Genomic DNA, 144,179 nt, shown 5'->3' with positions numbered 1-144,179 from the left:
GCACACATCTGAAGCCAACATCGGAGAGGTTCAAGTGTGACAAAGCTTGAGATGCCAGGCCTTGATTAGCCTTGGGGGACTCAACCCTGCCACATGCATAGATTGGGCAGTGAAAGGAGAACTAGTTTTAAAGTCTGAGAAAACAGCCTTTTCAGTGTCATGCTTACGGTTGGGATGGTGACAGAGGAGACTTGGCCACTGTCCCAGGCTAAGCAACCCCTGAGACCATTGCAAATGTGACCCTCTTGCTAGCCTGCAACATTTATTGAAAGGCCATTAGGAGGTGGTGCATTGATCAGCCCACCTGTGGAGATTTTAAATGTGCACTGTTTTTAAACACTATAATTCTAATGGGACATGTTTCTCCTTTTGTTTATATTGCACCTTCTCCCAGCTTCAGGCTCAAGAGTCTCAGTGCCAGCAGGAGAGCACAACTGGTGAAGGGCTGTAAGTTCTAAAAGTGCATATATATATATATATATATATATATATATATATACACACACACACACACACACACACACACGCAAAGGGGCCACAGTGTAAACACTGATGAGTGGAGGATGAGGGAAGGGATGGGAGTGCAGTTAGAAGGATGATCGGTCCACCCTCTTCTCACAGGGCACATTTTACAGGGGCTTTCCAATCACTGTGCTTTGGGGGCGAGATTGTGAGTTACAAACTGGCTGTGTTCACACAACACACTCACCCACACTCAGTGGTTAAGTGTGGGTTGTTGTTGAACTGTGGTTGCTTGTTGAGCCATGGGTTAGCGTGTTGTCCGAACCCAGGACATTTTCTGCAGGGTGGCATGTTAACCATGCATTGTGGCTTGTTAAACACCCTGAACAACCTATCAGCAAACCAGTGTTCTCAAGGTGGCTTGTTGGAGAAAAATAAGCCACACTGCATGGTTAACAAGTCACCCTGCAGAAAATGTCATAGTGTCACTTAGCTTACTTGTTATGTAGCAAGCAAGCAAGGAGGCAGAGGTTCTGCTTTGGGTAGGGATGGGGTGGGGTGGCTTCAAGTTCTGTTTGTTCATGATTCCAAAATCCCTTTATTTCCCCCTTCTGAGTTATTAAATCAATCCTTCCATCAGACTTTTTCCTGCACTGAAAAAACATCTTTTTCTAACACTGCCACACTTCACTTTTTTTTTTTAAAGCCTCAAACTGGTTTTCTATCATCAAAACTCCCTAGCCCATGCACCTAAACTTTGCAGGTTTCTTGCCTGGGGACACCTCAGTGATACGTGCCATCTTCATACGAATTCCACAAAAAACCACAGGGGTAGACAATGGGAAGCAAATCACTCACCCCGGCTCAACTGTATGCTTATGTGGACTGCCCTTCCACATAAACTGCTGCACCTATCCTTCTAAATCTTTGCAGGTTTCTTACCAGATGACCTGTATGCCTAATTCTCTGTTGCTGAATGTTGATGGGCAACCTTAAGGTCCCTGTTGTCCCTTCTTATAGTTCTTTATCTTTAAACTGGACTTGGACTGGGCAGGCCATGAAACAGAAGATGCTTTCAAATAGAAGAGGGCTGTTCTCTGTAAATTAGGGCACATAGCCACCCTATCCAATGCCCAGTAAAGAAAGGTCTGATTCAGTACCCCACTTCTACTTTCATTCTGAGATTTCACTGGCCATACAGTTTTCAAGCTCAACTTTGCAGCTATAAGAGCTGAAATAATTATTTATTTAAAAGAAACATGATTTATCCAAAATAAACATTTTCAGATGAGAACTGAGATGATCAGGCTGCTGAATTCTGTCCCCCAGTTCCAAATTGTGTGTTTCCTCCATCCTTACATGGACTAGCAGAATACAAACATCCTTGTCACAGGGTAGGGTGTGTGACTTATTAATCTACAGCAGCATGCCAGGCCTTCCTGTCCTGTGCTCTCTCCTGGAGCATGCTCAAGTCCATATTCATTGCATCAGTGATGCTATCTAGCCATCTCATCCTCTGCCGTCCCCTTCTCCTTTTGCCCTCAGTCTTTCCCAGCATCAGGGTCTTTTCCAGAGAGTTTTCTCTTCGCATTAGGTGGCCAAAATATTTCAGCTTCAGCTTCAGTATCTGTCCTTCCAATGAGCACTCAGGGTTGATTTCCTTTAGGATTGACTGATTTGGCCTCCTTGCAGTCCAGGGGACTCATAAGAGTCTTATCTAGCACCACAGTTTGAAAGCAGCAATTCTTCGGCGCTCAGCCTTCCTTATAGTCCAGCTCTCACAGCCATACATTACTACTGGGAAAACCATAGCTTTGATTAGACGGACCTTTGTCGGCAAGATGATGTCTCTGCTTCTTACTATGCTGTCTAGGTTTGCCATAGCTTTCCTCCCAAGGAACAAGCATCTTTTAATTTCATGGCTACAGTCACCGTCTGCGGTGATCTTGGAGCCCAAGAAAATAAAATCTGTCACTGCTTCCATTTCTTCCCCTTCCATGTGCCAGGAAGTGATGGGGCCAGATGCCATGATCTTAGTTTTTTTAATGTTGAGTTTCAAACCAGCTTTTGCACTCTCCTCTTTCACCCTCAACAAGAGGCTCTTGAGATCCTCTTCGCTTTCTGCCATTAGGGTGGTATCACCTGCGTATCTGAGGTTGTTGATAATTCTCCCGGCAATCTTAATTCTGACCTGTGATTCATCCAACCTGGCGTTTCTCATGATGTACTCTGCATTTAAGTTAAATAAGCAGGGCGACAATATGCAGCCTTGTTGTACTCCTTTCCCAATTTTGAACCAATCGGTTGTTCCATGTCTGGTTCTTACTGTTGCTTCTTGACCCTCGTACAGGTTTCTCAGGAGACAGGTAAGGTGGTCTGGTACCCCCATCTTTTTCAGAATTTGCCAGAGTTTGTTGTGATCCACACAATCAAAGGCTTTAGCGTAGTCAATGAAGCAGAAATAGACGTTTTTTTGGAATTCTCTCGCTTTCTCCATGATCCAGCGAAAGTTGGCGATTTGATCTCTAGTTCCTCTGCCACTTCGAAACCCAGCTTGTACTTCCGGTAGTTCTCGGTTCGCATACTGCTGAAGCCTAGCTTGTAGGATTTTGAGCATCACCTTGCTGGCATGTGAAATGAGCGCAATTGTACTGTAGTTTGAACACTCTTTGGCATTTCCCTTCTTTGGAATGGGAATGTAAACTGACCTTTTCCAGTCTTGTGGCCACTGTTGAGTGTTCCAAATTTGTTGGCATATTGAGTGCAGCACTTTAACAGCATTGTCTTTTAGGATTTTAAATAGCTCAGCTGGAATACTGTCATCTCCGCTAGCTTTGTTGTTAGTAATGCTTCCTAAGGCCCACTTGACTTCACTCTCTAGGATGTCCGGCTCAAGTTCAGTGACTGCATTATCATGGCTATCAGGGACATTCAGATCTTTCCTGTATAGTTCTTCTGTGTATTCTTTCCACCTCTTCTTAATCTCATCTGCTTCTGTGAGGTCCCTGCCTTCTTTGTCCTTTATCATGCCTGTCTTTGCACAAAACGTTCCCTTGAGATCTCCGATTTTCTTGAAGAGATCTCTAGTCTTCCCCATTCTGTTGTTTTCCTCGATTTCTTTGCATTGTTCATTTAAGAAGGCCTTCTTGTCTCTCCTTGCTATTCTCTGGAACTCTGCATTCAGTTGGATATATCTTCCCCTTTCTCCCTTGCTTTTCGCTTCCCTTCTTTCCTCAGCTACTTGTAAAGCCTCCTCAGACAGCCACTTTGCTTTCTTGCATTTCTTTTTCTTTGGGATGGATTGAGTTGCTGCCTCCTGAACAACGTTACGGACCTCCGTCCATAGTTCCTCAGGCACTCTGTCTAATTCCTTAAATCTATTCGTCACCTCCACCTCAAACATAATCCAAAACATTCTTTCTATAGAATGCCCTATTGAATTCAGTGGGATTTACTTCTGAGTAAACATACTGAAGATTGCTCTCTAAGGGAGCAATCCTATCAGGATAGGTGGCCGCCTTCAAACTCAGAGGTGACCACCTATCCAATGCAGGGTAGGTGGAATATGGAGGGAATCTTCTTCTCTGTGCTCTGGCTGCCCTGCATTTGTGGCTAGATGGCTGATTTCAGCTGTCTAGCTGTGGGGCTTTGAAGTGGAGGAGCCAGACAACACATGGGAAGCATCGTACCAGCACTTCCACACCCCTACCTGTGTGTTAGGTAGAGTTGCCAGGATGAAACCTGGCCATTCATCTTTATATTTAAACCCACCACAGAGGTGTTGGGATAGACAGATCAGTCTATTTCCAGTCCATGTTACTTTCTCACATGTTCATTCATAAGTCTGTTCTGTGCCATTTCTGCATTAATATGTAATTTAAAAAAGATCTGCATGAAGCCCCCATTTGAATGTGTATTTTGGACATATTTCTCACAAAATCCTAAACGTTTTTCTCTCTCTGAAAATATACATTTCTTAATGCAGGTTTTCTTAAAACACACATTTAACAATGGATTTTCATATTTAAAATACACTTTTCAGAACTCATCTCATTATGCATTGCAAAGTTCAGAGAATTGCAAAACCCAGTGTATCAACCTGCACATTATCCCAGGGAGGCATGGACTGGGTCACTTCATATCAGGATTTGCAAAGAATGAATTTCTATTGAGGTAGGAGATAATGCTTCTTCTGCCTGTTTTGAAGCAGGCCTTTTAGTCAGGGATGTACGAAACCCTGCTTAACTGGCTCCACCAGATTTGGCTGGGGGGGGGGAGGCGCTCCGTCCCTCCCCCCCGGAATCCTGGCTGGCTGGCTCCGCTCCATGGGGATTCCGCGGAGCCACTGGCCGGATCTGCCAGCAGCCAGACATCCGGCCGCTGGCTAGCAGGGATGCAAATAGTGACAGCTGTAGCCGCCGCCGTTTGCGTCCCTGAATTCAGCCGTGATAGGCTACGTAAAGACTTGCATAGCCTATCACGTCTGGGTTAAAAAAACCCAAAAACCGCATACGCATATGGCGGTGGCTACGGCCGCCGCCATTTGCGTTCCTTATTTTTGGCCATCTTAGTCTATGTAAATATTTACGTAGACTAAGACGAAGACAAGAAAGGGGAACACAAATAGCGTAGTGGACGCTATTTGCGTTCCCCTTTATTTTCACCATCTTACTCTACGTAAATATTTACGTAGACTAAGATGGCGAAAATAAGGGGAACGCAAATAGCATCCGCTATGCTATTTGCGTTCCCCCTTATTTTTGCTGTCTTAGTCTATGTAAATATTTACGTAGACTACGACGGCCAAAAATAAAGAACGCAAATGGTGGCGGCCATAGCCGCCACCATTTCCTTCCCCCCCCTTTTTTTTAACCCAGACGTGATAGGCTACGTAAGTCTTTACGTAGCCTATCACGAATGGGGGGGGGGAACAGACTGCAAATGGCGGCGGCGGTGGCAGCCGGTCGGAAGACCAGCCGCCGCCGCCGCTGCAGCCGCTGCTGTCCGGAACATCCGCCCCAGCTAAGTCTCGTCCCTGGGGGGATCCGAGGGGTGGCGGGGGGTGGCAGGCCATTCCGCCACGGAGTTCGGGGGGCCAAATGCACTGGCATTCGGCTTCACCGAGATCCGTGGCGGAATTCTCTGACATCCCTACTTTTAGTTCATCCTCTGACCTGGCTGAAGTGACAACTTCAAGTGTGGTGGGTATGCAACAGGTGGGGGAGGAGGTGGATGAAAAGGCTATGGGGGCAGGGGATTATTTATGTAATACTGTTATGTGTTTGGGGTCAGTCAATATTACCTCCAGGGGTACCTTACCATTCAGTGCTGCTGAGTACAAAGAGACTGAGGATTTTCCCCAATACAGTCTTTTGGGCAAGTTACCCAAAGGCTTTCTTGAAATGGTAACCTTTGTTCTATAAGGCCTGAGGGGATAGGAGGAAATGGGTGTGGGGGAAGCGTGAATCTAAAGCTGCTTTTGTCTCACAGAAGAAGATCATCGCTGGGCGGGGGAGAGGAAGCAAGGATTGCTTGAAGCTGTGATGTTGCAGGCCTTCATCCTGAATGCAGAGTAAATAAGGGAGCAATCCTATCGAGATCGACGGTCGCCTCCGACTCCGAGGGCAACCGCCTATCCAGTGCAGGGTGAGAGGAGGGGTGAGGAGCAGATCCCCTCCTTGCTCCCCCTGTCCTGCTTTCACGGCTAGCCACAGGCCCACCGAGCATGGGAAGTGGCAGCTGGACAACACAAATGTCATACTGGCATTTCCAACCTCCCTGCCCCCTGCCCCTGGGAATGCCCGATTTTCGCCACTCCGTGTGGCTCTTATGAGGATGGAGTGCAGGGCTGATCCACGCTGCCTATGAGGTGGCGCAGGAGGGGGTGGGGTCAGTTCTCCGAGAACCGATCTATCCTATGGCCATCTAGCTGCTGACTAGCAGTCATAAGATTGTGCCCTAAATCTTTTATAAAAGAAACGCCACAAGTCTCCAGAGCCTTCCTTCTAGGAAACTGAAGTCTGAGGAAGCGCTGAAGCCCCTGCAAGTTCTCCCCTCTCAGGACTGGGGTGCAGAAGTGTAACAATCCCTTCAGCATGCACAATGCTTTGCAGAGTACAACAAGAGGCAGTTCCAAGCTTACAAGACAGCGAGGAAGAAAAGACCCAAGTATTTTAAGTGACAGCACTGGCCATACATTTGGGTGGACTCTGGGCAAGGTGCTCTATGCTTTCCCACACCATCTTGGTAAAAAATGCACAAAAAAGTTCTAAAAAGGAAAAAAAAAAGGGGGGGGGAAGGATGATGCCAGTGACTAACAACATACACAGTGGACCCTCTGGGCCCTGGCATTTTCCCCATCATGCTGGGAAAATGCAGGACCTGTTGAGGGAGCAGGCTGGAAGGAACCACAGCTGCTTCCTCTCTAACCGTGTTCATAAATTTAAAAGCAAAGAGACACTCCAGGATGCAAAAGAGCACTCCTACAGTTAGGCCCATATCACAGTCAGGATAGTGAGCTATTGCTCTACCATATTATCATTCTGCATAATGTTTCCATGCATGATCTAATGTTGTCTTTGGGAAAAGAAGTGGTTTTTATTTTATTTTCCCCTCAGGTTGCAATCCTATGGTCCGGGGGGCGGGGCAGGGGTAGGATTTTGTGGCTCTTCTTCTCTGTCGAAGGAGATGGTGGTTTGCACATAGTGAAGGATGATCGTCCTTGGAAGCCTCATCCACATGGTGGACCTGCCATTGCTCCCCCACTTTGTCATTGGAACTCCGATGGTAGAGAGGGCAAAAGGGTGGTGTTCTGGGGCTGGATCAGATCACGTTTTGGATCCTGTTCTCATGACATGCCCCAGAATGGGGGAAAAAAACTACACTAGGCTTGGAACAAAATTACACTAGTCCTGGAGATGGGATAGTTTTTTTCCCTCCCATGGAAGTAAGGAGAGGAAAAAGTTTTTTTAAAAAAATGTAAAGGCCCCCCCCCCATAAAACAAAAAACCATACAAAAGTGAGGGGGGACACTCTATCCCCACCTTTTACCCTGGCAGTGCAAGTCCGGCTAGTCTTGGGATTTGGTGGTCCTCCCACCACAACTTCTCAGTCTCCAGCGCCGGATTACACTGCCCAAAGACTAGAGCAGTGGCCTTCAGTATTTTTCAAGTGGGAGCCACTTTAGCAAAAATTCAGTGTGGGAGCCACCCTTCCCACCCACCCCACCTGCTGTGTTTCCCTTCTCCTGCCTGGTCTGTCTCCCCCTGCCCACCCACCTGGTCTGTCTTCCTCCTCCCTGCCTGCCCATTGCATCTGCTTCCTTCCATCTTCTCTCCCACATTGCCACTGCCACCCACTCCGCAGGGCAGCCAAGCTCTCTGAAGATCTGCGTTGGCCGGAGAAGCATTTGGAGCAGCTGAAATGCCTGGCTCTGAGGGCTCCTTCCTCAGGGTCAGGCATTGTTGGAGGAGGAGTGTCCCTGGAGATCGCCCACGGTACAGGTGATTTCCAGGGTCACCTGTCCTCCCACAACACCAGGTTCTGAGGAATGACACCTCAGAGACAGCCATTTGGGTGTGGCTGCCTCTCTGAAGAGCTGCTCTGGTCAACACGGCTTGCCCTGAGAGGATCCACCGAGTGGGTGGTTGCAACAGGGTGGGACATAGTGGTGACACCAGTGGTAGTGGCAGCGGCAGCAAAGGGAGGAGCCTCATGCTTCTGTCAAATCGAGCAGGGAGAGGTGGAGAGAGATGGGGCACATTTGGAGCTTTTGCAAACCGCCAGTCGCCTGCAGGCCTTGCAGTGAAGGCCAGGGGACCAGAGGATAAAGACTGGCTCTGATCACATTTCTGGGTAACTTGAGTTTTATATGTGTGACTGAAATAGTTTATGCTATGTTTTTAAAAACCTCGACTGGAGAGGAAAGAGACAATAAAGAGCACTGCAAGAAACATAAGCTTCCAAGGACACAATTAGGATGGCTGTAGTTAAGGAACTTGAGATCATAAACTGTTCAAAAAGGTTTAATATAGTCATAATAATTTCTGGTGCTACTGTACAATTTGTTTCAGTGATGCAGAAGTATGCTTAAGTTCTTGGTGGGGAGAGGAATCAAGAGAGGGAGGAATGAGCTGTATGGTGCGGAACACCTAATTGTTTTAATCATGCTTGATACTACACTGTGAAATTGTAATTAACTTAAGAAGTCAGTCAAGAACAATTAATAACTGCAGTGCTACTGGATAATTTAAATAGGAGCTGGGAGGACAGAAGAGTGACCGACACACCAGGCTGCAGGGGGGCGGGATAGTTAATAGAACTGGGCTTTTGAGGTGGGGAGGATTTAAAAATAACATTCATTTCAGTCTGTTGTGTTCTGACTGAAAATGTACTCTGAAAAATAAATAATTTTTTTTGTTCCCTTCCAGCTCTATGCTCCTAGAATATATGGGGAGTGGAAAGGGATGGACTGTCAAAGAACTGAAGCCATGGAGGTAGAATGGAAAACTGCAGGGTGAAAAAGCTGTCATCTAACAAAAGAAACCCATATTTCATTCTAGTTTCTGAACTTCCTTGAGACAACCAACAGTGCATAGCTAACCTATAAACTTATATCAGTCTTGCCTACTGTAGATTTTGTATGTTTTCCCTGTGGGCCACCATAGTTCCTGGAAAGATGTGATGGGCTGGCCCTACCATTAGGCGGAGTGAAGCAGCTGCCTCAGGCAGTAGATTCTAGGCACAATGAAAGGGCAGCAAATTGTTAGCTATTTAATTTGTTGTTGTTGTTGTTGTTGTTATTGTTGTATTTTTACTGCCAGGGATGGGGAGAGGTGTTTGTGGGATTTTCTGTCTCATGTGCCAAAGTCACATGGCTGGCTGTTGGTACTATGCACCTTGACTTGGGTCAGGGTGGGGTGGGGGGCATTTGCTGCTATGCCTAAGGCAGCAAAATGTCTTGGGCCAACCCTGTTGTTAAATCAGTTTAGCCACATAATCCTAGGCATGTTTACTCAGTTGTAAGTTCCACTGAATTTACTGGAGCTTACATCGCAATAAGTATGCACAGGAGCTATGACTATGTTCTTCACACAGTGCATAGTCAAACTGTGGAATTCACTACCACAAAACATAGTGATGGCCACAAATTTGGATGGCTTTAAAAGGGGGTTAGACAAATTCTTGGACGAGAAGGCTATCCTAGTTGCTCTGGGAGGGCAGCTGAAGGGCCTTAGAAGTTTGTGGGCAGAGGCCTCCCCAGTGTGGCAGTGGATAGCCCCACCACCATTGCTGTACCAGGGGGGTAGAGCTCTTCCAATGGTGGGGCCAGAAACTGAGCATTTATTGAGCTGCACTGGGGAAGGCCATGAATCTACACTGTAGATCCTGTAGAGTCTATAGGATCCTATGGCCTCTCCCCTGACATGCCCCCCAGAGGTATGTGAGCCCTAGACCTGGAGTAGTAAATCCCCTCCGTGTGTGTGTGTGTGTGTGTGTGTGTAGGTTAAAAGGAAAACAAAATAAAGCTTTCTACCACCTCCCATCCTGCTTGACGCAAGCCAGCTGGGCTTTGGGTGTGGCAGGCAACCACCATGGATTCTTTCCTCCCCCAGTATGATTATTCTGTCTGCTTGTAATTTGGATATGTCTACAGAGAGGCTGTACCAATAAAATCTGTAACAATAACAAAAAAGGTTTAGAAAAAAAGAAAAGAAAAAACTGAGATTCCCAAATGTCTCAACAATGAAGCTGATTGGTGGAGGCTCAAGACAGATAAAAGGAAGTACTTCTTCACACAGTGCGTAGTCAGACAATGGAATTCACTACCACAAGATGTAGTGATGGCCACCAATTTGAATGGCTTTAAAAGGGGGTTAGACAAATTCAGGGAGAAGATGGCTATCAAAGGCTACTAGTCCTGATGGCCATATGCTGCCTCCAGTATCAGAGGCAGTAAGCCCATGTACACCAGATGCTGGGGACCATGGGTGGGAAGGTGCTGTTGCACTCATGTCCTGCTTGTGGGTTTCCCATGCCCAGCTGGTTGGCCACTGTGTGAATAGAATGCTGGACTAGATGGACCCTTGGTCTGATCAAGCTCTTAGGTTCTTTTAATGTCCAAGACATCAAATGTAGTGCTAGATACTAAATCCTATTTAAGACAAAATGCTAGTGACCAAATGTGAGACCAATTACATGTTGGAATTACACCGCAGCGTAGGATTTGTAGTGTTTAACCATATAATGTAGAACCATGGTATAGCAGTTGTGCTTACATAAGTGCATTTTTGTTCAACATCACACTACAGCATGGGGTTTGTAGCACTTATAGTGTGGAACAACTGAATTGTTTGGGGGCACAGTGAAGAGTACCTGTTGCCACAGAGTTGCTGCCTTTAAGTAGATGTCTGAGTGAGCAACTTGTGGGTGCCTCACATGTGAATGGGATATAAGTATTATATATTGTTATGAAATACTTTAAATGTGTGTACCCTCTAGAATATCATGAGAATCCAGATATCATATGAATGCAGAATAAGTGTTGCTGCAGTATGAAAATACTGAACTTCCCAGATGAATATGCAGGGTGTAATAGAAAACATTGCTGATTTAGGTAAAGCTGCCAAAAGTCTGGATGTAATATTTGGAGAGTTTAAGATTACCTGCCAACAGCTAAGGACAGGGCAAGACACAATGATTATTATAATCTAATGGCAAATAGGTTAAGGTCAAGCATTAGGAAGAACAGCGTAATGAAATGAGAACAAAGTTCCACGGAGTTTAGGGAAAGCTGCATCCTATCCTGGAAGAGGTGTTTTTTAAATATAATTTGGATTGACATGTTTAAGATATAAGGCATCCTGTTTTAGCACAGAGGGTAGGGCCAGAAAGGAAGTAAGATCACACCCGCTGTTCCCACCACTAACCTTTGCACATTGAATTAGCCTTCTGTACAGCATCTACACTCATACAAGTTGCATGTGTAGAGATCTGTACAGCAGTCCTGAGAAATGTATGGAGGATGGTGACAGAAACAGCAGGCACAATTCTGATTCTGCCACATGTTCAATATTAGTCCTCTGAACTGGGCTAATTATTCCTTCACCATCTACAGTGACGGCTTATGCATTCTCAAAAAAGAGGACAGATATTAGTTTACCCTTAGTGGTGACCTAAAAATAATTTTAAATTAATTAATTAAATAATGTATATAGAGAGATGCATATTTAGAAATATGCATAGTTTATGCATAATGACTACAGTTTAAATTAGGGATGCTGGAGAAATTTGAGACAGACTAAAATGAGCTTGGATTTCTAAGAATCTGACCTGCGGAATCTGCTGTGGATTGACCCCCTCAGGCTGTGCGGAGTCTGTGGACTTTTGGAATTTTTTTTTACTTTCCTGAAATTTACACATATGTATTCGTAGGAAGATATGCAAAATCTACTGAGACTGGTAAATATATGTGGGGGAAAGTTGAAGGGAATGGGGGACAATATGCTAAATGTTACATACTAAGGTAAATTATGTAAATTGTTGCGAACCCTCTTACAGAATTATTTGCATATTTTTCCGCACACGCACACACACAAAATCGAATCTCTGAATGGACAATGGAGCAAAAGGTGCCTGAAATACAGTCCATGAAACACAGATGGAGTGGATTTTACACAATTTGTTCATCCCTACTTTAAATAGAACTATAATGCATTTCACCATAACCGGGAAGACTGTGGTGAAGTGACCCATATATCTATTCCATCTGCTTTCCAGGATCAAGTGCTGTTGATGGATAACTTCAGGGTCCCTGCTTTCCCTTATTATGTCTTTTTATCTTTAAAATGAACTTGGACTAGGCAGCCCTGCAAACAGAGGGTGCCTTCAAATAGAGGACTGTCCTCTGACAGCCCTTCAAAATGAGGACTAAAGTAGGACACATGACCACCCTAGCACCATTCTCCTCCTTGGTGTCCTACTACAACTTCTGTTCTTCCCAACAGCCTCCTCTAACCCTTACAAGTCTTACTCATCCTTCCCTCTTACTACTGTTTTCCCCACACATTCACCATGCTCCTCAATTCTCTCCCCTTCCCACACTCTTTCCAGGTAGGCCACCGCTTTTGACTCTTTCCAGTCCTCTGAACCATGAAAATAATAACAGCAAAGCCCAACAGCGTAAAACAACAAGTCAGGAATCAAAGCACTGCCAAATGGAATCTTCCACACCCGTCAAACTTCACACAATAGCTTTGAAATGCTGCCTCCTTCAACCACCTGCTCCAAATGGTGACTCCTTTGCATTGTGCCCCTGAAGGTCAAGAGACTCCTTCAGGCTATTCTGGAACATGGCAGAAAAGAACTGCATTCCGAGTGGAGAGGGTTTTACAGCTTGACACCCAGGATGTCTCTAGGATACCAAGGGTGTTAACAGATGGTCATTGTCCAAAGGACCGAGGTACTAGTTAAGACATCTATACAGATCTCTTGCCTGGAGTCTCTGTGACTGATTTATTTCTGGTGTTACTTCTTTGGGGCCTTGAGTAATATTAGGGAGGTGGTAACGGTGATGGCTTAGAAGGTATATAGCAATTTTCTAAAGTATTGCACATATTTTATTTATTCATTTATTTTAAACATTTATATCCTGCCCTATATCATTAAGATCTTAGGGCGGCGTACAGATAAAATCAATTTAAACAGTATAAAACAATAATTTAAACAGCTAAAAACATATTAAACCATGGACAAGCTAATACCAATTAAAATCTAAAACAATAAAACAGTTAAAACAGTATGCTATTTTAGGGAATGCTTTTAGCCCTCAAAGGCTTTGGTTAAAAGACATGCTTTTACTTGGTGCCAAAATCAGACCAATGTCTGTGCCAATCGAGGCTGCAAGGGGAGGGCATTCCACAACTGGGGTGCCACAGCAGAGAAGGCCCCCTCCCACGTCCCACCATAGTGTGTGTCTCGCACTGGTGGAACGCAGAGGAGGGCGCCTCCAACAGATCTCAGTCCTCAGGCAGGCTTATGGAGGGAAGGGCGTTCCCTCAACAATCGAGGTCCCAAGCCGTATATATCATCTCAGTAATTCTTATTGAGATAGATGAGTATTATCATCTTTGTATTACCATTGTGAATGGATGCAGGGGATGAGGAAGGGATGAAGTTGAGAGAATTTGGCATACTTAAGGGCACCCAGTGAGCCTATGGCTGAGGTGAGATTTGAACTCCTGTCTTCTTGACCCATTGCTAATGCTTCTAACTATGCTAGGGTGGCCAGGTGGCCTACTTTACAGAGGAGAATCATCTGTTAGAAGGGCTGTCCTGTCCAAGTCTGGTTTAAAGAGAAAGAACCATAAGAAGGAAGAGCCCAGGGGCCTTGACATTGCCCATCAACAGTTAAGACCTGGACAGATGACTGAGCAGGCACGCAGATTGCCTCGTCAGCCTTCCTCATTATGGTGAGGTGGACTGATTTCTATTTAAATTATCGTTATTCTTACTAAATTTACATATATACATATACATTAGCATATGCAATTTTTATACACATTTGTGTCATCTTTTCTCATCTTTTTGAGCAATGGATTTCCTCTTTTTTTGGCAATGGGTAAGTGGCCAGCCTAACCATGACACCACGCCAGCTTCCTGTTTGAACTTTTTGCCAGGTTCAACTGGAAAAAAGCAAAGACAGGTAACTCAGCTTCTGCATTTTTACTATCATCTCAGATCTGGGTAAGGAATGACTGAAGAGTGCTGTGGTTGCTGTGTGGAGCCTACTTTAATTCACTCCATGTGGAAGTTCTCATCATGGCATGAGTCATTCATGAGTAGCACATCACCATGCAGACGGGGAGATAGTTCGCCATGTCGCTGCAAACGTCCAAGAAGGTGGCCATAACATGTAAAGCATGCTGGACTTAGGTCTGGCAAGCCTGTGTTCAAAATCCTGCTCAGCCAGGAAGCTCTCTGACAGACTATAACCTACTTCACAGGGTTGCTGTGAACAGAAAAGGTTGTTGTTATTGTTGTTGGTGGAAAAGCCATGTAAATTGCCCCAAGTTCCTGGAAGGATGGGAAAGATATAAATTAATAGAGTCTCCAAGAGGAAACATTTTGCTTTGATCTTTCTTATGTTTTCTAGAGGGGTTTCTTAGGAAAGTGATGACTAGTGAGTGGACTAAATTGTCTTTAAACAATAAAGAGGTTGTCGCTTTGGGGATTTTGCTTCCTCCCAACCTATCTTTCACCCCACCATTTTTTATTCTTATTTTCCCTCACTGACAGCTCCTGCCTGGGCCTGAGGTGGGGCTGAAGGGGTGGGGAAGACAGGACAGAAGGACGAGGCAAAGTGGAAACATTTCTTTGACTAAGTGGGCATTAAATGTAGCCTAACAAGCAAGTGATGCTGTGTGCCTGGAGAGAGACTGAAAGTTAAAAAGAAAGAAAGAAGCGTTTTTCAATATGAGCATTCATGTAGTTTTGACAGGAGCAATTTATCATGGCCATGAATGGTGTGTGTGTGTGTGTGTGCTGAGCCTCTCTGCTGCTGAAAGGCAAGCTGGTTAAACTTTTACCTGCCTCTTTGAAAGGGGTGGATGGAGAAGGGCTGACTGCTCAGTCCTATGATATGCCTTTTAAGGAGGGCAAGAAGGAGCCTACGGAGAAAGTTGTGGAGGAGAAAGGGCAGCTAGTCCCCAAACAGCTTGCACCCATCTGTTCTGGACAAAAAGAAGATGTGACAAGAGGGGAGAAACTGAGTGTGGTCGGCAGGGGGCAGGGGGGAGGGCACACTAACATTTCCTGCTGTCTGGAATGCTGTTGGTATTCTGTGGGAGGGGAGTGGAACTTGATTGAATGCTGATAGTCGGGCTTGCTGGGGATGGATGGGTGAGAGCGAATCTCTTCAGAGCAGTGGAGGCTGGTGGCTTCAATGTCACTGGGGTGGTGAATCTGCTCCAGGTTTCAGTCAGAACCAATCAGAACTCTAAAGGAGCTATCCAACCTGCAGATAGCTGAAACCCAGAGCGGATTCATCGTCCCACTGACATCAGAGCCACAGGGCTCCACTGCTTCAGAGTTTCCAAAACATATTTGAAACAGAGTTTCAAAAATGTATTTGGCAGAAATATGGCTAGGCTTGCAGAGCAGAACACACATAAATAAACCTTCGATTATAGAGGTTTTGTGTATGTTTGTCAGAGACACAGAGAGAGAAAGAGAGATTGAGACTGAGAAGAGATCTAAACCATTGCATTTATTTTAAAATGTCCCACCTTGCCATTGTTGTCTGAGAACAACCCCTGGTGGCCAGCAATCCATAGTTGACAAATTATATAACAAGCTATTTTATAAATATAGCTACATTCAAACCAGCATAAACATTTTTAAAAACAAAAATAAAACACTAGCTAGGATCCAGCAATCAGTAATAATCAATATTATTGTGGAACAGGAACTTAACGTCCTACCTAAAACTACTATAGAATCTGAAATGATCAATTGTCTGTTATGTGTATCAGCATACAACGTTTCCTACTTAGTTTGTCCCAATATCACTGGATCACTGTTTGGCAAAATTTCTCCTTGTGAGCTAGTCAGCCATGTGAATATTTCAGATACTAAGCAACATTTTGTAAGATCCTTTAGTACCAGGAGTACCAGAAGAAGTTCACATCTGACTTCCTCATCATTTGTCATGCGACAGTCCCCTGTGAATATTACTGTAACAGCATCAGGGTTTACTTTCAGTGACAAATTCAGAACTCATTTACTTCCCTATTATTTATCTAAGTCCCCTGTTAAACCAGGAGAGGAGCATCTGATTATCCTGGGAAACCTTCTTGTAATTTGGAACTGCAGGTGGCTCTTAGTAATGCTCCCTGAGACACCTCCTGCCCCCAATACCATGGTGCATTGTAAATCTGTAAGGAGCATAAATACTCCCTCAAGGTTTTTCATGCCATTAATTGGTGATCCTCAGACTCTGAAATAGCATTTCCCCTTCCCCTCCCCCATTCTTTATTTCATTATCCCCAGTTCAGTACACATCAGTGCAATAGGAAGCAGACTGGTTATCTATGTTAAGAATTATTTAAATGAGAGAGGGATATATGGGTAGTTAAAGATTCAGTCTTCTATTCTTCCCTAATTATGTATCAAATTGCACTCAAATTATACCCAAATGAAAAAGTAGGGTTCAATTTTGAATTTTGCATAGGGATTTGGTAGAAGGGAGGTAAAGCAAAACAGGTTGCACCAGTGAGCTTGAACTAATGCAATATGAAAGCCAGCGCCCGTTCATTCTGACAAAGTGTCAATCAGTGTGATCCTATAATGTCAACTCAAAAGTAACCCCACTGAGTTCAGTGGGGCTTACTCTCAGGGAACTGGGCATCAGATTGGAGCCTATGCCTACAACTTATATACGTTTAGAGAAAGAAGAAGCCAGCGAGGTGAACTGCCATCATCGCTGCTGCTTGAACAGGGACTGGGGCCCACCTCCCAGAGTCCATCCCAACCCTGTGAGAAGGAGAGGCCACTGAGGTAAACTGTCACTGTCATTTTCTCCATCTGTTGCTGCTTCATCCACCAGGGACTGGGCCTATCTTCACCTCACAGAGGCTTTTCCAACCAACTGCCCCATGAGCAGGAGAGAAAGTAAACTGTCACCATCATAATCTCTTCAAAAAGGTGTTGTTGTTTTACAGTTTTTAATTATATATGTCCTTTCTCCCTCCCTATCCTTTATTCTTTGTGTGTCATGTCTTAAATTCAGATTGTAAGCCTGAGGGCAAGGACTCTCATGCTACTTATCTTTGTAAGCTGCTCCTGGAACCTTTTTGGCCAACGGGCAGGGTATAAATGCTGTAAATAAAATAAGTAAGATGATCTTGGGTTAGGATTTGGATATAATGCTAAATTGTGCTTAATAAAAAATAGAAGTGAACACTTCTGATCCCCTCATGGCCACTGGAGGAAGGGAAGTTGTCCATGAGGTGAAGAGAGGCTGGAGGAGGAGAGGGGACTGTGGAGCGTGTAGCTCACTGTGTAGTTTCTTCCCGTCATGATAAACCATGGCTAAACTGTAGTTTCTCCCCGTCATGATAAACCATGGCTATGATATCTGAACACAGCCAGTGCCTCTGAAGCAAAAGGAGAGAAATTTTGTGGAATGACCCATAGTGTTCAAGGCAGGAGAAAACTCAAAGGGTGCTTCTAGATGAGGCTTTTGTTGTGCAATTGCACTGCCTCATTCACAGAATTTTATGGGGGTCCAGTCTTCCATTTAAAGCCCACCTGTGTTTCCCAATCACTTTCCCCATCTCATTTCTTACCAGAAAAAAAATCTGTTATGGGGTGTCTGTACATTAACGAAAAATCTGGCAGCTCTACTGGAACATTTTGCTTCCATTTCTGTGGCGCAATTAGGATTGGCTCCTTTAGATGATGAACGTGACATGGAATTGGAAACGCCCTTTCTCAGCAGCCTTACTAGGGCCTTCTATATTTGTCAGTGAAACAGTGCCATCTGTTACGCCAGCACTACAGACTGTGGAAATGGCGGGTTGTTGCTTTTGTTTAAATATTCCAGTTTATCTCCAATCTTTTTACAGGCAGGATAACCGGGAAAAACCTCAGGAGACATCCTGGAGGTTGACGACATCGTGCAAAGGATCCACAAACTTCCGTGAGTGGCCAATCATGAATGCACAATAAATGCCTCAGGTAGAAATGACCATGGAGGAAAAAATGGAATAGATACTTAATACTTTTTGACAACTAGTGCTAGGAGTCCTCAGTCTGGAAATACCAAAGGAGAATTACAGTGCAATCCCATACATGTCTACTCAGTATAAAATAGTGATACTATTGGATCAATCACTGATCTCTCTCAATATAAGTCAGCTTCATATTGAGTTCTAAGAAGTAGTGGTAGAGAGAGAAGTGGGTTAGGTAGGTCTCTATTCTGGAGACAAGAGCCTTTCCAATTATGTGGCTCTCTACCAAAAAGAAAAATAAAGCAGAGGAAAGGAAAGGAAAATAAAGCAGAAAAAAAAGAAGCTTGCTGCATGGGTGAAAACTTAGAGATCAGATGTGGTTTGTACATCCAACCCCACACCATCTGCACTTAACAAAGTGTGAATCAACGTGGATGTGATACTGGGATACTTTTTAGAGAGCCAAGATTGGATGCAGCACCTTGTCGAGTGTATACTTGGTGGCTTATCTTGGTTTGAGGTGGAGTGGCCCTTTGATTCACAAACATGCCGAGGCAGAAATTCTTCCCGCAGCAATATATTTTAAAATATGCATGTAATTTACTGGTGTATTCCAAGGTCCAAAAGACCCCGATGACACTGAAAATAACCTTTTGCTTTCCTTTTGTCTCATGTTGCAGGGTCCATCTGAAAAGGCTCACAGCCTTTCAGAATTCGGAGTCTGGGCTGTCTCTTTTCTACAAAGGCAGAGGTTCCAGAGAGAGGGGGGGGGGAGAGAGAGAGAGAGAGAGAGAGAGCCATTTGCATCCAATCCACTGAGCATTTTTAACTGCTGAAACTAGTAGACCAAATAAGTTTATTAGATTATCATCGCGGAAGTTAATAAAGAATTAATTTCTCTTCATGTGACATCCAGAGGCACTTATTTCAGTGCCCTGTCCATTTACACAAAGCCAAGTATTTGTCAAGTGTCAAACTCAATTCCCATGACCCATGCCTCTTCAATAATTCTGGATTAGGGGTAGCCTTAAATGACATTACAAAAATTTTATTCCAAGATGCATTGACCTCCCGGGACTACTCAGGAATTTCAGGTTAGTGAAGGTTATACAGTCAGCAAAAGCATGTTGGATAAAAGATCTGAAATGGAAGTATACTTCTTACTTCTTACATGCAGTATATTTTTGGCAGTGGAAAAGATTATATACGAATACAGAGACCTCTGTTTGGATGTATTTAGATCTCTTTTTCCTCTTCAGAAAATGATGCAGTTAATGCTGCCTGCATTGCAAAACTCCCAGCTAGCTTTATGGAGTTTCCATGTTCTCCAACAAAGCAAATGCATTTACGCTGCATCTCATTTTGGCTGATGGAAGAAAAAAAGGGGGCGGGTGGATGTATTAGGGAGAAAAGAGAGGAGACAGAATGAAGTCATCAATATCTGTCATGGGAACTAAGTGCTGTAAAACATCTCTGTTCTTGGGAGATGGGGAAATGGGGTTGGATTCCACCCTCCCCTGTTTTTTCTAAAATGCAAATAACTAATAAGAGTTCTTCTAAAACTGAGCTGGACACACTAATGAGGAATGGCCTAGGATGACCTTTAATCTGACAGTTCAGTTGATTTCTGTTAGGATTAGGAAGGTATTTCCTCCCTCTTCCCACCAGGTTTTAGGTTCTGTTTTCTCTCTTTTCTGGCCCATCCTAGATAGTCACTAGGGCCCAGGCTTGTGGGCTTAGGGAGTAGAGAGAAATAGCGGAAAGAGTAGATTGCTCTTTTGCAATAGAAATTTCAGGTGCACAGAAGTCGGGTTGGTGGGTTCTGGATTGGGCCCATAGTGGAGGTGAAGGGTTAAAGCCCCCCTACTCCCCTGCTGGGGTCCCAATGTGGATCAGTCCCCCTGCACCTACTCTACAGTAAAAATGGGGGGGGGGGCAGACACAGCTGGTAGCTACATCATTAAAGTAATGTCTGTTTTGGCCCTCAGTATATGTGCTTTATTATCCAGCAGTGAGAGACTGACCAGCTTCGATATCACAGTAGTGCTGTGCAGGCAGAAAGGTCCAAACCACCCAGTTGCCACTGGTTTAATTGCTCTGAACTGGTGGAACTGTTCAGTATAAGACTAAGCAACTGAGTACCAAGAGTTACTTGAGAGATCTTAGAGGAATTCTAAGCTCACCTAGAAACTTTTTATTAAACTGAAACATATAAGACAGGGCCCTAGTAGTACAATAATTGACATGGGAAATAACCAATGGACAACTTAATCCAGTACCTCTCCACCCACCACTCCTGGGCCCACTTTGAGGAAGAATATCTTAAAGCACTCCCAGCAAACTTTTGTTGAATTTTTGAAAATCCAAGGAGCCTGTTTGTCTCTCAAGGCACCATTTATTGGCCACTTAGTACTCACACAAGCCAACTGAGGCAGAAACCATTCCCCTGTCCATAATCTTCTCATAGCATGATAATCCAGTCCATTACTGACATCAGCCACCTGTTTAGAACTACAACAACTTCCTTGGAGTTAGATGGAAAGGAGAGATAGAGTTGGGTTTTGTCAGCATACTGGTGGCACTGAACCCCCAAACTCTGGACAGTCTTTCCCAGTGGTTTCATGTATATTTTGGGGGACAAGATGGAACATGGGGGATAAGATGGAACCCTGAGGGACATCACAGGCCAATGGACACAGCGTCAAACAAGAACCCCCCAGCACCACCTTCTGAAATTGCCCCTCCAAGAAGGACTAGAGCCACTGTATAACAGTCCCCCAGTCACATCTCAGACAGATACCCCAGAAGGATACAGTGGTCGATGGTATGAAAAGCTGCTGAGACATCCAGCAGAACCAACAGGGGCACCCTCCCCCTGTCCAGTTCCCAGTGTAGATAATCCACCAAGGCAACCAAAGCAGTCTGTGTCCCATAAAGAGGCCTGATGCCAGACTGAAATGGATCTAGATAATCTGCCTCATCCAGAAATACCTGGAGCCAAGAAGCCAGCACATAATCCAACAGCTTGCCCAAGAATGGAATATTGGAGACTGGCTGAAAATGATCCAAGACAGTGGGGTTCAGGGAGTTTTTTTTAAAAAAACAAAGTTCTTACTACCACCTCTTTTAAGCAAGATGGAATCACACACTGCCATAGAGAGGTGGTCACCACTAACCTTACCCACTCAGCCAGTCCCCGCTGGCTGCTTTTATAAGCCAGGAAGAGCAAGGGTCCTCCAGTACAAAAGTAGTAGGCCTCACTTCTCCAAGGATCCTGTCCTTATCATCACGCTGTTCAAATTGAAAAATATCCATTGTAACTGGACAAGCAGGGGCCAAAGCTAGATCCAACAGACCTGTATCAACTACGGCATCCAAGTTGGCATGGATATGATTGATTTTATCTGCAAAGTGTCATATAAATTGGTCACAATGGGCTATCAAGTGGTTCACATTTTCTTCTTGTGGGCAAGAGTGTAACGGGTCTCTGACCACCTGAAAAACCTTTGGTGGGCAACTCTGTGCAGATGAAATGGTGGTGGTGAGGTACACTTTAATCACTACCATCACTGCCATGGAATAGGCTTTAAAATGAGCTCTAGTCCATGTTTGATTGGATTTGTTTTGAATTTTCCACCAAAGTAGCTCTAGTCAATGTCCCACTTGTTTCATCATCCGCAATGCCCTGGAAAACCAAGGGACTCGTTTGGCTCCACTCTGTGGGAGAGGATACTCAGGAGCGATCGTATCAACTGTCTGCGCCATTTCCATTCCAGAGCTCAACCAGGGCTTTGATAGAATCATCTGCCAAGCTGACAGGAGAATCCCCAAGAGCCATCTGGATCCATCAGTCTCCTGGGGTGGATCATCTTAATTGCCCCCCTTCTCCTGCAAAGGCTTCAAGTTCCAGCAAGTGTACCTGATCACTACCAGGTAGTGATCTGTCTATGGCAATGAAACTATCAAAAGTTCCTTGACCCCCAGATCACTATCTAACACAGCCTAACACAGGAAACTACATCCAAGGTGAGCCCTGCCGGATGGGTGGTGCTAGATACCAATTGGGACAAACCCACGATTGCCAGGGAGGCCATGAAATTCTGAACCACAATGGGGCCTCCCAGCAAGGAAGCCTCAGTGCATATATTGAAGTCCCCCAGCACAGCAAGCCAAGGATACTCCAGCACCAGCCCCGAGTTTACCCCGGCTAGCTCAGGAAGGGAGACCATTGGGCAGCGGGGTGGGCAGTACAACAAAATCCCTATTCTGTCCTGAACACCCACCTTCAGCTTTACATACTTGAATTTGGAAGACTGTGGGATGGGGCACCTGAACAGGGGGACAGAATCATGATGGAACACTGCCTCCCCACCCTCAGGTCTTGCCTCCTGCAACACGGAGAACCCAGGTGGGCAAAGCTGGGAGAGCTTTACTCCCACAGTCTCATCCAACAATGGTCAGCTGCTAGGGATCATGCCAAGGGTGGGTATACAAGCCCTGTGCCCAATACCTGCAAGCATCTTTTCCTCTGTAGATCTTTGTGTGTTGAACATGAGGGTCTGCATGGGCTTTGTAAACTGTTTCAGATGAACACACTTACAAACTTCCCTGTGATTGGGAGCCCTGATAGGGAGGGGTTCCCAATCCTGGTCATCCGAATATGCTTACAAATTACCTGAAACTGTAGTGCTAAACATGAGAAGATCTTTAGAGGTGCCTATGTGCTGGGGGACATTGGGGATAGGGTTTGTGTATGGGCCTTCACCACTCATCCTGTTGGCTTTTGTGTGTGTAGGCTAGGGATGTCTGTGGCTGGGAAATCCATAGCATGTACAACTCTGTGTTTGCAGGCTGTTCTCCGAACTCCAGGAGCTTTGTTGCACTTGGGGGAGGGGAGGTTCTGCAATTTGCATAAATTTCTGAGCAATTTGCACAAAGTTTGGCCACATTTGTGCAAATTGTGGCCACATTTGTGCACATTATGGCTGAATTTTTGCAAATTATGGCTGAATTTGCACAAATTATGCAAATTCAGCCATACTTTGTGTCATTCTTGCAAATTCAACTGTAATTTGCACAAATTGCTCAGAAATTCTCACAAATTGCTCAGATATTTGGGGATATTGCAGAACTCCCCCCACCCCCACCCCCGATCGCAAAATTCCTGGAAAATCCACGAACTGGCCCGACTTGCTGCAGACCAAGTCAGGTGCCTCAGTTGGAACCAAAATGAAGTGTGGGAGGCCAGGCGTAGGAAAACCCATCAAACTACACCCCACAAATGGATTTCTCCAACATCCCTAGGTAGGCTATGGAGAGGCTACCAAAACATCATTCTTCAGTGAAATTCTGCTCCTTCCCTTTTACAACATGTGGTACATTTTCATGTTCTCACCAGCCAATGATGGGTAGGGAAACTCACAATATGATGACATAGTGTACGTTTTATCAAGTATTAATAGATGGGGAAGGCAAGAAGGCAATATGAGGTCTCTCATTCGTAGTGTATAGTTCTGCTGTAATTAGACCATAGCCATACTATCTCAGAGTCTCAGTCCCCCAACTGTACAGAGGGAATAAACAGTAATATACCTCCTGAGGTTGGTGTTACGTTAAGTACACTAAGGGTGCAATCCTATACATGTTTCGACAGAAAACAGGCCTATAACTGCCAGCATGCCCATGCTGCCTGGGGCATGCTGGGAATTGTAGGCCTTTTTTCTGTCTAAACATGAATAGCATTGCGGCTTAAAGACTGTAAAACCATTTCCAATTAAAAGAGGTGCATAGCTAAAGTAGTTGCATCCCTTTGCCATACATTTTCCATGACAGGTAAGCAAAAATCTCTAGGAAGTGCTATAATGCTCTCGAAATGTTGCAAATCACACCTCCTCATTGAGAGAAGGAAGTTTATCAGGAAGATGTGGTTTATAAGGAAGATCCCAGGCAAAGAGAGATCCTTAGATCTTTAAAAAGGCTCATTTTAATGGTGGCAGCATTATATTGCTATCCATTAAAAAACTTCCTTGTGCATACATTGACATTATTTTATTTCAAGGTTATATGAAAATGCGAAAGAAGATGGTAATATGTAGGAACAGGTGCTAAGCAACGGACCCCTTCAACCGGGGTAGTGCAGAATTAAGATTTAAATGGACACTGTCAAGCAATTTTTTTATTGCTATTAATTTTTTATTCCAGCAAATTATTTTTTTCACGCACACGGATGTTTTTCTTCCTCATGTAGGCAATACGAGCATCTCTTGAATTCTGAATGCTGTTAACATGGCTGAGATTATAAGGGTCAATGATATATAAAAGTATATGGGCAAAGCATCTTTTATTTGGTTATAGAGGGAATAGATTTTTCTCCCTACAATAGAGGGGTACTTCTTAGCATCCTCCATTATGGGGGGCCAGACAGCCCACATCTAGCAAAGTCAAGCATATTCTCAATGCAGTGGATGGTTATGAAGACTAAGGGTGCAATCCTGTGCATGTTTAGACAGAAAAAAGTCCTACAACTCCCAGCCTTCATTCATTCATTCATTCATTCATTCATTCATTCATTACATTTCTATATTACCCCATAGGCGAAACTCTATGGGCAGTTCACAAAAATTAAATCTCCAGCATGGTTGGCTGGAGAATGCTAGGAGCTGTAGGGCTTTTTTCTGTCTAAACATACATAGGATTGCACCCTAAGAAATGTATGATCAGGTAAGCCTTTGTATATCTAAAAGGAGAGAGTGAGTTAGCTTTAGAAGTGTGGGACATGTGTGAAACTCTATGCATGTGGGTTTTTCCTTAAAGCAGGGGTGGGCAACATGCTCCGCCCTGGCCTTAGGTGTGGCCCCTGCTGACCCCCCCCCCCCGAATTTGTTGCTGCTGCAGTGGCAAAACAATTGGACATTTGCCACCCTATTTTGGTGGCAAACTGCAACAGTGGCCTAAAAAGGCGAAATTCAGCTTTAAAAGAATGTGTGTGCTGATTGTTTTGCTGCTGCCACCATTAAAATTTGGTGGCATGCAGCTGCAGTGCAGCCCCCAGGGTGTTCTGAGAGACTGAAATTTGCCCCTGGAGTTACGCATCTCTACTCTAAAGCTTATGCTTTTACTGCCCCTCAAAAGGTATCCAGGGTCCAAACTGAAATTTCCTTTTATAGTGCAAGGTAATGGCGATTTTGATCATGAAAAAGAACACTGCATGTACTTGAGGCCAGATTCAAACATGTTTGAACTTGCTCAACAGTAGTAAATGAGGCTTTGAAGTGGTTTTGAAAAGAAAGCGCTTGTTCACACAACATATATTGAATTTATGGAATTCAGTGCCATAGGATTTAGTGAGCATAGATGCCTTTAAAAGGAGATTAGACAAATTAATGAAGGATAAGTCCCTGAATGGCTATGAAGTCATTATAGCTAAACTGAGCCTCCAAATTCAGAGGCAGTATACCCCTGAATGCAAGCTGGCGGGGAGCAAGAGCAGAGGTGGCATTGCTTTCATGTCCTGCTTGTGGGGTTCATGGAAACATCTGGCTATCCACAGTGAGAAAGAGAATGCTGGACTAGATGAACCTCCAGTCTTCTTATGTTCAGGTGATATACTGGGGGCCAAAGCAGACATTCTGAAAATAAATAGCATGCAGCTGTATCTCTGGTTTTGATTAAGTTAATTGCAGGTCCACCTGGGAGGGGGAATGGTTCTGATGATCTGATCATAAACATTGCACGGAGGAGGGGAGGCTTATGTTTTTACTAAACACCAAACTCAGAGTCTGAACTCACACACCCCTCAAATGGGGCTAAAACACAGATTTAAAAACATTACCATTGATGTAATTTCTAGCCATGCTGTGTGTGTGTGTGTGTGTGAGAGAGAGAGAGAGAGAGAGAGAGAGAAAGAGAGAGATTTAGACTTAGACTGCACTGGGGAGTAAAGACAGAAGCCTTTCCTCCCCACACACAGCATTTATGATGAAGATCCCTCCCACCACAGCCACATGCCTGCAATTTACTTAATCAAAACTGGATATGAAGCTGCAGGCTACGTATTTTCAGAATGTCTGTGTTGGCTCTTAGAACACACTCTTCTTTGCCTTCTCGGTGTGCCTCCAAGCCACACTGCACTGTATGCGTACTAATTCTCATGTTCCTCACCAGGATTGCTAATGATGTCAGAATGTTGCCCTTAACATTCTAAAGTGGTCTTCAGTGTTGGATGTGCTAACAAGGAGCAGGTTAATAATACTTTGGGCTCTAAGCCCAACTCAGTTGCAAAAGAAAAGTAATTTTTACATCCAGGGCAAGCCCAAGTTCTAGCCCCCTGCCAGGTTTTGGCACCACAGAATTTTTTAACAAAAATATCTGGGTAATTACACATAATAGGTAAAGATGTTTCACACACTTACTAGGGACTTACTTTTGAGTAAACAGGTATAAGATATCACTGCACAAGCACTGAACCCTGGACTGACTCATATGGGGAGTGTTTTGTAAAATCTGAGATAATAAAAAATGGTTGATTACCTTTAAGGAGTGACTGACAGCTCCCTGTTCTAATCACAGGACACATTTTACCAGGGACTGTGAGATGGCCATTCTTCCTATGCCACCAGGCTTCGCTATGAAAAAAAGCCTTAAACGAGTTTTAAATCATCATAACTCCCTAGCTCCCACACCTATCCTTCTGCAACTTTGCAGGTTTTATGCTTGCGGACAGACATCCCTATGATGTGTGCCATTTTCATACTAACTGGCCAAAAAACTGTGGTGGGGAGGGAAGAGGAAGTGAATCACTCAACCTCCCCACCCCCAGTTTGAGGACTTCCTTTCCATATAAACTGCTGACCTATGTTCCTGAAACTTTGCAGGTTTCTTACTTAGGGATGGGGACGTTGTGGGACTCCAAGAGGGGGTGGAATCTGGTGGACTCCCCCCACTCAGCCTCCCGGACCCTGCCTGTCGAGTTGCCATGCACTTGTCGGGCCCACGCACCTCTGTCCATCCTTGCTGGGTGCCTGGCAGCCACCTGCCCATCTCCTCAGCAAGCTGCCATTTTGCATAAAAATGGCAGCTCAGGGTTTTCTGTAAATGCCATGTAAATGGCGGCCATAAAAGGGCCATTTATGCAACATTACATTTCCAGAAAACCCCGAGCTGCCATTTTTGCACAAACTGGTGGTTTGTGAAGGGGATGGGTGGCTGCCAGGTGCTTGCTGGGTGCTTGCTGTGCCATCGAGTGGCTCATGCAGCAAATGGGGATGGGCAGCAGCAGTGGTTCAGTAAGCACCCAGTGAGGACAGACAGAGATGAATCCATCAGTCCCTACTTAGGGCTACCTCTAGGATGCCTGTCATTTACAGAAGAATGGTTTACAAGGAACATAGGGGGATAAGTGCATCCCCGTTATACCCTCAAAATATAAAGGCTATTCTTGCACAAAACTCCCTACACCTATTCGTCTGAAATCTGGCTGGCTTAATCCCCTCAGAAGGGGCAAGTATCCCTGAAAATTTCATCCAATTCCACCAAGAAATAAAAATGTTATCAGCAATTCTGTTTTTTTTTTTAAAACCCAAATATAAAGGTACATAGCACAAACACCACTGCACCTACTTTTCTGCATTTTGGCAGGCATAATCTCCTCCTAAGGAGCTACTATGCCTGCACATTTCATCCACTTTTAATTAACAGAAAACAAAGTTATAGCCATTTTTAAAATTTGCCATGAGAGTCAATGGGAGGCATGACGCTTCCGATCTCCAAATCTCAAATCTGTTCAGTAACTGAGTTGAAGCAGACGGTCTCTGAGTCAATCCAAGCTGAATCTGGCCATTTTCCAAAGCATTGAACTGGGGTCTAGTTAAATCTTGTGGTCCCTTCTAGTTAGTATCATGGTTCTATCCATTGTAAAACGAAGCAGGAAGAAACACAGAGATTTATTTATTTTATTAGATTTCTTAGATGCCTCATAGACTATATTTCTCTAGATGGTCTATGGATTAAAATACAATGAAGTAAAATAAAATCCACAAACAATTAACAAAAAAACATTTACAACATTGCTACTAGGCTTTTGAAATCAAGTAGATTTCCATTTGTGGAATGCCATTCAATACAGCAGAGAGCTCAAGGGCAGACTGAAGGGTGGTGAACTGTAAGCCAGGGGTGGGGATGTTCTGACTATGTAAAATCCGCTCCATCTGTATTTTGCAGATCATCAGGCACCTTTTGTTCCATTGTCCACTCACAGATAGATTAGATTTTTTCCCCACTAATACGCAAATAATTCCGTAAGTGGGTTTGCAACAATTTACATAAGTTACCTCAGTACGTAACATTTAGTGTATTATCCCCCATTCCATTCAGTTTTTCCCTGCGCATATTTACCAGTCTCAGCAGAAACTTGCGTATTTACTTATGAATACATTTGCGTAAATTTCGGGAAAGTAAAAAAAAATAAATCCGAAAATCCACGGAGTCCACATGACCTTAGGCGGTCAGTCTGCACTGGATTCCGCAGGTTGGATTCTTTGAAATCAGAGCTCATTTTAGTCCGTCTCAGATTTCACCAGCATCCCTTGCCAGGGGGCAAGGCCTGGGATTATATATTGTTGTTTTGTAGTACTCTGTCAAATACAGTGGTCTCTGGGTAAGATTTGGCTTGAGAAGGGAACACTATGCTTTACAGAGCTAGTCAATCAGAACGTCTTGTATATTATCAAAGGGCTCTGCATAACAGAATGCTACAGCCAGGCCGTTACAAACAACAAATGTAGCCCTTTTCAGATGTTCCGGCTGTGCTCAGAGTAGGGTGGGGGCCAAAGGACGCCCTTCCCCCCTCCATTGTATGCAGGTTTGTTCACACATTGGCAATATGCAGAGGCACCTCTCCACCTTGCAGAGGCAGGGTTCCCAAATGCATGGAGAGGTTCCCCCATCCATATAAGTATACACATGGAGGTGCATTACAGACATCGGAATGAACACGTTTACATCAGGGGCAGAGCTTGCCACCACCACAGTGTCATTGAATATGCTGGGCACTGATGGAAAGGCCGATGAGCGCTTGTGGAGGTATGTGGAGGAGAGGGATTCTGCCCACTGGTTCTCCACCAACCTCTCATGTGTTGATTGGATCTTCTGAACAGAGAGTACATGTGTACCGGCTATAAAAACATATAGTGCAGATCATATGGCTAGAGCCTATACAAAAATAACTCATATGCTTATAGGCCAGCCTTCCCCAACTGCCAGCATTCCCAACCATTAGCCATGCTGACTGGGGATGATGGGAGTTAACATCCAAAATATCTGGAGGGTACCAGGATGGAAAAGGCTGCCATGAGCTCTACTCAGAAGGCCCACTCAACACATGGAAGTCAAGGGCTGGGCCAGTGGGTTTTGCTGCAACAGACTGTCGTGTCCGGAAATCCTCCATGCGTTAATTCTATATGCATTTGTTGTGTTAGAAGGCCTTCTGTTGGTCTCCTTTGCAGAATTTTGATCAGCAGAAATGTTTGCTTTTTCCATGTGTCCATTTCATATTGAACTGTAGGCTTTCCACTAGGGATGTCAGAGAATTTCTCCACGAATCTCGGGGAGGCCGAATGCCAGCGCATTTGGCCCCCCAAAATTGGTGGGGAAACGGTCTGCCCCCCCGCCCCCTCTGGGATGAGACTTACCTTGGTCAAATGTCCCTGGCGGCGGCGGCTACGGCGGCGGTTCGGCAGCGGTTCGGCGGCGGTTCGGCAGCGGTTCAGCGGCGGTTCGGCAGTGGTTCGGTGGCGGTGGCAGCCGGTCTTCTGACCGGCTGCCGCCGCTGCCATTTCCAAGTTAAAAAAGAACAAAAAAACCCAAATGTGATAGGCTACGTAAAGATTTATATAGCCTATCACTAGATTTTAAAAAAACACCGTGATAGGCTACGTAAATGTTTACATAGCCTATCACGGCTGACTTTGGGGGGAAAAAAAGCGTGTATGCAAATGGCAGCGCCCATGGGCGCCGCCATTTGCGTATGTGCTTTTTTCTTTTTCTTTTTTCCAAAGTCAGCCGTGATAGGCTATGTAAACATTTACGTAGCCTATCACGGCTGACTGCAGGGACGCAAACTGCGGCGGCTATGGCCGCCGCTATTTGCATCCCGGCAGGAGAGGAGGTTTTGCGGCCAGAGGGACGGGGCGCCTCCCCCCCGGCCAGAATTTCGGGGGGGAGGGACGGGGTGCCTCCCCCCCACCAGAATTTCGGGGGAAGGGACGGAGCGCCTCCCCCCCACTGCGAATCAAGCTTCGGGATCAGGTAAGTGACTTTCGTACTTCCCTTCTTTCCACATGATTTTCTTCTGAAAATGGTCAAAATGGAACTCACATGCTAACCTTTTGCATTAACCCACTGTGGAGTTCTGAGACATTTCACCAGTGTGATTTACAACACATCCAGCCTTTCCCTATTGAGTCTTCTTTGTATCTTTTGTCTCACCAGAAAATGAGCTGTTAGTGTCAATTAAAAAAAATGGACTAGAGCTTAAAAGTAGAGATGTATGAGAAATTTGTTTTACTTTGTTGTAGACTAAAATTTAACCAGCTCACAATTCCCCACCTCAGACATGGACTCAAACACATTCTATGGTTGAAGGCTGCACATTTCTGAGCTTGAAATGCAATTCATGGACCAAAGAAAATGCACACCAAAATAAGCACAGATTTTTGTTTGAATAAATGAAAGAGCTTGCTATCTGATACAGACATGAGTTGGGACAAACTTTGAGGTGGAAACTGGAGAACATTAATGAGGTTGAGTTTTACAGATTTTCACATTCCTACTTAGAATTAGATCTGGGGTTCTCAAAGTTTAAAAGATTTTAGAACTGTTACAGGGGATGGGATAAATTGGCCTGTGTATGAAGGTGGGATTTGAGTTCACATTTCTGGAATGTAAGGTTCTGGTTGGGAATGGGCTCATTTCCTTCTGCCCTTGAGCTAGGTCTTGATTCTTCCTGATCCTGATCCAAGACAGCCTGCTTCAGCATGCAGTGATATAAACAGAAATACTATTGGCAGTTCAAAACCAGGGGGAGCATGGAAAATGGTCTGGGAGCAGGAAATGGGGCAGGAGGCAGCAACTGGTTCTTCTCATTGAGTCAGGTCACAGGTAAGAACTTTTCTTCCTGATCCACATCTTTGTGGTGTAGCCATAAAGAGTTAATTTGTTTCCTTGTGAATGTTGCATGGTGTCTCTAGGCAGTATCCAATGGGGCACTGTGACCCACTGATTCTGTTATGCCCTGACAATTCAATTTCACAAGCAACCCCACCACTGATTCTGTTGTGCAAGCGGTACACACTGCTTCACACAGCAGAGATTTAAGGCTTCCTAGAGGAAGCCCATTATGTGAGCTCTGTGGACCTGCCCTGTTCTGGAAACAAGCATTTCTGCTTGTTTCCAGTTGCTCCCCGAAGTGCTAAATCTCTGTTGCGCAAATGGAGGGCACTGCTTGTGGAACAGAATCAGCGGGGCACAACAGATTTGGTGGGGGCGTAGTGTCCCATTGGATACTGCCCTCTGACAATATCATGACTCAGGTCACACTGTGTCAGGAGCACCCTAGCTGCCTCTTGCAGTCCCTTCCAATAGCCAACTCAGGACACAGACGACGAGGATTCTTTCCAAGACTTTATTCCTTTATTCCTTTATGACTCTTTCAGATACTAATCACTAGCGACTAAGCAAGGAACAGCACTGGGGAAAGATAGCAGAGTAGCCTAAGCTCCAGGTAAGGCAGTTGGTCCCCGTTTGAAGGGGAACCACGGGAAGACTCTGAACTTATGGGCTATGGAGAGATCCTACCTCTTTCCTTTGGGTCCTCGGGACACGACTGTTGTCTGAGTGCCAAACGAGTGGTATGCCTCCTTTCTGCGCCCTCCATCTGTCGTCGCTCCCTGCGTCTGCGCCCTCCATCTGTCGTCGCTCCCTGCGTCTGCGTCTGCAGCAAGCCCCCCTCCAGCGCTCTCTCACTGCCAGGGTCACTATCTATCCCAGGAATGCTGGCAGGAGGAATCTCTGCCAGCTGCTGTGCTTGTGAGAGATGAGTGAACTCCTCTCCCATGGATTGCTGTTCTTCCTCAGAATCAGAACTGCTCTGAGACTCTATGGGCTCAGTTTCCACCCTGACATACCACATAGGCTTTCCATGAAGTGGTGAGGTATGACTTGATACATAAGTCATTTGTCCATATTCTCCAAATCTGTTGCCAACTAGGCCAAAATACATGTTGTTTTCTAGGGTGGCCACTTACACATTGCCAAAATGCAGAAATGCATCAACAAAAGAGGATGCAGATTTGCATAACATTTGCATATGCTAATTGAGATGGGTAGATGCACACTAAGAAATAATGACTATCATTTAAATAGAAATACAATACATCTCACTCACTGGAAAAATATCCTGGTGCTGGGAAAGATTGAAGGCAAAAGGAGAAGGGGACGGCAGAGGATGAGATGGCTAGATAGCATCACCGATGCAATGAATATGAACTTGAGCACACTCCGGGAGAGAGCGGAGGACAGGAAGACCTGGCATGCTATGGTCCATGGGGTCATGAAGAGTCGGACACGACTTAATGACCAAACAACGATACATCTCACCATTGCAGCGAAGACTGTGAACAGGTGATGTATGTTCCTACAGCCACCTTGTTGCCCAGGTGCTAAATCTTGATGGGCCACTTCAAGGCCCCTGCTGCTCTCCCTTCTGATAGTTCTTTATCTTTAAACTGGAGTTGGACTGGACAGCCCTTCAACTAGAGGGTGTTTTCAAATAGAACACTGCTCTCTAACAGCCTTTCAAATAGAGGACTCTCCTCTGTAAACTAGGATATATGGCAGCTCTAGAAGGTTTCTAACTTCAACCATTTAACCAGTAATTAACAATGGTTCTATGAAGTTGCTCTATCAGAGCAAGCACTGCACTTTGTAGTCAGGATGAGGCATCATATACTGTCCAGGTTCAGATGATCAGCAGGGGAAACAACGCAGCGTCAGTTGTCTTCCCCATCCCCGCATGTGCCAGTCACACCAGCGGGATTACCCTAATTACCTGCGCCATGTCGTTCGAACCTGGTGCAGACCGAATGCATTTTTACCCACCCAAGAACTCACGGTTTGCAGTATGGGTTGTAGGGTGGATGAAAATGCACTACACCTGCACCGCACACCAGGTTTGGATGACACGGCAACCCGTGATGCAGAGTGGGTAATTCCGGTAATTCCGGTCGTGCAACTGGCGGGGGAAACAAGTGACGCTGTGTTGTTTCCTCCACTGAACGTCTGAACAACCTTGATGTGTGTACCTTTAGAAATATGTTCTACTGTTGCAAGGTTAACATTCCTTTGCTTTGAGTTTCTGTTTCCCTTTCTTGTGTAGTCTTCTCGCTAACCCCCCCCCCCATGATTTTACAGATGGATGGAAGCATTCTTTTCCAGCAATATGTCTCAGTGACAGTCCCACTCCCATTTTCTTTTTATGTACAAATGAAAGAAAACTAGAATTGGTGGCGACATTACCGTCCTTGTCGCTTGCAGCAGTTATAGCTTCCGGATGGAGCAGTTCCCACTGACACAGCAGCAGCAGAAGAAGATGAAGAAAGACACGGATGAGGAGGGATGACATCTAGGTTGATGAATCTGCAAAGAGGGAGGCATCTTGAAAGTCACTGTGTTGTGTTACAGGCCCCTATGGAGTATGTACCCTGTGTAGTGGTTAAACATTAACAAGCTCTAGTTGAGCCAGAAGGCAATGGATAGAATATCGAAGCCAGATCAATCTGGTTGGGGTTTGTGTGTGTGTGTGTTGGTGAAAGTACTGGAAAAAGATGCTTTGAAAGAATAAAAGACAAGTGTTCTGTAAACCCCAAGATCTTTGCTGTCTATGGTGTCCTCGACACTGCTAGTTTCATGGTGCTGTTGGAATCCTGCTTTTCTATTTGCTGACCAACTTGATCTGTGGGTGCACCACAAGCTTAGGAGGACCCAATGGAGAAGCTTTGTCTCTGGTCATCATTCCGTCTTTCTGTCCACAGAGGCAGGGAGCCTCTGATGAACGATTCTCATATCCTGATTTAAAAAAAAAAAAAAAATCTCCCTAACAGTTTTAGTGTGTTTGTGTCCCCCCTAGTTAAGATAAATTAGACAAGCTAATGAGACTGATTAGTCTTTAGCTGTGACCCTTGGCCTTTAGGATGTACTTTGAGCTAATAGAGAGAATGGGGATTATGAGCTGTGATAATGTGCTTGTGTTGGCCTTTTAAAGGAAAACACATTTATTGCTACTTAGAGGAAATTGATCTAATTGTGCTGGAAGCATTTCTGCAGACAGAACATGGAATTTTTATTAAGTAGGTGACTCAAGCTCAGCCAAGATAGCTGGACTTGAAATAGGACCAAGATATTTTAAAAAGATTTTGTATGGAAATCTTCCTTTCCAACCGCTAACGAGCGTCTCTTGATCGCTCTTTGATATGATGCTCGCTGTGTGCTGTCTTCTGCTTTGTGTGTCTTTCTTCAGCAGGAAAAGCTGGCTGCCTGGTGACTAAGGCTAATAGACTTTTAAAATGCAAACATCATGCTAAGAAAATTAACCTTTTAATTCTTCTTTAATTCTGAAAAGCATAGTCCTGCTGTATGTATGTATGTATGTATGTGTGTGTGTGTGTGTGTGTGTGTATATATATGAGTGCTTATCAATGGGACCTTCACAAACTGGGGAGAGGTAACGGCTGGGGTACTGCAGGGCTCAGTCCTGGGCCCAGTGCTCTTCAACATTTTTATTAATAGCTGGGAGGAGGAGGTGCGGGGAATGCTTGCTGATCATATTTGCAGATGACACAAAATTGGGTGGGATTGCTAATACTTTGGGAGACAGAAACAAAATTCAAAGTGATCTTGATAAGACTGGAGCACTGGGCAGAAAACAACAGAATGACATTTAACAGGGATAAATGCCAAGTTCTGCAACTATGAAAAAGAAAACAAATGCACAGTTACAAGATGGGGCTCAACAACACTACAAGTTGTTGTACTACAACACTACATACGTGGCTCAACAACACTACAAGCAAGAAGGATCTTGGAATTGTTGTCGATCACAAGCTGAATATGAGCCAACAATGTGATGTGGCTGCCAAAAAGGCAAATGCTATTTTGGGCTGCATTAATAGAAGCATCGCTTCCAAATCCCGGGAAGTACTAGTTCCCCTCTACTCAGCACTGGTTAGGCCTCATCTGGAGTACTCTGTCCAATTCTGGGCACCACACTTTAAGAAGGATGCAGACAAACTGGAGAGGGTTCAGTGAAGGGCAACAAAGATGATCAGGGGACTGGAAACAAAGCCCTATGAAGAGAGACTGAAAGAATTGGGCATGTTTAGCCTTGAGAAGAGAAGACTGAGGGGAGATATGATAGCGCTCTTCAAGTACTTGAAAGATTGTCACAGAGAGGAAGGCCTGGATCTCTTCTTGATCATCCCAGAATGCAGGACACGGAATCATGGGCTCAAGTGACAGGAAGCTAGATTCCAGCTGAACGTCAGGAAAAACGTCCTGACTGTTAGAGCAATACGACAATGGAATCAATTACCGAGGGAGGTGGGGGGCTCTCCCACACTGGAGGCCTTCAAGACGAGGCTGGACAGCCATCTGTCAGGGATGCTGTGACTTGGATTCCTGCATTGAGCAGGGGGTTGGACTCGATGGCCTTATAGGCCCCTTCCAACCCTACTATTCTATGATTCTATATATATAACAAAAAACCAACACATCATGTCATCAACATAAAAAAGAAATGAAACTGATTAAAACTATATGTGGCACAAACTCCAGGCAAGGCCCAGCCAGGCACCTCAGGGGTGCAGTGCCATTCTGGCAAGAGCTCCTGGGTGCCCCTAGTCCTTTTCTGTGGTGTGATGGATGGGATTCACTTCATCACCTGCATTGGTCAGCTCCTGCTCTATGGTTGGGTCCATAGAGAACCAATGGTATCCAGTAGGGTGGCTACTTAGATGTTGCCAAAATGAGGAAATTGTTGTTCAGTCGTTCAGTCGTGTCCGACTCTTCGTGACCCCATGGACCATAGCACGCCAGGCCTTCCTGTCCTGCGCTCTCTCCCGGAGCGTGCTCAAGTTCATATTCATTGCATCCGTGATGCTATCTAGCCATCTCATCCTCTGCCGTCCCCTTCTCCTTTTGCCTTCAGTCTTTCCCAGCATCAGGGTCTTTTCCAGGGAGTTTTCTCTTCGCATTAGGTGGCCAAAATATTGGAGCTTCAGCTTCATTATCTGTCCTTCCAATGAGCACTCAGGGTTGATTTCCTTTAGGATGGACTGATTTGACCTCCTTGCAGTCCAGGGCACTCGTAAGAGTCTTCTCCAGCACCACAGTTCGAAAGCATCAATTCTTCGGCGCTCAGCCTTCCTTATAGTCCAGCTCTCACAGCCATACATTACTACTGGGAAAACCATAGCTTTGATTAGACGGACCTTTGTCGGCAAGGTGATGTCTCTGCTTCTTACTATGCTGTCTAGGTTGGCCATAGCTTTCCTCCCCAGGAGCAAGCGTCTTTTAATTTCATGGCTACAGTCACCGTCTGCGGTGATCTTGGAGCCCAAGAAAGTAAAATCTGTCACTGCTTCCATTTCTTCCCCTTCTATATGCCAGGAAGTGATGGGGCCAGATGCCATGATCTTAGTTTTTTTAATGTTGAGTTTCAAACCAGCTTTTGCACTCTCCTCTTTCACCCTCAACAAGAGGCTCTTTAGATCCTCTTCGCTTTCTGCCATTAGGGTGGTATCGTCTGCATATCGGAGGTTGTTGATAATTCTCCCAGCAATCTTAATTCCGACCTCTGATTCATCCAACCCGGCATTTCTCATGATGTACTCTGCATATAAGTTAAATAAGCAGGGTGACAATATGCAGCCTTGTCGTACTCCTTTCCCAATTTTGAACCACTCGGTTGTTCCATGTGTGGTTCTTACTGTTGCTTCTTGACCCTCGTACAGGTTTCTCAGGAGACAGGTAAGGTGGTCTGGTACTCCCATCACTTTAAGAATTTGCCACAGTTTGTTGTGATCCACACAATCAAAGGCTTTAGCGTAGTCAATGAAGCAGAAATAGACGTTTTTCTGGAATTCTGTTGCTTTCTCCATGATGCAGCGAATGTTGGCGATTTGATCTCTAGTTCCTCTGCCTCTTCTAAACCCAGCTTGTACTTCCGGTAGTTCTCGGTTCGCATACTGCTGAAGCCTAGCTTGTAGGATTTTGAGCATCACCCTGCTGGCATGTGAAATGAGCGCAATGGTGCGGTAGTTTGAACACTCTTTGGCATTGCCCTTCTTTGGAATTGGAACGTAAACTGACCTTTTCCAGTCTTGTGGCCACTGTTGAGTGTTCCAGATTTGTTGGCATATTGAATGCAGCACTTTAACAGCATCATCTTTTAGGATTTTAAATAGCTCGGCTGGAATACTGTCATCTCCGCTAGCTTTGTTGTTACTAATGCTTCCTAAGGCCCACTTGACTTCACTCTCGAGGATGTCCGGCTCAAGTTCAGTGACCGCACTCTCATGGCTATCAGGGACATTCAGATCTTTCCTGTATAGTTCTTCTGTGTATTCTTGCCACCTCTTCTTAATCTCATCTGCTTCTGTTAGGTCCCTGCCTTCTTTGTCCTTTATCATGCCTGTCTTTGCACAAAACGTTCCCTTGAGACCTCCAATTTTCTTGAAGAGATCTCTAGTCTTTCCCATTCTGTTGTTTTCCTCGATTTCTTTGCATTGTTCATTTAAGAAGGCCTTCTTGTCTCTCCTTGCTATTCTCTGGAACTCTGCATTCAGTTGGATATATCTTCCCCTTTCTCCCTTGCTTTTCGCTTCCCTTCTTTCGTGAGCTACTTGTAAAGCCTCATCAGACAGCCACTTTGCTTTCTTGCATTTCTTTTTCTTGGGGATGGATTTCGTTGCTGCCTCCTGAACAATGTTCAGGAGGCAGCAACAACCTCCGTCCATAGTTCCTCAGGCACTCTGTCTATCAGGTCTAATCCCTGAAATCTATTCCTCACCTCCACTGTATATTCATCAGGGATATGATTTAGGTCATACCTGAACGGTTTAGTGGTTTTCCCAATGTTCTTCAATTTAAGCCGAAATTTTGCAAGAAGCAGCTCATGATCTGAGCCACAGTCAGCTCCAGGTCTTGTTTTTACTGACTGTATGGAGCTTCTCCATCTTTGGCTGCAAAGGACATAATCAATCTGATTTCGATATTGACCATCTGGTGACGTCCATGTGTAGAGTCGCCTCTTGTGCTGTTGGAAAAGAGTGTTTGCTATTATCAGCATGTTCTCTTGGCAAAACTCTATTAGCTTTTGTCCTGCTTCATTTTGTACACCAAGGCCATGTCTGCCTGTTATCCCGGTGATTTCTTGACTTCCTACTTTAGCATTCCAATCCCCTATGATGAAGAGGACATCTTTTTTGTGTGTTAGTTCTAGAAGGTGTTGTAGGTCTTCATAGAACCGATCAACCTCAGCTTCCTCGGCCTCAGTGGTTGGGGCATAGACTTGAATTACTGTGATGTTGAATGGTTTGCCTTGGATTCGTACTGAGATCATTCTATCATTTTTGAGATTGTACCCCAGTACTGCTTTTCCCACCCTTTTGTTGACTATGAGTGCTACTCCATTTCTTCTAAGGGATTCTTGCCCACAATAGTAGATATGATGGTCACCTGAATTAAATTCGCCCATGCCTGTCCATTTGAGTTCGCTGATTCCCAAGATGTCGATGTTCAATCTTGCCATCTCATGTTTGACCACCTCCAGCTTACCTTGATTCATTGATCTGACATTCCAGGTTCCTAAACAATATTGTTCTTTACAGCATCGGATTTTTCACCACCAGACACATCCACAGCTGAGTGTCCTTTCGGGTTTGGCCCAGCCGCTTCACTCTTTCTGGCGCTACTTGGAAATACCCTCTGCTCTTCCCCAGTAGCATATTGGACACCTTCCGACCTGAGGGGCTCATCTTCCGGCGTCATCTCTTTTAGCCTTGTGATACGTTCCATGGGGTTTTCTTGGCAAGAATACTGGAGTGGGTTGCCATTTCCTTCTCCAGTGGACCACATTTTGTCAGAACTCTCTGCCATGACCTGTCCGTCTTGGGTGGCCCTGCACGGCATAGCTTATGGCTTCACTGAGTTACGCAAGCTCCTTCGCCACAACAAGGCAGTGATCCATGAAGGGGAAATGAGGAAATACATCACCACAAAACAGGACGTAGATTTGCATCAACTTTGCATATAATGTATATAGCTGCAAATTTAGAAATAATAGTACCCAATTGGACACTAGCACTAACTTAAATCTCATTTCACTAGCATAACAAACCTCTAGGATAATGCCAATAGCACTAGCAGGTGTGAGGGGATTCCTTGGAAAACCCACCATGCTGCCTAACACTATTGCCATTGTGTTAGAGGTCCCTTACACTAGTGTAATGTGATTTACTTCAAGGACCCTGCTCTTCCAGCATTCTTTATCTTTAAACTGGACTCGGATGTGACAACCCTTCAAATAGAGGACTTTGTAAAGTAGGACACATGGCCACCCTATTTCCCACACCCAGGGCGGGACCCTCTCTACATGAGTGTTCCCTGCCGCGTGTGCTGGGGAAACCCTTTGCAATTTACATGTACTCCATCGGGATACTTTACCTCCATGCTTCGATAGCTCAGCCAGTGTCTGTTGTTACCTCTGCAGCTGTATTTGTGTAGTCCATGGCTGGAAAGATCTCTTACTTTTTCTTGCCTACCAGGGATTCCTGAACACTGGACCTCTGTCCAGCTCAGGGAAATCCAGCCCTCTTGGGGGCTTGGCTTGCAAATGGCTGCTTCTCCCCCTCCCAGGAGCTGGGAGAAGAAGGAGCCATGTCTGTACAGTGGGGTCGCTGTGCGTGAGTCTTTCCTTCTCCCTCCCAGGGCCGGGAGGGAGAAGGAAAGATTCATGCACAGTGGCCCTGCCACTGTGTGCAAATAGCTCCTTCCTCCCAGGCCTCAGGAGGAAGAAGGAGACATTTGCACACAGCGACCCCACTGTGTGCAAAATGGAGGATGAGGGGGGAGCGGTGCACCCCCTCATCCTCCTGCACCTACTGCTGTGCCACCACAGTGGTAGTGGGGGGTGGCAGGATGAGAGTGGAGTGCCATGGCACTCCCCACCCATCCTCCCACCCCCACTGCTGTGCCACCATGCAAAGGTGGAAAATCCACCAATTGGCCTGACTCGGCATAGGCTGAGTTGGGCCAGCTGGCAGATGTTGGACTGGAGCCTGGGGGGAGGGGGTGTCGAGCTGGCAAAAGCTTGCCAAGCTCCACCCTACAAACGGATTCCTCTGACACCCCTACTCTCTCCACTTGCTCGTCCTGATGAAAGGCCTATAACTAATCCAGAGATATCAGCACATTGGCACTGGCTATGCTGCATTACTTCAAGTCTCCCGTCTTTACTTGGTCAGGCCTAAAGAAGTGTCCCAGAGAGCCATGAGCAGCAGGGCTCCAATTCTGCCTGTGAATCACATACAGATAAACCCCAAATATCGTGGTGATGAGTAGGGTGGCCAGCTGTGAACTGCCAAAAAAGAGGAAACACATCCATAAGAAAGAGGACAGAAGAGGACAGTGATTTGCCTTCTATTTGCATATGCTAATTTATATGGATAGCTGCAAATTTAGAAATAATTATCATAATTTAAATAGATATATAGTTCACCATATTGTGGAAGGCTGTGGCCAGGTGACCAGTCTCCAGGTGCTAACTGTTGTTGGACAACAGTTCTCAGTGGTGGCTGGGTTCAGCACCTTGGATAGCACCTTTAGAGTTCTGACTGGTTCTGACTCAAACCCTGAATGGAATTACTGCCCCTCCGGAACTGGAGTCACCAGCCACCACTGCCATTTCTTATGGTTCTTATGGAAATGGACAGGAAAGCCCTCTGAACAGAGGATGGCCTAAGGCAGCCCTTCAAAGAGAGGACTATCCTCTGTAAAGAAAGACACCTGGCTACTCTAGGAGTCTTCCTAGTGTGGCCCAGTGTCTGTTAGCAAAGCAATTTGCAAGAGGCTCAGAGTCCTTTTTCTCCCTTTGCCTCACCTCAGCCTTTGTGGCTAAAGCAATTTGAGGAGGTGGGGTGATTTTAGCTTAGGGATGTGCGAACGTCACTTACCTTTTCGAAGGGGGTGATTTGCGGTGGGGGGGAGGCGCTCTGCACCTCCCCCCGAAATCCTAACCCGGCCAGCTCCCCTCCGCTGCTCTGCGGAGCCACCGGCCGGGTGCATTCGCAGGCGTGTGGAGCCTGCAGACGCAAATGGCGGCGGCTACGGTGGCCGCCATTTGTGTTCCTGTTTTTTTGCCATGATAGGCTATGTAAATATTTACATAGCCTATCACGGCAAAAAAACAGGGGTGCAAATGGCATAGCAGCCGCCATTTGCACCCCTGTCTTTCACCGTGATAGGCTATGCAACTATTTATGTAGCCTATCACGACAAAAAAACAGGGGTGCAAATGGCGGCGGCTACAGTGGCCGCCATTTGCAGTCCCTTTTTTTGCCGTGATAGGCTACGTAAATATTTACATAGCCTATCACGGCCTCTGCAGGGATGCAAATGGCGTCCCTGTGTTAGCCATGATAGGCTATGTAAGTATTTACACAGCCTATCACGGCAAAAATGGGAAAGTGAATGGCGGCCACAGACACAGCTGCCATTCACAAAGCAGCACGAACGGCACCAGGTAAGTGCTCCGTTTTGCGCGCCTTTCGCGGGGTGGTGGGGCGGGGGTTTTCGTTCCGCCATGGATTTCGGGGGGCCGAATGCACTGGCATTTGGCCTCACTGAGATCCATGGCGGAATTCTCTGACATCCCTATTTTAGCCAGAAAAATTCTCCTAGACCTCTCAGCAGCTTTCGATACCATCGACCATGGTATCCTTCTGGATAGGTTGTCTGGGTTGGGAGTTGGAGGCACTGCACTGCAGTGGTTTCGCTCCTACTTGGATGGCCAATTCCAGAAGGTGGTGATGGGGGATTTTTGCTCTACGCCATGGCAATTGTGCCATGGGGTTCCACGGGGCTATATTTTATCCCCTATGCTTTTTAATATCTACATGAAACCGCTGGGGGAGGTTATCCGGAGGTGTGGACTGAGATGCCATCAATATGCGGATGATACCCAGCTCTACCTCTCTTTCTCATCAAACCCAGGTGAGGCAGTGGCTGTTCTGAATCAGGGCCTGGGCACGGTAATGGACTGGATGAGGGCCAATAAACTGAAATTCAAACCAGACAAGATGGAGGTACTGTTAGCAGGTGGTTTGTCTTCCCAGCTAGGTGATATTTAACCTGTTCTGGAGGGGGTTGCACTCCCCCTAAAGGATCACATTTGTAGTTTGGGGGTGCTCTTGGATCCAGAACTGTCACTTGAGGCACAGGTGAACTCAGTGGCACTGAGCACTTTTTATCATCTTAGGCTGATATACCAACCACACCCTTATCTGGACAGAGATAGCCCAGCTACAGTTATCCATGCTCTGATAACTTCTCGTCTGGATTGCTGCAATGCGTTATACGTGGTGCTGCCTTTGAAAATGGTCTGGAAACTTCAGCTGGTCCAAAACAGGGCAGCAAGTTTGTTAACAGGGACTGGCCAGCGAGCTCATATTACGCCAGTACTTTTTCAGCTGCCAGTCAATTTCCGGGCCCGATTCAAAGAGCTGGTATTAAAATTTAAAGCTCTTAATGGTTTGGGGCCAGGTTATCTGAAGGATCGCCTCCTCCTATATGTGCCTGCCCGGACCTTAAGATCATCCTCAGCGGCCCTTCTCCGTGAGCCCCTGCCAAAGGAAGTGAGGTGGGTGGCTACTAGGAGGAGGGCTTTTTCTGCTGTGGCACCCCGGCTGTGGAATGAGCTCCCTAGTGAGGTTCGCCTGGCACCTACATTGTATTCCTTTTGGCGCCAGGTGAAGACCTTTTTATTTTCCCAGGCATTTTAGTATTTTAGCTTTCTAGTTTTTTAGCTTTGCTGTTTTAAATCTGTATTTTAAATGTCTGCACTGCTGCTAGGTTTTATTGTGGTTGTATTGTTATACTGTGGTTGTAATGTTCTATATATTTTAAATTGTTTTATTGTGTGCCGTTTGGTTTTAATTTTTGTGAACTGCCCAGAGAGCTTCGGCTATTGGGCGGTATAGAAATGAAATAAAATAAATAAATAAAATAAAATAAAATGGCCCCTCCCTGACATCACAATCCTGATCCAGTTCATCCCTTCCTGTCGCTACTCTTTAACCAAGGAATTAAAGAGGAGGAGAACTGAAAGATGCAAAGAAGGCAATTGACTGCCCAATGCGTTTCAAATACAATTTTCTCCTCAAAGGCAACTTTGGGCTTTTTTTCATAGGCTGTTAATCTACTGCATCTAATTTTGGTTTCATCACAGAACTGAGATCTGAGCACTACATGAGGAGTGTTTCCTTTCCTGCTTTCCTGCTACATAACCTGTAGGTGGCACTGTGGTATAGCAGCAGAATTCAGAGGAAAAAAAAAATCACACTTTCTGTCGCCATTAGAAATAATGCCCCATTTTCCCCACTCTAAAAAAAACTCACAGAAAGTGCTGTTTACAAACTGAAGCAAAACTGGAGGATCACAACATTATCTAAAGAACCTGTAAACAATCATGAGTAGGGAATGATGAGTGCACAACAAATGCCTCATGTAGAAAAGCTCTTTTAAAAAGAAACCAAAACTGTCTTCCATTTCCATACCATCTCAAAGTTTCTCTTCCAGTTCTGCATTTGGTGCCTTTCTTTCTTTCCTCTGTTGTTTTTAAACCAAGTAAAAGACAACAGTTGACCTAATCAGAGCTCTCCCATGTCACAGCCAGTTTGGCCCTAAATTGCTTTGCAATATCATACTGATTTAGATTTATTCTTTACAGGGATACCATGACTATGAAAAAGGTGCTGTGTCTTATTCAATTTTTGTGAACCGCCCAGAGAGCTTCGGCTATTGGGTGGTATAGAAATGAAATAAATAAATAAATAAATAAATTATTCTGTTCATATTAATCAAATATGATTAATATATCTTTTATATGTTTACTCAGCCAAAGGCCAATAATCACAGATTCCAATTGTGCTGCTGAAGACGTATCAGACAGGACTCAGGTCTGAGAGGGAGAGAAAGAGAGAGAGAGAGACCACAATTAGGAACAAAGGCAATCAAAAATAAACTATAAAATACATGAATCGGAGAACATTAGGACAAATTAATGGACTACATGAAAAGTGATTCCTTAAGGATATTTTCAAAGTTTTATTAAATGCTTCAAAGCTCCCAAAGGACTTTAATTGCACAGACAGAGGAATGGTCTGGATGGCCACAATAAATAGTGTCAGGATTTCTTTCAGCATCATGGAGGCAGCTGCTGTAATAAGCAATGCTTACTGATTTTTCTGGCAGACATTTTTTGTTCAAGTACAACTTGAAGCCAGATGTATGTTGGTCTGCATCATATGGTGATTTTGAGGAAAAAGAAGACCGAATACAAAATATTTAATATATTGTTCCCTGCACTCCTTTCTCCAAGGGATGGCTGGGGAAAGCTGGGAGTTGTAGGACTTTTTTCTGTCTAAACATGCACAGGATTGTGCCCTAAATGTACTGTTTGAACAGACTTTATGAAGGCATAGAAGCAAGCACACAGGTGGCAGTCCTGGTCCTGATAGGTGGCAGTCCATTAGCAGTCCATTAGCACCCTGTAATCCAAAAAATACTCTTCCAACTCCATACACTGCTAGTTACTCTGCCAAAAAAAGACAAAGTTTGCTTCGCCCCCAATCCTGGCAAGTAAGTTGGAGTAAGTACTTTCAACAATGGCTTTGTTGCTGTAGACAGTTGCCTGTTTCCATCCATTATTCCCCACAAATGATCAAGGCATACTAAAGCCTAAAGGGAGGATAACTAGCACAACAAAGTTAGTGAAATGAAACCTTTATTACAGGGATAGGGAACCTCCAGCTCATGGGCCAGATTTGGCCCACAGAGGTTCTCTCCTAGGCCCTGCTCTCTCTCTGAGTACTAGAGAAAGGCTGTCTTGTTGTAGCAAGGAGTCCCCTCTCTGTGCATGGAGAAATGGATTCCACAGTGCTAGAGAAAGGCTGTCTTTCTGTAGTGCTGAGTGGTGAAACCCAGCTCTTATCTCCTTTCAGTGAGCTTTGGGGAGGGAGGGGGGAAGGAGGGGCCCATTGCTGGTAGTTCAGTCTAGGAAATTCTCTACATTAACAAGTGGTCCAGAACCGGGTTTTGAAATAAAGCCGTCTTTGATGGTGGAGGTGGGACTCTCTGGCTCTGAATTACACCTTGGTATGGTTTTCCTTCTGCCCCTGATCTAGGCTTTTTCCTATTATAAAGGCTCAGAAGCCAGACTCCCTACTGCAGGGATGGGGTGGGGGAGCCTCTTTCAGCCCAAGGGCTGAAGGAACTTCAGAGAAGCTCTTTACCAGAGCTGAACGAAATACAAATGGAGTGGGGCCCAACAAAGCAAAAAATACAAAACAGTGCCAGCGTATTGCAGCTTTTATAGCTTTTACTACCAGTAACTAAGTCTTAGGAGAGGCATTTCAAACTTTTAGAATGAGGCGGAAAGGTGCAAGAGCTGGGAAACCATCAAGTGATCAGTGGTTGGGGGAAAGGGGAACATCTGGGGAACCCCAGAGGTCAGACTGGGACCCCTGGCCTGTGTTTCTCCACCCCTGCTCTACAGGGATGCAATATAGCTGAGTTCTTCATTTTTAGTGCTTGTACTGAAAGAAAGGTCAGCAGACATGTCTTTTGTGGTAGTTTTGTGGAAAGGTGTGCTGGCTTATGTGTCTTCCTCATCAGCTTCAGGGCTGTTCAGCATTTTCTGCATTGAGTACAACCCCATAAGTCCAGGGTGAGCCAGCAGGAATCAAGGGCCTACATCACACTAGGAGCAAAGTTCAATTATATGCCTACAAATGGAAAATCTAGAAGCAGCTGTCAAATCGTGAAAGTCCTTGCTGCTATTTTATTTTTAAACCCAGTGATGAATCTTTCTTTGTGAGAGCTTGTGTGGGGGTGGTGACCCAGCCCAGCTGGATCCCCATGCTACCCCACCAGAAGAGTATTATGGTGTCCACCCCTACCCAGAAATGGGTAGGGGTGGACGCCAGGGATGAGCTGTGAGCCCAAGCTCCAGCAGCTGCTATATAAATGGCATGGGGTGATAGATAGGAGAGAGTCTGAGAAGAGCAAGATCTGAAAGTCCATGTTGTGCAGACTGAGGAGGACCAAGGTAATCTTTGTTTCCAGGGGATTTGTGGAGGTTTCAGTGTTAGGAGGTATTTATTGAACAGGGAGGAGGTATAGTAAAAGTAAAAGCTTTGACCTCTATGATGAATTATCCTTTCCTAGGCCAAGGTCAAGATCAAGGCTGGGAGATACTTAGCTTCCTTAAGGATTGCAGAGATGCTAACTTGGCCCTGAAGAGACTATCTCAAGACATGTCAGCAATTCATACAAAGTATACCGATAAATGATATGACTTAAATAAGTAAGCATATGGGAAGGCCTACCTATTGACCTCCATCACCTTTGCTGAGAACCTGCTGTTTGTGGTGGCTGCTAAGTCTCCCAGTTTCCAGCACCAACTTAGCTGAATAATTCTGCACATGCACAGAATCTATCTATGGGACTTGGGCACCATCAGCCAATACAAGCAGCTAAGAAAGAAATGGAGGTGATGGTGCTGGAAGGGGAAGAGAATGAGGTCTACTGAATAGTTCTGAAGGGCATGATGTAGGCTGAATCTACACATAGCAGTTATACCATTATCACACCGTTATCATAACTATTGGAACACATGACACCAATGGGCACCAATAGTTATGATAACAGTATAATAATGGTATGTATAACTGCTATGTGTAGATTCAGCCGTAGAGATGGGGACACAATTTGAGGATGGGATCAGAAAGCTAGAGGCATTCTGGCTGAGGAGGCTTCATCTTATCAGGGACACTTCCTCCTCACTCAGCAGAGGTTCTGTCATCCCTCAGTACAAATACTATACCACAAGTGCTGTGTTAGCCCTCCTTCATCTGTAGGAGCACCCACAACAACAACAACAAGAAAGCACACATGTGCAATTAATATAAGCATCAATGTACTCTGATAAAAGTCTTATTTCATTCAGGTGGCAGCTCTTTAATTTTTTTCTTCTTTCTCTTACTCAAATATCTTGAGTCCTGCATGACCTTTAGCTCTAGATATCTCGGGGAAGGCAGTATGAAGGCTTTACATTATCTAATCTTTTCCTCTGAGCTTAACTAGGCAGAGGATACCCTCCTGATGGCAGTAAATCAAGTGGACTTAGATCAGGCAGGGTTGATGTTCCTTGAAAGTCTCGCATCAGTGCTCAAGAGAGCCAGAATGAAACAACAGTGTGAAAGAGATCTGGTCAGTTTTCTGACCCTCAGGGCACCAGTTGAGTTGCAAAATTATCAGTCAGCACTGCGCAAGCGATTTCAAAGGAAGATAGTTGAAGTCACTGGGTAATTTGCACAGAGGTTACTTGCTCTGAACAGAGTGCAGTGAAATGAGAGAATTCCAGTGGCCACTGTCCAAATGTATCAGGGACTTCTGCCTATGATGGTCCTGTACCTGTTCAGATGGCTCACATGGCTGCATTTCCAGTTCAAACCATGCATGAGTGGAGGGGCCATTGGTCAGTGGTAGAGCAGGGCTTTGCATGGACAAGGTCCTAAGCTCCATCTCTGACACCTCTACTATGCACTCGCATCCACATCAGCTTTGTTCTCAGATCTAGGGATAGGCGAATCTATCAGTTTCAGTTTCTCATTTTTCCAATCTTACGTTCAGTTTGTCTTGAACTTAAATTCAGTTCATCCTGAACATTGAGAATTTAAAAAAACAGTTTGCATGAAAATTCATAAGCATTTTTGTGCATATTTAGCCAAATCCATGCATTTTTATATTAACCTACTATTAGGGATTATATTAACCTAATATTAGGGTTGCTGGAGAAATTCGAGATGGACTAAAATGAGTTCAGATTTCTAAGAATCTGACCTGTGGAATCTGCTGTGGAGTGACCCCCTCAGGCAGCGCAGAGTCCGTGGACTTTTGGATGATTTTTTTTTACTTTCCCAAAATTTATGCAAATTTATTCATAGGAAAGTAAACAGGTTTGCTGAGTATGATCCTATGATTCTATGAGACATATGCCATCCTGGAAAATATACATGGGGAAACGCTGAATGGAATGGGCGACAATACACTAAATGTTATGTACTAACGTAAATTACATAAATAGTTGAAAACCCTCTTGTGGAATTATTTGCATATTTTTCCACATAATGGATTTTTTTTTCCAAATCTGTCTCTGAACAGATGCCAGAATGAATGACACTGCACAATCCATGAAACACACATGGGATGGATTTCACAAAATCCGGACATCCCTACCTAATATACGGATCTTTTGTAAGCCATTTTCCAAATATAATGCATTTTTAAACATTATTTCCCCTAATATATGCCTTTTTGAATGCATTTTTGACTGAAGAACTCCACTGCAAAATTCAGAAAAGTGCAAATTTTGAAGGATAACTGAATTTTGGTTTGCATAGTGGTTCAAAGTGTGAGATTAGGTACGAATATTGCTTTGAAATGTGAACTAAATGAGTTTCTCTCCCATCCTTACTCAGAATCTTCCAAGCTGCTTTGGGGAAAATATTTTCAATGGAACATCCAGGAAATATCTTCAAGTGTAGGTTCAGGGCAACAAATGCCAGGTGACTGCTGAATCCATCCTTGCTTTCTGTGTAGCATTCTACATATCACAGTTGACTAAGCTCTGGCAAAGCTGCATGATGTTCGTGGACACTGGTGGTAAAGAATCTATGAGAGGTATCTACAGCTCAGAGACAGATAATGACCACAGTCCATAAGTAAAACTGATGAAACTTGGGGCAAATGCTTCAAACAGCTAATGGGGTTGCTGGCTGGGAAATGCTGGGCATTGTAGGCCTTTTGTCTGTCTAAACACGCCTAGGATTGCGCCCTAAGGGCGCAACCTTAGGCATGTTTAGGCAGAAAAATGTCCTACAACTCCCAGCATTCCCTAGCTAGCATGGCTAGATGGGGAATGCTGGGAGTTGTAGGACATTTTCTGCCGAAACATCCATAGTATTGTGGCCTAAACAACTCTTCTGAACCCACAGTGGGTAAGAATATGTGTTAATGTTTTTGTTTTTGCTTTAAGTAGGGATGGACGAAAGTCCCTTACCTGGTCCTGCAGCTTGCTTCGCGGTGGGGGGGGGAGGTGCCCCGTCCCTCCCCGCCGAAATTCTGGCTGGGGCGGAGCCGCCCCATCCCTCCCCGCCAAAATTCTGGCCGGGGAGGAGCGCCCCATCTCCCTGGCTGCGAATCTCGTCTCCTGCCGGGACGCAAATGGCGGCGGCCATAGCCGCTGCCGTTTGTGTCCCTGCAGTCAGCCGTGATAGGCTACGTAAATCTTTACGTAGCCTATCACGGCTGACTTTGGGGGAAAAAAAAAGCACGTACGCAAATGGCGGCGCCCATGGGCGCCGCCATTTGCATTCCTTATTTGGGCACGTGTAGTCTACATACACATTTACGTAGACTACAGCGAAAATAAGGGCAACGCTATTTGCGTTGCCCTTATTTTCACCATCGTCTACGTAAATATTTACGTAGACTACACGTGCCCAAATAAGGAATGCAAATGGCAGCGCCCATGGGCACCGCCATTTGCGTACGAGCTTTTTTTTTTTTTCAAAGTCAGCCGTGATAGGCTATGTAAACTTTTACGTAGCCTATCACGGTGTTTTTTGAAAATCTAGCCGTGATAGGCTACGTAAATCTTTACGTAGCCTATCATGTTTGTTGGTTGTTGTTTTTTTTTCACTTGGAAATGGCGGTGGAGGCAGCCGGTCGGAAGACCAGCCGCCGCCGCACCGCCACCGAACCGCTGCCGGGAGCCGCTGCCGCGAGGGACATTCGCCAAAGGTAAGTCCCATCCGGGGGGGGGGCGGGGGGGCGGACCATTTCTCCACCAATTTCAGGGGGCCGAATGCATTGGCATTCGGCCCCCCGGAGATTCATGGAGAAATTCTCTGACATCCCTAGTTTTAAGTGGGAAGGGTAGGGTGCCTCGGGGACACCAGGGAAGCTGTCCACGGGTGCACTTGTGCCCACAGACCCCATGTTGCCTACTGCTGATCTAATGTGTGATGTGATTATCTTTAAAAGATTGTCAGTTTAGAGAGAACTGATGTCCTGTGACAGGGAGGAGGGAAAGAAAACTTTGAAAAAGATAAATATTTGAAAACACAAGTGCTGCAGTTGCTGCTGGCCTAGCTAATACCTTCCAGTAGTAATGAGGGATCAATCTACAGAGACAGGTTTACCGATGGGAAGTAAAAATAAATGTGTTTGCTGCTGGGATCATAAAGAAGAGAGCAAACATTGAGCAACTGCTTCCTCTTGTGAGTGGCGGAAGCAAGGGTGGCATTGTTAGGCCCAAACCCAACTTTAAGCTGCTGTCTTTGTCACAGCAGGAACTACTCTATGGCAGAAAAATTCTTCTCAGCTGCATGTTCCATTTCACTGGGATCATTACACAAAGGGTAAAGAGTGGAGTAATGGACTGTGACCTGTTCAGCTTCTAGGATTATGTGGGTTTTATATTTTTCTATTCAGAAAGACGTCCTTGCTTTTTTCCATTATGATCATCTAGTTGTATAGCACTTTTAAATAAGGGGACCAGAAGCAAAGAAAGTCAGGGCTCTCCTATACCATAAATAATTAGGTAGAGGTGAGCATTTTAGCACATGCAGCCTTTTTCACCCCAGCATGGCAAGCTACACCTATCAAAATGCCTGCTTTGGCCCAAATCATAAAGGCATAGAAACCCTGTTTTCCTTTGCAGTCAGTCACCCTAACTGTGAATGTGCAGAGATCTTTACAAATTCATTACCATAAGCTGTGGTGATGACCATTAACTTAGACAGCTTTAAAAGGAGATTTCATTTAACAAATCCATTGAGGATAAGTTTACTGGTGGCTACGAGTCATGATGGCTATATGCCACCTCCAGGTTCAGAGGAACTCTGCCACTAAATGCTAAAGATTTAATGTTAGACAGATAATGAATCCCAGGGAAGGAGCCTGGGGAAGGAGGACCAGCCAGCAGCTGCACCGGGTGATCCTGATCCTGAGCCTGCTTCTGCCCCCGCCACAGGTACTTAAGGCGGGGCTGCCAGAGGCAGCGCCTCGGCGTGCGCCTTGGCGTCGCGCCAAGTGTGACGCTAAGTGCGCACTTAGCGTCGCACTTGGAGTCGTAAGATCTACCCACCTGCCTCTCCAGAGACACCAGCAGCCACAACACCAGGAGCAAATAGCAGCAGCAGCAGAGGGCAGCAGCTTTAAAGACCAGGGGAAGGGGCAAACGTGCTCCTTCTTCGCTGCTGTTCTCTTTTATCTCTTTTATATTCTTTTAAACTGTTGTATATTTTATATCTTAATATTTTAATATGTGCCTGGGAGGACTATTGGACAACTCAGGAGGTGGGGGAGGTGCCACCATAACTGTGGTCACGGGCAGGGGGAGGTATGGCGTTGGGGGATTAACAGGCCAGCTGAGGAGAAGAGGGGCTAGACACCTTACAGCTGTCCCCTCTTCTGGTTCTTCCCCCAACCTGATGGTTCCTGGCAGCCTTACCAGTCTGCCCTCGGGTCTGGTGGTGCTGCTGCTGAATGCCAGGTCGGCCCAAAATAAGACCTCCCTCATCCATGATTTGATTGTGGATGAGGGGGCTGACCTGGCATGTATTACTGAGACCTGGGTGGGGGAACTGGGAGGGGTCACTCTCTCCCAGCTGTGCCCTGCTGGGTACTCAGTGCAGCACCAACACCGACTTGAGGGTCGGGGAGGGGGGGTTGCCGTGGTCTATAGGAATTCAATCTCCCTCTCCAGGCTTCCTGCTCATTCGAGTGCAGATCTTGAGTGTCTGTACCTTGTGTTGGTTCCCCGGGACAGATTAGGGATTCTGTTGGTGTACCGCCCACCCCGCTGCCCATCGGACTCCCTGCCTGAGCTGACGGAGGTGGTCTCGGACTTGGTGTTGAGGACCCCCAGGATGATGGTCCTGGGGGATCTCAACTTCCATGCCGAGGCCGCTGTATCCGGGGCGGCTCAGGACTTCATGGCCGCCATGACAACCATGGGGCTGTCCCAACATGTCATCGGCCCAACGCATATAAAAGGACACACGCTTGATCTGGTTTTCTCGACTGGGCAGGAGGATGGTGATCTGAAAGTAGAGGAATTAACATCTGTCCCTTTGTCATGGTCAGATCACTTCCTGCTGAGGTTTAGACTTCTGGCGGCCTTTCCCCTCTGCAAGGGTGGGGGACCTATTAAAATGGTCCGCCCCCGGAGATTAATGGATTCCGATGGATTCCAGAGGGCTCTGGGGGATTTTCCTGCTGGTATGGCTGGTGCTCCTGTCGAAGCCCAGGTCGCTCTGTGGAATGCAGAGATGACTCGGGCGGTTGACACGATCGCACCCAAGCGCCCTCTCCCTCTGAGCAGAGCCCGGCCAGCTCTTTGGTATACACCTGAGCTGAGGGCAATGAAGCAAGAGGGGAGACGGCTAGAACGCAGGTGGAGGAAAACTTGTGCTGAGTCTGACCGAACACAGGTAAGAGCCCACTATCGAGCCTACTCTGTGGCGGTGAGAGTGGCAAATAGGCAGTTCTTTTCCACCAGCATTGCATCTTCTCAGTGTCGCCCGGCGGAGCTTTTCCGAGTGGTTCGTGGCCTGTTACATTCTGGGCCAGGGAGAGAGATGGTGGAACCCTCGGTAGCACGCTGTGACGGGTTTGCGCGGCACTTTGAGGATAAAGTCGCTCAGATTCGTCATGAATTGGACACCACGATTAATGCAGTTCCATTGGTAGAGGCGTTCAGAGCACCGTCTGGTCCAGTTTTATTGGATGAGTTTCAGTTACTGAGGCCTGAGGATGTGGACAAGGTGCTTGACCAAGTCCGATCGACCACTTGTGTGCTTGACCCTTGCCCTTCATGGCTTATTAAATCAAACAAGGAGGGGTTGTCCGGCTGGGTCCAGGAGGTTGTAAATTCCTCCTTGAGAGAGGGAGTGGTGCCTGCTGCTTTAAAAGAGGCAGTAATTAGACCACTCCTGAAAAAGCCTAACCTGGACCCAGAGGATGTTAACAATTATAGGCCAGTGACCAACATCCCCTTCCTGGGCAAGGTGCTTGAGCGGGTGGTTGTAGGACAGCTCCAGGCACTCTTGAATGAAACGGATTATCTAGATCCATTTCAATCGGGCTTCAGGCCTGGTTTTGGAACGGAAACTGCCTTGGTCGCCCTGTGGGATGACCTCTGCCGGGAGAGGGACAGGGGGAGTGCGACCCTGTTGATTCTCCTGGACCTCTCAGCGGCTTTCGATACCATCGACCATGGTATCCTTCTGGATAGGTTGTCTGGGTTGGGAGTTGGAGGCACTGCATTACAGTGGTTCCGCTCCTACTTGGATGGCCGATTCCAGAAGGTGGTGCTGGGGGATTATTGCTCTGTGCCATGGCAATTGTGCCATGGGGTTCCACAGGGCTCTATTCTATCCCCCATGCTGTTTAACATCTACATGAAACCGCTGGGGGAGGTTATCTGGAGGTGTGGGCTGAGGTGCCATCAATATGCGGATGACACCCAGCTCTACCTCTCTTTCTCATCAAAACCAGATGAGGCAGTGGCTGTTCTGAACCAGTGCCTGGGCACGGTAATGGACTGGATGAGGGCTAATAAACTGAAACTCAATCCAGACAAGACGGAGGTACTGTTAGTGGGTGGTTCGTCTGCCCGGCTAGGTGATATTCAACCTGTTCTGGAGGGGGTTGCACTCCCCCTAAAGGATCAGGTTCGTAGTTTGGGGGTGCTCTTGGATCCAGAACTGTCACTTGAGGCACAGGTGAACTCAGTGGCACGGAGCACTTTTTATCAGCTTAGGCTGGTATACCAACTACGCCCTTATCTGGACAGAGATAGCCTAGCTACAGTTATCCATGCTCTGATAACTTCTCGTCTGGATTACTGCAATGCGTTATACGTGGGGCTGCCTTTGAAAACGGTCCGGAAACTTCAGCTGGTCCAAAATAGGGCAGCAAGATTGTTAACAGGGACTGGCCTGCGAGCTCATATTACGCCAGTACTTTTCCAGCTGCACTGGCTGCCAGTCCATTTCCGGGCCCGATTCAAAGTGCTGGTGTTAACATTCAAAGCCCTTAACGGCTTGGGGCCAGGTTAGCTGAAGGATCGCCTCCTCCCGTATGTGCCTGCCCGGACCTTAAGATCATCATCAGCGGCCCTTCTCCGTGAGCCCCTGCCAAAGGAAGTGAGGCGGGTGGCTACTAGGAGGAGGGCTTTTTCTGTTGTGGCACCCCGGCTCTGGAATGAGCTCCCTAGTGAGGTTCGCCTGGCGCCTACATTGTACTCTTTTCGGCGCCAGGTGAAGACCTTTTTATTTTCCCAGGCATTTTAGCTTTCTAAATTTTTATCTTTGCTGTTTTAAATCTGTATTTTAAACTCCTGTACTGCTGCTAGGTTTTATTGTGGTTGTATTGTTATATTGTGGTTTTAATGTTCTATATATTTTAAATTGTTTTATTGTGTGTTGTTTGGTTTTAGTTTTTGTGAACTGCCCAGAGAGCTTCAGCTATTGGGCGGTATAGAAATGAAATGAAATAAATAAATAAATAAATAAATAAATGATGAATTGGGCTAAATCAGTCAAGTTTGGGATTTATCTGAAGCAAAGCAAATACCCTCCAAATTGCCCTGAAGTGGACCTAATTCCTATTGGCACCACTGGCACAGGGGGATTTATTTATCTGAAGTATTTTTATCCTGCTCCTCATCAAAAAGGCTTCCAGAGTGGCTTACATATATGTGGGGAGTGGGTGTTTGTCCAATGTGTCAGGATTGATTCTGAGCACAGGGTGATAGTTAGCAGCTCAGATTCAGAAGAGGAGCAGTTAGAACTGGGGGAGGGTTTTTCACAGGCTAGTTCAGATATGGATAGGTGTGCTTCTCAGCTCTCAGATGGCTGAGCATGAAACTTCATCTTTACTGAGCCAACAATGTGATGTGGCTGCCAAATGCAGATGCTATTTTGGGCTGCATTAATAGAAGCATAGCTTCCAAATCCCGGGAAGTACTAGTTCCCCTCTACTCAGCACTGGTTAGGCCTCATCTGGAGTATTCTGTCCAGTTCTGGGCACCACACTTTAAGAAGGATGCAGACAAACTGGAGAGGGTTCAGAGGAGGGCAACAAAGATGATCAGGGGACTGGAAACAAAGCCCTATGAAGAGAGACTGAAAGAACTGGGCTTGTTTGGCTTTGAGAAGAGAAGACTGAGGGGAGATATGATAGCACTCTTCAAGTACTTGAAAGGTTGTCATGGAGAGGAAGGCCAGGATCTCTTCTCGATCATCCCAGGATGCAGGACACGGAATCATGGGGTCAAGTTATAGGAAGCCAGATTCCGGCTGAACATCAGGAAAAACTTCCTGACTGTTAGAGCAATATGACAATGGAACCAATTACCTAGGGAGGTAGTGAGCTCTCCCACACTGGAGGCATTCGAGATGAGGCTGGACAGCTATCTGTCAGGGATGCTCTGACTTGGATTCCTGCACTGAGCAGGGGGTTGGACTTGATGGCCTTATAGGCCCCTTCCAACCCTACTATTCTATGATTCTATGACTCTCTTCTGTGAGAAGCAGTGAGCAGGAGGAGGAGGAGCTTGAGGTCTGTGACCTAAGGGACGCCAGGCAGAGATGCAGAATTAAGAGGGAAATGTCAGGGGCGCAGCTTAGATGTTTGAACCGGTTAGTGGTGTGTGATAGGCTACACAGGGAAGAAGCAGGTGCGGGGCGGAGCCTCCCTCTCTAAATTAGCCTAGTCAGATAACCACCCTTTCAACCTGTGGGCAACTCTTGTTTATTCCCATTTGAATCCCCTGGAGGCATTCCTTTGTAGCCAGAGAATCTTCAAGGATTTGCATCTGCAATGAACCTGAGAATAATGAATTAAAGGCATGAAACTGAAGCCTCTCTTTTTGTGTGTTTGTGAGTGCTTGAGGAAGGAGAGGACCAAGGGAACCCTGACACAATGAAGGCCTGTTTAACTTGTGAACCCAACAACTCCAGTGCAGGCCACGAGGGGTTTAATAAGCTTCCTATTTTTGCTGCCTGCTGGTAGGGATGGTGGAGAATTTCTCCACGAATCTCGGGGAGGCCAAATGCCAATGCATTCGGCCCCCCGAAATTGGTGGTGAAATTCTCCGCCCCCACCCCCCCGGGATGGGACTTACCTCTCTCAAATGTCCCTCTCAGCGGCGGGTCCGGGTGGCGTTTCGGCGGGGGCAGGGGCGGCGGCCGGTCTTCCGACCGGCTGCCGCCGCCGCCATTACAAAGTGAATGTAAAAAAACCCCCCCACACACCCGTGATAGGCTACGTAATGATTTACGTAGCCTATCATGGCTAGATTTCCAAAGTCAGCCGTGATAGGCTACTTAAATCGTTACGTAGCCTATCACGGGTGTTTGTTTTTTTTTTTAAATTCACTTTTTTATTTCGCGGCCGGGGAGACGGGGCGCTTCTCCCCGGCCTGAATTTCGGCCGGACGAGGTGGGGCGCCTCCCCTCCGGCCTGAATTTCAGCCAGGCGAGGCAGGGCACCTCCCCCCCCGGCCTGAACTTCGGGGGGAGCACTGAAGTGCTTCCCCCCCACCGGGAAGCAAGCTGCGGGACCAGGTAAGTGACTTTCGTACATCCCTACCTGCTGGAGACTGCAAACATGGATTGGGCTTGTCAAACAAACTGGTGGGGTGTTTCAGCTGGGCAGGTGTCATGCTCCCACTGGAAGACTCCTTGGAGGAGGAAGAACCAGGAACCACCTGCTAGCAGCAGTGCCCAGGATCTGCCAGTAGACCTGGAGGAGCCTGGGCCCTCAGGGGGACTACGATGAGGGCAGCACCTGTGGAGGACAAGGACTCTGCCTCAAATATGGAGTGCTGGACTGAGCCAGAGGCCTCCTTGTAAGAAAAGGTTTACTTGCATGTAGGGGCTTGATCACAAAGAGGACCCTTTCAACTGTAGTCACTAGCAGCTCACAACTGAGGGTTTGGTGTGACTCTGACAACCTCTGCATAAGAACAGCAGGGTAAGGCTAAGATAGTTGCTGGAAACAACATTGATCAGACCTTCCTGAATACAGCTTTGCTTGACTCCAAACTGCTGCCTTGATTAGGGATGTTGGAGAATTCCGCCACGGACTCCAGTGAGGCTGAATTCTAAAGAATCCAGCAGCCTGGAGTCTGTGGCGGAATGGACTACCCCCCCACCCGAAATCCCCCCTGGAACGGACCTACCTGGTGGCAGTGGCAGCAGCTGCTCCAGGTCGTCTTCCGGCCGCTGCCGGGCTGCTGCAGCCACAAATGGCAGCCGTTGTAGTGGCCGCCATTTGCGTCCCTGCCTTTTGCCGTGATAGGCTACATAAATACTTATGTAGCCTATTACAGCAAAGAGCAGGGGCACAAATGGCGGCCGCTATGCCATTTGTGCCCTTGCTCTTTGCTGTAATAGGCTACGTAAGTATTTACGTAGTCTATCATGGCAAAAGGCAGGGACGCAAATGGCGTAGCAGCTTTCATTTGCGTCCTTGCCTTTTGCCGTGATAGGCTACATAAATACTTATGTAGCCTATAACGGCCTAATGCAAGGATGCAAATGACGGCTGCTACGACGGCCGCCATTTGCGGCCGCAGCAGCCCAGCAGTGGCCGGAAGTCCAGCTGCGGCTGGCCCCTGCTGGCGGCTCCGCAGCCTTGCCGTAGAGTGGAGCCGGCTGGGGAGGATTCCGGAGGGGAGGGACGGATCGCCTCCCCCCCCAGTGGACCCAGGCAGCGGACTGGTAAGTGGGATTCGTACATCCCTAGCCTTGACTGATTCCTGTGTAAGTACTTCTGGATTGAACTCTGATGTTCCTTCTGCCTGCTCCTTGTCTGTTGTGTTGCCTTGGAACCCGTTTGCCTCTGACCTGGACTATTGAGACCTTGCCTTTTTGCCTGATCCCCATTTGTGCTGACCATCTTGGAACTCTTCGACCTTTGGACCTGCAGCTGCTAGGCTCAGACTCTGTGACAGTGGGTTTCTCAAGTTCTTCATGTCTGGTTATGATGCTTGATTACCATTAACCCTATTCAGGCATTCAGGCTGAACAGGGTAGGTTAAACACATGAGTAGGGCATGGGGCCATACAAGCAGGCCCCCCTACATCCCAACGTGTGCTGTTCCTGTTCCCTTCAGTTTAGATAATTGGGAGGTAAGGTTTGAATGGGAGTTCTACTCATGCTTGTTTGAATGTAAGTAGACTTCTCAGCATGATCAGGGACCCTGATAAAGCCTGTTTATTGTCTAAACTTCAAAACTAAATTTTGGGTATCTTATTGTAACTGGGTTTTTTTAGCTTTTTACAATTGATTTTAAATTTCGCATGTAATTTAATAATTTAAGAGTTTTTAATAGGTTTGTGTTTTTTTTTTCCTTTTGTAAACCACCCAGAGAGCTTTGGCTATTGGGTGGTATTGAAATGAAATGATACAGTGCTATGGTGGGAAGAACAAGCCACGTTCTTCTGCCATCCATGTTTTTGGAGGTATGGTTCAGCCAAGGTTAAGCACATCTAAGTCCCATTGATTTCTGTGCGCAGTTTAAGCCTATTCTCTCCTATTGAATAAGTGCTTAACATGTGCTGGATTTTGTCCTTGGGAGTCCAGCGGTTCTAGTTCTCTCCATTACCATCTGGATTTCAAGCACTGCTGTTACTTTGCAAAGGAGCAACCCTCACTTTTAGAGAGTGAGGAGTGCCTAGAAATAATGAGAAATTACACTTCAGTCACCCCATCAAACTAACAGGTTCATTCCTTCCTGCTTTTTGGTTTCACCAAACATATGCCCTCTCCCCCACCCCTCATTTCCTCATTCCCCAGCTTTCTAATGAACTGAATTCTAGAGCATATACTTGAGTCAGATGTGATAAAGCACTGGGTCTTTCTGCGGTGCCGTAAATGCTAGCATGGCCTCTAAAGGGTTAATTCATTATGGTCCATTGTCCAGCCGGCTTTGTAGCTGGCAGCAGATTGGAGCCGACTGGAAAGGCTGAAGTGGGGATGAAAAATGAGCAGAGCGTTGGTTTGCATTAAATATTTAATATTCTCTCAGTGGGAGGTGTCAGGGAAAGGACCATATAATAAATACGAAGAGAGACAATTCCATCATTGAACTCGTCTGTTAATGACCTCATTTGCTTTGACAGAAACACTGCAAATGCTCCATCTCCCCCTTCACTGGCCCTGTTCAGGAGAATGCGTTCCCATTTCCAAACCAGGCCCGTTCTTCAGCCATGTGGAATTACACTATTTCTCTCCCTTTTTCATGACCTTTGGGTTGCTCAGAGAGAGCATCGGATGGCAAGGGGATAAATGCTAACACCAGAAATAGGTTCAGGATTGTGCTTGAGCATTGCTTTTCAATTGTTATTTAGGAAATGGATGCCTACCGCATTGGGAGTTGACAGCAAAGAGTAGGATTTTACAGAGTTACCAAGCCTCTTCTGCAGATTCAGAGCAGGGCTTGATCCAATCCTTCTTCTACCCTCCTGTGATCACAACTCTTGAGAGGTTGGAGGTTGAGATTTTGTTTGTTGATTTAAAACATATAGCCCCCTTTAAGGGTAGCCCCCCTCTCAATAATTAATAGAAATTACTTATATGAATATAATGAATATATTTGGTGCCAGGTCAAGACTTTTCTCTTTTCTCAGGCATTTGGCAGCATGTGATGAGTTTTAATTGATCCTGGATTTGTTTTATGGTTTGGCTGATTGCTCAAAGTTGTTTTTAGATATATGTTGTCTCTGTGAACACTGTCTGTGTTTTTTTATGTTTTTAAATTTTGCATATTGTATTTTTAATGTTTTTAACCTTTGTAAACTGCCCAGAGAGCTTCAGCTATGGGGCGGTATAGAAATGTAATAAATAATAATAATTTATAAATTATTAAATAATAATAAATTAATATCCAAACGAAACCAACCATTAATAAGAAACAGCAACAAAAACAAAACAAAAAACCAGCCACAGTGGCTTATTTAAATCATGGTGTATGCAGGGGAGTGATTTCCATAAATGCCACCTGGGTGTGTCTTGCTGTGTCATCTGAACCTGGGTGGCATGGTTTGTTGGAGGGGGAAACAACCCTCCAATTAACTTACACAGCCCATGGGTTATTGGAGAATTGTTTTCCCCTCTAGCAAGCCATGCCGCCTGGGGTGTGACTCAATATGTTCTATGTAATCACTGAGTTAGAAGGGGCCATATTGGCCATTGAGTCCTATCCCTTGCTCAGTGCAGGAATCCAGTTTAAAGCTTCCCTCACAGGTGGCTAGCCACTCTCTGCTGATTAATAAGATTAGGGGGCTGTCTTCATGAGCAATTTAGTACGACGTTAGAGCAGTCTGAATTCCTTCGTGACAGATGACGTTGTCACCAGTCCACTGCCAACCAGCCACTTCCCTCTTGAAAAGCCACATTTTCTGAAACTCTTTACTCTGACTTTTTTTTACTGAAAGTGGCTTGCTGGCAGTTTTACCACAGTGTGCCATCCTCCCCCTCATTACATCCTGGACATACCTCTGTGACCTGGCAGTGATGTGGTCAAGGGAGTGGGATGTGCCATCCCCTCTTTTTTCCTCAATGGAAGTAGGGATATACGAAAATCACTTACCTTTCGTGGATTATGCTGATAGTGGGGGGGAGGCGCTCTGTTCCTCCCCCCCGGAATCCTCCGCGGCTGGCTGTGCTCCGTGGCAGCTCCGCGGAGCAGCCGGCCAGGCCCAGCCAGGCCAGAGCCGTCCACAGCCGGATTTCAGGCCGCGGAGGGCTCTGGGTAAAAACAAAAAAACCCCGCGTATGCAAATGGCGGCGGCTATGGCCGCCGCCATTTAAGTTCCTTCTTTTTGGCTGTCTTAATCTACGTAAATATTTATGTAGAGTATGATGGCGAAAATAAGGGGAACGCAAATAGCGTAGCGGGCGCTATTTGCGTTCCCCTTATTTTCGCCATCTTAGTCTACGTAATTATTTACATAGAGTAAGACAGCCCAAAATAAGGAACGCAAATGGCAGCGGCCGGCTATAGCCGCCGCCATTTGTGTACGCTTTTTTTTTTACCCAGACGTTTTAGGCTATGTAAAAACTTACATAGCCTATCACATCTGTGTAAAAAACAAAACAAAACTGCAAATGACAGCAGTGGCAGCCGGCCGGAAGACCAGCCGCTGCCGCTGCCACCACCCAGAAGATCCGCCCCAGGTAAGTCTCATCCCGGGGGGATCCGTGGGGGGTGGCGGGGGGTGGCAGGCCATTCCGCCACAGATTTCAGGGGGCCGAATGCACTGGCATTCAGCCTCCCCGAGATCCGTGGCAGAATTTTCTGCCATCCCTAAATGGAAGTAGCTTTTCCCATTGACAAAATCCCCAAGAGCACAGCAGCGACCCCTCACATTACCACAGTAGTGGGGACATTCATTCACCTTAGGTAGCCTGCTTTTAAACATTAACATATCCCCCCCCCCTTTCTGTGCATATTTACTCAGAAATAAGAAATAAATCTTGCTCCCCTGCAGGGAAAAGGTTAAAAGCTAACTTCAGTAACTCACCCTAAAGCGCTCTTTCACTTCTCTGATGCTCTCTTAAATCGCAATTGCGATGTTGTGTTTCTTTGATGTTCTGTAGTTTCTGTGATGTAAAGGCATGTCTCTGCTGTTATGTAAAGTCCTTTCTCCACTTTATCTTAGTAATGATCTTTCAAGTTTATGGGAGCTTCTCACTGGGAACAGGGAGAAAGAGAAAGGGAGAAAGGGGTGGGGTTTGGAAGCAATAACTCCAGGACAGAGTGCTGAAATAGGGCAAAATTGAGGGGCTGAGCTGCTCGGGGGGGGGGGGGTCAGATGCTGCACTTGAGAATTGGGGATTTTGGCTTCTTCAAGGAAATTTGCGAACGGGGAAAATTAGTTGCTCTCCATTCATAATAATGTAGCAGCAAGGGGGAGCCTGGGCAGGAGCAGGAAACAAGCCTCTCTCGTTGGTTGAGCAGCCCCTGCCAGTTTGATGACATTCAGTTCTACTCCCCCCTAACCTAACCCACCCCACCCCACCCCACCTGGAAGTATATTCCTTTCAAGTGCTGAAAACCAGATTTTAAAGGTTTTCTACATGTGGATTATCTTGCTTCGTGTGTCCCTGACGGACCAAAGCTGATTCCATGAAAATCCGGATAATACTCCAATGTGCTCCAATGTCCAACATTCTGTTGTTGTGAAGATCCCGCCCCCCCCGCTCCGCCTCCAGGTTGTAATCCTATACTTCTGCCCTGGAGTAAGTTCCACTGAAAAAAAGGGAACTAGATCAGTGGAATAATTGTTTTTGAAAAAGATATCTAACAAATGAAGTCCACCTCAGACACTCTCGTGTCCCCAGCAGAGTTGTTGCCATCATGCTGCATCATGATAGGGAAAAAAGCATGCGTTCATAGTTTCTACTACAGATGTACAAACCACACAGGTATCTTTCACTGGTGTTAGTCAGAGCTCTTCTGACATCTCATTCAGTTCAGAGTCATCTCATTCTCCTGTGGAAAAAATGGGCCCACAGTGAAGTGGGGAAAGCAGAGCTGAGCTAAAATTTCTCAGAATACCTTTTGATGGAAGAAGCAAAGTGAGGTGAAAGGGTTTGTTGCTGTTGCCTTAAAAACTGTCCTCCATTTCTCTGCCTGAATGGAGGTACTGAGGAGATGTACAACTAATTCATATTAATTCAACTCTATTAATGACAAGATGTCATTGCTTCTGTCAGTAGGGGGACAATCAAAAGGATTTAATGCTGTGCTGCTCCTCTTTTGACCCCACAATTTGGTAACCAGCAAAAAAATCTCCAACTATCTAGCCTACAACCTTTGCCCCAATTTCTCCAATGTATTCTGGGCACGTAACATAAGAACATAAGGTCAGCCCCGTTGGACCAGACCAAAGACCTATCTAGTCCAGCATTCTGTTCCCACAGAGGCCAACCAGAACCCTAAGAGAAGCCCACAAGGAGGGCATGAGCACATTGGCAGCCTCCTGCTCATGTTCCTCAGCAACTGGTATTGAGAGGCATTCTGTCTCCCCAAACATTGTAACCTTTTTTCTTAAGGGACTTGCGCATTCGGGTCTTGCCTTATATTTTCCCCATAGCAAGGCATGGTAGACCAAGGGATATTGAGTGGCCTAAAGTCACCCCACTCCCTGTAATCTTTCTGGGACCTGGGCCGGCTGTTCCAGTTTGTTTCACTTTTGCATCCCAGTAGAAACAAATGAAAAAAAAAAATGGATCAAATTAAGTGAATCAAACAAATGAGAAAAAAGAATTTTCATTCAGAACTAATTTGTTTGAATTCCTTTTCATTTTCATAACTAAAATGAATTAAAAGAATGGGGCTCATTTGTTTCATTTTATTTTTATTATAAAAATGAATGCACAACCACGATTATCCAGTTCCAACACTTTCCACTACACCACGCTGGCTTCTCCATACAATGGATGAAGTTTGGGAAAGAAACCAATGGGAAAACACAAAAGAAGGAATGAAGCATTTAGAGGAAACATTAAAATAAGCATTTCCACTGAGGCCTGCAGTTGTTGTTTAGGAGCCCCTGGTGCTTTTTGTGTGTGTAAGATTAGGGGGACATTAGCTCTCATGCCCTGGCCAAATGCCCACTTGGGAAATTAATTCAGTTATTGCCTCTGAGCTCTCAGCTGGATATTCTTGTGCTCTTCACATTCCTTTCTATAATCCTGTGTGGTATCACTATGTACTTCTAAAAAAGCTCCCAGACTCTCTATTAAGCAGTGGCTGCATCTCAGTGGTAGACAACATGATTAAGTTTTATATATTGGGCAAAATGTTTTGAACCAACTCAGCAAGTTGTGACCAGTAATGATACCGGATTAAAGATGGTGGGATTTGGGGGTGGGGGTGAGAGTGAGAGTGAGGGTAAGAGAGCTCCGGAAATGTTATACTGATACTCTAAAGGCTCAGCAATGAATGAATCTCTGAAGTTTCATCCCACTGAAAGTTGAAGCCAACATCTTCTCTGTTGTTCCAGGCTACAGGACTAGAACTATTGCATGAAAATGGAAAGGAAGCAGATTTTGGCTAAAGATGAGAAGAAACTGCCTAATGGTACGAACTGACCAGGTTTGCACATAACAAGAACCCATGGGTTGTTGGGGCTGTGTGGGAGCAAGTCTGTACATTGCTGCGACTGCTTGCTGCTTCTGCTTTTTTTCTTGATTTACAAAACAACCCAAGAATGCCTCATTCCTGGGTTGTTTGCTATGAAATCCAAACATGGAACTCTGGATTGCTGAGGGAGAAACAACCCAGAGTTTTAACCCATGCTTTGTTGTTGGGTTAATAATAATACAATACAATCACTATTTAAGAAACTCTCTGCTTAGTGTCCTTTGTATAGCATGGGTAATCTAATGGGGCAATTAGAGTAAAATAGCCTAAGGAGAAGTTCACTAACTATGGGCTGGATTTGGATGTTTAAGGGAGCAATCCTATGGCTGCTAGTCAGCGGCTAGACAGCCATAGGATATGTCAATTTCTGGGAGCTTCCATTGGACCCTGTGCTCCAAGGTCGGTTCCCAGAGAACCGACCTTCCCCCCCTTCTGCACAGTCTTGTGGGCAACATGAAACAGCCTCACGCTCCGCTCTCAGAAGAGGAGAGCAGAGCGGCCAAAACAGGGCATTCTGGGGGGCGTTCTGGGGTGGGGAGGGCGGAAATGCTGGTACGACACATCCTATGTGTCGTCCAGCAGCCTCCTCCCCCACTCCACCTTCCCGCAGCTAGACAGCTGTAATTGGCTGTCTAGCCACAAATGCAGGGCGGGAGGAGCGCAGAGGGAACGATCCCCTCTGTGCTTCTCCTGCCCTGCCTTGGATAGCTGCTCGCCTCCAAGTTCGGAGGCGGCTGCCTATTCCCATAGGATTGCACTCTAAGTTAATGTTACATCCTTGAATCATAGTCAGAAATATATGATCAATATACATGACTGGAATGTTGACAGAAGCCAGAAGAGCTTCCACACAGGACATAAATGGAAACCATGGCACCATAACATTTTTTAAAGCTTCTACAGTGTTCACCTTTCTGCAAGCAGTTACGATGTTTTTGTTTTGCTTAACATTTAATAATTGTTAATGTGAAGCTGATTGGTTCCATTTTTATGTTTTGTTTGTTGTTTTGGGCAGAATCCAACAGGTTGCTTACACCTGTTCCACCAATTCCCTTCTGCAAGCAGTGGGTCCCATCAATTCCATTGTGCAAGTGGAATCACTACTTACACAAGGAAGATTTAATCCTTCCTACAGGAAATCCTGAAATGAAGAGAAATGCTTGTTTCTGGAAGGAGGCAGGTTGGCGGAGCTCCCTTATGTGAGGGAGCTTATTCCTTATTCCTTCCAGTAATGAGCATTTCTACTCAGTTTGGGTTGTCCTGGAAGTGCTAAATTGACATTGTGCAAGTGGTGGCGTCTGCTTGTGCAACAGAATTGGCAGGGTGTAAGTGAATCAGTGGAGCATAAGCACCCCATTGGATTCTGCCCTATGTTTTTAAGGTTGCTGTTAAATTGTTTAAAACTTTGAATTGTATATTGCCCTGAGGGCCTATTGGCTAAAAGGTGATATGTTGTTGTTCAGTTGTTCAGTCATGTCCGACTCTTTGTGACCCCCTGGACCATAGCACGCCAGGCCTTCCTGTCCTGTGCTCTCTCCCGGAGCGTGCTCAAGTTCATATTCATTGCATTGGTGATGCTATCTAGCCATCTCATCCTCTGCCGTCCCCATCTCCTTTTGCCTTCAGTCTTTCCCAGCATCAGGGTCTTTTCCAGAGAGTTTTTTCTTCGCATTAGGTGGCCAAAATATCTGAGCTTCAGCTTCAGTATCTGTCCTTCCAATGAGCACTCAGGGTTGATTTCCTTTAGGATTGACTGATTTGACCTCCTTGCAGTCCAGGGGACTCGTAAGAGTCTTCTCCAGCACCACAGTTCGAAAGCATCAATTCTTCGGTGCTCAGCCTTCCTTATAGTCCAGCTCTCACAGCCATACATTAGTACTGGGAAAACCATAGCTTTGATTAGACGGACCTTTGTCGGCAAAGTGATGACTCTGCTTCTTACTATGCTGTCTAGATTTGCCATAGCTTTCCTCCCAAGGAACAAGCATCTTTTAATTTCATGGCTACAGTCACCGTCTGCGGTGATCTTGGAGCCCAAGAAAGTAAAATCTGTCACTGCTTCCATTTCTTCCCCTTCTATATGCCAGGAAGTGATAGGGCCAGATGCCATGATCTTAGTTTTTTTAATGTTGAGTTTCAAACCAGCTTTTGCACTCTCCTCTTTCACCCTCAACAAGAGGCTCTTGAGATCCTCTTCACTTTCTGCCATTAGGGTGGTATCGTCTGCATATCGGAGGTTGTTGATAATTCTCCCAGCAATCTTAATTCCGACCTGTGATTCATCCAACCCGGCATTTCTCATGATGTACTCTGCATATAAGTTAAATAAGCAGGGTGACAATATGCAGCCTTGTCGTACTCCTTTCCCAATTTTGAACGACTCGGTTGTTCCATGTCCGGTTCTTACTGTTGCTTCTTGACCCTCATACAGGTTTCTCAGGAGACAGGTAAGGTGGTCTGGTACTCCCATCACTTTAAGAATTTGCCACAGTTTGTTGTGATCCACACAATCAAAGGCTTTAGCGTAGTCAATGAAGCAGAAATAGACATTTTTCTGGAATTCTCTTGCTTTCTCCATGATGCAGTGAATGTGGTGATTTGATCTCTAGTTCCTCTGCCTCTTCGAAACCCAGCTTGTACTTCCAGTAGTTCTCGGTTCGCATACTGCTGAAGCCTAGCTTGTAGGATTTTGAGCATCACCTTGCTGGCATGTGAAATGAGCGCAATTGTGCGGTAGTTTGAACACTCTTTGGCGTTGCCCTTCTTTGGAATTGGAATGTAAACTGACCTTTTCCAGTCTTGCGGCCATTGTTGAGTGTTCCAAATTTGTTGGCATATTGAATGCAGCACTTTAACAGCATCATCTTTTAGGATTTTAAATAGCTCAGCTGGAATACTGTCATCTCCGCTAGCTTTGTTGTTACTAATGCTTCCTAAGGCCCACTTGACTTCACTCTCGAGGATGTCCGGCTCATGTTCAGTGACTGCACTATCATGGCTATCAGGGACATTCAGATCTTTCCTGTATAGTTCTTCTGTGTATTCTTGCCACCTCTTCTTAATCTCATCTGCTTCTGTGAGGTCCCTGCCTTCTTTGTCCTTTATCATGCCCGTCTTTGCACAAAACGTTCCCTTGAGATCTCCAATTTTCTTGAAGAGATCTCTAGTCTTTCCCATTCTGTTGTTTTCCTTGATTTCTTTGCATTGTTCATTTAAGAAGGCCTTCTTGTCTCTCCTTGCTATTCTCTGGAACTCTGCATTCAGTTGGATATATCTTCCCCTTTCTCCCTTGCTTTTCGCTTCCCTTCTTTCCTCAGCTACTTGTCAAGCCTCATCAGACAGCCACTTTGCTTTCTTGCATTTCTTTTTCTTTGGGATGGATTGAGTTGCTGCCTCCTGAACAATGTTACGGACCTCCGTCCATAGTTCCTCAGGCACTCTGTCTATCAGGTCTAATCCCTGAAATCTATTCCTCACCTCCACTGTATATTCATCAGGGATATGATTTAGGTCATACCTGAACGGTTTAGTGGTTTTCCCTACGTTCTTCAATTTAAGCCGAAATTTTGCAAGAATCAGCTCATGATCTGAGCCACAGTCAGCTCCAGGTCTTGTTTTGACTGACTGTATGGAGCTTCTCCATCTTTGGCTGCAAAGTACATAATCAATCTGATTTCGATATTGACCATCTGGTGATGTCCATGTGTAGAGTCGCCTCTTGTGCTGTTGGAAAAGAGTGTTTGCTATGATCAGCGTGTTCTCTTGGCAAAACTCTATTAGCCTTTGTCCTGCTTCATTTTGTACACCAAGGCCATGCCTGCCTGTTATCCCGGTGATTTCTTGATTTCCTACTTTAGCATTCCAATCCCCTATGATGAAGAGGACATCTTTTTTTGGTGTTAGTTCTAGAAGGTGTTGTAGGTCTTCATAGAACCGATCAACCTCAGCTTCTTCGGCATCAGTGGTTGGGGCATAGACTTGAATTACTGTGATGTTGAATGGTTTGCCTTGGATTCGTACTGAGATCATTCTATCATTTTTAAGATTGTACCCCAGTACTGCTTTTCCCACCCTTTTATTGACTATGAGTGCTACTCCATTTCTTCTAAGGGATTCTTGCCCACAATAGTATATATGATGGTCACCTGAATTAAATTCACCCATGCCTGTCCATTTTAGTTCGCTGATTCCCAAGATGTTGATGTTCAATCTTGCCATCTCATGTTTGACCACCTCCAGCTTATCTTGATTCATTGATCTGACATTCCAGGTTCCTAAACAATATTGTTCTTTACAGCATCGGATTTTCTTTTCACCACCAGACACATCCACAGCTGAGTGTCCTTTCGGCTTTGGCCCAGCCGCTTCACTCTTTCTGGTGCTACTTGAAAATACCCTCTGCTCTTCCCCAGTAGTATATTGGACACCTTCCGACCTGAGGGAGTAGTGATATACAAGTATAAAAAGGTGATATACAAATATTTAAATGAACAAACAAATAAATAAATAAACAATAAAATTGGGATTCCTTGCGTGTCGCACTTGCTGAGTAAAGCTGGTACATAATCATGGTCTCCCAATCTTTATCAATCCAGTACTGTCTAGAAGGTTGCTTGGGAAAGCTCCTATTTCTTGATTAAGATGTCTTTGATCAGTTGACAGTCTTACTTTGAGGTAAAAATGGAACAAAAGGGCAACTCCAAAACACTGGAAGATCAAATCATGGATCTACTGCATCATGTCTGTTATGGAAGTGCCAAGGCAAGTCACCCATTTCTCATCCTCCCCTAGAGTAAGATGGTGTTAAGCATTTGTGTGTTGCAAATGTTATGGGAAATATAAATGAAAATAACCTTTTGCATTACTAAATAATACTAATACTTCAAGGGTTGGATCCAGATTATTATTATTATTATTATTATTATTAAAATGTATGTGTTACTTCCCGCCGCAAGAAGCAGTCTTGAAGCTACTTACACACACAATACAGCAATCGATGATTAATATAACAGCGGGCTGGGAATCAATATAAACCATAATCAGCACAATAATATAGATAAAAATAAATACCAAAAACATAATCTAAAAAAAATACAGTATGAAAACTGTTCATCCACAAATATATAACATCTCGCCCCACTCACAGCCTAAAATGAACATCACAAAAGTAGCCCACAAGAATTGGGCCCTAACTTTTGTCCAAATGCATGACTAAGTAAAGTCCCATTGATTTCAGTGGGCGTACTCTAAGTATGATTAAATCTGGATTCAACCCTTTATTTGGCATGCAGAGTGGGACCAATCCATGGGGCCTAAAATTTGCAGTACTGTTGTTTACAGCAACTCACTCCCTAGTTTATCCTTTGAACAGGGAATAGATTCTGTGGATCTAGAACCATTTGTGACCCACCAAGCTGAACAGCCCACTACACATTTACTGTGACCCATTGAGGTGTTTCACACCCCTCCCATTTCCAATGGGGCAGGAAAGTAGGAGCTTTCCTGAGCCTCTGGAGGACCAGTGGGCTGCATTTGGCTTGATATGTCACAAGTTGTTTCTTAGAATGAATCCTCATTTTAAAAAAAACAATCTATACTGAATTATGAACCTTACTGATCTGAGAAAGATGACCCTGTTCTTCCTAGAGCTCCCACAGTGCCTGAGGTTGTACATACACTTTTTCAGTTTAGAAAAGAAACACCACTAATTTGGCACAGCTATTACGAGAATTGTAGCTTTGCCAGAGCACATCTCAGTGACCGCTCAAAATTAGACCACATCGTCATATAATTTAATTTCTTGATTTGCCTCTGGCTGGCATTTAACGACTGGCCTCTGAAATGCACATAGAAATGTGCCTTCTTTTTTAGGGGCTGGGGAGGTATTTAACATATTTTCTTTTGAATCTGTATGAGGCTTTTCTAAACAGTAATGGATTTTTCCTCCCTTCCCTTTCCCCCTCCCCAATCTGGGCCAAACGTATTCAAATCGTAACTCAGTGAAGTTAGAATATTCCTATCGACTCAGCAGGGAATCCCACCCCTTTATTCCACAAATCAGCATCCTTTTTATTTCACTTTCTGATGTCCAAAGTCAAAGGGATCCTTTTTTCCTTAAGTTTAACTCTGACGCTGATGTTGCATTGCTCTTTGATAGCTAAGAACACAAGGGCTGGCTTCAGGAGCGGCTTAAAACTTCATCAGGAAGGGAAGAAAAAAAAGGAGGGGAACTGGCAGAAAGTGATACTGTTGAAACAACCCTTTGAAATTTTCCAAATGATGTTTGATGTGCCAGTTCCTTAAAGCTGAAGCAATACCTTTAGCATCAAACACGTCTTTTTATGAGTGGCGGACACAAGCAAGGAAGCAAGGAAATGTAATAGCAATTTTGTGTGTGCATGTGTGATGTGTGCCAAAGGAATGAGTTTAATATTACCCTGTAATGGCTCCGACGGTAATGTCTTTTAAAATGTATTTATCAGGATTTAGATGGAATTCTTTAATACTTCCTTTTCTTGTTTGGGTAGCATTCTTTTTTGATTTCAAAAGAACAGCACAGGAGACAAAAAAGAAGAGCAAAAAGAGCAAAAAGCAAAGGAGATGATTACCTCAAAAATAACCTCCATATGTGAAGCAAACACTAGAATTAGAAACTCTGTCTGTGGAAGGGCCACTGGAAGCATAAAAAATAAAGGCAAGTCCAAGTCCATCCTGTGCCACATTTCCATCCAGTAGGCTACTGTGGATATAGGAGTGATGAGAAATGCGATGTTCACTTACTTGGATTTTGTCCACCAAGCAGATCAGCTCTCCATTTAGAAGAGTGGGGGATAGCTCCCAGGGACACCTTCCCCTCTCCAGAACCTATTGGGTGCTGCACCCTACCACTGTGCCACTGAATTTGCCACCAACATTTGGTAGCACAGCAGGACACTGGGGGCCACAGAATTGATCAAGGGGGCGCCATGCGGCCCAGGGGCTGCGTGTCGCCCATCCCTGATTTAGAAACAGGTGAACTAGAAGTGACCGTAGGTTCTGAAGCCAAGCGAGAGTCAAAGGTTCAGCCCTACTTCTCAGGTGTCTCTAATTTGGCCAAGGTGACCATTTGGGACCTTGTTTTGAACAAATTTTAAAATGCAAGTTAAGCCAAGAGGTGGCAAGTTTCAACCTTGTCCGGTGTTGGGACATATGCTAGATGCACCGTCATGCTAAGTATATATCCAGAAGCCTTTGCCCTGCAAAAAATGGTAAAAGGAAGATGGCCATGAGAATCAGTCTGATACTGAATAGTTAGTTATTTGGACCTATAGTGGTAGGTCACAGAGAAAAGAGCTTTGCTTAACTGTTTTCTCCACTCACATTTGGGAAGGGAGTGGGGTTAGTGCAGTCCCTAATTATATTTTCAATAGCTTGCTATAGACAGTTGGAAGAAATAGGTTTTTTTGCCCAGTGTTCAAGGTGGTATTATCAAGGCTTCACCACCAGTGTGGTATATACATCCATCCCATTATCATGTGTTCACAGGTTCTGAAGAGCTCAGAATCAAAGACAATAGTAGAATCCAAGAAATAGCCAAATGACACCTCCATCATGCTACCATCTTTGAGCTCTCTTTTAAAAAAAACCCCAGATGACGAGTCCCTCAGATCTTTGTAGTGCAGAAAATCACCTCTCTTCCACATTTGAAGTTCTCATATTTCAGCAGAACATTGTACTTTCTCATCAACTCCTGCACACATTTAGATACCGCTGTTTATTATTATTATTAAAGAATATACCCCATCTTTACAATCAAGGTGGCTTATACCAATAAGAATCCATAACCCTATTGGAGTAATCTCGGGCAGAGGGAAGTATGGTGTTGGGAGTTGGACGTGTCAGGTAAGGGAAAGGTGGGACAGATATCTGAAATCTGTCCCATCTTTTGGTCCTTCCCCCAGACCTCAAACTCCAGGTTGCCCTATCAGCCCACCCTCTGATCTGTAGGTGCTGCTTTTGAATGCCAGGTCAGTCCATAATAAAACAACTATTATCTGATTTGATTGTGGATGAAGAAGCTGACCTGGTGTGCATTACTGAGACCTGGGTGGATGAGCTGGGCAGGGTGGATCTGTCTCAGGTTTGTCTACCTGGGTACTCAGTGCAGCACCAACCTAGATTGAAGGATCAGAGTGGAGGAGTTGCTGTCTTCCATAAGGATTCCATCTCCCTCATGAGGAAACCCATCCATCCTAGCACCAGTTTTGAGGGTCTGTACCTTGTGTTGGGCCAAAGAGACAGAACAGGTATGCTACCGGTGTACTGCCCACCCCACTGCCCAGCAGTCTTCCTGCCTGAGCTGGCTGAGCTGGTCTCGGAGGTGGTGTTGGACAACCCTAGGACAGCGGTTCTGGGGGATTTCAACATCCATGCCGTAGCTATCCTGACAGGGACTGCTTGGGACTTAATGGCAACCATGACAACCATGGGGCTGTCTCAGTACATCACTGGCCTGACACATGTGGCAGGACATACACTGGACCTGGGTTTTGCTGTTGGGCGGATGAGGGATGATCTGGTTTGGGGATGGGGGTTCAACAATGCTAGAGTAATAAAGGAACTGGCAGGAGAACTCTAAGAACCACTGTCTATTATCATTGAGAAATCATGGAGGACGGGTGAAGTGCCAGATGACTGGAGGAGGGCTAATGTTGTCCCTATCTTCAAAAAAGGCAAAAAGGAGGAACCTGGGAACTACAGACCAGTCAGTCTGACATCAATCCCTGGGAAAATTCTGGAGCAGATGATAAAGCAATCCGTCTGTAAGCACCTTGAAAACAATGCAGTGATTACTCGAAGCCAACATGGATTTGTCAAGGACAAATCCTGCCAGACGAATCTGATCTCATTTTTTGATCAGGCAACCTCCCTTGTGGACTGTGGGAATGCTGTGGACATCATATACCTCGACTTCAGCAAAGCTTTCGACAAAGCGCCCCATGATATCCTGATGAGCAAACTAGCTCAAAGTGGGCTAGATGAAACAACAATCCGGTGGATCCACAGTGGCTACAGAATCGGACTCAAAGAGTGCTTATCAATGGGATCTTCTCAAACTGGGGAGAGGTAATGAGCGGGGTACCACAGGGCTCAGTCCTGGGCCCAGCCAGTGCTCTTTGACATTTTTATTAATGACTTGGAGGAGGAGGTGCAGACAATGCTGATCATATTTGCAGATGACACAAAATTGGGTGGGATACCTAATACTTTGGAAGACAGAAACAAAATTCAAAGTGATCTTGATAGACTGGAGCACTGGGCAGAAAACAACAGAATGACATTTAATAGGGATAAATGCCAAGTTCTGCACCTAGGAAAAAGAAACCAAATGTACAGCTACAAGATGGGGGATATGTGGCTCAACAACACTACAAGTGAGAAGGATCTTGGAACTGTTGTAGCTCACAAGCTGAATATGAGCCAACAATGTGATGTGGTTGCAAAAAACGCAAATGCTGTTTTGGGCTGCATTAATAGAAGCATAGCTTCCAAATCCCGCGAAGTACTCGTTCCCCTCTACTCAGCACTGGTTAGGCCTCATCTAGAGTACTGTGTCCAGTTCTGGGCACCGTACTTTAAGAAGGATACAGACAAGCTGGAGAGGGTTCAGAGGAGGGCAACAAAGATGATCAGGGGACTGGAAACAAAGCCCTATGAAGAGAGACTGAAAGAACTGGGCTTGTTTAGCCTTGAGAAGAGAAGCCTGAGGGAAATATGATAGCACTTTTCAAGTACTTGAAAGGTTGTCACAGAGAGGAAGGCCAGGCTCTCTTCTTGATCATCCCAGAGTGCAGGACATTGAATAATGGGCTCAAGTTACAGGAAGCCAGATTCCGGCTGAACATCAGGAAAAACTTCCTGGCTGTTAGAGCAATACGACAATGGAACCAATTACCCAGGGAGGTGGTGGGCTCTCCTACACTGGAGGCATTCAAGACGAGGCTGGACAGCCATCTGACAGGGATGCTCTGACTTGGATTCCTGCATTGAGCAGGGGGTTGGACTCAATGGCCTTGTAGGCCCCTTCTAACCCTATTATTCTGTGATTCTATGAATCCCGTTGTCATGGTCAGATCATTTCCTTGTGAAGTTTGGATTGGCAGTAGCAGATCCTCCCTGCAGGGGTGAGGGACCAATTAAGAAGGTCCGCTCCTGGAGACTTATGGAATCCGATGGATTCCTGAATGCTCTGGGGGATTTTCTGGCTGATAGGGCTGGTGATTCGGTCGAGGCTCTGGTCTCACTATGGAATAGTGAGATGGGAAGGGCCATTGATACAATCACTCCCAAGCACCCACTCTAGTGCTGTGGAGCCCATAATTCACCTTGGTTTACCGAAGATCTACAGGCAATGAAACAGGCTGGATGATGGCTAGAGTGCAGGTGGTGCAGGTCTCAGAGCGACCTGTAGGATGGGAGTTGGGGGCACTGTGTTACAGTGGTTGTGCTCCTACCTGCAGGGCTGATTCCAGAGAGTGGTTTTGGTGGATTCCTGTTCTACCATATGGCTATTAAGCTGTGGGATGCCACAGGGTTCTATTCTATCCCCCATGCTGTTCAACTTCTATATGAAGCTGTTGGGAGAGATCATTAGGAGTTTTGGGGTGGGGTGTCACCAGTACACTGATGATACTCAGCTCTATTTCTCCTTGTTGTCGGAGTTGGCTGAGGCGGTGAAGGTGCTGGACCAATGCCTGGGGGCTATCATGGGCTGGGTGAGGGCCAATAAATTGACGCTAAATCCTGACAATGGAAGCTCTGTGGATTGGTGGTTCCCAAGTCCGGGAATTGGGTAAGCAACCTGTCCTGGATGGGGTTGCACTCCCCCAGAAGGAGCAGGTGCAGTGCTTGGGAGTACTCCTAGATCCATCCCTATCATTGGAGCCCCAGGTGGACTCCATGGCCCGGAGTACTTGGGGCCAGCTTCTGCTGATCTGCCAGCTATGGCCTTTCCTGGACAGGGATAACCTAGCCACAGTAGTACATGCGCTGGTAACTTCCCATTTAGACTACTGCAACGCACTTTATGTGGGGCTGCCCGTGAAGATGACTTGGAAGTTGCAGCTAGTGCAAAATGCAGCAGCTAGACTTCTGACCGGAACACTAATCAAGATCATATAACACCAGTTTTAAAGGAATTGCACTGGCTGCCAATACGCTTCCTGTTGGAATTCAAGGTTTTGGTGATCACATTTAAAGCCCTAAGTGGCTTGGGACCTTGATATTTGAGGGAGTGCCTCTCCCTATATATGCCTGCCCGAGAACTGAGATCTGTTGGAGGGGCCCTACCCTGTGTCCCACTAGTATGAGACATACACCATGGTGGGACGTGGGAGGGGGCCTTCTCTGCTGTGGCACCCCAGTTCTGGAATGCCCTCCCGTTGGAGGCCCAATTGGCACAGACATTGGTCTCATTTTGGCACCAAGTAAAAACATGGCTTTTTACCAAAGCCTTTGAGGGCTAAACACATTCCCTAGCACATTGTTTTAACTGTTTTATTGTTTTAGATTTTAACTGGTTTTAGCTTGTTTAATAGTTTAATATGTTTTAGGTGTTTAAATTATTTATTGTTTTATAATGTTTAAATTGATTTTATCTGTATGCCGCCCTGAGATCTTAATGATATAGGGCGGGCTAGAAATGTAATAAATAAATAAATAAAACAAATAAAAACATTATCCTTAAAAAATGTTATTAAAAACAGCCTAAACCAAAGGGGCAGAGGAATCCTAAATGAAGAGATCTACCAAGAGCCAGATCTAACCCAGATAAAGCAGCAGAAATCTGCTGCATCCAAATCTCTTCTTGCCTTGGTTGGGAGGGACAGCCACCAGGAAAAGCAAAGCAATGCAAGAAGGAAAAACCAGCCTGCCTGCAGCTTCCATGGAAATTGTGCTGTAAACAACCAACTAGGAGCCACTACCCGCAACACATCCATGGCTTGTCTAGCAACGCAGCCAACCAATGACAGATTTATGGTGGATCAACTGCACTGAAGGAAGTGGACTTCCCTTGTTCTGGTGAAACTAGTTGGAGGGCATCTCCTTTGGAGGGACCAAACAGGCATACCTGGTGGGGGTGGCAGCACTGAGATGAGCACCGGCCTTGGAGCCACCATTTTAATTTCCCACAATGCCATAGAGTGACACTTCATTGGGGGCATTGTGGGAAAATAAAATGGTGGCTCCCAGATCCAGCTGCCTAGTGTGAGGCATCCAGCATAGGGGTCAGTACCGGAGAGCCCCTGTGAGGCACAAGGACCCTGGCAGCTTGCTGGGGGGACTGCAAGGTGACACCAGGCCCAAAGCTGGCCAAGATCTCGTGTTATATCTGTGACTGTGTCACTCTGCATTTTGCAAAATTTGCATAACACCTTGTACTCTGGTGCTATATAAACAGTAGGAGAATTCTAATGCTTTCTGGACTTCGTACATGCCTGAACACCCAGACCATGATGCAAAATTATCATAATAAATATTCTTTCTGATAATAAACTTATTTTTGAAAGCCTTCTATAATTTACAAGGCTACCCTTTCAAAGTGTTAAACCATTCATGGCTTTATGACTACATATTAATCTGCCCCTTTATTGCTTTGTAAGGCTATTTTGACAAAAGTTCGTTATCAAGACTGCTAAATGCTTTTAAAGCATTGATTGGAGAAATTATTGCATCACCATGATAGACACAGTGTGTTAAGATGAATAGTGTGGCCTGGACTGGCTGGAATGTACCCCCTTTTAATTGGATCGATCCCCAGAATAAACGAAGTTTAATTGAATTTAGAGGAAAATTGAGGAGTTGTTTTCAAGTCTCTGTCAATAGACATTATTTCAATTACATGATGATGTGCAATGTGGAGAGTTTGCAAACTGACAGAGTGGACGCAGAGGCTGCCCGCTAAACATGATCTTCACACTGAGTGTGTTTTACTTGACCTTTCCAGGATGGTATCACTTTCCCAAAAGCAGATCGTTAAAAGAAATGCTGGCTACACAAAGGATTTTGCTAATGTTAGAATCATAAGGGAGAACTGTGCTCTTACTGGAGAAGACAGAAGAAAATGGACTGGAAATGGGCAACACTTGCTCAGTGGACCATTTCCCCACACACTCTCTGCAAGTTGCTAACAAGTTAGATCTGGGGGTTGTGTGTGAGTCTGGTTTCCATAAGCAGTGGTGATGATGAAAAGCATAGTGCAGTCCTATAGCTCTCAGTCCAAATGGTGGAGTGCTCCCATCTCAGAGGCACCCATCTTGCTGGCAGGGCAGGAGGGATGGTGGAGGCAATTTTCTGCCTCTCCATCTTCCCATAAAGGGTTTTTCATTCGACAGACCTCAGAGCCCGTCTAACTACCCTTCTGTGCCTGGGGTGGGGATGGGAGTCCATTGGATCCAACAGATCCATGGCCTTCCCGCACCCACTGGCACATCCCCAACACTCCTCTTCTTTCTCCTTCCTGAGGTCAGAGTTCTGACCTAGAGAGAGGGAGCTTCTGTGGAGGTTTCCGCAGTGGCTGGGAGGGGCTAGGAGGGAGTGGGGATTTGCACTCAGATCTCCTCCTCCAAGGTTGGAGCTCTGCTTTCAGCCTTGGAGGAGGGAATTTAGTGCCTCATGGTCCTTGGGATGCTGTCTAGGGGCCACAGGATTGTGCTGTCACTATTAATTATAAGAACGTAACAGCCATGCTGGATCAGACCAAGTGTCCATCTAGTCCAGCTTTCTGTTCACATAGTGGCCAATCAGCTGCCCACGGGAAACTCACAAGGATGACATGGGTGTAACAGCACCTTCCCGCCCATGTTCTCCAGCCACCGGTGTACCTAGGCATACTGCCTCTGACACTGGAGGTAGCATATAGCCATCAGGACTGGTAGCCATTGACAACCTTTTCCTCCAGGAATTTGTCTAATCCCTTTTAAAGCCATCCAAATTGGTGGCCATCACTACATCTTGTGGAAGTGAATTCTATATAACTATGCGCTGTGTGAAGAATACCCCCTTTTATCTGTCCTGAATCTCCCACCAATCAGTTTCATGGGCTGACCCTTGGTTCTAGTATTATGAGAAAAGGAGAAAAATGTCTCCCTATCCACTTTCTCCACACTGTGCATAATTTTGAACACCTCATCATGTCTCCACTTATTTGCCTTTTTTCTAAGCTAACCAATCCCAGCTGCTGTAACCTTTCCTCATAGGAGAGTTGCTCCAGCCCCTTGATCATTTTAGTTGCCCTTTTCTGTGCTTTTTCCAGCTTTACAGTATCCCTTTTTAGGTGCAGTGACCAGAAGTGTACTCAGTAATCTAAGTATGGTCACACCATAGATTTGGATAAGAGGAGTATGATCTTGGCAGTTTTATTTTCAGTTCCTTTTCTAATTATGCCTAACATGGAATTTGCTTGTTTCACAGCCACAACACACTAGGTTGACATTTTCATTCAGCTGTCCACCACAACCCCAAGATCTCTTTCTTGGTCAGACACTGCTAGCTCAGATCCAATCAGCTTATACTTGAAATTGGGATTTTTTGCCAACTGTTTTTAATGGAGCCCTCTTGCGGCATTCTAGTTAATGTTAGGGATGTACGACTCCCTTACCTGGCTCCGCGGTGGGGCATCCGCGGTGGGGGGGAGGCGCTCCATCCCTCCCCCCAGAATCCTCCCTGGCTGGCTCTGCTCTGCGGCGGCTCCGTGGAGCCGCCGGCCAGGGCCGGCCGCAGCTGGAGTTCTGGCCATGGCTGGGCTGCTGCAGCTACAAATGGCGGCCATCGTAGCGGCCACCATTTGTGTCCTTGCAAGCAGCTGTGATAGGCTATGTAAGTATTTACATAGCCTATCACGGTAAAGGCAGCCATGCAAATGGCGGCCGCTATGCCATTTGCGTGCCTGCATTAGGCCGTGATAGGCTATGTAAGTATTTACGTAGCCTATTACGGCGAAGAGCAGGGGCGCAAATGGCGTAGCCGAACGCAAATGGTGGCCGCAGCAGCCTGGCCACAGCCAGCCGGGAGACCAGCTGGAGCCGCTGCCGCCACCGCTGCATCCACCCCAGATAAGTTCCATCCCGGAGGGATTCCATGGGGTGGCGGGGGGTGGGAGGCCGTTCCGCCATGGATTCTGGGGGGGGCGGATTCTAAAGAATCCAGCCTCACTCGAATCCGTGGCAGAATTCTCTAACATCCCTAGTTAATGTACATACATTGCAGGGGAGAACCTGCCACCCTCAAAATGTGCTTGTTCAATGTGCATATCTAGAAAGGGTTATTTCCTGGTATATGTAGTATCTCCTTCTCATCTTCCAGACACTAACCTTATAGGAAGTCCTTAATTTCCCAGGCTTTTTAAATTAAAAGCCTGTATTTCAGTGGCCAAGGAGTTTGGGTAATGCTTACACTTTTAACTAGGGCTTCCCAAGGCTCAGCTGTGGAATCAGTTTTTAGTGCCAAGCCATGGCCTCCTTGTCTCTCAGGTAACTCATGCAAAGGAAGAACTTTATTTGATTTCTTCTCTTCCTTGCCTGGAGTGAAGGAACATAGCCCAGTGCTAGAGCATCTGGTTTACATGCAGAGGGTCCCAGGTTCAATCCCTGGCATTTCTGGGTAAGGTTGGAAAAAAGCTCTTGGTTGAATTGAAATCATGGAGAGCTGTTGTCTGTCACTAGATAATACTGAGCTAGATGGTTCAATGAAGTAGGCAGATAGGCAGAGTTGCAGTTGCTACTCTTGAACTATTTGGACAGTAGTCACTAGGTCCTGCTTTGAAGTCACCTTGGGTAGCTGCCACTTGGGCTTTTGCAGCCCTGTTTATGAGCCTCCACTTTCAGGTCCATATGCATCAAAATGTAGGCCCATATGTACATTGCCGTAATGTATGAGTTTTCCTTAACATGCCACAGTTTTTAGCCTTTCTCTGTCTACTGCAAGTGAAATGTTTATTATTTTATGGAATTTGGACAAATTCACAGCATTATTCTTCAGGATACAGATGTCTCTTGTCTTGAATTTTCTTGGGGTCTCCACATTGAAGCTTGACTAATAAAGTATCCCTAGATGTTTGTGCAGATATTTCACGTGAATTTGTGGAAAGTTAGTATCTCTTCAGTGATGTAGTAACTGTCCTATAAATAATGAATCCTGGAAAAATCTAGGGAGAAGAATATTGCTAATGAATTCTAAGAATATTTCCACATGAATGTGTAATTCCCATTATGGTAACTTTTTGTCCAGATGGACAAGCGTGATTGGCAGGTACAGATAAGCTATTGCCTAAAAAGCAATGGTATCTAGAAGCTCCCATAACAGGAAGCCATGTAACAGGAAGTACCAGTTTGTTGAAACACTTCCTGTTATACTTCTTGTTTGCCTGTCATCTTTGCCTGGAAGAATCCTTCTCTTCTCTTATTTACCCCTACTTTTTGTGTAGGGGTATCTAATCTAGTGTATGTAATTATCCTTACATTTATGAACCCCTTCTCGCCAATTTCTGGGGTATGCCAAATCTTTTAAAAATCAGAGCAGGATTTTTACACTGTGTGAACTCTTCCATTTTTACATTATTGCACTCTTGCACAGGACCAGGCGTAGAACAATTTAGGGAAGATGCCCCTTTTAAAAATAGTGTGTGTATGAATCCATTAGCAACCACTGAAGAGAAGAATATAGTCATTTTGTTCAGTGCTTTGTACTTCAGCACAGGCAAAGGAGCTGAGTCCCCATTGTTACAGATTTGTTAGTTATTCATTTTAACTGCACTGATCCTAATGAATTCATTTGGTATTCATTGCCTGTCACACACACTTCTGTAAGTCTTCAGCTCTAATTTGGGACAATTAAAATGAAGTGTTAGTGAGCAATATTTCCCTTGCATTGCACAAGCTATAATGTGTCTCCCACCACCATACATGCGCGCACACACACACACACACACACACGCATGCACAAAAGGGGGGAGCTTGGAGGTTTACTCACTACATACTGCTGATGCTTGGGAAGCGATCTTACAGTATAATTTGGGGAGTTTAAGGAATTAATACAGCAGAGATAATTTTCATGGGTCAGTGTTCTCTGCTGGCCTGTAGATTTGTCTAGATTAGGCCCTGGGAACAGCTAATTGAAAAAAAAAAGTACCTGTATCGGCTTAGCTTTAAAACAAGCAGATATTTGCCTTGAGGGTAAAACGGACAAAGAAGATACATAAATGGAAGCAAGAAATTTGTCAAACACTTCACAGTTTGTGTTGTAAATTAGATAATCTTTCGGGGGTGTGTGTGTTGGGGGGAGACAAATTATTTAAAGAATTCTCTCTCTCTCTCTTTTTCTCTCTCTGTGTGTGTGTAAAATTTTAGGTCCTTTTGAAAATACAATTGAAAGATAATTCCTCAGTGTGTTCCACTTAATTATCATTTGCGGCATGTCTGGCATCAAAGCTTTACTATTATGGAGGGGATCATTTCTTCATCACAATACCACTTTCAGGATTCATTTATCTTGTCTTTTAGACTAATTATCCTTGAATCCACCAGTAGGCTGTCACACTTACATTCCCCAATAAATGTAGTTTTAAATCAGCGGCTTACTGTGGCGCAATTGGTACAAGCCGGCCTTGCATTGTGTCTAACTGGAGCTATTCATCTGTGATCACAACACTAAAGGGAGAACAACAACATTACCGTTTGTATGAATGATCATGCTTATTTATATGCAAATACATCTGACAAATCAATAATGTATGATTTAGCTGTTCAGCGTGCATTAGCAGAAGTGCTGGCAGTCCTGGGTGGCCGTCACAAACGGAACACCAGCCCTCCCCCCCCCTCAACACATCCCCCAGTCAAGGGGTTGAAAAATGGACTGTGTCCCCCTGAGCCAAATGCCTGCATAGAATGACCGTAAGCGCTTTGTCAGCCATGTGCCTGATAAAGGTTGGCGAGCTGGCAGGTGTCTGCACTGGAAGGAAACCTCTCCAGCTGCTGTGTAAGTCGAGGCTGCTTGGGATAAGAGCTTTGGAGCTGAGAGGTAATGGGGAATGTCCCCTGCCAAGAAGTATCTTTATGATCAATGGCCTGTCAGCAAAACACCAAGAACTGTGTGAGTGACGATGACTGTGAAGGCAAACAGGCAGTTAGGCCACCAAGGCAGATTGGATTACGTGGGGGAGAAGAACAGGTCCTGGCATTCTGAGTCCAGAACTCAAACATCCTGGACTCTGGGCTGGCCCAAGACATTTTGTTCCCTCAGGTGGATCAGCAAATCCAGCCACCCCGTGGCAGTCAAGAGTAGGGACGTATGAATTTTGTTAAACCCTTTCTGTGTTTTGTGAATTGTCAAGAACCTTTCGTTCCGTCATCCGCTCGTTGACAGAATTGGATTTTTTTGCGGGGGGGGGATGCATGAGAATTTCATTCCACTCACACATGTGCACATGAGCACAAATGCGAATTTGCTGCAATCCCCCCTCCCCCGGCAAAGCTGGGATGCTGTGGAATCCACAGGTCAGATTCATAGAAATCTGAACTCATTTGAATCTCTGTTGCAGATTTCTCTGACATTCCCAATCAATGTGCATATTATTTAAGACTGTCCAAGTTATTTTGGCAGCTGAGGCAGAAAATCCCATGAGCTCCTCTCCCTGGGAGTAAAAATATAATAATAATAATAATAATAATAATAATAATAATAATAATAATACATTAAATAACTAACAATTTGCTGCCCTTTCATCTCACTCCAAATCACCTGCCTGAGGTGGTGGCTGCCTCACCCTGTGTAATGATAGGGCTGGCCCAACATGCTAATTATTACCTGTACAGCCCTAAATGGGTTGGGACCAGGCTATCTGAAATACTATCTTCTCTGGGGCGATGCTGAGTCCTACTTTACAAAGGACAGACTTCTGTTTGAGAGGCTGCCAGAGAATGGCCATCTGTTTGAAGGCATCCTGTACTGGAAGGGCTGTCCAATCCAAGACTGCTTTAAAGATAAGAAAGAATAAGAACTTGAAGTTATAGAACTTATAAGAACTTATAAGGTTATAAGAACTTATAAGAACTTATCTTATAAGAACTTATAAGAATAAGAAGCCTTGAAGTTACCCAGCAACAGCACTGAGACAATGCTGAGACAACTGAGACAACAAGCACACACAGTCACCTGGTCACCTTCCTGCAGACGACGTTGAGATTTATTGCATTTATATTTACAATATATGTATAGATATATAATTTATTATGATCCAAGATGTATTAATTATTTCTAAATTTGCATCTATACATATGAATTAGCATACCTGTTTTGTCTTCTTTTGGGGCGGTATGCATTTCCTCTTTTTTGGCAATGTGTTGGTGGTCACCCTGGTCTTCTCTCCTAGGAGCCATCACAGTTATCATTGGAGGACTTGTTTAGTGTCCCGACTCTTTGCCCTCAGAGGCATGGCCGGCTAGGACATCAGACAGGGCTTTCTCAGGAGCAGTGCTACAATTAGGGAAACTCAGCTGTCTGTCTCCCTCTTTTTTGGCCAGCAAGGATGATTCTACTTCTCAAGGTGTTTGGCTTGCCTGACTTTAGTTCTTTCTCCTGCTCTTGTGGATTTTGCTCCATTTGTTTCTTTCTTTTTTTGTTTTGCAACTTATTGTATCTTATCATTTTGATTTTACTGTGTATTGTTTTTAAACTGTTCAAGTTCTGCTTATGAAAGAAGCACAGTTTTAGAATTACTCCATGGGGCTCTTTGAAATGTATGCATTTCTAGGGTCATCCCAAGACACTCTGCCACCTGCAACACTTGCTGTGCAGCCTTGGACAAACCATTTTATCTCATCCTCCACTCTTAAACTGGGAACAATTATATATATATATATATATATATATATATATATATTCAATCATTAACATAGTTATATTTTGCCTTTCCATCTGAAAGAAGACAGCCCACCCAAATACAGAGTTCATGGGAAAGCATAAAAAACAAATCCAAGCAAAACAAAAATACAGCAACATCACACAGTGAAGAGCATTGTGTAAACAGAATTGTATCATACGGGACCACTTGTAAATGTTTATGGAAAAGCCATGTTTTTGTACAGTACAGCAAAAAGTCAGTATCAAATGAACCAGAGAGAACTCCCTTGGCAAGAGACCTATGTGTAGGGTGGCCACTAACATATTGCCAAAAAAGAGGAAATGCATTGCCAAAAAGAGGCCAAAAGAGGATGGTTTTGGATACAATTTGTACATGATACTTTATATGTACAGATGCAAATTTAGAAATGATTACTAAATAGAAGGACAATATATCCAGCAGGGAAGAGCATGACCAGGTAGCCAGTGCTGTCTGGGTGTTAATTGCTGAAGGGCAACTTCAAGCCCCCAGGGCTCTCCCTTCATATGGTTCTTTATCTTTAAATCAGACTTGGACTGGACAGCTCTTCGAACCGAGGATGGTTTCAAATAGATGGCTGTCCTCTGACAGTGCTTGAAACAGAGGACTGTATTCTGTAAAGCAGGACACACGATCAGTCTAGACTTGCCAACTGGGTCATTGTGACGGTGATAATGATAAATATTGTGACGCAACTTGGAAAATGAAATGCCACATATACGTGGCAAGTGACAATAATTGTAGATATACCAGTCTTTTGGAGGCGGTGGGTCAGGGGAATGGATTTTCATTTGCAAGGTTTTGGAAGCTTCCACCTCTGCTGGCCAATAGAATGGTCAGATGATACCCTGTGCTATATGAAGGTAGCAGCAGCACATAACTGTGGAGAATTCAGTGCCCGTAATTTGCGAAATCCTTCGGAGTGCATCCAAAGCGAAAGACATAATCTTGGCATAAAGGGTGATGGGTAAAGGCTCAGGCAGAAGCAGCAGGGAGGGAGAGTGTTGGTGGGAAGGGGGAGAGAAGAGTAACTTTAATGGCCTGTGTGAATTGTCAGGGAAACCCTCTGCAGACTTCAGCAACTTGGCTCAGTCTCCCTCTGACACTGGAGCGACATTTATAGGTCATAACTCTGAGAAGCAGTCGGTCTCTCTGGCACCATTACGCTTAAATGTGAGGAGCTTCATCTGCTGACTATCACAGTGGAAAAGGCAACTTGAGCAGTTAAAGTACCACTTCAGGAGGATCCCTGTGGAGGAAATGAAACGAGTGAGAAAGAGGGAAAGAATAATGAAGCATTCTCATAACACGGCTCTTTCGCTGGATTAGGTCCCCCCTATTTAACATTCATCGTTCTTTTATTTCTGTTCTATATCTGTTCAGCCAGACAGCATGATTGAGTCCCCCCACCCCTATGTTGAGATCTGTGTCACACTCACAGGCATCGCTCATTGGATTTGGCCCCCTCCTCTTCCTCCGCCTTTCAAAAATCAAGTTCTGTCCCTAAGAAAACACAGTCTTCTAAACCTAGAAGCTAAGCAGGGTCAGCCCCCTGGTTGGTACTTGGATGGGAAACTGCCTGGGAATCAGGCTTCCCGCACACTGAGCAGGGGGTTGGACTCGATGGTCTTGAAGGTCCCTTTCAACCCTATGAGTCTATGATTCTATGATGCTGTTCAATTGGGCATGGGCGCTTAGGTTGCAAGAAGAGCATGTCCAGCTTTCTCTCTCATCATGATCTCCTTATGCTCTGTCCCACTACACTTATTCTCCTTCAGCCACCACACCACCAGTGCCCCCCAAACTGCCAAATTCTCCACTCATTCAAATACAGGATTCTTTCACCATAGATAGTTGCCTTATGCCATTTCTGACAATTTGTCCATCTAGCCCAGTATTGGAGTGGCCATGAATCTCCAGTATCTCTGGTGGACATCTTCCACATTGCCTACTAGCTGACCATTTCACTCAGGGGTGTGGAACCTCAGGTGCGGGGTCCCAATCTGGCCATCCTGGGGTCCTAATCTGTCCCTCCAAGGTTCCTCAGATGGGGATCAATAGCAGCTGGTGACAATGGCAGTGAGAAGGTAGACTCCCTGAGGGAGGGGGGCCATGGAGAGTGGCTTGCCGAAAGGCCCTCAAAAACCTGGAGCTAGCATTACATGGGTATAATTACACCCCCCACACACACACACATGCACACAGACACACACTGATAGCAAAGATGAAAGAGCATGACAATGGCCAGGTACAGACAGTCTGCTCCCAGTCTGCACAAACCACTCATGTTCCCCAGCCACCAGTGTATATAGGCACACTGCCTCTGATACTGGAGGTAGCACATAGCCATCAGGACTAGTAGCCACTGATAACTTTATCCTCCATGCATTTGTCTGACCCCCTTTTAAAGCCATTTTTAAAGCTGTCAAAGCTGGCAGCCCATACTACATCTTGTGGAAATGAATTCCATAGTTTATCTATGAGCTGTATGAAGAAGTCCTTCCTTTGATCTGTCTTGATTCTCCCACCAATCAGCTTCATGAGATGGCCCCAGGTTCTAGTATTATGGTGGGGGGAATCTCTCCCTATCCATTTTCTCCACACCATGCATAATTTTGTACACCTCTGTGTCCCCCCCTTACTTGTCTTTTTTCTAAGTTAACAATCCCAGCTGCTGTAACCTTTCCTCATAGGGGAGTTGCTCCAACCCCTTGATCATTTTAGTTGCCCGCCTCTTCTACACTTTTTCTAGCTCTACAATATCTTTTTTTAGGTGTGATGACCAGAGCTGTACACAGTTTTCTAAGTGTGGTCACACCATAAGTGCGACCGTAGATAAAGGACAGTGTGATATTGGCAGTTCTATTCTCAATTCCTTTCCTAATTATGCCTAACATGGAGTTTGCCTTTTTCACAGCAGCCACACACTGGACTGAGATTTTCATCAAGCTGTCCACCACAACCCCAAGATCTTTTTCACTGCAAATGAGCCAAGCCTCATGGTTCAAAACAACAACAACCCCAAAGTAAAACCAAAGGTCACTGGGAAATTGGCATGGGGAAAATCCCCCCCCCCATATAACAGTCAAACAGTTCTTAATCTTGAAGGAAACCCACCCACTGAGTTATTCCAAAGGTAATTTAATGGGTCAGAGCCTGTTCCTGATTGAGGCAGTTCCTGATACTCCATCTGGAGGCAGGTACACACTTGTACATTGCTCAACACTGGATGTCCCTTTGCCAAATGTGTGAACTGTCACCACAGAACAGTATTCTGTTGGGGTGGGGCTATGAAAGTTCTATTTGTGGCAATTAATCTGTGATGGCACATTCACACAATGCAAGAAATCACATGAGTATGCAAGATCCCAATGCTGGGATGCCCATGGGAAAATATTTGAAATACCCCTTTGTCCTTGGTGGAAACATGTGGGTAACCCAAAGCATAAACTAATGGCACTTCCTGTTCCTCACACTTATTGAGCCAGTTCGCACATCACAACAACCCATGGGTTGTTGGGCATGAGTGGGAGTGAGTAGGGAGGAGGGGAAGCAAATAAGATGTTGGTAGAAATGCCAACGGGGAAGATGTTCATGATAGAGCAGGAGTCTTCCAGAAACAAAATGGAGTACAACAGCTAGAGAGATGGGACAGAGTGCAAACATGGTTGACAACACAATCCTAGGCATGTCTACTCAGAAGTAAGTTCCATTAGAGATGCCACACTTGTCACTGCTGTTTTCAATTAACAACCCGTGCTTTGTTGTCAAGTTAACTCTGGTTTGTTTAACCCCTGAACAACCCAGAGTGTCTGGGTTTGGAGATCATGATAATAACCTAAGAACAAGGTGATCATAGTTTGTTAATTGAAAGTGGAAGTAGGGATGTCAGAGAATTCCGCAACGGATCTCTGTGAGGCCGAATGCAAGTGCATTCGGCTCCCCGAAATCCATCATGGAACAAAGCCCCCGCCTCCCCCAACCCACGAAAGTTGGGCGGCACGAAGCCCCCACCCCACAAAAATAGCGCGAAACTGAGCACTTACCTGCTCCCATCGGCACCAACTTGAGAATGGCGGCCGCCCTGCGGCCGCCATTCGCTTCCTCTTTCATGCTGTGATAGGCTATGTAAATACATGTCAAGGGCTCCTTGGAGGCCTCTCTCAGTCTAATCCAGTAGCCATGTCCAGACACAGACAAAGGGATTCCTTTCAAAGCTTTATTCTTCTTTTACAAGTTAACAACTCTACCGTTAGCAACTAGATCTGAGCAGCACAGTACCTATGCCCTAAGTTGGAGCAGTTGGTCCCCGTTTGAAAGGGAATTACTGGCAGACCCCTAAACTTAAGGACTAGGGAGAGTCCCTTCCCTTTTCCCTTGGATCCTCTGGGCGCAGCCGTTGTTTGCGCGCCAACCGGGCACTACGCCTCCTTTCTGCGCCCTCCATTTGGCGCCGCTCTCTGCGTCGGTGTCGCGCGTCCATCAAGTCTGCTTCCCGCGCTCTGTCACTCCCTGGACTGCTATCTAAGCTAGGAATGCTGGTGGGAGGAATCTCTGTCAGCTGTTGGCCCTGGGAAAGAGGAGCGCGCTCCTCTCCCAGGAGCGGCTGCTCTTCCTCAGAATCAGAACTACTCCGGGATTCTATGGGCTCAGTGTCCACCCTGACGATACATACGTAGCCTATCATGGCTAATGCAGGGATGCCTTTTGTGTCCCTGCGGAGGCCGTCACAAGCTACGTAAGTATTTACGTAACCTATCACGGCAGGCTAAAAAAAACCAAAACTGCATACGCAAATGGTGGTGGGTACGGCCACTGCCACCGCCATTTGCGTTCCTTATTTTTGGCCGTCTTAGTCTACGTAAATATTTACGTAGACTATTACGGCCAAAATAAATTGGAACGCAAATAGCATAGCGGGCGCTATTTGCGTTCCCCTTTATTTTCGCCGTAATAGTCTACGTAAATATTTACGTAGACTAAGAAGGCCAAAAATAAGGAACGCAAATGGCGGCAGCCGTAGCCACCGCCATTTGCGTATGCGTTTTTTTTTTTTTTTACCCAGAGCCCTCTGCGGCCGGAAATCCGGCTGCGGACAGCTCTGGCCTGGGCCTGGCCGGCTGCTCCACGGAGCTGCTGCGGAGCACAATCGGCTGGTCGAGGATTCTGGGGGGGAGGAACGGAGCGCCTCCCCCCCATCGAGGATTCCGGGGGGAGGGACAGAGTGCCTCCCCCTCACCGCGAAGCAGATCCGCGAAATGGTAAGTGACTTTCGTACATCCCTAAGTGGAAGTGATGAACTTGCTTGCTCCTGCTAGATTTCAGCAATTCGTGGGTTAAATAACTTGCAAATTGTCATTATGTCTGAACCAGGTGACAGTTGCATGTTATATTAGAAGAAGATCCCAGTTACCTGACATTGGGGAGTGTTAAATCAGTTGCACTCCATTTTGTTTCTGGAAGACACCTGCTCTATCATGAACATCTTCCCCATTGGCATTTCTACTAATATCTTATTTGCTTCCCTTCCTCCCTTTTTTTTCTTACTGCCGCAGCCTCAGTATGGCTGGTACAGAAGGAAATCAAGACTACATATCCCAGCATGCTCAACAAAAGCTTCCCACCCCCTGCAATAATAAGGTAAGGAATTTGTTTCCATTTACTAATAAAATGCAGCTTCAAACAAGCAGCTCTGTACAGTTTGTTTTTATTAGCTGTGACAAAGTGCCGCAGAATGGGGAAATGTGTATATATATTATGTCAACTTTTGGGAAGGATTTTGTTGAACTCATGCATACGCATAATTTCCCAGTCTTGTGCGTATACAAATATGCAGTTCAGCTAAAACCTCAGTTTAGGTATCTGGTTTCTGCAGGGTGCTTACCAATATGAAATATTAAAATTGCTATGTCCTTTCCTGTTCATATTTCTTCATATTCAGTATGGTTGCTCAATTGATATGTAAATAAAGCGGGCCACCACTCTATAAGCTGCAGCTACCCTGCATTATTTAAGCATTGGAGGCGATGCATCATCCGTTATGTGGCTCATTGGTGGAGTCCTGCTGAGTATTTGGCAATAAAGCCTCAGAGCGCCTCATCAGAAACAGCAGTTGGTCCAGGGGAAGTTCATTTATGCATGAAATATTCACAGAGCAACAATGCAAACCTTAAACATCAGTAATTGTTGGGTTTCTATTGCCACTAACGAGTGTCTCTAAATTATTGTAAAAGATGGGCCAATTTACAAATTACATATATTTGTCATGCTTTTGTACCTTTAGTGAACTAACCATAATGGTGATAGCAGTTTTCTTTTTAAAATGTACACACATTTGCTGAGCCTACGGGCTGTGGAAGGGCGGCACCAGGCTGGCTTCCAGAGAAAAAGTGCTGGTAGTACATTAAAAGGCTCATTGACACTGGTGGCTTAGCCCTGAGCAGGGTTGCCACCCGGTCTCAGCTGAAATGTCAACACAGGTACTCAGAGATAATAGAAGATTAATTGCCCAGCAATTTGTCATTGCTATCATGATGCCTTAATTATATACTCCCACCCCCTTGGGCTGCAATTCTAATCCTCCTAGACCAGGGGTGTAGAACCTCAGGCCCAGGGGCCAAATCTGACCTCTAGGTTCCCCAGAAGGCCTTGTCCCCTTCCTGTTCCCCCACCACTGACTGGTAGTTTGTGCAGTTTCCCCCCTCCCATTTTAAAAGGTTGAAATACCTTTCCTAAGGCTTAGTGTAGGGACGCTGGAGAAATTAAAGACGGATAAAATGAGCTCGGATTTCTGACCTGTGGAATCCATTGCGAAGTGATCCCCTCAGGCCACGTGGAGTCCGTGGAGTTTCGGATTTTTTTTTTTTTAGTTACTTTCCCGTATTTTACAGATATTTATTTGTAGGAAAATACACATGTTTCTGCTGAAGAGAAGTTGAATGGAATGGGGACAATACACTCAATGTTACGTACTGGGGTAAATTACATGAATTCTTACAAAACCTCTTATGTAATTATTCACATATTTTTCCGGATGATGAAAAAATAATAATTTGCATCCAGCTGTGAGCAGATGATGGAACAAAAGGCGCCTGACAATCTGCGAATCACAGATGGAGCAGAGTTTACACAGTCCGTACATCCCTAGGGCGCAGTCAAATGGGGATGGCTTTAAGCCTCCAAACTCGGAGGCTTACAACCATCCAATGCTGAGCGGGAGGAGCAGCAGAGGCGTTCTTTGCCTCCACACTCCCCCCCACTCTGCATTTTAGCTAGATGGGTGTTTTTGCCCATCTAACTGAGGTGTCGGGGAGGGAAGGATGCTGGGGAAAGCCGTGGAAAGCCCTCCCCTCCCTGCCCACCAGAACGTCCCCTTCCCCTCCTTGTGTTTGTGAGCTCATAGAGGCATTCAGTGTGGTTCTCTCTGCACCAGCTGCAAAGGGGTGGAGGTGGGGAGCGTGGACTTCTGGGTCCGAGGTTGGAGTTCTGTCTCTGGCTTTGAATCCAGAATCCAAAATACCCTATGGACCCCCAGACCCTGTCTAGGGGCCATAGGATTGCTCTCTTAGTTACTAGGGGCTGGAAGCTAAAGTATACTGGTTTGTTGGGTTTTTTTGGCATTTTGGCCCTGCCTCTTTTGCTCTTGGCCCTGAAATGCTGCTCCTGAGAACTTCTCCAGAATAGAATTCGTCCCTCGTGCTGAAAGCAGTCCCACATCCCTGTCCTAGATAGTAAAGGTGGAGCTACAAGGTCTGCTTCTTTTGGGTTGGATTCAGACTTAGCCATGCTTCGAGAACACCCACTGAAATCAATGGGGCAAGTTAGCCAAGATTAACTTAAGTCCCATTGATTTCAATGGATCTATTCTAAGAATGACTAAAGCTGAATCCTGTCCTTTCTCTGTATGTTTAAGATGCAATTGTTCATAGGTTAGAATCATAGAATCATAAAATAGTAGGGTTGGAAGGGGCCTACAAGGCCATCAAGTCCAACCCCCTGCTCAGTGCAGGAATCAAAGTCAGAGCATCCCTGACAGATGGCTGTCCAGCCTCGTCTTGACTGCCTCCAGTGTGGGATTGCCCACCACCTCCCTAGGTAATTGGTTCCATTGTCGTATTGCTCTAACAGTCAGGAAGTTTTTCCTGATGTTCAGCCAGAATCTGGCTTCCTGTAATTTGAGCCCATTATTCCGTGTCCTGCACTCTGGGATGATCAAGAAGAGATCTTGGCCTTCCTCTCTGCGACAACCTTTCAAAATTTTGATTTTGGTATCTTCTATTGCTGTGCTGAATCCTGCCCCCTATTTTCGGGAACTTTTTCTCTCCCTTCCCTGCAAAAGAGGCATTGTTTTTTCTGCCTCTTTTGCAGGGAGGGGGAGAATTTTGGAAAATTTTCTCCTTGGAGAGGGGGACAAGGTTTCCACATACCTTTTTAAAGTGTAGACAATTCTTGAGGGGTCTTCATTCTATTTTTTTTTAAAAACACCCCCTGCACTTGCAGGAGCCCAGGACTCTTCTCCAGCCTGGCAGTTCTTTCTGAACTCTCAGGAGACCATGTGACCTTACCCTCTCCAATAGACATTCAGGAAGAACTCCTGGCTGGAGAAGAGTCCTGGGCTGCTGCGAGTGCAGGGGGTCTTCCTTAAAAAATAAAAAATAGGACAAAGACCCCTCAAGAATTGCCTACACTTAAAAAGGTATGTGGAAACCCTGTCGCCATCATTTTGCCCTCCCCCGCAATGCTGAAAGAAGAATAAAAATTTTCAGCATAGGATGAGTATCTTCAGCCATGTGTGTTAACCTGCCCACTCGAGAAAGAAAAATCCATTGATCCAAAGGTACTCACATTCCCCATTGAACAGTTTCTAAAGGAACAGTTGGGTGAATGGTCTTTTCCAGATTCCTATGGTCATCCTTCCTCAACCTGATACCCTCTAACAATTCCCTCCCTGGTATCTGGAAGTCACCAGGCTAGGGAAGGCTGTCTATGGAGATATTTGTCTATCAATAAACAATACAAGATAAAATGATGAAAAAGATAAAAGAAATAAAACGCCATGTTAAAATTATTTAACATGGAATAAGGAATTATTTATTCTTGGAATAAGGTTGTTTTCAGGAGGCACCAGAAACAACATAGCGTTGGTGCCTGCCTAGCCTCCAGAGGCCGGGAGTTCCATAGAGAGGAGGCCACCACACTGAAGGGTCTTCTCTGGGTGGACTCCAGTTGGGCCATATGGCCATGTACAACCACCAGAAGCATGCCTTCTGATGACCTCAGTGGCTGGGCAGATTGATAGGGGAGAAGGTGCTCTCTGAGAAATCCCAGTCCCAAGTTGTTTAGGGCTTTATACACTGTATGAGAGCAAGGAAAAGCACGACTATTTTGTAGGTATCCTTTCATTCATACTTGAAGCAAAATCACAGCAGAACGTTTGAAGTATTGCCATATTTGCCACATGAAAGCATGGATTTTACTAGTGGCACAGTGTGTTATGCAATGCTTTCCCCAACAGTCAGACTTTTGACCCACACTTTCTATTCTGTTCTCCATTTTAGGTGGCAATTCTACACCACTCTTCCTTGCATACTTTTCTACAATGAGCATGTAACAATCCTGAAATATGGCAAAAGATACAGTTTCAATTGCTTTCTGGGTAATATGGCTAACAAAGAGTCTCCCAGTAGAGCTGAAGCCACCTTTGTGGCTCTGCTTAATGGAAGAGTGTAGAGTACAGCCAACCTGTGGGTTGGTAGTATGTATCTTACCACAATGTCTTTGGCCTGTAACCAGAAATGTTGTTGTGGGGTGGAGGAGTAAGGGTACACTGAGCAGGACTGACAACACTGTAAGTCAGTGGAGAATAACAACAACCTAAATGCATGCAGTATAATATGTTACAATTATTCCATGTTTAAGTGAAGTTCTGAAGAATGTTGTGGTATATCCCTTGACGCCTTTGTATTGGCCAGGAATGGTATAAGTCGTCTGGCATTTTCCCTTGCCTTATCAACAGAGTGGTATCTTTGGCTTGATGTACTTCACTGAGCTTTTATCACCTCCAGCTCAAGCAACTGGGTTGGACCTTGACTGGAGAACACATACTCATACGAATGTACGGGGTTGTCATATACCATGTTGGACTTTGTGTCTATCTAGTCCAGTACTATCTACATTGTCTGGCAACAGCTTTCCAGGATCTCAGGAAAGGTCTTTCCCATAACTTGCTATCCATTCCATTTGAAATGGAACCTTCTGCATGCAAAGTATGTGCTCTACCACTGAGGGTAGGTGAAATTTTCTTTTATTGAATTTGTAGCTGACTCCATCCAAAAGATTCAGAGTTGACAATAATATATTTGAGTGGGGGTGGGGGACTGCAAGTACGAGGCACACACAAATGATCTTTTTATATATATAGGTTACCATCTTAATAGAAGAATGGTGCTTTGAGGAGAAATTGTTCTTATTCATTTGTGGATTTCGCTGCCTCAAGCTGTAGTGATGGCCACTGGCTAAGGGTGTAACCCTATGCACCTTTAGACAAAAAATAGGTTACCTGAAAGACTGCCTTCCCCATACGAGGCTGCCTGATTCTGGAGAGGCCCTTCTTTCGAGGCCACCACGTTCAGAGGTGCATTTCGTGGCTACCTGAGAGAGGGCCTTTTTGGTGGCTGCTCCAAGACTGTGGAACTTCCTGCTCTGCATAAAGAAGGCTAGGTTCGCTCCCTCTCTGCTGTCCTTCCGCCTTTGGCCTGTAAATTGGTCTGTTGGGTTACATTGGGTACTATTTTTTTTAATTGTTATACTTTTATGGTATGTTAATGTATTTTATTGTCTTAATCAATTTTAATTATGCTTGCAAGCCACCTTGAGTAGGAAGCTGGGGTACAAACCAAATCAATCAACCGATAAAGTCCTACAACTCCCAGTATGCCCTAACCAGCTGTGCTGGCTGAGGAATGCTGGGAGTTGTAGGACTTTTTTCTGTCTAAACAAACATGCACATGTGTCCTTAGATGGCTTTAAAAGGAAATTAGACTGAGCTATGGTCTCTCAGCATCTAGAGAAGGGGTGAGCAGAAGGTGGTTGGGGATGTACTGGTAGCTCTCCAAATGAAGTACAGTAGATCAGCAAAAGTTCTCAACTCTCAGTAACTTAAAAATAACAACAAAAAGCCTTATTTTCCTCCTAAATTAGGTTGATGGGGGTGGGGTGGGGTGGAGTGGGGTGGGGAAATTAGGAGTAGATTTATGTGTGAAAAGGTTTCTGTGAAAGGTCCAGTTCTGGTAATGAAACCAATTTCTGGGGTAAGCATGAGTGGTTTCCTGAGCCACTATTATGTATCTGGCTCCAGTTGGTGTACCTCAGGGTAGAGAAAACAAAGTAGATCCTACAAGCCTAATGTCTGCCCACCCCTGATCTTGGGCTGAATCCAGATTTATCTCTCATCCTTAGAGTAGACCCATTGAAATCAATGGGACCTTAGGTAGTCCTGACTAATGTAGTCAGGACTAACTTAAGACTCATTGATTTCAATGCGTCGACTCTAAGGATGACTTATTCTGTATCCAACTCCTAGAGATTTGGGTACAGCCACCCATAGCCCTGGTCTGAACCTGACAACTCAGAAAAGAAAACAGTCCAAGTTAAGGAGAAATGACCGATGAATAAAGTTTCAAAACTAGCATCTCAACTGCCACTTCGACATAAACAGCAATAAAAGTAAATGACAAAAAATAAGAGCTTTCTCTCATTTTTCATGAACAAAATATTATTTTGAGCAGGTTTTAAAGCTGTTCCCTCTTCTTGAGCATTTGTCCTGACTCCAGGTTTCAATATGACTTGTTTTATGATGTTTTCTTGAAAGTTCAGAAAATTAAATCTTTTCCACTTTCAGAAATGCACATGATGGATGTGTTTTGGGATTCAAATGAAGGGTAGGAGAATGCTTCTTTAAATTATTAGCTTGGCTTCTCTCCACCATCCAGCCGCTTCTGTTAATTAAACAGAGGACATATGTTAAGGCTGTTTTACAAGCATCTGGAAAGAAAAATTAACATTTTTTAATCACTGTCAGAGTAATTTCTTAACTGTACGTATATGTGGACAATATGAAAATTAGGTTCATTAAAAAGTTAGGGTAGCTTATATTAATTATGAAGCAGGTTTGTGACAAGAGAGTCTTGGAGGCCATGACTGCACTGCAGGTTATTTTGACTTTCCTGTGGTGCAAACTTCGGGCACTGCTAGCTGTATAACAGCACTGCTAGTTGTATGATGTGCTGCACAATCCTGTGTGTGTCTCCTTGGAATTACATCCTACCACATTCAGTGGGGTTTACGATGAGGTGAATGCATAGGACTGCAGTCTGCAGCCTTAGTGGGAAACCAGAAGCATGGAGAGCACACAACATGAGAAGGAGGTGCAAATGCCTGTGTTCTTTTGCTCAACCGTTTCCTCATTTGGGTTGTACAAACTACGTTTGCCATGTTATCTTCAGGTGTGCTCTTTAAACTATCACAGTTCAGCATCCCTGCCATCTGAAACTCAATATCACTTGCCCAGAAACATAATAATAATAATAATAATAATAATAATAATAATAATAATAATAATTTACATTTCTATACTGCCCTACAGCCGAAGTTCTCTAGGCAGTTTACAAAAGTTAAAAATATTAAAAATACAATAGGCAAAATTTAAAAACATAAAAAACACACAAACAGAGAGTGTACATAGAGGCAACATATACCTAAAAACAACTTTGAGCAATCAGCCAACCATAAAACAAATCCAGGCTCAATTAAAAACTCATCACATGCTGCCAAATGCCTGGGAAAAGAGAAAAGTTTTGACCTGGCATCGAAAGGATAACACTGCTGGCATCAGGCAGGCCTCATCAGGGAGATCATTTCATAATTGGGGGGCCACCACCAAGAAGGCCCTCTCCCTTGGTGCTGTCTTCCGAGACTTCCTTGGAGTAGGCATCCGGAGGAGGACCTTAGATGTTGAGCGTAATGTATGGGTATGTTTGAGGTGCTCCATCAGGTATTGTGGTCCTGAGCCATGTAAAATTACCCCGATCTAGCTAGAGACAGGGCCAAACTAGACATGATTGGGAGGGTGATCTTGATTGGTACTACAGTGAGGGAGAAAGGTATTTAATACTTTGCCCCAGAATAGGATGAATCTGGATTGGGCCCTTGCAGGTCCTGTTTGTATCAGGAGTAGAGAGGTCAGGGAAATCCGCAACAGATTCAAATGAGTTTGGATTTCTATGAATACAACCTCCGGATTCTGCCATGGAATGGCTTTTTTCCGAGTTGCATGGATTCCACAGACTTGCAAACCTTTTTTTTGTTTGTTTTTGGGGTAGGGGGATTTGTGAAAATTTGCACTTGTACTAATGTGAACAAATTCTCATACATCCATAATGTGAAAAAGTGGAACAAAATTCTCATACATCCATAAAAAAATCCAGTTCTGTCAATGAGCTGACAATGGAATGAAAGACACCTGCGAAACACAGACAGAATAGATGTAACAACCTGTACATTCCTAATCAGGAGAAAAGCTCCAAATGGCACCAATGGGAGCTTTTCTTCTGGGGCAAATAGCAGTTGTGGGAGCCCCAATCTGGATCAGGACAAAAACAGGGGCAATGGGTTAAATCTCATCTGCCCCCAGTCCCAATCTAGATCAGTTTCCCTGAAGCTGATCTTTATTTACTTCCAAAACAACTACCACCACACAGCCACTATTTGCATTATTATTGTTCACAGAAGCAAGCTTTTATGGACATATCCCTAACTCAGGAATGGGGAAACTCTGGGCCATGGGCCTTATCCAGCCTGTGGAAGCTTCCCATTCAGCCTACAAAGGCCCCCTCCTCCAATCCCTAACTCCTGGAGAAGAAGGGTCTCTACTGTTATCTCTGATCACAGATCGGAGATAACAGCAGGGATTCAGCTTCGAGTGCCACTTGTTGTCTCAATCAGGATGCCGAGTGGTGCATGAAGCCAGTGACTCAGCTGGTACTTGGAGGAACTGCACCTCCAAGCACCGTCCATGTGCTTTTCTCCATACAGAGAGAGGCACGGGGCTCCATACCTCTTTCTTCATGGAGCTCTGTGCCTCCTTCTACATTTCATTTCATTTCTTATATTTCTATACTGCCCATAGCTGAAGCTCTCTGGGTGGTTCACAAAAATTAAAAACTATTCAAGTACATTATATAAAGTATAGCACACAACAACAACAACAACAACAACAACAACAACATGTATCTAAAACAATTTAAAACAATCAGCAAGAGACAATCAAAGAGACTCCTTATATGCTACCAAATGCCTGAGAGAAGAGGACAGTTTTAACCTGATGCCGAAAAGATGACAATGTTGGCAACAGGCGGGACTTGTCAGGGAGATTATTCCATAAATGGGGGGCCATAACAATGACAACACACTGCAAAACTCTGGATGAATGCACTCAGCAATTTCATGTAGATGTTAAATAGCATGGGGGGCAAAACCGACCCCTGTGGAATGCCATATACTGGAGAATCCATGGGGCCGAGCAATGTTCCCCAAGCACCACCTTCTGGAGCTGACCCTCCAAGTAGTAGCGGAACTACTGCAGTACAGTGCCTCCTACTCCCAACTTGGAGAGCTGTCCCAGAAGGATACCATGGTCAATGGTATCGAAAGCCGCTGAGACATCAAGGAGAATCAACAAGGTCACACTCCCCCTGTCTCTCTCCCGACATAGGTAATCATAAAGTGCAACCAAGGCCATTTCCATGCCAAAACCTGGCCTGAACCCTGACTGAAATGGATCTAGATAATCAGTCTCATCCAAGACTGTCTGGAGCTGGTTGGCAACCACCCGCTCAAGAACCTTGCCCAGGAAAGGAACATTTGCCACTGGCCTAAAATTATTTAGATTTTCCAGGTCCAAGGAGGGTTTCTTTAGGAGTGGCCTCACCACCGCCTCTTTGAGGTGGCCCAGGACCACTCCCTCTTGCAAAGAGGCATTTATCACTCCCCTGGCCCAGCCAGTTGTTCCCTCCCTGCTGGTTTTTATTAGCCAAGCGAGGCAAGGATACAATATGGAAGTGGTTGCACAAACCAGTCCAAGCACCTTGTCAACATCCTTGAGCTGTATCAACTGAAACTCATCCAGGAGAACAGGACAAGGCTGTGCTCTGGACACTTCACCATATTCATCTGTAACACTGGAGTCTAAGTCCTGGTGGATAAAAGAGATTTTGTCCTGGAAATGCCTAGCAAATGAATTACAGTGGGCCTCAGATGGGTCTACAGTGTCCTTAGGGCCAGCATGTAATAGGCCATGGACGACCCTGAAAAGATCTGCTCAGTGGCATATGGAAGACTGAATGGAGGCAGCACAATGTTGTTTCTTTGCCTCTCTCGCTGCCCCCGAGAATACCTTGCCATAGGCACACAACAGGGTTCTATTGCACCCACTAGGAGTTTTTCTCCATATGTTCTCAAGCCATCTCCTATTTTGTTTCATTGCTCTCAACAATGGAGTATACCATGGACAGTATGACCTCTACTCAGGAGAGGGTGTTCAGGAGCAGTCCTGTCAACCACCTGAGTGATTTCTGTATTCCACAGATCAACCAGGGTTTCGACATGAGAGCCAGCCGTATCAGCTGGAAAGCTCCCCAGAGGCCTCTGGAAACCATCTAGATCCATTAGCCTCCAGGGGTGGACCATCTCAATAGGTCCCCCACCCTTGCAGGGGGGAAAAGCTGCTGTAAGTTGAAATTTCAGCAAGCAATGATCTAACCATGACAGAGGGACAGAAGCAAAGACCCCCACCTTCAGATCATCATCTCCATGTCCAGTTGAGAAAACCAAGTCTAGAGTATGCCCCGCTACATGTGTTGGGCCGATGACATGTTGGGACAGTCCCATGGTTGTCATGGAGACCATAAAATCCTGAGCCATCCCAGACAAGATGCCCTCAGCATGAATGTTGCCATCCCTTAGAACCAACAGTCTGGGATCATCTCAACACACCTGAGACCACCTTCATCAGCTCAGATAGGGAGCCTGTTGAGCAGCAGGGTGGGCAGTACACCAACAGAATCCCCAATCTGTCCCACTGGTCCAATCCAAGGTGCAAACACTCCAGACTTTGTAGTCAAATGGACAGGGAGCCTGCAGGGGGAGATGTAACTCCTATAGACCACAGCAAACACACATACTCTCCCCGGCCCTCAGGTCTTCCCTGATGCTGAACCAAGTACCCCGGTGGGCAGAGCTGGGACAGACTAACTCCTCCCTGCTCACCCACCCAGGTCTCAGTTATGCATACCAGATTGGTCGCCTCATCCACTATTAAGTCATGGATAAGGGAGGTCTTACCCTGAACTGATCTGGCATTTAGCAGCAGCATCTGGAGGCCCGAGGGCAGGCTGATAGGGCCTACAGGTGGGGGGAGGGCCTGAACACGGCACAGCCGTTAACAGTGTGTGGGCTGTGTTCTCCTAAGCTGGGTAGCTCTCCTCCCAATGCCCTATCTCCCCTGACCCATAACCACAGTAATTGGGACCCCCTCAAGTCCTTTGACCTGGCCCCATACCCTCTCCCCCAGGCACATAACAAAGTTTTTGTTGGAGAAACAGCTAACACCACACATAAAGCTGCAAAGTCAATCAGCTAGATGTTAGGGGGTGGCCCTTGCCCTTGGGTCCCCCCCGAAGTGGCTCCCCTCAACGGGGTGACCTCGCCTTTGGCGCCACTGCCACCTGAGTGCTGCCGCCCTGAGTCAGGGTGGGCAGATAACAAGAGCTGTCCCAGGAACCTTGAGCCCAGCTGGCCCAACTCAACAGTAAGCTGCCTGGGGGAGTGTTTTTTCTCTCTCCAGTCTCAAGGGTAGCATCTCTCTCAAGCAGAAGCACAGTATCACGCAGGGCCAGAAAGATGGTAGGTTGGCCCCACCTGAGGCTGTAAGATGTTCTGGCTGCCTGCCTCTACTCAGTTCATGGCTCTAATCCACAGCTCTATATTCCACAACTCTACATGGAGGAAAGCAAAATGCATGTGGGCAGAACCAGATAACATCAGGGAGGGAATGGGGCTTCATGGATGGGGCTCTGTCCCTTGACATCATCCTGCTGAATTGGTCTGGTGGAGAATTATTTATTTAGTTACTTATTAAACCACCCAACTGGCAGAGGCCCTTGGGGGGCCAATGATAAAATCTGGCCCCCAGGCCAAATACATTTTGACAGCCCAGCTCTAATGGGCAACAGCATGTGAAAATGCTGTTTGGTAAGAAAATTACCTAGGGAGGTAGTGGGCTCTCCCACACTGGAGGCATTCAAGAGGAGGCTGGATAGCCATCTGTCAGGGATGCTCTAACTTGGATTCCTGCACTGAGCAGGGGGTTGGACTTGATGGCCTTGTAGGCCCTTTCCAACCCTACTATCAGGGTGGAAACTGAGTCCAGAGAGCCTCAGAGCAGTTCGGATTCTGAGGAGGAACAGCTATCCATGGGAGAGGGGCCAGCTCATCCCTCACAGGCTCAGCACCTGGCAGAGATTCCTCCTGCCAGCATTCCAGAGATAGATAGCGACCCAGGTAGTGAGGAAATGAGGGAGGGGGGCTTCTTAGAGGCTCGACGCAGACGCAAAGAACGACGAGCGATGGAGGGCACGGAAAGGAGGCGTAGTGCCCATTTGGTGCACAAGCAACAGCCGCCTCCCATGGACCCAAGGGAAAGAGGGAGGATCTCTCCCTAGCCCATAAGTTCTGGGTCTTCAAGTGACTCTCTTTCAAATGGGGATCAACTGACTACTTGAAACTTAGGCTACTCTGCTGTTCCTTGCTTTACTCGCTGGTGATTAGCATCTGAAAGAGTCATTAAGTTGTAAAAGGATTAAAGCTTTGAAAAGAAGAGCTTCGGCTATTGGGTGGTATAGAAATGAAATAAATGAAATAAATAAATAAAATCCTGTCGTCTGTATCTTGAGTTGGCTATTGGAATCTACTGGAAGAAGCCACCAGAGCACTCCTGACAGCTTGATCCCCATACCTCTTTTTTCCCCCCTCTCTCTCTGCTCCTCCTGCTGAATGGAGGGTGCCAGGGACCTGGCAGTGCAAGCTCTGGCGCAAGAGAACCAGATCCTCTGTGATCAAGTGGCTCAACTGACAACTGCCGTACAGAATCTGCAAGCTGCGGTTCAACCCCTGCCACCTCCGATTCCTCCCCCCTGCCGCGAGTGTCCGATGGCTTTGCCAGAGAAGTTTTCTGGGGAGAAAGGACTTTTTCAGATTTTCCAGGCCCAATCGGAGCTGTACGTGCGCCTTCGACCTGAGGATTTCCTGACGGAACAGGTTCGTGTGGGCTTCATCATTAACCTACTGTCAGGCATGGCAGCTAGATGGGCTTCGGGGCTCCTGCTCGCTAATGACCCCCTGCTCGGGGACTATCAAGGTTTCATGACAGCGATGGCCAGATTTTTCGGTGACCCCCTGCACACGCAGACGGCTTCTCGGGAGATTCGCCGACTCAGGCAGGGCAAGGACTCAGTTTCCAGCTATGCGACAACTTTTTGCTTGCTGATGCAGGATTTACAGTGGAATGATGCCGCACTGGTGGCTCAGTTTTTGGACGGTTTGAACGATGAGATCTTGGACAAGTTGGTGCGCACGCCTAGCCCGCCTACTTTGGAGGACCTCATCCAGACCTGCCTTCAGATAGATAGTTGGCTGGAGGGGCGCTGGCAGAGCTGGCAGGGTGCCGGGAGCTGAGGTTTCCCTCCTCCCATCCCCCCTGTTTCCTGCCCCCTCCCCCACCCCCCGCCCCTGTGGTGGGGGCGGAGAAGACCCCGATGCAGCTGGGAGCTACCTGAGCCCCACTGCCGCCGGAGGAACTAGAGCGGCGGAGTGCTGAGCGCCGATGCTTTCGGTGTGGAAAACTGAGTCATTTCGCCCAAACCTGCCGCACTAGACCTGCAGCTCCTCTGCCTCCCCCTCCTCTTCTTCCTTCCCCTCCTCCTCCTTGCCCCTAGCCTGACTAGGCTGCCCCCCAAGCCTGTTGGGGGTCTCCAGTGTGGGGGTGGGTTCCACACCTGGTGGGTGCCTTCTGCAACCCCCCATCTCCTATTGCAGGTTCACCTCCGCTCCTCCCACTGGGGTGGGGTGGAGGCCCTGGCTTTAGTGGACTCGGGGGCTACGACCAGTTTCATGGATGAAACCTTCGCCCTCTTCCACAAGATTCCTACCCTGCCTGTTCCTGCCCTCTTGGCAGTGGAGACCATAGATGGGCGTCCTCTTTCTTTGGGCGCGGTGACCCAGATTACAGCTCTGCTCACTCTGTGCACCCAGTCCCACGTTGAGCAGATTCAGTTTCACTTGGCCAAGGTTCCCCAATACTCGATCGTGCTGGGTGTTTCCTGGCTCTCTAAGCATAATCCTCAGATTTCTTGGCAGCTTCAGCAGGTGGAGTTTGTGTCTCCCTATGTCAGGGTGGACACTGAGCCCATAGAATCCCAGAGTAGTTCTGATTCTGAGGAAGAGCAGTCGCTCCTGGGAGAGGAGCGCGCTCCTCTTTCCCAGGACCAACAGCTGACGGAGATTCCTCCCACCAGCATTCCTAGTTTAGTTAGCAGTCCAGGGAGTGACCAAGCACAGATAGCAGACTTAGTGGATGCGCGACGCAGACGCAGAGAGCAGCGCCAGATGGAGGGTGTGGAAAGGAGGTGAAGTGCCAGGTTGGTGCGCAAACAACGGCTGTGCCCAGAGGCTCCAAGGGAAAAGGGGAGGGACTCTCCCTAGTCCTTAAGTTCAGGGGTCTGCCAGTAATTCCCTTTCAAACAGGGACCAACTGTTCCAACTTAGGGCATAGGTACTGTGCTGCTCAGATCTAGTTGCAATCGGTATAGTTGTTAAGTTGTAAAAGAAAAATAAAGCTTGGAAAGGAATTCCTTTGTCTGTGTCTGGACTTGGCTACTGGTTTAGACTGAGAGAGACCTCCAAGGAGCCCTCGACACCCTACTGCCAGGAGCATTGCCTCCTGACCAAGGCGCCAGTCCCAGCCCAGGCCTTAACCCTTTTCTCCCCCTCCTCGTCTGCTTCTGGCAGTTCTTCAGCTACTGTGATCCTCCCAAAGAAGTATGGAGCTTTTCGGGATGTTTTCAACACGAAGGAGGCCGACCAGTTCCCCCCCCCACCGCCAATTGACTGTGCCATTAACCTCATTCCAGGGGCAACCATCCCCGCTGGTCGGCTGTATTTGGTGTCGGAGCCGGAACTTCGAGCTCTGCGAGAGTTTTTGGACAAGAACCTCAAACGTGGCTTTATTCGCCCTTCTTCCTCCCCTGCTTGCGCCCCTACCTTCTTTGTGGCCAAGAGATCTGCAGAACTCCGCCCGGTGCACGATTACAGATTTTTGAATTCGTTCTCAGTCCCCGACAAGTATCCCCTCCCCCTCATACCAGAGATGCTGGAGTGCCTGCGGCGAGCCAAGATTTTCACGAAGTTGGACCTGCATGGTGCCTACAATCTGATTCACATCTGGGAGGGGGATGAGTGGAAGACCTGTTTCGGCATCCGGTACGGAGCGTATGAATACCTAGTGATGCCGTTTGGGCTCTCCTGCCCCCCCCCCCACATTTTCGCGTTTTATGAATGCCATCTTCCGAGACTATTTGGACACTTTCCTCATTGTGTATCTCGATAATTTACTTATATTTTCTGAGGGCCCCCACGCCCATCAGCACCAAGTCTCCGCCATCCCCCAGCGCCTATGCGAGAACCATCTTTATGCCAAACTGGAGAAATGTGCGTTTGACCTAACCTCTTTGGACTTTCTTGGCTACATTATCTCAGCTGACAGTATCAGGATGGATCTTGCAAAGGTCCAGGCTGTCCTCTCCTGGCGGGCTCCATCCACCAAGAAGGACTTGCAACGTTTTCTGGGGTTTGCTAATTTCTACTGAAAGTTCCTGCCCAGCTTTGCTCAGCTGACATCTCCTCTCACAGACCTTTTAAGGGCAGGAAATCTCCTTTTCATTGGGCGGCATCTGCCCAACAGGCTTTCGAGGAACTTAAGAAGCTTTTTAGTTCTGCGCTGATCCTGTTGCATCCTGACCCAAGGAAGCCTTTTGTAGTGCAAACTGATGCCTCTGACTTTGCAATGGGGGCGGTGCTTTTTCAGCCAGATCGGGCGGGCGGTAGGGGTGGACGAAAGTCACTTACCTGTCGTCGAAGGCCGTTCGCGGTGGGGAGGAGGCGCTTCGCTGCTCCCCCCGCAAAGTTCAGGCCAGGGGGGAGGCTTCCCGCCTCGCCCGGCCAAAATTCAGGCCGGGGGGGAGGCTTCCCGCCTCGCCCGGCCGAAATTCAGGCCGGGGAGGAGGCGCCTCACCTCGCCCGGCCGCGAACGCGAAAGTAAAAACAAAAACAAAAAACGCCCCTGATAGGCTACGTGACGATTCACGTAGCCTATCACGGCTAGATCTGCAAAGTCAGCCGTGATAGGCTACATGAATCGTCACGTAGCCTATCACGGGTGACTTAAAAAAAAAAAAAAAAAAAGCGCGTACGCGAATGGTGGCCCCCATAGGGAGCCGCCATTCGCGTTCCTTATTTAGTCGCTGTAGTCTACGTAAATGTTTACGTAGACTACGGTGAAAATAAGGGCAATGCAAATAGCGTTGCCCTTATTTTCGCTGTAGTCTACGTAAACATTTACGTAGACTACAGCGACCAAATAAGGAAGGGGAATGGCGGCTCCCTATGGGGGCCGCCATTATCCGTACACTCTTTTTTTTTTTTTTTTTAAAGTCACCCGTGATAGGCTACGTGACGATTCACGTAGCCTATCACGGCTGACTTTGCAAATCTAGCCGTGATAGGCTACGTGAATCGTCACGTAGCCTATCAGGGGGCGTTTTTTTTTTCTTTCATTGCAATGGCGGCAGCGGCAGCCGGTTGAAAGACCGGCTGCCGCTCCCGCCTCGCTCGAACACCCGCCGAACTGCCGGCCAGACCAGCCACCGGGAGGGACATTCGGTGAAGGTAAGTCCCGTCCCGGGGGGGGTGCAGGGGGCGGGGTGTGTGTGGAGGATTTCTCCCCGAAACTTGTTCGGGGGGCCGAACACGTTGGCGCTTGGCCCCCAGAAGTTTCGGGGAGAGATTCTCCGCCATCCCTAGTGGGCGGTGGTTTGCAACCCTGCGCCTACCACTCCAGAAAGCTGAACATGTCTCAGAGGAATTATACCATCTGGGAGAAGGAACTGTTGGCCATCAAGTCCACTTTGGAGACCTAGCGTCATCTGCTGGAGGGGGCACAGCACCCAGTTGAAGTTAGAACCGACCACTGCAACCTGGAACATCTTCAAACAGCCCATGCCTTAAACCAGAGGCAGATTAGGTGGTCGCTTTTTTTTCCCCGGTTCCACCTAGGGATGTGAGAGAAATTCTCTCGAAAGTGAAATGGGCTCGAAATCAGTCACATTCAGTTCGCCGAACCCTTTCCCGAGACGAGGCGCCCAGGTCTACCCGAACGTGAGCTCACGTGGCACTTTATTTTTTTTTATCTGCCAAAAGTTTTACAAAGGTATTTACGAAGGCAACTTCGTAAATTAGGATGAAAGATGGCGAAAGGGATTTCACGAAACTATTTAATAAACATGCAATTTCCTTTCCTGCTACGACGCGGCTTTCTTTTGCTGGGAGGGACGGGGTCACGAAGTGCACGTAGCCTGCCTGCCCTGAGGCTGAGCTGCATAGCCTCATCTTTTGTTTTATACTTTTATTGTATGTGTGAGGTCAGGTTCAGGTCAGGTAAGGTCACCTGAGCGAGATCCCTCCAGGACACCCCCCCACCCCACCAGGAAGATAATTGAGGGGAGGGAACTCATCGACCATTTACCCCCTGGATTCCCACCTTTAGTTCACATAGGACGGCGGTCGTGCAGCAACCTCACTTGCTCCAAGCTAGACTCCAGAGTCCAGAGACAGACTAGAACAGGCGCCGCTGCTGCTCTGTCCCAGCTGCTGCAAGGAGGGTGTTTTTTTCTCTGCATCCCTGCGTTCTACGGCACTGCAGTTCAACCTTTTTTCTTTTTTCTTTATTACAGTGAAGGTATGTTTACTTTACCTGAATGTGCCCCTATGCTTAGTGATTTTGGGGTGAGATGGAGGAGCAGGGGGAACTGGGTGGGAAGGCATCCTGCAAGGACTCCATCCCCCATCCTCCTGGGCTTTCCAGGATTCACCCATGTGCCTGCCTATGTATTTCTTTCTGGGGTGGGGAGAGGGGGGAGCTGGAAGGCCTCCATCCATCCACCATCCTCCTGGGCTTTCCAGGATTCACCCATGTGCCTGCCTATGTATTTCTTTCTGGGGCGGGGGGAGGGGGGAGCTGGAAGGCCTCCATCCCCCATCCTCCTGGGCTTTCCAGGATTCACCCATGTGCCTGCCTATGTATTTCTTTCTGGGGAGGGGGGAGCTGGAAGGCCTCCATCCCCCATCCTCCTGGGCTTTCCAGGATTCACCCATGTGCCTGCCTATGTATTTCTTTCTGGGGCGGGGAGAGGGGGGAGCTGGAAGGCCTCCATCCATCCCCCATCCTCCTGGGCATGGATGGACCACATCCTCCATCCTGGGCTTTTCAGCCTAGTCTGCTGTACAATATGCCCCTATTTAGTTAGCACTGAATGGCTGGATTGGCGGGTAACTACTTCTACACTGTACTATATATGCGATTAGGCTGTTTACATGATTTCAGCTTTGCCACATGCATTTATGTCTCCTTCTGCCCAGAGACATGAACATGGAGAAAAGAGTAACCCGTGGTCAATCCGGCACTCAAAAGAGGCGTGGACGCCCGGCAAGAACATACACCACTGAGGTTGCATTTCAGCGGTATTTTAATAATGAGATGGAAGTGGAGGAAGCCCAAGGTGTGACCAGCAGCGACAGCGGCCCCAGCCCCAGTCCACCATGCACCCGTAAGCAGCGCACACCACCAATTTCCGCTACAGAAAGTGACACAGGCACAACCGGCCACAACTCCAGAGGAAGAGGAAGAAAGTTCTTGGATGGTAAGCGGAAGGGCAGTGTCTCCAAACCCAAAGCGGATGAAAATGTTCCCAAAGAGACTCTGCAGCGGCGGGATGAAAGTCAAGATATCTACCTCATTCCAAAGGATGAATCTGGTAAGACTCTGTCACCACAGGTGCTTGTGAATATCTGGATACAAATAAATGTCTTTGAATATTTGAATAGTCCCTACATTAGCCTTCTGCAACCTGCAGCCTTCCAGATGTTTTGGGCTACAACTCCCAGCATTATTGACCATTGGTCATGCCGGCTTGGCCTGATGGGAGTTGAAGTCCAAAACCTTTGGAGGGGAGCATTTGGGGAAGGGATCTTCTTCTTCAACACAACAAAACATACACGACTGTTTTACATTCATTCATATTCATTGCTGTGAACATATTTCATATTATTTAAATGTTACATGGTGCTCCAGTACTAAAGAAAACCCCAAGTCTTTAAAAGAACTGCAATACTTTCTCAAACGATACACCTTTTCGGTGGGAAAACACTTCAGTGTTTTGTGCTTGCTTTGTTTCCAAAGCCATTCATCATAGTTTGCTGTCTTGTTTGGGCTTGATCTCTTTTAACTAGAGCTGCAATGTGAATTGATTAAGCAATTACATTTCTGAGGATGGTTTTTAAAATGTTGCAGAAATCTGAGTCAGAGACTTATTTAGTCTCTTTAGTCTGACCCCCGATATGGCTAGTACAAAAAGAGGGCCTGACTAATCAGGCACTGCTCCTGGGGGACCACAAATGCACCCTTGAAAAAGGCAGTGGGATTCGCCAAGTATGTGCTCAGGTCAAGACCAGCCCTATCGTTAGGGAGCCTTGCAGCTCCTCAGCCAGCTTGTTGTCCTCTGGTGTGGTGAAAGAGGCTCTCCCATTGTCACTGTTCAAGTAAGATTCAGCTATCGCCCTATGTAGGATGAAGGGGTGCCATTTTACCCTTTGCCTCAGGAAGCAAAATGCGTTGGGCCAGCCCTGTGGGGGATGAGTCCCACACAATGGTATAATAGAGCTGATGAAAGGAGTGGACCTTGCAAGGGAGCCAGATATCTCCTCCCCCATGCTTTTCATGTTTTCACCAGTGAGGACACGTTTAGATAACTCTCTTGAGTTTCCCAGTCTGTACAGTACCTTTTTTTTGCACCTAATGTGTTTTCTCAGTGCTCGGTAGTGCAGGAGTAGCTTACAACTGCACCTTGTGTCATGTGGATTGATTGCGAGTCCTCCAAGCTATGTTTCATAGATTGCTACAACAACACAGTTTTATTCTCTTGGCTATTACTCATGTGTAAAAGTCGCATTTCTCATGAAACTCTGCTTCTATGTATTTTGAATCTTTACAGAGACGCCCACAACCGTCCTCCCTGCATCCGACAGCGGAAGTGGGACAGGTGAACCAGGTCCACAGCTGCCTGCTGATGATCACCTCTAGGGGTGGACAAAAGTCACTTACCTGTCCTCAAAGCTTGTTCGCAGTGGGGGGGGAGGCGCTTTGCTGCTCCCCCCGCGAAGTTCAGGCCGGGGGGGGGAGGCTTCCCGCCTCGCCCGGCCGAAATTCAGGCCGTGGGGGAGGCTTCCCGCTTCGCCCGGCCGAAATTCAGGCCAGGGAGGAGGTGCCTCGCTTCGCCCAGCCGCGAACTGAAAAGTAAAAAACAAACAAAAACGCCCCCGTGATAGGCTACGTGACGATTAACGTAGCCTATCATGGCTAGATCTGCAAAGTCAGTCGTGATAGGCTACGTTAATCGTCACGTAGCCTATCACGGGTGATTTAAAAAAAAAAAAAGTTCTTACGCAAATGGCGGCCCCCATAGGGAGCCGCCATTCGCGTTCCTTATTTGGTCGCTGTAGTCTACGTAAATCTTTACGTAGACTACAGCGACCAAATAAGGAATGGGAATGGCGGCTCCCTATGGGGGCCGCCATTATCCGTACGCACTTTTTTTTTTTTAAAGTCACCCGTGATAGGCTACGTTACGATTAACATAGCCTATCACGGCTGACTTTGCAGATCTAGCCATGATAGGCTACGTTAATCGTCATGTAGCCTATCACGGAGGCGTTTTTGTTTTTTTTCTTTTATTGGAATGGCGGGGGCAGCAGCTGGTCGAAAGACCGGCTGCTGCTCCCGCCCCGCACGAACACCCGCCGAACTGCCGGCCGGACCCGCCACCGGGAGGGACATTCGGCAAAGGTAAGTCCCGTCCCGGGGTGTGTGTGTGGGGGGCAGGGGGGTGCGGAGAATTTCTCCCCGAAACTTGTTCGGGGGGCCGAACACGGTGGCGCTCGGCCCCCCGAAGTTTCAGGGAGAAATTCTCCGCCATCCCTAATCACCTTGTGGGTGGCGGCTCAGGTGATTTTGAAAAAAAGGCCGGAGGACTTAGCGTCATCAGTGATCCGGACAGCGAAGATGATGAGGAGCTCTTCTATATCAATGATATCCCTGCTGAGACTGGGTCTGACTCTGTTCTCCACTTCCAGCCTTCTTCGTTCTGTGGGAGCAATCCCAAACCTCAGGAACAAACGTCCCCTGCCAAGCGCTGGTCAGCACCATCAACAACACCATCAACAATACCATCTACAGATGAGTGGAAACATGCAGCTCCAGATGCCACCTCATCTGGAACCGAAACCCCCATTCCCCAAAGAAGAAATGGTGGTGGCAGGGTGAGCTCCTATGTGTGGCGCTTCTTCAAATATGCAGAGAATGACCGCTATGTCGTGATGTGCGATATTTGTCAAAGCCGTGTGCGGCTAGGAAAAGAAGAGGGCTGTCCACGAGTGGGCATGTCTGCCATGAGGCGACACATGGAGGTGCATCATCCGCTTCTTGTGCCCAAAGATAGCAACGGGAACAGTACCGCCCTTGCCTCATCTTCCAAAGACCTCACGCAAAGTGGTCTGGGTGGGAAGGGCACAGAAGGCAGCTTCGCTAAGAGGCAGGTCTCACTGGAGAAATGCCTTGCGCTGACACAGAAATTACCCTCTGACAGCGTCCAGGCATGACTGTGGACCCACCTCCTGACAGTGGCCATTGCAGCACGTATGCTTCCCTTCTCCCTGGTGGAAGATGAAGACTTTTTGACCTTAATTAAGAGCATCTGCCCTCGGTGGGATGTCCCCTCTCATCACTACATTAGTGGCGTAGCCATTCCAGCCCTGGCTTCTGCAATCAGACGGGTGCTCCAACAGGATTTGAAATGTGCAGTTGGAGGAAGTGTACATTTAACGAGTGACACATGGACAAGTAACCAAACAAAGTCTTATCTGTGTGTCACCGCGCACTGGGTATCCATCAGTGCGAGCAGCCGACTGAGTCGTAGAACAGTGACATTGTCCCTCACAATGCTCTCAGGGACACACACAGCGGAAAACATCAGCAGCAGCATCAGTGGTATTGTTCAGTCCTGGTTGGCCCCCTTAAATCTTACAGTGGGCTGTGTAGCAACAGACAATGCCTCAAACTACCTAAAAGCAGCCCACATTGCACGGCTAAACCACGTTCCGTGCGTTGCGCACTGCTTGAACCTTGTGGTGAATGTGCCAAAGCAGCCAGGAAAGCATCAGCCTATGATGTGGCTGTCTGGGAACTTGAAGGTTATTCAAGAGAGAGTTTCTCGGGAACACAGATCAGCCTAGAGAGTGATCCTCTCCTATACTGGGATACAAAACGTGGCATTTGGCCACATCTGACCAAAGTCGCCATTTGGCATCTATCTTGCCCTCCCTCGAGTGTGGCCTCTGAAAGGCTTTTCTCCACCACAGGCAACATTGTCACCGCCCACCGAAGCAGACTCACGCCACAACATGTCTCCACCCTCGCCTTCATACGCTCCAACGGGGGATGGATTCCCAAGGAGCACCTCCCCCCCCCACCAGCTGTCAGCAGCAGAGTAGAGCAGTCATCAAGTGACGAGGAGGACCCCTGGGATGATGACACTGCTGCTAATGTGAGCCAGAGTTCTGAGGGACAATGAGGCAGAATGATACAAGTTGTGAGTGGTCACACTGAGGTGTCCCTCAGAACTTTGTCCAAACCTGCAGTCCCTGTCTGGCCTGGGCAGAGCCCAAAGCACTGGCGATATGTGGCGGAGCTTTATAATACCTCACATGCAGAATCCAGTTGCGCTACCCGACTGTGTGTGGCGGACTATGCAACAGCGTACATCCCTACCACACACACACACACACACACAGAGTTCTCTATGCGGATGTACTCCGCTATCGACTGTATATGTGTATCTTTACCCCTCTGAATGTTAGTATGATTCTGATTCCCCAAATGTATGTATAGTTCTATTTCTCTTGATGTTGATGTATGCTTTTAATTCATTTAAAATTCTTTCATAAATCACGGAATTGCTTTCAAAGACCTTGTTGTGGTCTCTCCCTGGACTCCCTCAGCTTTTGGGTTTTCCTAAGCACCGAGAGCTCTATGTGAAAAGATCCCTCTGGTATGCGTCCAGTTTACATGTATGTGATATGCACCTACACGTAAAACAAAGCATACTTCATAGAATCGTAGAGCCACAGAATCATAGGGTTGGAAGGGGCCTACAAAGCCATCGAGTCCAACCCCCTGCTCAATGCAGGTATCCAAGTCAGAGCATCCCTGGCAGATGGCTATCCAGCCTCGTCTTGAATGCACTCATTCATAACATCAGGGATGCGGACTGTCCATCTCCCTATGAGGGAAGCTGTTCTTGTTTGGCTGGGATTCTGGGGAGGCATTCTTGTTGCAGTTAACAGTAAGCAAACGCAGAGATCATTGTGTACCATGATCTAGATTTAAGAAATTATATCTGTGGACTTGAACCAAGGAATTGTAACCTATTTTTTAGAAAGAACTTTATATACAAACAGAACAGATCAAAACAAAACACAGAAACAATTCAACAATTCAGCAATTCAAAAACAACGTTGGGCTGGCTGGCTGTGGCTGCAGGCTCCAGGGCCTCCACCCTTCTTCGAAGGTCGTCACCTGTGTGTAGAAGGAAAGAGAAGAATAAAGCAAAATGGTAATATGCATCTTGCAGGCAGAGTTGTTAGCTCAGGTCAGGTGCCATTCTGTAGTACTACTTACAGGTCCTCCTGAGCATCCGGATGTCTCTTATCAGACACGTCAGGATCACAAGAGGAGGGGCTTCATCTGTGGAAGAAGGGTGGCCTTCCTCCACAGATGCTGCTCCTCTTGCTGCTGGCTCTTCCTCCTCCTCTTCCTCTTCCTCCTCCTCTGTCCTCTCCCTCTCCGTGGCCCTCAGTGCCTCCTCCACCAGCAAGGCACGATGCACAGCTGTGGGATGTCACAGTAACAGAATGAATGCCTTTATATATGTGGTGAGTGAACAAAACCACAGTCACTGATTGATCTGTCTATCACCATCCCCACTACCATAAGGACCACTGATTCTGTCCTCCCACCACAAGGTCTAATAATGAGGGGATAATTAGGGAGGCAGATTATATAGTACTGACAGTTTTGGTGTGATGGGGACTGTCGGACTTCTGTAAACATGCACAGGATTGCACTTCTAGTCACCCCACTTCTACATTTGCAATGCCATGGTATCTGTTCATTCTAGTGATGCATTGCATAAATGCCACCTTTTTTCCTAGTGCAAGGAACCCAAGGCGGCTCACATTAGCCTCTTCCTCTCCATTTAATGCTCACAACAACAACACTGAGGTAGGCTGGGGCTTTCTGACTGGGCCAAACTCACCCAGCGAGCTTCCATGGCTGAGTGGACTATACCCAGATCTCCAAGGTGTCTTGGTAGGAAGTGGGGTGGGTGGGGTGCAAAAATTCAGCAATCACTACATGAAGAAGGAAGACGACACCGAGAGGCTGGCCCTGTTGCTGCTGGGCTGGTGCCAGTCCCCCTGTGTGCACTGCAGAGACCGGCAGCAGCAGCATTTCCCTGGAAATGGACAGTGTGTCAGTGTGTAATATGAGTTGTAGTAGCCAGGCCCGCATAATCCTATGCATGTGGTTGTACAGGGAAAAACAATGCAGTTCCCAGCATCCCTTCTTCAACCAGCCAAAGTGGCCGGAAGATGATGGGACCTTTTTCTGTCCAAGTTCAGCAAGCATAGGATTGCAGGCTAAAAATGTCAGGATTTGTTTGTTTCTGCATGAGACCACAAAGAGATAGCTTCATTTTCGGTACACATCCTTGTCTTCATATTTAGTTGAGCTTGATGATAGGATAACTATAACTTACCAGGCATATACCTCTGCAAAAATGGGGGCCGGCCTGCTTGGACCCACACTCTGCGGATGCTCCAGTAGTAGGCGGGGGGGTTGGACAGCGGTGCCCTCCGCTTGGCAGCAGCAATCCCCTCTCTGACGAAGGACTGCTTGAGCGCCTTCCATTTGGACCTCAATTGTCCAACTGTGCGATAGTGGCCCGCTCGCTCCATCCTCCTCTTTATCTGGGCCCAATAAAGTTCATTGCGGCAGGAGGAGCTGCCAAACAGCACTGCCACCGCCTCGCTGCGCTTAATGTTGATGAGGAGGGCCTTGGTCTCCTCATGGCCCCACCTCCTGCCACGCACTGGTGCAGCCATTTTGCACTTTGCACACAAACACACACACCAAGACAGCCATGCGCACAACCACCACTTAACTACACACACACACAGACCAAACCGTACAAAAACACCACAATGCACAACTACACACACACACACAGACCAGACAAAACCACAACAATGAACAAACAGAGGAAATCCAATAATAAGCAAGCACCACCACTAACACACCACCACCACACCACCACAGAACCCACAAATCCCCACGCAGACGCAAGCGCAAATGCAGACGACATTCAGGAAGTTAGCAGGAAGTTGACGACAGATTTTGCGGAAGCGGAGCTGCACCCCATTTTTTTTTTTATTGTGACTGTGAGGCGGTTAGGTTAACAAGACCAGTAAACGCGAGGATCATTAAGCACAAATACACAGAAATTAATAAAATCCCTGTCCCTGTCCGAGAAAAGAAGACAGCGGGGGAGCGCACAGAAGGCAGGAAAGTGGGAAACATATTTCGGGCAGCAATGACAAAAAATACGTAAATAATTACGAAAATAGTGGAAAAGTTCTGGCCAAGGCAATCCACAATGGCGAGAGTACGGTGGAAGCAATGGGGGGATTCCCCCCTACGGAGGAAATCCGTAAGCAATCACAACGTAATATTTACAATTATGTTGTAATTGTTAATTTTTACATAGACTACGGCGAAAATAAGGGCAACGCAAATAGCGTTGTCCTTATTTTCGCCGTGGTCTACGTAAAGATTTACGGAGACTACAGGGGTCAAATAAGGGCAACGCAAATAGCGTTGTCCTTATTTTCACCGTGGTCTACGTAAAGATTTACGGAGACTACAGGGGTCAAATAAGGAATGCAAATGGCGGCGCTCCATGGGCGCTGCCATTTGCGTATGTGCTTTTTTTTTTTTTCCCCAAAGTCACCCGTGATAGGCTACGTAACGATTTACGTAGCCTATCACGGCCATGTTTTCTTTTTCTTTTTTTTCTTTCGTAGTTCGCGGCCCGGCGAAGCGGGAAGCCTCCCCCCCCCGGCCTGAATTTCGGCCGGGCGAGGCGGGAAGCCTCCCCCCCTTCACCTGAACTTCAGGGGGAGAAGCGAAGCGCCTCCCCCCCACCGCGAAAAAAGCTGCGAGACCAGGTAAGTGACTTTCGTACATCCCTAGTTCCACCTTAAGATTTGCCATGTGAAGGCCTCCGACAACCTACAAGCAGATGCTCTTTCTCGTAAGCCAGACCTCCAGCCAGGGGGTGAGGGAAATCCCCCCCTCTGATTCTTCCCCCCCAGAGCCTGGCGGCAGCTGTGGTGCCTCACTCTTGGGAGGAGCTCCTTCACTCTGCACAGGCTCAGGATGATTTTGTCTGCACACAAGTGGAGGAATTGGGACTAGCCTCTGCCCCCCCACTCTACCCCTTTCTCTTTGCGAGGTGGCCTGCTTTACCATTCCGTCTGGGTCTATGTGCCCTCTAGACCCCGCCGCGAGAAGGTCCTCCATCAGTGCCACGACTCCCCCACTGCTGGGCATTTTGGCTTCGCCAAGACCCTGCATGGAGTGACATGGGATTTTTGGTGGCCTCCTGTGTCGGGACGTCAAGACCTATGTCACCTCCTGCCCAACCTGCCAGTGGGTGAAGGCCCCCTCCGGCAAGCCCACAGGCTTGCTTCACCCCCTGCCTACCCCCTCAGGACCTTGGAAACTGCTCTCCCTTGACTTCATCACTAACTTGCCTCCCTCACACGGTAAGACCACCATTCTGGTGGTGGTGGATTTGTTTTCTAAGATGGCCCATTTCATCCCTTGCTCTGGGTTGCCCACAGCCAGGGAGATGGCAGAGCTGTTTTTGGCGCATGTTTTCCGGCTCCATGGTTGGCCCGAGGGTCTCATTTTGGATAGGGGGGCCCAATTCACTGCCCATTTCTGGAAGGAGCTACTTGGGCTTCTCCATGTGACGCTCCGTCTTTCCTCCGCCCACCATCCACAGACGGACGGTCAGACCGAGCACACCAATGCGACTCTGGAGCAATATTTGTGCTGTTATGTCAATTACCAGCAGGATGACTGGTTTTCCCTGCTGCCTTTTGCAGAATTTGCTTATAACAATGCCTGCCATGCTTCCACCCGCCAAACTCCATTTTTTGCCACTTTTGGTTACCACCCCAAGGCTTTCCCGTCCACCTTAGCTCCCTCTTCGGTGGCAGCAGCCCATGACTTTTTAGAGGTGTTGCGAGTGGTACACCACCTCTTACGGGACTCCCTCGAGCAAGCCAAGACAGCCTACAAGGCCGCTGCAGACCGGCAGCACCAGCCGGGTCCATCTCTGAAACTGGGGGACTGGGTTTGGCTGTCCACCCAATACCTCCCGTCTCACTCGCTTGCAAGGAAGCTCGCACCTCGCTGCATGGGGCCTTTCCAGATTACGGCCCAGATTAACCCTGTTGCTCTTCGCCTGGGTCTCCCCCCGTCCATGAAGATCCATCCTGTTTATCATCAGTCCTTGCTGTCCCCCCTGGTTTCTGGCGACCCTTATCGCTCGGTTGGCTCCCCCCCACTGCCAGTGCTAGTGGAGGGGGAGGAGGAGTTTGAGGTTGCAGAGATTCTGGACTCCTGCCTTTCTCGCGGTCGCCTGCAATATCTAGTGGATGTACGGGCCAGATGAGCAATCCTGGGAACCCGCAGAAAATGTACATGCTCCATTGCTACTGAGGTGCTTCCACCAGCTGTACCCCCACAAACCCGGGGCCCCAGGGGAGGAGCATGAGGGGGGGGGTCTCATGGGAACGGGGATGATGTCAGGGTGGAAACTGAGCCCAGAGAGCCTCAGAGCAGTTCAGATTCTGAGGAGGAACAGCTATTTGTGGGAGAGGGGCCAGCTCATCCCTCACAGGCTCAGCACCTGGCAGAGATTCCTGCTGCCAGCATTCCAGAGATAGATAGTGACCCGGGTAGTAAGGGAATGCGGGAGAGGGGCTTCTTAGACGCTCGATGCAGATGCAGAGAGTGACGAGTGATGGAGGGCGCGGAAAGGAGGCGTAGGGCCCATTTGGCGCGCAAGCAACGGCCGCCTCCCATGGACCCAAGGGAAAGAGGGAGGATCTCTCCCTAGCCCATAAGTTCTGGGTCTTCAAGTGACTCTCTTTCAAACGGGGATCAACTGACTACCTGAAACTTAGGCTACCCTGCTGTTCCTTGCTTTACTCGCTGGTGATTAGCATCTGAAAGAGTCATGAAGTTGTAAAAGGATTAAAGCTTTGAAAAGAAATCCTTTCGTCTGTATCTTGAGTTGGCGATTGGAATCTACTGGGAGAAGCCGCCAGAGCACTCCTGATACCTACTATTCTAAGATTCTATGAAAATGGGTGCTGTGCAAAGATTCCTGAGTCTGATCCAGCATTCACATGAAACATTTTACAGATCTTGTGGTATTTGTGCCATGTGTGAATTTTCTTAATACAAAAAGAAAGAAAGAAAGAGAATATTCATCTCCACATTCTAGCCAAAAGCCCTATTCAGTCATTCTCCTTGCCTTTAATCTTGGGGAGAGCACGTATAAAGGAGGGTCTCTTCTGCAGAAGTTGCTCTCCACATGTGGAGCTAACACACTTGTTCTCACTCCCCTCCTTGTGAGGGAGTTGGGGTAGAGCTCACATGCTTGTCCCTACTCCCCTCATCATGAGTAGAGCTTGCACACAAGGACAATGCCTGAATAGATGGTATACTTGCTTTACAGAAGTACAGAAAGCCACTCATGTGTAAATCTCCCATGTTTCTGTAAACATTGGAAAGAAGCAAGGGAAGAACAAAGAGGGAATAAAACTCTTCCAAATTTTTATGAATTAATAAGAACTCAATTAATAAAGCACTATTAATTTTCCAGGGTAAGGCATGAGACATGATTGTTAAAGTTCTGGAAAGAGACTATATTCATTGCTAACTAGGGATGGGCACACTTCCCCTGGCTCACCTTGGGATACATTCAGTTCTTTGAAACTTTCTAGGAGAATTCTTGGGGAAAAACTACCGGACTAATAGAATGAAAACTCAGGGAAAACCAGCCATGGAGAAGATTACCCCCAGATCTTCCTGCCAGTTTCCTTCGCCTTTCCAAGCAAACATATCCTTGCAATAAAGGGCAGAAAACCAGTGATGAGGAGAGCTTGCTAAAGATAGGCGAGGTATGTCATTTTCTGCTGGGGCACATGGGACTTATACTTTTCTGTGTCTCCCAATTCAATAAACTGAGTCAGGAGTAGGGACAGACACATCTGTCTGTTTTGCTTTCTATAGTGTTCACCTTTTTTTCAAGCACAAACTTGTTCTATCCTGTTTGTGCCTCAGTTTATGGAAGTTTTTTTTTAAGTCCACAAGAAAATTCATATGCATTTTTGTATGCAGTTCCCCAATTTTTTTGACTGGAGAACTGCATTGCAAAATTTGGGGAAGTGCGAAAACTGAAAGATAATTGCATTCCTGTTCATGTATTAGTTCAGGAAGTGCAAATTAAGTTGGTTCATATGCAAAGAGGAGCCAAACAAATGTTGCCTACATCTCTAGCTAGGTGGCATAGGAAACTACAATTCCTATGAACTCCAGCAGGAAATAATACACATGAACATGCTCAGGAGCACCCAAGAGAAGGAGAGCCCTACAAAGCCTCTTCTTTGTTCAGCGAGCTCTCCCCACTGTCAATTCCTCCATATCTTCATTGTCAGTTCCTCCATCCATTTGAAGAAGACATGAAATTGTGGTGCAGTGGCTAGGAACTATGGGCTCAAATGCTTGCTTAACCATAAATTAATTGTGGAGCCTTGGTCAAGTCCTGGATCCCTTCATACTCTCCTTCAGAGAGTTGTACTTATGATGATAAATAGGTACAAACAACAGGAAAGGGGTTCTGCTTTTATACCTTGCTAGTAAGCTTTCCAGAGGCCACTGCTGGAAACAAAATGGTGGACTAGATGGAGCCTTGGTCCAACCTTGCGGAGCCCTTCCACTGTTCTTAATGACTATAAAGCACTGGGCACCCTACCAAGTGCTACGGAAGTAATAGCACTATAATGATCTGACATTAAGACCAGTGAAGGAATAAATAGGAGTGGGAGAGCATACTCCAACAGATTGCATTGTGCATTTTCACATATCAGTATGGGTGCACATTCTCAAACTGATGTATCAGACCCATTCATACTTCCCATAACTCCCCATGTGCTACTGTTAATCATGACAATATGTTATATATCAGTGAGGTGATATCCAATTCCTAATTTCCTTGAGTGATGAGACATACCTACTTCTCCAGCTGGAGAGAATCATGTCATAGTCCCTAATGAAAGAACTGAATGGAGATTAGAGCTTCCACATAGTAATGCTCTGTAATGGGCTGTGAAATTTCAAGACTTAGTGCCAAATCCTGCCTGACATGAGTCATATGTAGAATCCAACCACAGCCAACAAGGCTATGCATGTCACAAAGAGCTATGACAACCTAAGGGAGACTGACAGTAACTCTGGCTCTTTCTTTTGACACCAGCCAACTCTAGGCTGTGCCCAAGGAGAGCCTATAACAGAGATCATCAACATGATAAAATAAAATTCCTTAAACATCGTGATTCTTGATGTTCTTTAGTACAGTATGCAGTGTACTAAAAATAAATAAAAATGCAATTTAATATTTATATAGTGCTCTGTGGGCTGGATCCAGACTTAATCACACTTTGAGAAGACGAGGAGTGCACAACTGTTTTGGCCCAGAGGCAGAAGGCCGCATGTGATTCTAGCTCGGGGTTCTCATGCATGTGCACGTATATACAGGCACACATGTACACACAGTCTCAGAGGGCAGGAGTTATAGAGCCCTCTGCTAGAATGTCTACTCTGACAGAAGTCAAGAAAGACATAGCAAACAGACTAAACCTGGTCTGTTTGCAGCACAAGTGGCCAATTCTGAGAGACCACCTTCTCCCATATAGGACACCCTGGTCTCTACGTTCTGAGGAGGAGGCCTTGATCACTGTACCATGACTATTGATGTTCATTTGGCCATGGTACAGAGGAGAGCTTTCTCTATTGTGGTGCTCACCACATGGAATGATCTCCTCATTGAGATCGGGTGTCCCCTAGTGTGGAGTTTCTGCTGAGAAAATTTTTTAGCCCGGGCATTTCCTGATTGCTAGAACTGCTACCCCTACTTATTTTAATGAGATTTTATTATTATATTGTTGTCTATTTTATTGTTTTTATCTCGTGAATCGCTTTGGAATTTATTTATTTTTTTAAAAAAATGGAAAGTGGTATAGAAATTCTCTGAAATAAATAAGCAAGTAAAGAATTGGCTGGGGAAATTCAGTGCCAGGCGCAACGGGGCACAGATGGTGCAGTTAAGGACTTTGTGGGGCTGCAAGTTATGCATCCCTGGAGTAAACCATTGAAATAAATGGGACAAGTTAGTCATGATTTCAGTAGTCATTGATTTCAATGGGACTACTTTGAGTATGACTAAGGGTGCAATCCACTGCAAGTTTAGACAGAAAAAAGTCCTGCAACTCCCAGCATTTCCCAGCCATTCTGTTCCCCCTTTTTGCCATGTCCAGAACTATTCTGGACTCTGAGGTGTGTCAGGTATTTTGAGTCTGCATTTTACCATTTAGCCTATTGGAATTTGTTCACTGACTTCATAATCGGGAGCAAGAGCAGGTGCAGGATTGGGTGCAACTTGAATATAAACATTCACTGAGTTGGTTAACGTGATGCAGAACTGTCCCCAAGTGCATGCTATTAAAATAATGAATGTCAAAGGATAGATTGCCCAATGAATTAATCTTGGCCCCCTGATGATATCACACAGCATTGGGGCGTTATTCTCACAGGTTGCAATTTCATCAGAAGACACCCCCCGCCCCGTATTGATTTATACCTATGAAATCCATGCCTCTTCCTATCCATTACCCTAAATGCAATCTTAACTTATCAGTGAAAATCTATGGGTACCATTTGAAAATTTTATGCTCTCCAATTAATGCTTTTTAAAGGATGTCTTAATCAGACACTTTTAATTTAAAGGAATATTACAAGAATAAAGTTCCAGCCCCTGAGATTTAATCTGCCATATTAAAACAGCATATTTGGTGCTCGTAGATTGGATTCTTTTCTTTGAGAAATTAGCAATGTGAATGAGATCCAAGAATCTGAGCTATGCTTCACCAGATAGAGTTAACTGATTAATATGGGTAATTAATTTAAGGAAGCGATGCCATGGGCTTTGAGGGGGTTTCTCTCATCTAATCAACTGCAAAACTGAAATGTATATCACTATTGTGGATTATTCTGAAATTATGAACGTTTGCTTGTTATGCTTCCAGGATCACAATGTTCCTTTGAAAAATATCACTGCATGTTTTTCAGAACATCATGTTATTGTTTTTTACCTGATTTTCGCAATTTACCTGATGGTGGATGATTCCCAGGCTCCCTGAACTAGTGAGACTGATCTGTGAGCAGAAATGGTTATCTGACGTTTTTAGTCACGTAAGAAGCTGCCTTATAACAAGTCAGACTCTTGGTCCTCAGTATGATCATTGCTATGGTAGGAATCTTCTGGCCTGTGGGCCAGATATGGGCTGCCACAGGTCCCCATTTCAGCCACAAGCTTCCCTGCTGGCTTATCTCTGATGATTTACTGAAAAATTCTTGGCCACCTTTCAGGGCAGAAGCCCTCCCAAGGCAGCTCACAGCAATAAAATAGATAAAACAGTTAAAATATTAAAAATGATAAAAAACATAAACACAATAAAATAGCAATAAAAGCCAACAATAAAACCAGCAACAAGAACAGCAATAACAGCAGCCATATCAAGAAAAGGCCATGGTAAAATAATACGTTTTCAAGGCCTTCTTAAAAGCCTGCAATGACGGAGCATGGTGGACCTCCAATGGCAACTTGTTCCAAAGGTGTGGGGCCATTGCAGAGAAGGCCCTCTCATGTGTGGTCATCCACATAACTGCTCTCACAGGTGGGCAAATGAGGAGGGCCTCTCTTTCTGATCTTAAAGTGCTTTATATCAATTGTAAATAAGGGATTTCCCATTGGCAAGGTTCCCTTTATGACCTGGACCCCCTGAACAGTTGTTGGATCTCTTGCCTCCTTAAGAGTCCCACTTTCCTTCTGTTAAACTTCCCCTTCACAATAGGCTGTAGACATGGGATGATTTGCACTTCAGACACTTGGGTGTTAACCACAACAGTTTACTGGTAATTTAAAGCAAGCAAATTACAACAAAAAGTATTTACAGAACTGAGCTAAGTGATAAAAAAAAGGTATTAAGAGAAAATAAAGGTTGCAAAAACGCAAGTTCCTTTACCCTAGCTGCACTTAGACTTCTCCAGGCTCCTTCTTCCTGCTGTCTCTTCAGGCTCTGGTCTCCCTCTCACTGGTTTTTTTCCCCTTTATATCCCCTCCTTCCCCCAAACCAAAACTACTGTTTCAGACCTGGAGGAATGAAACCTAACTCAGGAAAATGAAACCAATCAGGGAAATGAAACTAGTCCTCTTAGGGATGCCCCCTCTCAACAAAAAAACCCAGGCCTCTGTAGGCCTTAAACCTTCACACTCTTCCTTCCTCCCATGCTGCAATGAGGCTTTAAAAAGCCTCCATTGCTGCCAATGGAGGCCTTTAAAAGCCTCATTGCAGCTTGGTGGGCATTGGGGAGGGGTACACTGGGGTGAAGAGAAGAGAAGAGCTAACCCTCCCCTCCCCTCCCCTCCCCTCCCCTCCCCAACACTGTGGTCTAGATTGACCCACCAATGATCTACATTGACTGATAGTTTTCCCCAGTCCTACCTGAAGAAGCCAAGGATTGAATTTGGGCCATATGCATGCAAAACATATGTACTATTACTGTGCTACAGCCCTTGTTTGCTCCTCCTGTCATGGAATTATATCCCCAAATCTTCTACTACTGATTCTTCTCATTCCTTTAGGGAAAGGATAAGCAACCTAGTGCCCTCCAGATGTTTTGAACTACAACACCTATAAGCCCCAGGCGGAATGGCCAATGGTCAGGGATTATGGGAGTTGTAGTCCAAAACATTTGTAGGACACCAGGTTGACCTACCCCCGCTCTAGGGTTAGGTCATTAGTTTGGCACATAATACTGGTGATTTGATTGGCATGCAAGGGTGAGCAGTGCCTATTTAGAATGATAGGGTGTCATTGGACCAATGGATTCATTTATAATCCTTTACGGCTTATAAATTACGGCTTATTTTTACAGACAGATGCCTGAGGACTACATAAATGCCATTTTGGAATGGATCAATTGGGCAGGATGAGAAGGCAAGGAATTTTCTTGGAATAAAAAATGATACTTTTAAGTTCATTCGAAAACATCGCAGAGCCACAGTACAGTAATACCTTTATTAGAACCAGCTAGTTTGTCATAAAGTAGTAAGCAGCTCAAAAACCTGTCCACCATTGCGACTGCTTTAGCTGGTTCCAAGAAAAGTATTAATCTAATGTGACTTTTAGATTTCCTGGAGTTTTTCAGGTGGTCTGAGCAGTTCCATGATTGAATGGTTCTACTGCCAATGCCTAGTAATCCACAAGCAGACCTACATTCCAGCTTTATAACAATGTGGTACCAAGACAGTGTTGGTTTCAGGATTTTGGGGGTTCTCAGACAAAGTGCTCTCAATGAACCCTCTCAACCTGGAAGTACAGCTTGGGACCTAGGTACTTGAAGGACTACTTTCTTCCATATGTTGCTTCCCACATGCTCTGTTCATATTCTGAGTCCCTGCCCTGCCTTCCTTTGACATCTGAGGCCTAGCAAGCAGCAGCATGGAGTAGGGTCTTTTTGGCAGTGGAGCATACCCTGTGGATTGCCCTCCTGTCTGAGATTTGCCAAGACCTGACACTTTATGTTTTTAGGGAGAGCTGTGCACAAATGGCCTTTCAAAATTCTCCAGCCTGTCTGTGGGCAGAGAAACTGGAGGGACAATTTCACTGAATTTCTCCTAGGAGAAGTTCTCCAACAGCTTCTCAGAGATAGGGCTCGCTACTGGCAGGGGTTGTAGCTCAGGTTCTTTCTTTTTTTCCTAAGGGTTTTTGGCTTATTGCACTGCTTCTGTAGGTGGCAACAGCATCAACTATGTTGAGGCTTCCATTTTTCTGAGGCAGAATTTTGCATTTCTTTTGGTGGTATTTTTGAGTTTACCTAATCTCTGAGAGGCAGCTGAGGGTGGTGTGTGTGGTTTCTCTCTCTATTACACATCTTTCCATTGCTCTGCAGCCTCCCAGGCCACCTGTGCTTTCTGAACTGAAAAAGCCCCATGGGAGGAATTGCCTCATGATGTCTTCCTCATGATGTCTTTAACTGAAGTGCGAGAAGCCAAGGAGGCTACAGGCTGCCACAGAGATGACCGTGCAATGACAGAGAGGACACTCACATACACTCCTCAGCCACCTCCTAAGTAAGGTAAGCACAAGAACCCCACACCCAACCCATGAGAATTTCTCCAGAATTTCTCCTCCTTTGAATTTCTTTTTGAAAGCAATTTCTTTTCTATCAAACCGAATGAGAATGGTAAAAAAAATGTGGGAGAAATTTTTGGAACAGCACTAGTTTTAGGAGTTTGCCCCTGGTTGTTTAAAAAGGCCATTTGCTGAAAATTCATTCTTTCTTTCTTTCTTTCTTTCTTTCTTTCTTCAAATTCTCTTTCTCTTCATTAGATTAAGGCTAGGTGTCCCCCCCGCCCCAACCTGTGCAATCACTTCGTGTGTGTTTGAGATTTAACAAGTTTCTGTTTTTGTTAATTAGAAATGTTTTGGGTTTTAGATGTTGATATTTTCTGATGGTTGTTTAATGCATTAGTGAATTTGGTTTTATTGTGTGTATGCTTTCTTGTAAGCCTCTTCAAGTTCCTTTTCGGTAAAAAGAAAAAAAAGAAAAAGAAAGAAAAAAGAAAAAAGGAGGATATACGTTTTAAAAAATAAATAAGTGATGTGCTAACTGAGAATTTTCTTGCACTGCCTCTGACCTTTTTGGTTGATGATGTTGGAGGAGTGAATATTTGGCTGGTCTTTGGACGTCGACAAATATGCAACCTCAAAACCTTTAGACAGCAATCCTATGGGGGGAGACAGCCACCGCTGAACTTGGAGGCGACCACCTATCCACTGCGGGGCAGGAGTCGCAGTGAGGAGCACATCTCCTCCGTGCTCAAGCTGCCCTGCAGTCGCTAGGGATGTGCGAACCCACCCCATCCGGGTTCTGCGAGCGCCCGCCCAGCCCTTCCCCTGCTCACCAGTCCCTGGACTGTGCTTGAGCCCCTCCTGTGCTCGGAGAGCAGCCCACACTCACCCCGGTGGCCTCGTTGAGCTCTGTGGTTGTCATTTTTTTAAAAAAAATAAAATGGCGATCGCAAAATGAGCATATTTGTGCATGCACAAAAATACACATTTTGCAAATGCACATATTTGTGTATGTGCAAAAATGCACAGTTTTGCAAAAATTTGTATTTTCAGGCGTACACAAATATGCACATTTTTGTGATCGCCATTTTATTTCTCAAAAAATGGTGACTGCAAAGCTCGACAAGGCTGCCGAGATGAGTGCAGGCTGTTTGCTGAATGTGGGCATTGGGCAAGCAGGGGCAGGAGCTTGGTGAGCGGGTCTCAGGGGTGTGGGCAGGGGTGGTTCTGCTGGAGTCCCAGACAGGATCAGGCACCTGTGCTATCCCTAGCAAGCATGGCTAGACAGCTGATTCTAGCTGTCCAGCTGTGGGACCTCGGAACGTGGGGTGGGGAGGCTGGATGACACGTAGAATGTGCTGTACTGGCACTTCCGACCTCTCTGCCCTGCCTGCCCCTAGGAACACCCCATTTTCCTCACTCCATGCTGCTCTTATGAGCGTGGAGTGTGGGGCTGATCTGCACTGCCTACAAGGCAGTGGGGGGGGAGGGCGGTTTTTTGGGAACTGATCAATCCTATGGCCATCTATCCACTGTCTAGTGGCCATAGGATTGTGCCCTTCACAGCTGGTTTTTGGGCACCCCTTGAGTGGTCCCTAGCCTTTGATGCTTCTGGAAAACAAAGAGAACTGCAGTAGAATCTAGACCTCTGATTCCTTTCCAGTGGTCTTCTGACTACAGCAAAATATGTTAAGTTCCCTGTATCAGCTTATGCTTATGCTTCATTCAAAGACAAATACAGTCAGGGCCAGAAATATTGGAAGAAGGATAACTGTTTTGGCAGCTGGCTTCTGTACACCACCACATTGAAGTTGAAAGGAAACACACCCAGATGGGAGCGAAGTCAGGACTTTCAGCTGTAATTTGAGAGGTTTGACAAAAGTGGGGCACTAACCATTCAGGAAGGACAACCAGTGGCATACACACACCCCCATCATTGGTGGCTCATAAGTAATGGAACGAATGGCTGACAAGCAGCTGCATGGCCAGGTGTGGCCTGTTTCCTGGGTACCTCATGACCAATCAAGCAGATAAAAGGCCTGGGGGTGGTTCTGAGTGTTACATTTGCATTTGGTAGCTGTTCACTGGAACTCCCAACATGAGGTCCAAAGAGGTGTCCATGCGAGTGAAGGAGGCCATCATTAGGCTGGGGAAAAACAAAATAAACCCATCAGAGAGATAGTAAAAACAGTGGGAGTGGCCAACACAACAGTTTGGAACATCCTGAAAAAGAAGGAATTAACTGGCAAGCTCAGCAACAGCAAAAGGCCTGGAAGACCACGGAAGACAACTAAAGTGGATGACCATAAAATTCTGCTTATGGTGAAGAGGAACCCTTTCACAACATCTAGCCAGGTCAAGAATGCTTTTGAGGAGGTAGGCATGTCATTGTCAACACCTACAGTCAAGAGACGGCTTTATGAATGTAAATACAGAGGCTTCACAACAAGGTGCAAACCACTGGTAAGAACAGAAAGGCCAGAGTAGCCTTTGCCTGCAAACACCTAGGGAAGCCTGCCCAGTTCTGGAATATGATTCTTTGGACTGATGAAATCAAGATTAATGTGTACCAGAATGATGGGAAAAGTATGGAGAAGGAAAGGAACAGCTCATGATCCAAAGCAGACCACATCATCTGTCAAACATGGTGGAGGCAGTGTTATGGCATGGGCATGTATGGCTGCCAATGGAACCGGGTCACTGGTGTTTACTGATGACCTGACTGCTGATAAAAGCAGCGGGATGAATTCTGAAGTGTATAGGGCTATACTTTCTGCTCAGATTCAGCCAAATGCTGCCAAACTGATACGCCGCCGCTTCATATTGCAGATGGATAATGACTCAAAACATACAGCAAAAGCTACCCAAGAGTTTCTCAAGGCAAAGAAGTGGGATGTTCTTCAATAGCCAAGTCAGTCGCCTGATCTCAACCCAATAGAGGATGCTTTTCACTTACTGAAGACAAGACTGAAGGCAGAAAGACCCACAAACAAGCAGCAGCTGAAGGCAGCTGCAGTAAAGGCCTGGCAAAGCATCTCGAGGGAGGAAACTCAGCATTGGGTCATGCCCATGGGTTCCAGACTTCAGGCAGTCATTGACTGCAGAGGATTTTCATCCAGGTATTAAAGGCGATCCTTAAGTTTGAAATGATGTTGGATTGTTCCATTACTTATGAGCCACCAACGATAGGTGTGTGTGTATGCCACTGGCTGTACTTTCTGAATGGTTAGTGCCCCAGTTTTGTCAAACCCCTTGAATTACAGCTGAAAGTCCTGACTTCATCCCATCTGGGTGTGTTTCCTTTCAACTTCAATGTGGTGGTGTGCAGAGGCCAACTGCCAAAACAGTTATCCTTGTTCCAATATTTCTGGCCCCGACTGTAGATCACTCTTGTTACAATGATAGTATGGCTATGTTGGGTGTCTTTTTGGCATGTAGATCAGGGGTCTCCAGTCCAATGCCTAATTAAGCTAATGCATTTCTCCATTAGCTTAAATAGGGAGGGGGGAAAGCCCCCTTGCTGAAAAATAGCTGGAGGGGGAGGATGAAGTCCATCCCCACCAAGGATCCTTTGGGCAACAGGGCCCTTGGTGATGGTGTGTGTGTTTTGCAGCCCCCCAGCCGATTTTTGGCAGGGGGGCTTTGTCTCACCCCATGCAAATAAATGGTGAAATTGCTTCATTCACTTGCATGGGGATGGAGAGAGAGGGAGAGAGAAACAAAGAGAGAGAAAGAGGAGCCAGAGAGACAGAAGGAAGGAGAGAAAGATGAGTCAGAGAGAGAGAGAGAGAGAGAGAGAGGAGCCAGAGAAAGAGAGCGAGAGAGAGAGAGAGAGAGAGAGAGAGAGAGAGTGCAAGCAAGCAAAGAGCCAGCAAGCAAGAAAGAAAAGCCAGAGTGAGTTGCACACACAGGGTGCACATTCATGCAAACACACAAACACAGATAAGGGGGCGCTCCCACTCCCCTAAAGCAGCCAATTTGTGGTGGTGCTGCAGGCACTTTTTCAAAATGCTGTATGTTCCCATGGGCTCAAAAATGTTGGAGACCCCTGATGCAGACTATCAAAGTTATCCAAAGTGTCAAATAACCCTGTTTTGCTAATGAATTGCCATTCAACCCATATATAAAATTTGGAAAATATCTTGGTTATTTCCTTGTAAAAATGTAATCTAAAAACTGATACCAGCATCTAGAGTCCTGTTCCAACTTCTGGTCATTGTCTTATGTAAACAATTCTCCATAGCTTTGGGGAGTCACATGGCTTTATTTGGCAACGGCCTGTGAAGAAAAATGTAAGGATGAAGCCAATGTGCAATTCCTCCATAGCTAATAAGACATAATGCTGGGTTAGACCAAGGTTCCAACTAGTCCTGCATCCTGTTTTGAACATTAGCCAGCCAGATGCCTCTGGGAAGCCAAGAAGCAGGGTATGTAGGCAATACCACTTCCCTGCTGTTTGTCCCCCTCCCACAACTAATACTCAAGGCATAATGCCTTTGGAACCAGAGGTTCAGTTTACTTATCATAGCTAATAGCTGTTGATACACCTATCATCCATGTATTCCAAGCCTGTGGCCATCACCATATCTTGTGGCACTGAATCCTGAAGTTAATTATGGGTTGGATGCAGACTTAGTTGGGCTTAAAATAGACCAGTTGAAATAAATGGGATTTATGCTATTCATAACTAACTTGGACCATTAATTTAAATTATTATTTATTCATTTATTATTATTTTATATTTATTTCATTTCTGTACCGCCCAATAGCTGAAACTCTGTCGACGGTTCACAGAAATTAAAACCACAGAGCACACAATAAAACAATATAAAATATATAAAACATTAAAACCACAGTATAACAATACAACCAGAATTTAACCAGAGTAAAACCTAGCAGCAATGCAGAGATTTAAAATACAGATTTAAAACAGCAAAGCTAAAAGTCTAGAAAGCTAAAATACTAAAATGCCTGGGAGAATAAAAAGGTCTTCACCTGGTGCCAGAAGGAATACAATGTAGGTGCCAGGCGAACCTCACTATGGAGCTCATTCCACAGTCAGGGTGCCACAGCAGAAAAGGCCCTCTTCCTAATAGCCACCCGCCTCACTTCCTTTGGCAGGGGATCACAGAGGAGGCCTCTGAGGATGATCTTAAGGTCCAGGCAGGCACATATGGGAGGAGGCGATCCTTCAGATAACCTGGCCCCAAGCTGTTAAAGGCTTTGAATGTTAATTCCAGCACTTTGAATCGGGCCTGGAAATGGACTGGCAGCCAGTACAGCTGGAAAAGTAGTGGCATAATATGAGCTTGTTGGCCAGTCCCTGTTAGCAATCTTGCTGTCCTATTTTGGACCAGCTGAAGTTTCCAGACCATTTGCAAAGGCAGCCCCATGTATAACGCATTGCAGTAATCCAGACGAGAAGTTATCAGAGCATGGATAACTGTAGCCAGGCTATCTCTGTCCAGATTAGGGATGGCAGAGAATTCTGCCACGGATCTCAGTGAGGCCAAATGCCAGTGCATTCGGCCCCCTGAAATCTGTGTCGGAACGGCCTGCCCCCCGCCCCCCCACGGATCCCCCCCGGGACAAGACTTAGCTGGGGCGGATCTTCCGGGCGGCAGCGGCTCCGGTGGTGGCTCCAGCGGTGGCTGGTCTTCCGACCGGCTGCCACCACTGCCATTTCCAGCCTTGGTAAAAAAAAAGAAGAAAAAAAGAGAAGAAGACGTGATAGGCTATATAAAGATTTACGTAGCCTATCATGGCTGGGTGGGTTTAAAAAAACAAACAAACCCGTGAATGCAAATGGTGGCGGCTATGGCCGCCGCCATTTGTGTTCCTTCTTTTTGGCCGTCTTAGTCTACGTAAATATTTACGTAGACTATGACGGCGAAAATAAAGGGGAACGCAAATAGCGTAGCGGGCGCTATTTGCGTCCCCTTTTGATTCGCCGTTTTAGCCTACGTAAAGATTTATTTAGCTATTATATATTTACGTATTATATATTAAATATTTGCGTAGATTAAGGCAGTCAAAAGAAGGAATGCAAATGGCGGCAGCCTTTGCTGCAGCCATTTGCGTACGTGGTTTTTGGTTTTTTTTTTACCCAGAGCCCTCCGCGGCCGGAACTCCGGCTGCGGACGGCTCTGGCCTGGCTGGGCCTGGCCGGCTGCTCCGCGGAGCTGCTGCGGAGCACAGCTGGCCGTTCAAGGATTCCGGGGAGGAGGAACGGAGCACCTCCCCCCGCGTCGAGGATTCCGGGGGGAGGGACGGAACGCCTCCCCCCCCATAAACATAATCCGCGAACAGGTAAGTCACTTTCGTACATCCCTAGTCCAGATAAGGGCGTAGTTGATATATCAGCCTAAGATGATAAAAAGTGCTCTGTGCCACTGAGTTCACCTGTCTCTCAAGTGACAGTTCTGGATCCAAGAGCACCCCCAAACTACAAACGTGATCTCTTAGGGGGAGTGCAACCCCCTCCAGAACAGGTTGAATATCACCTAGCCGGGCAGATGAACCACCCACTGACAGCACCTCCATCTTATCTGGATTGAGTTTCAGTTTATTGGCCCTCATCCATTACCATGCCCAGGCCCTGATTCAGAACAGCCACTTCCTCACCTGGGTTTAATGAGAAAGAGAGGTAGAGCTGGGTGTCATCCGCATATTGATGGCATCTCAGCTCACACCTCCGGATAACCTCCCCCCGCGGTTTCATGTAGATGTTAAACAGCATGGGGGATAAAACAGAGCCCTGTGGAACCCCATGGCATAATTGCCATGGCACAGAGCAATAATCCCCCAGCACCACCTTCTGGAATCGGCCATCCAACTAGGAGCGGAACCACTGCAGTGCCTCCAACTCCCAACCCAGACAACCTATCCAGAAGGATACCATGGTCGATGGTATCGAAAGCTGCTGAGAAGTCCATGAGAATCAACAGGGTTGCACTCCCCCTGTCCCTCTCCTGGCAGAGGTCATCCCACAGGGCAACCAAGGCAGTTTCCATTCCAAAACCAGGCCTGAAGCCCAATTGAAATAGATCTAGATAATCCATTTCATTCAAGAATGCCTGGAGCTGTCCTGCAACCACCCACTCAAGCACCTTGCCCAGGAAGGGGATGTTGGCTACTGGCCCATAATTGTTAACATCCTCTGGGTCCAGGTTAGGCTTTTTCAGGAGTGGTCTGATTACTGCCTCTTTTAAAGAGGCCTGCACCACTCCCTCTCTCAAGGAGGAATTTACAACCTCCTGGACCCCGCCAGACATCCCCTCCTTGTTTGATTTAATAAGCCATGAAGGGCAAGGGTCAAGCACACAAGTGGTCAATCGGACTTGGCCAAGCACTTTGTCTGCATCCTCAGGCCTCAATAACTGAAACACATCCAATAAGACTGGACTAGACAGTGCTCTGAACGACTCTACCAATGGAACTGCATTAATTGTGGTGTCCAATTCATGACGAATCTGAGTAATTTTGTCTTCAAAGTGCCGTGCAAACTCGTGACAGCGTGCAACCGAGGATTCCACAGTCTCTCTCCCTGGCCTAGAATGTAACAGGCCGTGAACCAATAGGAAAAGCTCTGCTGGACGACACTGAGAAGACGCAATGCTGGTGGAAAAGAACTATCTTTTTGCCACCCTCACCACCACAGAGTAGGCTCGATAATAAGCTCTAACCTGTGTTTGGTCAGACTGTGTTTGGTCAGCACGAGTTTTCCTCCACCTGCATTCTAGCCGTCTCCCCTCTTGCTTCATTGCCCTCAGCTCAGGTGTACACCAAGGAGCTGGCTGGGCTCTGCTCAGAGGGAGAGGGCGCTTGGGCGCGATTGTGTCAACTGCCCGAGTCATCTCTTCATTCCACAGAGCGACCTGGGCTTCGACAGGAGCACCAGCCATACCAGCAGGAAAATCCCCCAGAGCCCTCTGGAATCCATCAGAATCCATTAGCCTCCAGGGGTGGACCATTTTAATAGGTCCCCTGCCCTTGCAGAGGGGGAAGGCTGTCAAGAGTCTAAACCTCAACAGGGAGTGATCTGACCATGACAAAGGGACAGATGTTAATTCCTCCACTTTCAGATCACTATTCTACTGCCCAGTTGAGAAAACCAGATCAAGCATGTGTCCTTTTACATGTGTTGGGCTGATGACATGTTGGAACAGCCCCATGGTTGTCATGGCAGCCATGAAGTCCTGAGCCACCCCGGATACAGTGGCCTCAACTTGGAAGTTGAGATCCCCCATGACCATCCTCTTAGCGGTCCTCAACACCAAGTTGAGACCACCTCTGTCAGCTCAGGCAGGGAGTCTGATGGGCAGCAGGGTGCATGGTACACCAGCAGAATCCCTAATCTGTCCCGGGTACCCAACACAAGGTACAAGTACTCAAGAACTGCACTCGAATGAGCAGGAAGCCTAGAGAGGGGGATCAAGTTCCTATAGACTACGGCAACCCCCCCTCCCTGACCTTCAAGTCGGTGCTGCTGCTGCACTGAATACCCAGGAGGGCACAGTTGGGAGAGAGTAACCCCTCTCAGTTCCCCCACCCAGGTCTCACTAATACATACCAGGTCAGCGCCCTCATCCACAATCAAATCATGGATGTGGGAGATTTTATTTTGGACCAACCTGGCATTCAGCAGCAGCACCACCACCAGACCTGAGGGCAAGCTGGTAAGCCACCAGGAAACATCAGGTTGGGGGAAGAACCAGAATAGGGGATAGCCATAAGGTGTCTAGCCCCTCTTCTCCTCAGCTGGCCTGTTAATCCCCCAACACCATACCTCCCCCTACCCGTGACCACAATTATGATGGCACCTCCCTGACCCCTTGAGTTGCTCAATGGATTTCCCAGGCACATATTAAAATGTTAAGATGTAAAATATAAAACAATATAAAAGAATATAGAAGAGAGCAGCAGCTAAGAAGGAGCAGATAAGTTCTGCGTTTGCCCCTTTCTTCCTGGTTTTTAATGCTGCTGCCCTCTGCTGCTGCTATTTGCTGCTAGTAGCTGGTTGCTGGTATCTCTGGAGAGGCGGTGGGTGGGTCTTCATATGCTCCTCCATGCGTCTCCAAGTGCGACGCTAAAGCCTCTGGCAGCCCCGCCTTAAGTACCTGTTTGGCAGGGGCAGAAACAGGCTCAGGGTCCACCTGATGCAGCTGGTCCTCTTTCCCCAAAGCTCCTGCTAATTTGGACCATTAATTTCAATGGATCAACTCTGAGCCTGTGTAAGTCTGGGTCCAACCCACTGTCTTGTGTGAAGAACTACTCCCCACACTTCTTTCCTGCATTTATTTCCAATCAATTTATTGGTGTGGCTCCAACTTCTAGTGCAGGAGTTGGCAACCAGGAGCTGTCCAGATGCGGTGGACTATGACATCCATCAGCCCCAGTCACCCTGGCCAATGATCAGGGATTATTCGAGTTGTAGTCCAAAGCATTTGGAATGCGCTAGGTGTCCTATGTACCTCTGTTCTAGTGTTATGAGAGTGGGATGAAAGAAATTCTATTTTCTCCAGACCTAGTCATACTTTGAAATGGACTTACATTCAACTGGATGGAATTCATACTTTTATAAATCCCTCTTCATATCCCTGTTTCCTCATGACTTTTCCCACCTCTCTAAACTATGAAGCTCCAAAAGCATTGCCCTTTCTTCATAGGGAAGGTGTTTGAACCCTTAATCATTTTGGTTTCCATGTTTTGCAGTCTACATTCTACAACAGTGTGCAGGAAAACATATGAGAAACTTTTGTAAGGTTTTGAAAATACTTTCTCTGTCACACGTGTTGACTTCTGTTTTAATAAAACCATTTGTCACACCTCCTGATGACAGATGTCTAAATGTCCAATAATACACACCACAGAGAAGTATGCATTTGACAGCCTGAATCAAGTTTCTTAAGAGACTGAAAGGACTTCAGAAGTGAGTGGAATGAACAGATGTTTTGAGTCTGTGCTTCTGATTCCATTTGCTGCAATGCCGGAGGTATAATGTGTTTGGAAGTGTTCGTAGGGCCATGGGAAATGAAGGGCTGCATTATGGCACCCAGCAGTTGTGAATCCCAGGGTAATTCTGATTTTAAGTACACCTTTTATAGACCCATTTGGTTGAATGGTACTACATTCAACCAAATGGGTTGAATGAAGTTAAATGAAGTGAAAGCAGTCCTTGCAAACAATATAATGGATCACTTAAAGAGCTATAACCCAGCAAGTGGAAAATGCCGCTTTTGTCAAACATTGGAAGCATATTTAGCATTTCATTTAGTTAACCAAAAAGAAATATTACAAAATATTGGGAGAAACTAGGGATGTGTGAATCAGCAAATTCTCCAAATTCCATCTTGAAGCTCATTCCAGCTCGAGTCCATACCAGATTGCAAACTTTGTTTTTTTTTTTCTTTTTGCATGAAGTACTGTGCATATTTTCATGCATATTTTTCCAAATGTATGCATCAGTTGTTTGAAATGTATGCATTATTCTTCCATTGTAAAGTGTATTTGTGTGCATTTTTCTGAAGGACACATTTTTTCATGCACATTTTTCAAATGTACACATGCTGTTGAACACGTTTTTGGGGGGTTCCACGAATCACATTGCAAGCTCAGAAAAGTACAGACTTCATCAGCAGATTGTATGCAAGTCAGTGTTCAATCTAGAAGGTGCAAACTGGTCAATCCTGATAAAAAATGAACTGAAACAAATTTCTTATAGATCCCTGTGAGTTGAGCTCTATGGGTTGAGCTCTATGGGTTGTATCCAAAAGTGTCCTTCCACTGACGGAAGCAGTTCCATCAGAAGAACCAGAAGGAGTGAGATTTTCCCATTCCCTGCAGACCCCTGCAAGACTCTTGAGGCCTGGGAAATAATCTAGAACTGGTTTTCAGGTGGTATACAGGGCTACAGGTGGGAAGAAAGAGGAAGAAAGTCCCATCAATCTAGCAGACTTCTCCTACCACAATTGTTGGATTTTAACCCTATGTGTGTTCATTGTTTTGCATGTTGGGCCCTTTTCACGGTCACCTTGGTGGCAGGTGGTGTGACTGGTGCATGTGTTTTCAGTGGGCAAATGGCTAATGGTTTGTGTGCTTTTTAAACACATTAAATGGCTCATTTGAACTTGCCCTGTTTTTAGGAGCTGCTAGGGCTAGAACCAGGAACCTTTGGTTCTGTGTTTTTTCCCCTTCCTTGTGTGATGAGCTATCATTATTGTACCTTGGAATATCTTCCTGGCAGTGAAGTATTCTCAGTCTCTGGACTGGCCCTGTCCACTCATGCTGGCCATTGGATTTGGTTTGGGCTGGTGCAACAATGTCTGAGCAACAATGTCTTCTTGGCTTTGGTGTCCTGTGCATTCTTCAGCTCTGACATCCTGGCTTGGTCTCTTGGCTCTGACTCCCTGGCCTGACTCCCGGATCACCTCTGGCCTCTGGATCATCAGTGACAGACACAGAGAACAAGGGCTTGATTTTAAAACTAAGGATGGAACAGGTGGAAGATTAACTTGCTGTAGAGGGAAGTTGAGGCCACAGTGATCTACAAATACTTTGGAAAATTCCTAATAAACAGGAATTTGTCATTTGAACAGGTGGGATGTGTATGGAGGAAAGATGCAACTACTGCAAGGACCCCTGAATGTGAAATGCTCATGCAGATGAATTGCATCTTCCTGCAAGATCCCTGTAATTTGGGGTCAAGCCACCCAATATAAGAAGTGGAGAGCAGTTCTGGCCACACTGAAATAAAATCTCCAAGTGTACTACTTTTAGGGATGTTGCAGATGCCCGACTGGGTCCGGGAGTCCATTCCTCCCCCCCCCCCGCCCACGATGCTCACTGTATGGGCCCGGGGTGAGGGGGGGCAACTCACTGAACTTGTGGGGGCTCGAGTGCAGGTCTGGTGGGGGAGTGGGGGCGGCGCTTCAGCAGGCACCTGGAGAACCTGAGCTGGGGTTGGTTCGCACATCCCTAACTACTTTATTTTTCTCCCTACTTTATTTTTCTCCCCAGGAGACAATGGACAAGCAAAAGTGTGTACTAGGAGAAACCACTGAGTTGGGGGTTAAACATATTCTCAGTGACCCATCTATATGTGCTGAGGGACATGTGTGGCCCCTCTGAATAGACATGAATGGGAGCCACTGAGAAACAAGCCTGCCCCTATCTCCATAGCCCCATTTGGGGTTCTGTATCTTGGCCATGCTATAGTGTGACACAGAATCTGAGTGAGTTGGATTCAGATATAGCCATGCTTAGAGTAGACCTAATGAAGTCAATGGGGCAAGTTAGTCATGGCTAATCTAAGTCCCATCAATTTCACTGGGTCTACTCTAGTCTAAACATGACTAAGTCTGAATCCAACTCAATAATATTTTCTTTATGAGCTTAGTGCAGCCGACCCCACCTGGTGTCCTCTGGATATGTTGAACCACAACACCCATTATCCCCAGGGAGCATGGACAATGACCATGCTTGTTGGGAATGATGGAATATGTAGTCCAACGTATCCAGAGGGCACTAGCCTAGGTTGGGAAAAGGTGGCCTAGTGTAATGGCTACTTGATTGGTGCTGCCTCTCTTACTGGAAGCTTTTCAATACTACCATATTTTAAAAAATACAGTAATATTTGGGGACAATTTCCTAAAAAAGAAATAGAGTTGGAGCCACCCGTATACACAGTTAATCACTTTAATATCTGAAGTATTCATCTGCAATCTCAATTTGCTCCGAGTCCAGCAGCTGCATTAGTTGAGATAATTCTGTCAGTGAATGCTGTTTGTACCCAGAACATGCCTGCTAAATTTGTTAAAGAATACCCCAGACTAACGCATCATTACACTCACAAAGTCATCTATCTTTTACTTCAGATTAATTCTTTTTTTCTCTCTCTCTCTTCACCTCCTCCATAAATCCTGGTGCACTTAATTAATTTCAGTTCCAGTGTAAGGTCCATAATACAGAATTGTTCAAGCAAACACAAAATTAATTATTCTATTTACGGCCTTCTCATTGAAAGGAGCATTTCATCTTTCATAATTACATTTTGGAACGTCCAATTATGAATTCAGGCTTCTGCTATTTTGCATAGCATGATTGTACACAAGTGTCTCAATGCCAATGAGAACCAAGATTTGGGCCTTACATTTCATTCCAATTAGGCTAAAATCACATACAGTTTCAGGCTTTTTTCTTTCTTTCTTAAACAAAAACCTTTTCAGAAGGCTTTCAGGAAAGTCTGTGTTAGAATCAAGTTATGGAAATTCATGAACAAAGGTGAGTTCATATTCCTCATCTAGGTATCTTTGTTGCTAAGGTAAAAATAAAATAAAATCTGGCTGACATTATAATGTCACCTAGAATCACAACATGTCTGTCTATGTCTCTTGACTTCTACCCAGTGGAGGCTGGTGGTGTCAGCGGGGCAGTGAATCTTCTCCAGGTTTCAGTCTAACTGCACCTTGGGTAGCTCCTTTAGAGTTCTGACTGGTTCTGACTGAAACCCAGAGCAGATTCACCGCCCCACTGACATCGGAGCCACCAGCCTCCACAGCTTGTACCCTACCCTATGCTGAAGGATTGCATTAGGTTATACATCCCAATCCAGCTAGAGATCATATGCTCGAATCAGTTTTCACACATCTAGCCCTGATGGAAAACTGGTGATACAGCACAGCACCTGTTCTTCATGGGGAGCAGGTCTGGATAGATTTTGTCTTCCCTTTCCTGCCAATCAGCTAATCCCCATGAGTGGTGATTGGTGATTATTTGACAAGGCCCTGACTACTTGGTGTATTCACACAGTTTGATCAAGGACCCAAAGTCTGAAATTACATTAAGGGTATGATCCCTTGTTGATGCCTGAAAAATAGAAGCCTCAGAGCATGCCCCCGCCTATCCCTTCTCTTCTCCTTCCCAAGGACAGAGTTTCAATCTTGTGATAGGGAGCCACCGTGGAGCTCTTCATGGTGGCTGGGAGGGGCTTGGGGTGGGGTGAAATCCCCACTTTGATTTCCCCCTCCAAGGACGTAGCTCTGTCTATGGCCTTGTAGGGGAAAATACCCAGCATCTTATGACCCCTTGGATGCCATCTAGAGGCCAGAGGATTGTACTCTAAATATTAAACAAAACAATAGTAAAGAATATAAGGGTGCAATTCTATGGATGGTGCCCTTGCTTCTCAAAGGCCCCCAAACTCAGAGGCTTCCAAGATTCCTGTGACCTGCTGGAGTGAAGCTGGCAGTGCGGGAGGAACAGTGGAGGTGATGGTTGTCTCCCTTTCCTCCAATTTCCTTTATTTTGGCTAGATGGGATTTTCACCTCATCTAGCAAGGGCACTTTGGAGGGGGAGAGAAGAAGGCTGGAGGAGGCTCAGGATAAATCATATCCTGGCCTCCCTGGTCTCCTCCCCACCCACTGGAATGTCCCTTTTTCCACCTCTTCGGCTTTGATTTTCTGACCTTGAGAGGTAGCTGGGGTGGTTCTCTCTGTGCTGGCTGTGAAGGGTTGGGGTTGGGAGTCAGATCTCTGACTCCCCTTTCCAAAGTCAGAGCACTGTCTCCAACCTTGGAAGGGCTTTTCTGAGCCATCGTATGATCCCTGGGGCACTTGCACTGGCACCATAGGATTGCTCTCTAAATGGTTATTTAGTACCAGCTATTAAACATTAGTCTGAACAGACAAAAAAAACCCAAGACTCTCAGAGAACACCCAGCATTATTACTAACCAGAAAGGGGAAAATTTCCATAACTATGTAGCAGCTATCTAGAACACTTCCACACACACCTTTGCAGTTGAGCACAGCAATAGCAGTGTTAAGAGGACATTCTCAAATTACCTTGGGAACTGTGATAGATAGGTCACAAAGGACGATGTCCTTCAGGTACATGGAGTTCAAGAAAAGTAGCTCTTTATAGATCAAAACCAGCAGTGTAATTAATTTGACTTGGATGGCTTTTGGAAATAAGGGCAAACTCTGAAACAAGAGAAAGTCTTTCTCTGAGAGTAGAATATAGAGATTTAGAGTGCAATCCTATGGCCCCTGGACAGTGTCTGGGGGCCATAGGATTGTTTGGTTTACTGTCTCCAAGGTCAGAGACAGGGCTCCAACCTTGGAGCCAGTAAACCACACTCACCTCCCCCACCTTCTCTCCCTTGTGGCTGGCATGGAGAGAACCATGCCGGCTACCTCTCTGCACTTGGAAAACTGAGCATGGATATGGGGAAAAGGGGGTGGGGAGGGGAGGAGACCATGGAAGCTGCCTTACACAGCTTCCTATGTTTGCCCCAGCCTCCTTCCTTCTCTTGTCTAGCAAAAATGCAGGGCGGCTGGAGCATGGAGGTGAGAATTGCCTCTGTGCTCCAGCTGGCCTGCATTAGGATACCTGGCAGCCTCCGACTATCAATATAGCATTGCGCCCTTAGATGGTGTATCTTTAGGTTAAAGAGAAATGGTAACACTAACTAGGGATGGGGGAAAATGCCCTTGGCTCACATTTGAATGCAAACCTACCTAATTTGCAATTCCTGAACCAATATGCGAACCAAAATTCTGTTATCCTTTGATATTTGTGCTTCTCTGAATTTTGCAATGTAGTTCTCCAATTTAAAAAAAGTCATGCATTATGGAAAAAATATGCACAAAAATTGAAAATAATGTACAAAAAGGAGTGTGTATATTTGACAAAATTGTGTACAAAAAGGCATACATTAAGAGAAATGCACATGAAAAGGCATATGTATTTTCTTTCAGAGTCCTAACAAAAATTCACAGATTGATGCAGAAATAGGACAGAATCAACTTAAGGTAGGAAAAATGCAAAACAGAACCTGAAATTGACAGATTCATCCATCCTTACCATTAACTCCATTTCTGAAAGACATTAATCCCAGGGAAAAGGTATCCTTATGGTTGGACCTGCTGGGAGTTGTATTCTGGGCGACGCAAAGGGAGGAGAATAGATCATCACAGAAAAAGTGAAACAAAAAGCAGAGTCCAAATAAAGTCAGGAATACCTGACCTTTCAAAGGTCAGGTATTGAATGAAAAGCTGAGGCAGACTTTATGAAATAGTCGCAATGCTGTATAAAGCCGATGATAAGGTCTATATATGTTATGTTCTCAGTTGCTTTGAATATGCACACATGAAATATATGAACATAGATTTATTTTATTTTTCATTTTATTTTTGAGTAATTTTTAAAATAATAGTTTGATGGTAGAATTATGTAACTTACACTCCAGAACAGTCTATACAATATGCAGTGATTACAATTCTAGGAAAAATGAAGGTCAGTAATCAGCTTTATACAGCACATGTATATCATGCCAGGTGAGTGATGCCTAGGAGTTTAGAGTTAATCATAGTAGGGAATTGTTTGAGACTCTTTGATATGCTTGTATGGATATGGGGCCTTTTGCAAGAACAAGCTATGTTGCATCAGGCTGCTGTGCGGTTCCTTCATGTGGAATTCTCTGTAGAGGCAGAAGCAACACATTTGCATTCCTTCAGATAGGCTCCCGTGCATATACGACATGTCATCTCACAAGTCTCAGCAGAGTGGAGTGAATAGGGATGGCAGAGAATTCCGCCACGGATTCCAGTGAGTAATCCGTGGCGGAACGGCCTCCTGCCCTCCTGGCAGCGGTGGCTCTGGCGACTGGTCTCCTGGCCGGCCGCGGCCAGGTTGCTGCTGCCGCCATTGGGGTACTTGCAGCTGTGATAGGCTACGTAAGTATTTATGTAGCCTATCACGGCTAACCCCAAAAAGAAAAAAACAAGAACCAGCTTACGCAAATGGCAGTGGCTACAGCAGCCACCATTTGCGTTCCCTATTTTTCGCCGTTCTAGCCTACGTAAATATTTACGTAGGCTATTACAGCGAAAAAAAGGGGAATGCAAATAGTGTAGTGGGCGCTATTTGCATTCCCCCCCTTTTTTTTGCTGTAATAGCCTACGTAAATATTTACGTAGGCTAGAACGGCGAAAAATAGGGAACGCAAATGGCGGCCGCCGTAGCCACCGCCATTTGCGTACGCTGGTTTTTTTTTCTTTTTGGGGTTAGCCGTGATATGCTACGTAAATATTTACATAGCCTATCATGGCAGCCTGTCTGGACACAAATGGCGGAGCTGCTGCGGAGTGGAGCTGGCCGGGCAGGATTCCGGGGGGGAGGACCAGATCGCCTCCCCCCCATCGAGGATTCTGGGGGGAGGGATGGAGCGTCTCCCCCCACTGCAAAAAATCCCGCAAAAAGATAAGTGAGTTTCGTACATCCCTAGGAGTGAAGTGTGAGTGTGTTGTTATTGTGCCCATTTAGTCAGCTGGGTCATGGACTGCATGCCATTCGTTTGGCAATGATGCCCAGTGAATGGAAGCTGCTCACTATCCAGGAAAAGGCCAGAATTTACTAAACCCACTGGCCCAGTAAATAATGAGAAAGTAAGATAAGTATATTTTATTGCTCTAACTAGACATTTAGTGGTATGTTCAGAGACAGCCAGTCTAATCTAGCAGCAGCAAGCCCCTCCTCCTGTCCTTCTCAACAGATTGGAAGTTTTTACTTCCTGCTATAAACTAATCAAAGTTTCTTGTTACATCCAAACTTGAATGTGGTGGAGGGGGGGAGGAAATACCGCTCTTCTTCTTCTTCTCCTCATTTATTTATTATATTTCTATACCGCCCAATAGCCGGAGCTCTCTGGGTGGTTTACAAAGATTAAAAACATTAAAAATACAATATACAGAGATTAAAAACCATTTACATAAAAAAACACATGAACAGACAATATACACAAAAGAAACATATATCTAAAACAACTTCAAACAAACAATCTCAAAAACAAAAACTTAAACTATCATTTGCTGAAACAAACTAGGATCAAACCCAATAATTCTTATATCTGCCTTATTATAGCTATCTGAGTCTAGAGCTTTTTCAAACAAAATATAATTTGTTTATTTATTACATTTCTATACCACCCAATAGCTGAAGCTTTCTGGCAGTTCACAACAATTAAAACCATAAAATACAACTGTCAGAGTTCCCCTTATGACCTGGACCCCCTGAGCAACTTGCCTCCTGGAGGGAGCAATCCTATAGCCACTAGACAGTGGCTAGACGAACATAGGATATTTGGTTTTCCAGGAACCGACCTCCCCCCACTTCTGCACTGCCTCGGAGGCAGTGTGGAACAGCCCCGTGCTCCTTGCTTGCAAGAGGAGTGCGGAGAGGCTGAAAAGAGGTGTTCCCAGAGGACGTTCCAGGGCAGGGAGGGCGGAAATGCCTGTACGACATCCTATGTGTCATACAGCAGCCTCATCCCCTGCTCTGCCCT

The sequence above is a fragment of the Heloderma suspectum genome, chromosome 4 (assembly GCF_057233095.1).
Source record: "Heloderma suspectum isolate Gila_16-S chromosome 4, 16-S_ref, whole genome shotgun sequence".
Taxonomy (NCBI): Eukaryota; Metazoa; Chordata; class Lepidosauria; order Squamata; family Helodermatidae; genus Heloderma; species Heloderma suspectum.
Note: the sequence above shows the minus strand (reverse complement) of the source record.